The sequence below is a fragment of the Juglans regia genome, chromosome 8 (genome assembly GCF_001411555.2).
Source record: "Juglans regia cultivar Chandler chromosome 8, Walnut 2.0, whole genome shotgun sequence".
Classification (NCBI taxonomy): Eukaryota; Viridiplantae; Streptophyta; class Magnoliopsida; order Fagales; family Juglandaceae; genus Juglans; species Juglans regia.
In genome coordinates, this window is record NC_049908.1 from 7,568,586 (window position 1) to 7,712,279 (window position 143,694).

Here is a 143,694-nt window from a genome sequence, read left to right on the forward strand (position 1 = left end):
CCAAACCAAGCCATTTGGCATCGGAGGATAATGAATATTAAAGAATGATATATGAATTAATAAGATCTATTAATTAAGTTAAAAATTTTAAAAATTGATACATGAATAAGCTAAAATTGTAAGAGATAAAACCTAAGATCATCAATAAATGCATGTACATATTTATATTTATATCAGAATTTCTTTCTTGAGTTTATTATCTTTTGAGGATGCAATTTGGGTAAGCTAATTAGCGAGTTCTTACCTAAGTTTTCTTTGCACTCTATTCTTTCTTTACAAAACCCAAAAGCACCATCTCCGGTTGCTTCCCCTGCTCTAGATCTCCCCTTCCCCTCTCCATATTTATAGTGTTTTCTCTTTGATTTTTAACTTTTTTTTACACTTTATTTCTCTATAATTCAAAAAAACACTTTGAATCACTGTTTTCTGGTTACCAAATTCGTACATGCCACACCATTATACTCCTCAGTCCTCAGGCGCTGATCTAAGAGATGGGCTAAGAAATACTTACGTTAGCCTAAGCCACACGCGTGCGACACGTGACGCCGCTGCTAAGACATTCCGACCACTATACACGCGGTTTGAGAATGTGAGGCCCACCATTCGATGCAGTCGCCGGTCTTCGTTTGGCGTTGCCAAGGTTCATGACTTTCCCTTATCCCACTATGCTCCATTGCTCCTACTTTGAGAAAGTTATATGAATCCACCCACCTGTCAGTATAATGAGTGAAAAAGTCTAGAAGGACCCCATTGCTCCTATGTGCCAACTGCCAAGCGGATTTTTAAGAAAACAAAAAATTTACTTATCGTTACTTAAATCATACACCAATACTTATCATTTTTATTAGTTTATTTAAACACATATATATTAATATGTAAATATATATTTAAATAAGATGATAAAAAATAATAAATCACATATTAGTAGTGTTGTGCAGAAAAGGCTTTGGGCCCGATCCATCTGTCAAAACCAACTTAGTCCACCCGAATAAAAACGGGTTCATCGGATCAAAGTTTAATAACGGGTTTTAAACTATCAACCAGTCGAACTTGTCGAAATCGAAAATCCTCAATCTACTTTTCTGAAACCCATCAAAATCGAAAGGCGAAACGTCTTCTCCCCACTGCGAAAACCCTAGTTGCCGTCGCCATCACCAATCTCCGACTTCGAGCTTCCAAGCCTTCGTTCCACTACCTCGTTTCAAGGTTATCTCTCTATCTCTCAGCTCTTTCTATTTCGGTTCTCTCTTCTTCTTTTTTAGTCACTCTAGTAGAATAGAAAAGATTTGGAGTTCTATTAGTATTTTTTATTCAATTAGTCTTCAAGTTTCTGAATTTTGTGGCTTTTTTTCTCCGTATTTGAATAAAATCTATTGTGATTTTAGTTGTTTGGCTCATGAGGAAACGAAGGATAAAAAAATGAATGTTGACGTTGAGTAAAGAAAATGAAATGGGTTCCTGTTGTGGTTTTAATTGTTTGGCTCATGAGAAAACGAATGAAAAAATTAATTCTGACGTTGAGTAAAGAAAAAATCTATTGCTGAATATGAACTCTTTTGATGTGCAGGACAAATACATGTTGCTGAGCTAATGATTTTGGATAATTTGGAGGCTAATCTTGAAAAATATTGTTGTGTCGAAAACAATGTTAGATCTTTAAAGGATCTTTTTTTTAGTCTAGATTTAAAGGATCTTTAGTGGGTCTAGTATGGTTATTTTAGTCAAGTATTTATCAAACTCAATCCAATATTTAGTGGGTTTGTATTTGTTTGGTTTTCGAGAAAGTGTAAATAGGAAGGAAGCTAGCTCTTCGGCCTAATGAAGAGGAAAAGAGTGCAAGAGTTTCAATTTTATATTAAAAATAAAAAATAAAAATCGAGTCACACTGGTTCAATCTGATTCTATTTTGGTCAGGTTGGTGCCTTAAATCTATTTTCTCAGATCGAGTCTAGCACAAAAATGACTATATCACACCGAGTTGTAGGCCTATATATTAGTGTATGGTGTGAGGATAATAAATAATATTTCTCTTTAAAAACATCCCGAAATATCATTATTTTAAATTTTAGTTTAGCTTAAGGCCTTGATTAGTTTAGCAGACCATCACATTCAATTTCATTTCATTTCATTTTATCTCAATATCTAAATATCATTTAAATATAAGTACTTTTTAATTTTAACTTTTTAACTTTTTTATCTAATTATTAACTAATCATTACAATTTTCAAACTTTTAAATAAAATACAAGAACAATTCAACAAATAAATTATATTCTATTTTAATTTTATAATATTTTAATTCAATTTTTTCTTTCTTATTTTTTAAAATCTTATAAAATATCTTAATTCAAATTATTTTATTATTATTTAATAATTATTTTATTATTATTTACATATTTTTCATCTCATCTATATAACTAATGAGGTCTAAGAGAGAACATTGTACCGCGGCCCGCCCAAGCATTATTCAATGGACTTACCAAATAGGCTGAATTAAAGTGGGCCCAGTTTTCACTCGATTGAGATGTGTGTCTGAAGGGCGAGACTGGGCTGCAGCGGCTTTTCTCGGAACGAGACTTCGATTTTCCGACTCAGGGCTTGCTTTCACATAGACAGAGAGAGATTCAGAGATGGGGGGAGGCCATGGAGAGGGCACGACGTACAAGGGATTCACAGTGCATCACCCGAAGCGTTGGCACGCACTCACCGGGAAGGGCTTGTGTGCTGTCATGTGGTCAGTGTTTACACTCATTTCTTTCTTTCTTCTCCTTTACGGTTAATGTGACCTTAATTTCATTTTCGCCATCAATCAATTGGTTATGTATCGAGTCAGTGACTAAGATCTAGGTTGTTCTTTTGGTCGAAAAGAAATTGATTGATACGAAAAGAACTTAATTTTGTCGGAAATGCCGTTGTTATATGTGGTTTTTTTTAATCTGCCAATACATTGGGTTCGAGCGGAAGCATAAAACTCTTTGATTTGGTGGGATGAAATTGTGAAAACGATAGCTCATTTTTCGATATTTAATTTTTGTTGTTCTATTCTTATGGGTTTCCGGATTCAATAAAGGGTTTCAGAGCTCATTTTAATTATTAGAGTATGAATGGACAACGGATCACAAGATATTAGATTTTTAATCAGCTAAATTTGAATACAAGATTAGCTGATTAGCATGTACACGAAAACATGGCAGTAATAATATGCATAGATGGATCTTTCAGAGTCTCATGGTAAATGGTTTTCACGACTATCTTTTTGTTTTTCCTACTTTTTTATGCTGGCAAGTATATGAATTTTTTTGAGAGTTGATATTTCAGGTTTTGGGTGCTCTATAGGGCCAAGCAAGATGGGCCGGTAGTATTGGTAAGAGTCAATTTGGTTTCAGATTTCTCTGTATTTTAGTTCTTGGTTATCTGGTTTTTTCTAGTTCCTTTTTTCCTTCGTGCTGTCTTTAGGGCTGGCGGCATCCATGGGAGGGTCACGACGATCATTCTAATGGCCACGGGCATGAACATTAGGTACCCTTTATCTTTCTGTGTTTAGATGCTAAGTTTTTTGGTAACTGGTTAACAGGAAATGCTGCATCTACTGCTCAAACAAAGAATTTAATCACCTCTTTGCTACTCAATTAGAAACTAATAGAGGGACTCCTATAACCTATTGATGTCATTTGATTGTTTGATGAGTCCAGATATAATAACAGATCTTTATGTCCTTAATTATTAACTAGATTTTGTTTTTACAGACTATCGCAAGCACGTGGGGTAGCAATTAAATTTTGTTTTAATATGGCATCACTAACATCCCACTAAGAAAAATCTGCAAATTCTTCACAAATTTCTTGAAGACCTCACATCTGGAGTGCAAGTGTTGCTAAAACTTCTGTTGTGGAAAATGTATATATATATTTTTTTTAACTAATGCTACTTGTTTGGATAAGGCTAATTTTGTGCTGAAAATTTTGGGGAGCCTATTTTCCCGAAAAATATTGTGCTGCTCATGGAGATTGGGGGAGCCTATTTTTGAAGGATGTCCACACTGGATATGATTTCTAATATTGAGGATTATATATATGTGCAACACTGAGTAAAGAAGATCATATTTTTCTGATCTCTGTCCCAGGATAAGAGAGATAATGTTTGAATTAGTGGTGAATGAGTTGTACGCGAGTTTGCAGCTGAAGTAGAATAATTTAAATTGCGAGGTAATATTGACCTTCTTCTTAGACAAGAGGTAGCCAACAAATGAGTTGCAATGGACCAATGCTATAGTATCTTACCCTGCCTTTCTATCAAGAAACTATATTGTTAATATTGCAAGATGCAAAATAAAATGACCAAAACATGCTCATATGTTATTTGCCTGCAGGCTGCATTCCATTCAGGGAGCTGAAAGGAGAGGCTATGAATTCTGTTGATGGGGTTCTTGGCACAAATTTCGAGTGAACTTTGTTTATTTCTGTTTCATGAATAAGGTGATTATTGTGAAGAAATGATGTGTGGACATGATGCAATGGAACTTAAAAACTCCATGTGAGCTTGTTATTCTGTAAGCATTGATACAACTCTTGGTGTTTACGTGTCATGTTTCTGGCCTTCCACCCTTTCTTGTGATATATTTTTGGAGCATCAGTGGCAGCTCCCATGGTTTATTCCATCCACAGTGAATCGTTCTTGCCCAAAACAATATCAATTGTTTCAGTTATTGCATTCAATTCATTTTAATTCACTTCTTTGTTTATTATTTATTATTTGGGGATGCAATTCTCCCCATGGTTGTTTTCACTTTGTACGTACCTAAACCGTCCTCTCCTTTTTCAGTAATAATTGCCATCGATATATAAAAATAAATCAGTGATACGTACTGAGGAGTGGGTAGGGTGTCCCATATTGGCTGTAGATTTGAGCTCTTGATCAATGTTTGATATTAATATCCTAGATATTTACTCAAATTTCATGCTGCGCGCGTAATGATAATTATAGAATGGACCTCAGGGCGGCCTTTCATTGGAAATTACATGGACCTCATGACATTAGATGTGTGGTATTTATTGCCTTTTCCAACCAATTTCGGCTGAACCCTGTACAGGCTGGTGTGCTAGCTACACAAAATCATTTTCCAATAATCGAAGTGATTTGGGCTGGTACGGTAACAGGCTTGGGTTTCCAGCTTAAGAATTGGTAAAGTTGACAACTATATAATAAAATAATATATGGTTTTTAATATTTTTCCTTTCTCTTTTATTTTAATTAGATGAATTTAAGTTTAAAAGTAATATTATTTTATGGTGAAGTTGTAAAAGAGCTGTGTTGTTCGCATGTATCAGGCCTCTTTCAGCTTTATTTGGAAGCAAGTTGAGAACCTGCTCTCAATTAATTCCAACTGGACACCAGGACTGCAGGCATGCACCATTATATTGCAAGCACTTGTGGTTTCTATTAAGATGACAAGTACAAAGTGTATACTGTACTAGTCTAATCTTCCGGCTTGAAAATTAATCTGTATTCAATGTACTATTGCAAACATCTCTGCAGAATTAGCATTTTGTGGGAAGGAAAAAGAATAGAATAAATTTGAATTAATTAAATAATGTCAATTAATATATATATATATATATATTTATATATAGCTAGCTTTGTACTGAACCCTAAGCAGTACTGGTGAGCCAGGGCGCAAGGCATGCCCAAAAATTGGAACACCAAATTAACATGGAATATTTCGGATCCCAGTGTTACATACAATATCTAGATCTAGGTAGGTAGCTATTATTAAGTTGTTAGAATGTTGAGAAGTGAAACCCTAGTCTGGATCAAACGCCTAAACATGAACTCCAACTCTGCTTCAAGATCTTCAATGGCAATCTCAGCTGCCTCCAATCTTTTATTAGCACTTTGAAGGGCCATCACATCGTAAATATCGTAAAAACTTTGGCCACTAAAGCGTACAAACTTCGAAGCAAAAGACGCTTTTGATGATTTTCTGTCCAGCCAAGGTATGGAAATGAGAGACAAAAGTGACTCCACCATAGAAACAGTAGTCTCTCTCACTTCCTTTAGCACATCCACGACTAGTTTAAGGTTGTCGTCTATTGCTGAGAGGTCCGGAGCAATAATAATGGATTTGTTCTTCATCCCTTTCAGTGAATTCAAACACTTCAATGTTTCTTTCTTCAACTTCTTTCTGTACAGATTATAAGCCGCGATTTTGCTACCTATATCCGGCTCGCCAATGCATGATATCCTACGCAACGTGAAATGAAGATCTTGGAGTTGTTCTTTGACGAGCAAAAGAACATCTTTAGAAGTGCCACACACGTCCAACAACCTTAAAGATGCCTCCGAGACTTCATGAACCCATTTTTCTTGACGTTGGTGCAGAAGAGCTCGTTGGATGGTGGGTGAGTGAAGAAGGTCATTGGCAGAGTTGTGCAAGTCTCTAAGAGCATCAAAATTTGGTCGTGCCATCTTTAGATCGAAAATAAAAAACTGAAGACTAAAGATATGTGATTGTGAAAAGGGTTTCTGGGAACGAGAAGATAGAAGCTTTTGCAGCTCATTCCTGGATTTCAAGTCTTATATATATAGAAAACAATGAAAGACAGGAAATCCTGAATCAGATCTGAGGTCTTTAGGAGTAAGGAGTAAGGACCGTGCATGCATGAAGTGTCCTTGATCGTACGCCTCGGTACAACTGGATACAGCTAATAAGACAGGAAGTTGTACGAAGGAACGTTCCAAAGATAGGCAGATAGTGAGGCAATGTGCGCAATTGTGATTCGTGAAGATATTGCTGTTGGTGATTGGACTAGTCCCCCCAAGATACACGCACGAGAGAGGGTGGTGCATGCCAACCTGGTTTTATATATATATTTAGGAAGAAGACAACATGATGTCTTGCAATAGAAAAAAAAAATTGGAGACTACTAGAGAGTAGGATCATGTACGTGAAGAAAAATATGAAAGCTAGAGAGTAGTAACGTTTTGTTTTCTCTGTGCACGACATGGAATCTAAGATCCGCATTGTGTTGAGGATAATTCGATCGGAGCTTCCAGGAAATACTGCAGAAAGTTCGTAGATATTTCCTCAGTGTACACTAGCTAGAAATCCACTGTGTTATTATTTTATGCTGTGGCCAATGGTTGATGATCAGATTATCAACCGACGAAGACGGTGGTACTTACTCTAGTTATGCGGATCCATGCAGGTCTGATGAAATAAATAAATGAGAAAGAGAAATATTTGGTCACAAAGTAATTTTATAAAAATAAATTTATAAATTGACATGACTTAACGCAGTACATGATCAAATTATAAAATTATTTTTATTGTAAAGTATATGATCTAACGTATCACATGATCGTCATGACAGTTTGTGAGTTTACTTATACGAAATATCTTTATAGTTGTAACACTTCTTAATGAAAAATAAATGAGACACAAATTTTATATAGTTTAACGTGGAAAAATATCTCTAAATTTTTGTCTAAATTTAATGGTCTAAAATGTATGAAAGAGACATGAATTTTACATACTACAATATCGATCTAACTATTTCTCCTGATCAAACCTTAAGTTCCAGTAAAAACTTGACAGGAATTTGTAGGCCATTGTATTAAACGGATCATTAGATACAAACTAGATCGATCTTAGCTCACACTTGTCCGTTGAAGAAATTTCTCGAGGAGAAGAGAAGGAAATTAGAAGAAGCTAAAGTGGAAGTTGAAGATGAGATCCCTCTTTTGTTCAGCCGTGTCCCTCATTCTTCTAGCTATAGCTAGTCTTTTCTACCTCCTCTGGTCACTTTTTTACCTGCCTATTGCCCAACACAAACCTTTTCAAGAAGGTGAAAATATTGTTAAGTAGTGCCGGAAACGTTATATATATATCTTGCCTATAACTTAAAAGCATGTATAACATCTACAGTAATGAGCAGTAAAAACAGTATGTCATGCGTCCAACACTTTTTCTTCGTCTCTCATTCTTTTGCATCTCATTCTTCTGCATAATATTTTCTTTATTTTCAGTTACAATTTTACTTCTTCGTTGATTCTTCGTTGAGTACCAACATCTGGTTAGCAATATATTGTGGCGGTCGGAAATATCTAAGCTGTGTCGATAGAAGGCATGCAGTCCATATATATCTCGTGCTTTTCAAGCATTTGCAGATTTTTCGAACTGAAGTGGAAGAAGAAAAAAATTTTGCAGTGCTGTTTGAGGATTCTTCACGCCTTTGGTATGCAAAATTATTCTAATTCTACTTCTATATCTTCTTTCCATACTTTTCCAGTGCTGTTTGTTTTTCTCTTTCTCGCATATTTCTCTATTTCTCGCATATTCTTCTCGGCAATTCTTCTTGTTTTTCTTCTTCGTTTCCCTTCTTCGGCAATTCTTCTTGTTTTGCAATATCTGTTTTCTTTGTTCTTCGTTTGCTTTTGGTTTGAAAAGAGCGAGAGAGAAAGTTGCCGTGTGTGTCCGAATGGTAGTGTGCGACGGAGAGAGAAACGGAGGTTCGTGGTGGCCGGATCTGGTGGAGGTTGTCGCCAGTGTGAAGTGGTGGAGGTGCAGTGGCGTGGGTGGCCGCGTACGGCGGCTCACGTTCACAGAAATCGGACAAACCCATTTCGGATGGGTTTCCACGGGGGAGAGACACAGCTGCGCGTAGGGGACATCCGTCGTGGCTGCGTTGGTCGCCGGCGTGAGGGGGACTTGCCGGTGGAGGCGGTGACGCTGGCCGACGCATGGCGGCGCCGAGCTGGGCTGAAACACAATGGCTCCGTCGGATGAATCGCGCACCAGAGAAGAGAGAAACCGTGAGGGAAAAAAAAAGTATAAAATGAGGTCCGTGGGTTGAATCGGGCACCAGAGAAGAGAGCGTGAGGAAAAAAAAATATATATATATATATATAAAATCACTAAAAAAAATAAGTATAAAATCATTAAAAAAAATTATTAATCTGTAAAAAATAATCATTGTTTTTAATTAATAATAATAAATTTCTATTTTTTGAAAGATCTAATATCAGTTTATTAAATCTTTCGAAAAATATGTAAATCACTATATAGTGTATAAGACTGTCTAAATATTATATATATTTCTAATAGGAACTTTAAATTATTAACATAACTTGATGAAACATAATAGAACCAAAATTTACTAATTTTAAAAAAATAGGACTCATAAGTAGAACAAATACCGCACTATTTTTGTTTTCGACCACCTTATGTGAGGAGTCTTTGTCAACTATAAATGTGTGGGCCTAAGGTTAAGCAGTAGATGGAACCTGAACCCGTGACAGCCATGTAGTAACATAAATGATGGGGATTGTGATTTGTAAGCCCAACAGATAACGTATGGACGGCCCAAGATTTTACTTTGTCTATATTAGAACCGACAATAACATAGCTTGGTAACACAACTGGTCGCATACTTTGGATCTATTCAAAAAAAATTAAAAAAATCCACAACTGGGCCTACTATTTGCATGAGTTATTGAGATTAAATATAAATAAATCTTACACCATCATATAAAAAATCCACACTGAATATATATTTCACTTTTTTATTTTTCTTTTCTTTTTTTATGTATATTTTTAATCATCATAAACATTTTTTAAAAAAATAAAAAATTTACAACATCATTAAAAAACACTTCCTTAATCACTAGGTTAAAAAAAAAAAAATTTGGCAAACGTCCATTGGACGTTACATTACCGCTAGTATATATATATATATATATATATATGACTTTCTTTCTAATTAGCTAGTACAGTACATGGTGATACAAATTAATACGCGACATGCACATGATATAAATGAAATTATTATGTTCAAATTATTCGAACATATATCAGTACTCTTCCTTCGACAAAACGCAACATCGAATTTTGAAATGTTGAGGCGACAGATGAATTAGATGTCTAGATGCATGGACTTGAACATGAATTTTGAAGTGCACATCATGCAAACTTTCTGTCATAAGTTTTTTGCAAGTAAATCTTGGATAATTATTGATTACTATGAGTTCCAATCCCTTGCAGCTAATTGGTGGATTTCAACAATGCGGATCGATGTGGTGTGTTAATTCTTTGTTAGGGCGTATACTCGCATTGTTGATGCAATTTTTTGGCATGGTCGAAATCCAACAATACGGTTGAACGGCTCTGATGATGAATTGGGCGTTGATATAGTACAACTTGAACGTCCATCCATGAAAATAAATAGTAAATAAATAGAGATGCAAAGATTTACGATGTTTGGCATAAAGGCCTGCATCCACGAATCGTTTAGGGGCAAAACCCATTATATTTGATGATTTGTACAACCTCTCATGGTCTCATACATCTCTCAAAACAATGAAGGAAATTAGAGTTTGATGAAGGTTGAAGACGATGCCTTCCTTACGAGAGAAAATCTGAGGGGCCTTTGTATGTAGAGAAGTCTCTGTAAAATTTAAAGAGATTCCCTCCCTTTATAGATGTCTCTTTCCTTAATTGGAGTGTTAACTCATACTTGCCATATGTTGTTTTTTCCTTATACAATCAACTTACCTTGTCCCTTCTTTCTTGGTGATAGATTCCCAATGGGCTGGACCCACTTCGAATTATATCCAACACTCGCCATACATCTTGCCATATAAGTTCTATATATATATATATATTGCAGACTATTGGACAATGCCATTTTGTAGAGGCAAAGTTGCGGGACAAGCAACTACTCGATTGCTTCTTACACTTTTATTACGTCATAGAGTAATGTTAGGAACAAGCCTTAATTGTATAAGTCTTGCATAATTTTTACACAAAGAAAAATTGAACTTTTCACACTTTTTCGTGGTGTGATCCATTTTTTTATAAAAGATCTGTACTAAATTTATACATTTAAAATTTGTATATATCATTATTCTTACATAACATATGTTTCGGACCTTCGGTTGTCCTTAGTTGTACGTCTACATTATTAATTCGGATTTTACGAAGTGGGGTAGAAGTGTTTGACTACTACTAGTTGTTGATTAGAGCTAGCAATAATACTGGAATGGATAAAATCTCCTAGCCTATGTGGAGCCCCAAGCCCAGCCCATGATGTGCCATTAGGAACAGACAAACAAAAGACAAGAAGGAGACTATAGTTAAGGAAGGAAAAAGGTGTTAGGATGAAAAGAAATGAAGTGACGGGAAATGAGGGAAAAGAGAGGAAAGGGTTAGATGTGCAGTAAAGAGAGCGACAGGAGGAAAATATGAAGCAATATAAAGCATACTTTTTCACCAACCATTAACAGGGGCTTAACAAAGAGGGATTATGATAGAGCTTATTCAACTGGAAAATTTCAGCTTTATTATTTGTATAGTGAGTTACGAGAGATTATGATAGACGGTAATATACTCTCATTTATAGTGAATTTGTATCCCAAATGACTCGTAAACGTAGGTCATGTATCGAACTACGTAAATCTATGTGTTTTGTTTCCTATTTATTTTTGTTGTATTTATATTCTATTGTCTGTAATGGATGTACATACAGATGCCACTTTGGACTCCCCTCGTGGGTCCCAAACAACCCTGATCGAGGCCTAAATCTTCATCGTGGGCCAAGAATAACTCTTTCTTCCTCTTTAACCGGATGGTTACAAAACACACCTTAACAATACCTTAACAAATACATATGGTAAAACTTGTAGTTTATAAATTTAAGGTGATCATTGATTCAATGCCCCCTTATATGCGTAAAGCCCCGTGTCCCCCGATCGACGACGTACGTACATTCAAACTTTCAACAATTTCAACTTGTTGCATGCATGGCGTCTTATATAAATTCAAGAAAGCTAAATATCATAGTCAACGAATCTTTATTTAAAAATCTCTTTCACCTTAATTTTGCTGTTATTTCTCACTAGCTAGCTAGAAGAAGTGGACTACTGAGTTATCACCAATGATGCATGTTACACTAAAGGGAACATTATTCTTCGTTTTAAATCATATTTAAAATAAATAAAAAAATGAAGACGGAACCTCCACAACTTTATTAACCCAAACTCTCCCACCAAACAAAAAAAAAAAAATTAAAAACCAAACGAAAAAAAAAAAAAAAACATCACAATCTACGTACGCCTTACATAAGCGCCCATATCCATTTTATCTTAATTTTAACCTATACAAGTCAGCTCTCAAAGAATGTAGAAGCTGCGCAACATCTAAAAATAAATTAATAAATCATTTTTAATCATATTATTAATTATATTTGTTATGTAATATATTTTAAATAATTATTAATATTTAAGCGATTGACGTGTGAAATAATTTAAACATATAACATATAAATATGACTTAAGATAATAAATAAATTCGTGACAAAAAAGCTGCTCTCCACCACGAGGCAGCCGTGTGATTGACCCATTTTCTCTGACAAAAACAAAGCCGCCACCACGAAGAGATCGATCCCACCTCTCTATTTTTCTTGATATTCTTGCTTAATTAATTAATTCAATTTCAGTACAGCTTGTATATATGTTCGTAGTTGGATTCTAAACGACACAACATATAACAGGTGATCATTTTCTTACAAATTTATAATACTTGAGGAAGTTGTACACGTAATTAACGTACTTGCCCTCCCTCTTTTTGTATTCTCTTATACGAGGAAATACATGCATGCATTGATTGATTATATATCTAAAGATAAGATCATGAGGATAGCATTAATTCGTGCAACCTTTTGGTGTGTATATATATATATATAGTTCATCTTTGGGATTGGATGCGCAGTACTCTCCGATGATATGTCGTTCTCTAGAGTACTGCCGTCCGAGCCTTCAAACTCTTGAGAGTCAAAGCGAGCGAACTGATGATCAAGGAATTAGGTCATCACCACGCAGAAAAAAACAGCTGTTTTGTGGACGATATGAAGTCAACATTTTTAGGCGCGCACACACATATATATATATATATACACATGTGTTTAATTTAAAGTCTATATGTTCACACATGATCGATCGTGCTTATTTCTTGATGCTGCAATCCACGAAAAAATGCTAATTAATTAATTCCCACGGATACCCAAATTAACGAGAACATGCATGCATGTAGTACTACTGTTATAATCAAACGTCATGTCGACCTTTCTACAGTATACTTCCGCGAAGATTACTGGCTCTTTAAAATGCTTCTTTCGGTTTGACAAATTCAACAAAAAGACTATACGACAAGAGATCAGGGGATTAGAATTCAAAGACTGGGCCATTTTTTATTCCTTCTACTGTGTTTGGAGTGGAGAAATATCGCTACTTATAAGATGATACTTTGAAATTTTGAAGCAGCCGGCTCAGAAAGTCGAAAGCAAACTAGGGAAAATATAAACTTTGCAGGTTATAATAAATATAAATAATTAAATATATTTCTTCTTATCGATTTAACGAGAATAATTCGCTATTATATATCTGTATCTTAACGATAAGAAAAAAATAATAAATTCACATCACTTTTCACAATATTTTACATAATTATATTTAAAAATAAGAGTTATTTTTATAAAAAGATTTTACAAAAATAACATTACCTTATAAATATATCTTCATTTTAAAATATATCATATTGTGTGAATATCATTACTCGATGTTATATTTTTAATATTCTCTCTCACATTTGAACCAAATTCTCCTTTAATGAATGATTAACCCAATACATAAAATATTTAATTAAAAGAATTAGAGTATAGATTGAGAATTCAAATTCAGAAAGCTGCTTTAATTCTATATATATTAAATCATTCTATCTCTAAAAAGTTTAAGTTTAACTAAAATTAAATAAATATAATTATTTATATTATATATATTTTTTAAGGGCTTCCAGAAATACGACCAAAACAGTTGCAATTAGGGTCAGGTAAGAGGTACACCAAAGAGCCAGTCAGCCAATAATGGAATCCAAAGAAAGAAGACAGACTCAAATCTCGTACGTACTACTGTACCTTTACTCTGTCGGTGGGATAGTCTTCCTCTAAACATAGTCTGTTTTCACAATTTTTTCAATTTATCTAATTTTTAATTATTATTATTATTTTTTTAAATTTCTACATAAAATAAAATAAATAATTTAAATTTTTCAAATTTTAAAATAAAATAATATTTTATTTAATTTTTAATTTTAATCTCAATTTATGTCATCTCATCTCATCTCATCTTATTTACAAAAACAAACGAGCTAATTTATCTTATTTAATTATTATAATTCTTTTAATTTTTATATAAAATATAATAAATTTTTTAAATTTTAAAATAATAATAATATTAAAAAATAGTATTTTATTCAACTTTTAAACTTGATTTAAGAAAATATTATTATTCTTGGAATTTATTTTAATTTTTTTTTATCTTGAATCTTGATGGATTTAAATTAAAAGGTAATAATATTTTATTTAAAAATTATATAAAAATTCTATCTTTTTTTAAACGTAAAATATGGAGTATGGTAAAGATTATGTGATAAAACTCTTTCAAAAAATCTTTATAACCTCCTAACACTTCACACTCCATATTATTTTTAATTTTTATTATTTTATTATTTTATTAAATATTTATTATATGAATAATGAATAAAAAATTTAAAATAATTTAAAAAGAATAAATTCAAAAATTTTTTTTAAAAAAATATTAAAAATTTAAAAAATTTAAAAAAGAGTGGAGTGTGGAGTGTGGTGGAGGTTGTATAGCAAAGCTCAAACTCTTTTAACTATTTGAGAACTTCTGTCGGCTTTGATACACCCAATGGGTTGCAAAAGGCAGGAGCATGTTAAGAGGTACGGAACTCCTGCTACGTACGTACCGACAGAAGCGAGGTTTAACCTAAGATCTAAATAAACTACTTTTTAATAATAAGCTGTACTATTTGTTTAAATAAGAAAGAATGGCTGGTGCACTCTTATGTATCTAATATTATTTTTAATTTATATCATACTAACGGCATATAAATGAATGAATTAAAAAAAAGTTCATTTTACAGATATAGTATTTTACTATATGCAATGAGGGCCAGCAAGCAATTAGTCCGTACAGTCATCAACGGGTAAATTAATGAGTTTTGCTGTATATAAATTGAGGTATTAACGCACTATTTATAATTTAAAAAAACAATATATATATTTTTTTAGCATAGTTGATTTAGAAAGTTTTCACATTAACAATCATAATAAATTCATAAATTAATATGATTTTATATAATACGTTAAATTTATCATATAATTCACACTGTTACTCTACTTATACCACTCTGATCGTTTGGTGAATTTCTTTTTTAATTTAATGAAAAAGAAAGTAATTTTAAGTATATTTATGTATTTTTTGATTTTTTAAAAATGTTTTAATATATTAAAAATGTAAAAAAAATAAACAAAAAATAAAAATCGATAAAACCGAATTGGTATTCTAGAAGGTAGAGTAGTCTGACTCTATAAAAAAAAAAATAATAATGCATCTTTCGAAGCTGCCTCCCAAGAGCCGGTCTATCTTCCCCATTTGCAGTACCCACTTTTAAAGTTGTGTTTAGATGTTGAAGTGAGTTGAATTGAGTTGAGTTGAGATGATAAAATATTGTTAGAATATTATTTTTTAATATTATTATTATTTTAAAATTTAAAAAAATTGAATTGTTTATTATATTTTATATTGAAATTTAAAAAAATTATAATGATGAGTTGAGATAAGTTGAGAGATGTTTATAAACCAAACGAAGCCTAAAGTCGTTTGCGTGGTAAGTAGTGGTTGACAAATTTGGACAGAGAGAGCTCGATCGACGATCTTGGTCTTTGGCATTCAAAACCGAACTTTGATCAAAGCTGATGATCTGGAGCTCAAAGTCTCCATCAAGGGCTTGCTTTATGTCAATTAGGATTAGACCACCTTAATTCTTTCGTCTCTGCTAAAACAACATAGTTATCCTTTAAGAAATTTAAAATTTAATTGTTCATATAAATTATTTTAAATGAATCTGATATTATTAAGGGTGTAAACTCAAATCGAAAAATTGAAAAATCAGACCAGACCGGATCGGTTTTATCGGTTTTGAACCGGTCCGATCCGGAACCGGTTTTTAAAATGTAAAAATCGGCTGGTTTCGGTCCGCTTCCGCTTTCAGGATTTTTTGGACAAGACCGAACCGGTTGATTAAAAAAAATAAAAAATAATATTTTTATATATAAGTTTTATACAAAATATTTTATATATATTAAATATTTTATATATATTAAATATTAATATATATAAGTTTTATATATAATGTATAATTATAAATTTTTATGTGAAATTTTATATATAACATATATATTCATATATGAAATAATTTCTTATTATAATTTATAAATTATTACATAAAATGTTAATACTAAATCACTAAAAGTTTATAACTAATACTAATATATAACTTATAACTATACCAATAGTCTAATATTAATACTATTATATAGTCTAATATATTAATAAAAGTATAAAACAGTTTTTTTTTTTAAATCAAAATTTTTTTTTTATAAATAAATTTTTAATGACAAATTGTGAAATTTACATTTTAAAATAACCGGAAAACCGGATCGGACCGGACCGGACCGGACCGGAAACCGGTAAAACCGAAAGTACCGGCTTAGGAGGGTAATCGGTGCGTAATCGGTTTTGAAAAATACAAAACCGGTACATACCGGTTCAGTCCTAGATTTTATCCAAAACCAGACCAGACCAGACCGGTTACACCCCTAAATATTATATATATCATATGAAATATAATTCACATATTAACTTTTAATAAATCATAATCCATGCTAGCAGACCCGACAATATAATATATATGCTTTTTTGTTTGGCATGTAAACAACATCATCTTGGTTGTTTTAGGTCTCGTTTATTTTTATAGATGAAATAAATTGAGATTAAAATTAAAAATACTTAAATAAAATATTATTATAATATATTTTTTAATATTATTTTTTATTTAAAATTTGAAAAAGTTAAATTATTTATTTTATTTTGTGTGAAAATTTTAAAAAATTATAATGATGAGATGAGTTGATAAGAGTTACGAAAACAAATGAAGTCTTAGTTTTTTTTATCATGATCATCATCCTGTTTTATGTTACAACCCTTTAATACTTCACCCATAGTTTTTTTTTTTAATAAAGGTTGCATAATATTTATCTTCAACTCAAAAAAGAATTAGAAAAATGGTTACCAAAAAAAAAAAAAAATCAATGTCTATATATATATATATATATAGAGTAAAGTCTCGTGCACTCACTTTGAAAAAAAAAAGTAAGGTTCATCATTAAAAATGTAATTTTTCATGTAGTCACATATTTATCTACTTTTTTAAAATGGAATATGTGAGGCTTGTACATCCTAAAACTACAAATATCATTTATCATAATATATATATATAATTATTCTTGAAAGAGCACACAATAAAGATTAAGGCCGCCTGATTTGAATAATGAGATGATATGATATGATATGATATGTGAATAGTAGTGAAATAATTTATAAATAGTAATGAAATGATTTGAGTTGAGATGTTTTATAAGATTTTGGAAAAAAATAAAAAATTGAATAAAAATATTATAAAATTAAAATATTGTAAAAATATTATTTTTTAATATAATTTTTATTTTGAGATTTGAAATTTTTTTTTCTATTTTTATGGAAATTTAGAAAAATTGTAATGATTAAATAAAAATTTTAAAATTTAAAATTAAAAAATATTTAAATTTATAGTATTTAAATATTGAAATAATCTGAGGTGAGACAGAGAGCTTCAACATCCAAATCAACCTAAAGTTTCACAACACATTCTCTGTGTGAGAGAGAGAGAGAGAGAAGATTCCGGGTATCTTTGTCGTGCAATAGATTCCTGGGTTCCTAACTACACGTGGCGCTAAAGGAGTCCACGGATGACCGAACAAATTCTAGCTTGCTGTGGGGTTCGATCTATAGATATATGATCCTTTCGCTATTGGCATGGGAGGCACGACTCTAAAAATGATCTCATCTTGAATACACTCAGCTGAGTTAATAACTAGCTAGACAGGGAAAAGGCAGAAATAGAAAAGAAAAAAACCACAAATTAAATCGATCGGGATTCAAGCTGCCGGGAGAGATGCAGGCCGGGAAGATGGTGAAGTCAAGGTTCAACAAAGTCTGCGTTTTCTGTGGGAGCAGCACTGGCGCAAGAGACTGCTACCGTGAAGCTGCGGTGGAACTAGGCCAAGAGCTGGTATATATATAAATAATCTACTGTTCAAAGTGCATGCCGGCCTTTTGTATTTGGTTCTTCATTAATCTTTCTAGCTACCTGTGCCTGTAATTATTCTATATAAATATATATATATATAAGGGTGAACAGATTAAGCTTTGGTTTGAAAATTTCTAGCCTTTTTTCCTTGGTGCTGTACTTACTGATTAATTGGTTTTCTCGAGGAAGGTATCGAGGAGGTTGGATCTTGTTTATGGAGGAGGAAGCGTTGGATTAATGGGCTTAGTCTCTCAGGAGGTACACCGTGGTGGTGGACATGTGCTTGGGTACTATGCTGTACAATCTGCAACATTCTCATCCATTATTTTTGGGTCCGTAATATTCCATATTCATGCTCGTTTCGATGTGCTAATAACAGCTAATTATTCTTTTCGCAGAATCATTCCCAAGACTTTGATGAGCAAAGAGGTATATAGATATATATATATATATATCTACATGAGCCTCATGTAGGAATTAATTTCTTTCTGTGTTTATATATATATATATATATATATATATATATGGATTGATTTTCTTGATAGCAGATAACTGGGGAAACAGTCGGGGAGGTCAGGCCTGTAGCCGACATGCACCAAAGGAAGGCCGAGATGGCCCGCCATTCTGACTGTTTTATTGCTCTTCCAGGTCTCTCTCTCTCTTCTCTCTCTCTCTCTCTCTCTCTCAAGCAGTGGATAATTCTCTTACGTCTGGTTTTTATGCATAAGATTAGGTGGTTATGGAACTTTGGAAGAGTTATTGGAAGTCATAACATGGGCCCAGCTTGGCATCCACGACAAGCCTGTAAATTGAATTCTTTATTTCAAAAAACTAATAATTATGCAAACATTACATAATTATTTAAAAAAAATAAATGCGATTGTATATAATATTATTCATCCATAAATTTTTACAGGTAGGTTTGCTTAACGTGGACGGCTACTACAACCACCTTCTATCATTCATAGACAAAGCGGTTGATGATGGCTTTATCAGGCCATCTCAGCGCAGTATTATCGTCTCTGCTTCTAACTCCAGAGAGCTTGTTCAAAAACTCGAGGTGGGGGTTAATTGATAAAATCGTTGTTTATTAGATTATAAAATTATTTTTATTATAAAATACATCTAATATATCATATGATTTAATAGGAATACGTTCCCCTCCACGATGGGGTAATTTATAAGGCCCAGTGGGAGGCTGAACAGATAGAGCTCAATGCTTCTATGCAGACTGGTATTGCTCGTTAATTAAGAGTACTTTTTTTTTTTTTTTCTTGTTTCTTTCATTTAGTTTGAGTATTTCAGGGGAGAGAAAGAAAGCAGTTTTGTTACTCTCTATTTCTCTCTTCCAATTACTTTGTATTTATGTCTGGTCTAAAATGGATATCAGGAGATTCCATGGTTTGATAACTAAAAGAAAAGTGGCAGCTCCATCGTTTGTTTTTCACTGGAAAAGACAAATTCCGAAAATGGCAAATGATTCATCCAATGTATAAGGAAAAAGAAAAATTCCTTTCCCACGTGTGTATTATATATATATATATAATATTAATATTAATATGTTTCTTCATTTTATTTCTTTATTTTGACCGTTTATATATTTAATTTTTTTAATAATTAAGAAAATTATTATTAATATATTGATATTTTTTATTTTTTAAATATATTTAAAAAAATATTTGAAATAAAAAGAAAAAAAAATACAAATTGGCCGGGCAACACATAAAGTAGGCACATTTATGCGGTAGAATAGTGTCACTTATATATATATATATATATATATGAGAAAAAGTCAGATTATTTTTTCGTTTAGAGTAGCTCGCTCAATTTTATCATTTTTATATTTTGAATTTTTTTTCATATTTTTTTAATATATTTAAAAATTTTTAAAAATTAAAAAAATACAATACACTTAAAAATATTTTCTTAATTATTAAATAAAAAATTTTAAAAAATAGTCAAATGATTAAATAGAGCTGTACAAACGGAAGGCAAAATAGTTTTTTCTTATGAGAAATGCTGCTGCTCCGCTGGTGGCTCCCTTCGGATGATTTTTTTTTTTAAATATTTAAAAGTATTTAAAAAAAAAGGGGGGGGGTAAAAATTAAAATGCACTGTCGGTCAGCTAGAGCCGCCTATACATATAATATATTATTTTCATGGCGGACATGACATGACATGGCCATGATGCATGACATGCATTCAATCATCTCTGGCCGTTAAAACGCGTGTCCTAAAAAAGAACACGCTTTCATCAGTTTTCAGAGTCATCTGTTTCCTACACTCATACTACTCCTATCCGATTGTGAGAAATGATCCATATAGATAGGGAAATTTTAAAGGAAATACGTTTGTTACAAGCGCTTTGTTTAAACGGCGTGTATACGTGTTCGACGTGGAGATATTTAATAAAAGAGAGATCAAATTGATAAGAGAGATTGAGCTGATGAAAGAGAAAACTTATGAGAGAAGAAAAAATTATTTTAAATTCGACGTGATATGTACGACTATATGTCAATTATATCTACTGTATATGAAATAATTGATTTTAAAGTATGAGAAATGATAAACTGACCACTATTTTATAATTATTTGACAATTATTTAATAAAATATTATTTTTTTAAAATATTATTTTTATGATGAAGTCGTAAACGTGTTTCTATCAGTCCTCTCAAAGGATACGTGTTTCAGTATTGTACTTAATCGCTTTATTTGCCTGTTTTCGCCAATGAGAACGACTGACACTGGACATAGATCAGAGATTCAGAGGGAAAGAGAGAAGATAATGAAAAATGTTTGTTGCAAACGTCAGGTGTGAACCACGTGTAAATATAATTGATGTGAAAATACAGAAAAAGATCGAATTGATGAAAGAGATAAGAGGCGAGAGAGAGATTGAGCTGCTAGAGTTGACGAGAGATAAAAGACTGAACTGATGAGAGAAAGAGTTGATGAAAGAGACCGAACTTATAAGAGAAGAAGAATTTATTTTAAATTTATCGTGACATAGATAATTATACTTCGATTATATCTAATGATTGTATATAAAAGAATTAAAAAAATATATATGATAATGACATTTGACAAAAGAAAATATATGGTAATGCACTGCCGAAGGTCATCTCTTTTCTATAAATAATAATGTTAAATATAATTTTAATGCGTAAGTTTGTACATTCTCTTTGAGGTGATATCAGCATATTCGGAGGCGGGGTCACCCTTTTCCAGCATCCTGCCTCCACATATGCAGGAGATGGTATTTTCACCCCCTCTCCGATGACGCGGGGCGGGATTTGGATATCCCATCCATTCTATTTTCATCCACTTCAAGAGTACTGATGTCCTATTAGATTTAAAAATTATTTAAATTATTTTTAAATCTAAAAATATATTTTTAGATCTAAAGTATTATATAATTTAAAGTGTAAATTAAAAAATATATATATAACAATAATTTAAAAATTGATAACATAAAAATTATGTTATCAATTTTTTAATTTGTTAAACTTATTTACAAGAATGTATTGCATTGGCTTTCTACTATTGAGTCACATATTGTCTAAGTAAGACTCATGTATTGCATTGGCCTCCTATATAAAAGTTGGTCTAGGAGGTCAATGCAATACATGTACAATCTTGTATATAAGTCTAACAAATTCTGATATATATTTATATATATACAATTTATAAAATATAAATATATAAGTAGGGGCAGAGCGAGAGAAATGTGAAATGTGGTTGGGCCATGCCCGAACCCCGCCTTCCCTAGGGGCTACATGCGGGTCGGGTGGCCCTGCCACCCGCATCTGGCAAATGGGAGTCCACCCTGCCCATGCAGGGGCGAGGCAATGGGTTGCGGGGCCCGCTGCCCACCCCTATATTCTCTTAGGAAAAAAATAAGATTCATTGTTAAAAACATAATTTTTTTATATTAATCTCAAATTTATTTATTTTTTTAAAAATAATGTATGAGTTTTGCACACTTATCTAGGATTCCAAATATCATTTATATAATTCATTTAGATAAAGGGTGTTTTGCTACTTACGGTGTTCTAATGTCCCTTCCCTTTTTTTAAAGAGAAATTCTATTTATAGTTCTGAATGAGAGATTGTGTATACAGTTTCATTAATGAATGAAGGTAAAATAAAAAAAAAAATCATCATTTTAAAAAGAATATTATTATAAGTTTAATTTTTTTAAAACATAACTGCATGAGCTTGAATGAAATGGGGACTTTATGTAGACTCATTTTTTAATCTGGATATCTTTTTATTAATTTTTCTTAATTCCAACTAGTTGTTGACCGGCGCAATGTGAAAAAAGAGAAAATATATTTGCAACTGTGAATTGTACAACCGCCACGAAATCGTTTTGAAAAAAGTGAATAAAACATGAGTCTCACATGAAAAAAAAAAATATTTTTTTAATAGTTGACCCTACTCTTTTTTAAAGTGATTACGCTACGTTTACTCTCTTCACGATTGCATGTAGAATTACTTAAATTACCTCATTTTTATATATTAATAGCTGGTCTATAATTTTATTATAAAGAGTTTAAATTGTAAGGATATTCTTATAATCTTTAAGAATGAAAATTTTTATATCTTAACAAACATTAATATTAATGGATAAAAATACAGAGAGTTTAAAGTAAAAGATTTAGAGAAAAATTGGAGACTAGACGGTCTGGTCTCTGGCCATAACCAGCCGTCATGTCAGCATGTTATGTAACTAACTACGCACTTGCCTACACCAAATCTCATTCCTTACTCAAACTCCTCATTCATCCGCATCCGTGCATCAGGCTTTGCAGACTTTATTTTTAACTTTAAGAAGATTTACGTGTCAAAAACGAGCTCCACTTACTTTTTAAAATTTTCAAATAAAACTTTATTTTTTTTTACAATTGTCAAACATAACATCATTCTCTTTTTAAAATTTTTAAATATAATGTTTTACTTTTTGCATATGACAAAAGTAGCATTATTTACTTTTAAAATTTTCAAACAAAATCATATATCTTTTGCATATGTCAAAAAGAGTATCAATCACTTTTCAAATTTTTCAGACAAAATATGCACATGTGAAAGATAATAATCAATTATCTTTCAAAAATTTAAAATTCAAACTTTTACTCATATCATGCGCATGTGAAAAATGATAATTAATCATTTTTTAAAAATTCAAGTTTCAAATTTTTAATTTTCAAATATGTCAGGCACATGTAGAAAATACAATTTGATATTTAATGGGAAAAGATTAAGAGTGGTTTGAATTCAAAACTCACTTCAACTCATTTTATCTTATTTCATAATTTCTACATGTGAAAAATGACAATTAATCATTTTTGAAAAATTCAAGTTTCAAATTTTTAATTTTCAAATATGTCATGCACATGTAGAAAATACAATTTGATATTTAATGGGAAAAGATTAAGAGTGGTTTGAATTCAAAACTCACTTCAACTCATTTTCTCTTATTTCATACTTTCTACACAAAATATAATAAATAATACAATTTTTTTAAATTTTAAAATAATAATAATGTTAAAAAATAATATTTTATTCTATTATTAGATGAATTAATTAATTATTTTCCATTCCATTATGCTACAGAACCTTTATCTTACGTATAACCAGTATAACCAGTCTGTTGGTGGGCTGTTTTTCGCCCAACAGCAATTGGGCTGTTACAAAGCGTTTCTCAAAGATTTAAGAGGTAAATAAGTCAAAGTAATAAGTAAAGAAGAGTTATTTGTTATAATAAGATGAATAGTCTTGTTGAGAAAATAATAATAAAATGATGGAAGAACTAAGAAAGCCAAAAAGACAATTAATAGGAAATCAAGAACTGTTATAAGATTAAAAAAAAAAAAAAAAAGTTCTTTTGTTTTCCTCTCTATTAAACTCGTTTCCATATATAAATGGTGATAAACAAGACAAAACCTTTTATTAAATATTAAAGTCAATAAATCAAGTGAATTTATTACGATAATACAATGAAAAAATTCTAGCATATCTAAGTGTTGTAAGAAATTAATAAAATAAAGTGAAAAAAAAAAAATGATACGGTGGTTCTGTAAGATTTTTTGTTTGAAGTTACGTAAGGGATGGGGGTGGATAACCAGGTAACTTCAATATTTATACGTGATTTTCCCTTCGGTATGTAATTCAAGAATAATTCTACTCAACATCTTATACAACACACTTCTTTTAATTTTATTTTTTATTTTTTATAATAAGTATGTAGTGTATGGATAATAAATAGAACAACTCAATTAATTTAACAAAAATAAAATAAAATAAATTTAAAATATGTATGCTGTGTGGTGTGAAATGATTATTGGATAGCATAACCCACAATTCAATGACTACTACCTACAATGTTACTATCTTCCACTGCTAAGAGCATGAGCTATATATTTAGCTAATATTATCAATATTTGGGCCACATTGGATTAGTCAAATTAAGGTCATCCATCATATGAGTTACAATAAATTTATTCTAGAACTATAGCAAAATTATATGTATTTTTTTATTATTTCTCACAAGTCATGTGTATGAGTAATGCTATACACCACACTCTTATTTTATTTTGATCATATTAAGTGGTATGTGATACATTTATTACCATTAGATGATAAAAAAATATGCAATAAATCATCATTTAATGAGGATAAATGTGTCACATCATACTTAATAAAATGAAAATGAGATAGTAATATGTTGTATAGAATTTATATATATATATATAGATTGTTGGAGATAATGAAAATTAAAATAAAAAAGTATTTAAAAAAAATCACATTAAAGATAAAAATAATAATATTTATTATTATAAAAAGTGTAATGACTAATGGAATCTAAAATTCAAGTTTTAAGTGATTAACTAAAAAGCAAGCACTTATAGTGAGCTAGCCATGAATAAAATATAATCAAAATTTGACTAGCCAGCCCAAAACATATCCCATAACAAACTCAACAAAATTACGGTAAATTTTTTGTAACTTTTTGGCTAGCCAAATATGGTCAATAAAACTGGCTGGCCAAACTATAAATTGATATTTAAATGAAATGGGGATAGATTTAGAGAATTTATTATTTAGTATTGTTAAAAATTATTTAATTAAATTAAAAAAAGTGAATTTTCTTCTCAAATTTTAATTAAAGAATTGCTAGTTAAAAAATTAAATATTAGCCAAATAACTTTGATTTAAGCATCCTCTTAGCCAAATGCGAAAATTAGCCTTATCCGAACTGTAGATATCACTGTATTGGTCTCCCTTCAAAATACTGCCACATCGAGATCCTTATCTGTTGTGACACGTGCCTTCGTTTGGGGGTTCAGGTGTCGATTTTGAGGGGTATTTAAAATACTTTATAAAAATAACATTAAATTATAAAAATATTCTCATTTCAAACACATAGTTGCAAAATGTGCAGTGTTTGAGAAAAAAAAAAAAAAAAGTTTTCATTGTCTTCTCAAATCCCACTTTAACCAGGCCAAAAGAATAATGTAATTACTGTATCCAAATGATCCTCTTTGGTTTTGTTTAGTACGTACAATATATAACATGAGAAAAAATATTTATAATTATGAATTATATAACCATCATGTAATTATTTTAAAAAAAATAAATAAAATATGAGATTTACATGAAAAAAATTAATTTTTTAATAATAAACCTCACTTATTTTCAAAACGATTACATAACATTTACGCACTTTATGATTATACATAGAATTACCCATATAACATAGAGCCAATTGTATAGCGTATAAGATTGCTGAATGGGCATATCATCTTATCTAAATATATGGGTTTGACTCCTATTTTTAGTATTGCATCGTGTATGAACCTCTTTTGGATGTACAGATATATATTAAAAAAAAAAACCCACAAACTTATATATATATATATATATATATATATGCATGACTTATAATACGTTAGATTGTAAAATAAGTTTTATAATAAAGTAGATATAATTTACATGTCATCGCAAATCACTTTAGTTTATAAATTTTACTATTTTTAAACTAAGAGAATATCTTCCCACATGTCTTTTCGATTTTTTTCAAATAGCAACCTCCAACAGTGGCCTGCCACTTAGACACCACATATTCTCAACCCAGAACCGCACTGCAGAGGAAGAAGAAGAAAAATTTATGGTCCCGTGCCTCACTCCCGATAGTAGCCAACAGAAGCACCCATACGAAAAAAATACTCTTCAATCACGCGGTCAATGAAATGAGCCAGGGGCAGGAAAAGAAAGATACACATAAGCTTCTGTCATCCATCCAGGGTCAAAATTGCACATGTTAGCTAGGAAACCAAGAGGAATAAAATTGCAACCCATATAAGATCAGAAGATCCCAGAGACTAACATATATTCATCCAGAAGCAACATAGGTCCCTCCTTTCCAATGTGGGATGTGCTTCCAAGCACATTTTTAAGGTAATTAATCGCTAGGAGAAACATAAAGACTGATACATGGTTTTTGCGCATGAAATTCCTTAATTGGTATGTGGGACTCACGGAAAGGAAATAGTTGTATGTCCTGGAGATTACACAAACAGCAAGAAGAGAGGTATACATGGTGTAAAAAACAACGTATCAGAGGCTCAAGGATCTTCGTACCTTGTCTTCAAATTGTTCCATAAAATGATCCATCCCTCTTATAAAATATGCAATGTTTTCATATGTCAACGCAACACCTTTAACATTCTTATTTTTCAGCCGTTGAGCATGACTACAATTAGGATTTAGTAGCTACAAAAAGCAAGTTCATTTGTCTGATCAGAACCATCCATTGCTTTTAAACTATGAGGTAATGCGGTTTAGTAAATAATTTCATTACAAAGCTCAAAGCATGTCATTTTTTTTTTTTTGAGTTCTCACTTCTGTCACTTTCTTATACCGGACGAAAACAAAATCAACCTCTGCATGATCTAAAATAAAATTGACAACCCTTGGCCCTGTATCCAACATAATCTCGAGGACTTTAGTTATATGTATTGCCTGAAATCAATTAAATGCTTCAGCTTGATGATATAAAAAATTGATGATTAACACAAGAAGGAATCAAGAAGTAGAAAATCCAAGCCTATATATAATGAGTACATGAATGACTTCCATGACCGATGTGCTAGAAAAGCTTATACAAGTGTCATGAGGATGACACTTGACATTTGTAGGTTAAATGTGGGAAGCTGTTGTTGGTTGTTATGCCAGCTATGTCAAGTTCCTTGTTTGTTTCCATCATGAGCTTGTTAGTTGAGAATAAAAGAGATCTAAGTGATGGATGTCAACTAGTAGTTTTGCATATATCATGCAAGTATGTATGTGGGATAGTTTGGAACTTTAACGACAGTTTGGAACTTCAATTACCCAGTATTTTCATTAATTTTGAATGGGTGATAGTTTGGAACTTCAAAGAAAGTTGAATGTACAAAATATGTGTAAATGGGGCTGTAGCAAGCATTTTTTCTAGCTCCTAAACTACTGCCTAGGTCAAAGGAACATATTACAACCTCCTCAAAAGCTTGATTAATACTTAGAATACGTGCAATTCTTTCTATAGCATACATATAGGTCATTGCATATTTGGGTAATCCTCTATAAACTAAAGCGTCAATTTAAACGTACCTAAATGACTCAACGATGGCGTTATGAACATAGAATACTGAATAAAAACAATACATAGCAATATAGCAACCTTGAATGTTGGTAACTACAAATGAAGAATTCTGAAAGTACAAACCTAAAAATAATTAGCATAACCGAAACACAAATTTGAAGCTTTTTCCCACACCCACCAATGGGTACACACATAATGTAGCACAATGAACATAAACCAATGTAGTGAGCCAAACATAACCAATGAATGTGATTGCACAATGTCAAGAAGAGCAAGCAAGGCATTACTCATACATGAAACCGAACAAAATCAACCCTAACCTCTCTTTGGCAAGCCAAATTTGTTAATGAGGAAGCTGAGAGGGGTGGTTGCGGTGGTTGCTTGGCGTGGAGTGGTGGATCGGGAGGAGCAAGGCGGTTCTAGGGAGAGCTGGTGGCTGTGGGTTGCAAACAGAGCAAGGGAGAGAGGGAGGTGCTCTGGCTGCTAGGCTAGCCGTGGAGGAGAAGGGGGCTCTGACGGAGAATTGGAAACGGCATCGATGTGTGGGTGGTGGCAAACAACGCCCCTAGCGGCGGTGACATAGATAAATCCGAGAGAGATAGAGGGGTGACGCCAGTTTTTGGGAGGCAAGAGATCAACGGGGGGCGGGGGGAGATGGAGGGGGTGGCCATCGAGGTGAGGTGGCTGTGGCTTGGTGGGAATGTTGGCAACGAGCTGTGCACGGAGAAGTGGGTTGTGCTCGACGGAGGATTTGGGGAGAGAGGTGGGGGGGAGTCGGGAGACGACTGGAGCCTGGAGGGAAATGTTCAATAAATGAGCGGGATATTAATTTTAATAGCTTTTTGCGAGGAGTTAAAATTGCCGCAAAAAGTATCTATTCCATGATCCATCGATTTTTGCATTTGACGGAAATAAAATAAGTTATAGTGACAATTGTTTATTGCGACGAAAAAAAATTGCCGCAAAAAGCTTAATAGTGGATTCCATCAGCATTTTCAAACTTTGTGCTGGATTCAGCGGCGAAATGTAAAAGCGCCGTAAATAATATGTATTCGCAGTGATTTTTTCAGATGATTCTAAAATTGTTGCAAATACACTTTTGTCAGCGATTTTTAAAGATGAAAAATAGATGCAAAAAATTACTTTCGCAATTGCAACGATTAACGAACCGTCACAAAAAGTTTTTTAATATTCCGACGAATGTGTTCATCGTAAAAAAGTAAAAAATCGCTACAAAAGACCGATTTAGTATTTGTGGCGAATCTATCCTTTGGAAAAAGTAAAAAAATCGCTACGAAAGACCAATTTCAAAATTTGATGTAAAAAGATTGCGACAATGGAAAAAACACTGCAATTAAAGACTTTTTTCGGCGATTTTATTTTCAACAGATATAAAATTGCCGCAAAAAGTCTTATTTCTTGTAGTGTCTGACAAACCACATCAATCCACATCAATTTGTGGGATTGTTTTTGTGTAATTCATTTGTGGCTAGAGTATTTCTCATATTTTATTCAACTTTTAACTTTCATCTCAACTTAACTCATTTCATATTAACTTATTATACAAACGACATCTAAATAGTAATATTTCGTAAATCTCATTAAGATGAGTTTAACTTTCTAAAATTGATATGGGTTTAACTTTTTAAGATTGAGATTGGTTTAATTTTTTAAGTTGAAATTTATGAAATAGATTGAGATGGATTTAAATTTTTTTAAAAGAAATTAAAAAAGTAATGGATTAATGATTGACTTTTAAGAGAACTTGTGGTGGGCTCAACAAACTCAAATTTTAGTCAAAAAATAGTTAAGGTGCACAATAACTCACTACAATGGACTCAATAAAGTTACAGTAATTTTAGCTTTCATCATTTTTATTAGGCAAATTTGGCCAATCCCTCTTGCTAGCCAATTATTATTTTCACATAAAAAATTCATCTTTCCTGCGTGACTAACGTTTCGCGTGATCCACAACTCAAAAAAAAAATCATCTTTGGCTCATAAACACGATCTACATTTTGCCCAAATTCCATGCCCAAAAACACGATCTGCATTCCGTGCGTCGTCTCTGCAACTCCATCGAAGTCATCTTCATATGCAACTTCTCTCCGTCAAAGTGTCTCCATCGACTTCTCTGCAATTTCTTGTAGAAGTCTAGTGATAATTTCATTAATTTCTTCTGATTGCTTATTTCTACTCCATGGATCCTTCTCCGTCGAGGTTAATTTCTTCTGCAATTTCCAACGGTTATATATTTCTGTAATTTCTACAATTTCTTCTCCGTCGACTTCATCCGCAATCATTGTCAGCACTCCGCACTCACATGATTCTATCATTTTATATGTTAATTTTGTTGGAGTGGCTATTGACTGGAGGTGGATCTCTTCAACTTGTTCTTCAAACGATTGGAATCCATTAAGGTGGGATGGGATAGTTAAGAGACATCTGTTTGGTGCTCCACTGATTAATGTGGCCTTTTCCTTTTCCTTTTTGTTGGCTGATTATAAGTTTTTTGTCAAAATGGTCCATTTTCGTTAATGATTTCTGTTCTTGGGCAAGGCTCTCTCATTATCAGAAGTGATCTATGGCATAAATTTAAGAAAAAATAGATAAGAGAAAGATGACAATTAGAATTAAAATAAATTAAAATAAATGAAAATGTCAAAATTAATATTTTAATATAATAGTGATAGATTTGTTGAGTCTGTTATTTGGTGTAGTTAAAAAGTGACTATCTAAATTTATAAAAATGAATTTCTTAGTCAAATTTTGACCAAACTTTGTTGAGCCCACTACTAATACTCTAACTTTTTAGCAACTGTACGTGGGGATCATTGTTAGCTTGCTGTGATCTCAACTGGTTTGGCTAACTACATTACTATATAAGCCATCTCTTCATATTCTTATTTACTGCCTGCGGACTACTCTAAACACACTCAATCTATAGTCTGCGTTGTGGAGGCAAAAATAAGATGGATCATTTATCAATGAATATCCATGAAACGGGAAAAGAGCTGGTTGGAAAAAAAACAAACTTCGAATTACATATATAGGACTGCTTGTGAAAAGGTTTATGAGGGTGAAAGTTTAGAGATATATGTAATATTATTAATTGCTATTATTATTATTTGGTAATTTAGATTAATGAAATGAGTAATGTTACTGTATATATCCTTAATTTATATCACTCATTTTATCTCATTTGACGCAGCATCATGAATGGTATTACGGGACTTATTATAAAATATTAAAGAATATATATATTTAAAATACAATGGCATCTGAAAATACAAGAAAGAATAAAACTAAAACGCTAGATTCCATCTACCATTTTATGTTTGTATTTGTATTTTTTATTTTTTAGTTTACTTTTTAAACAAAGTGAGTGGTACAAATTAGAGAATTATTCTATTTTAAAACAGCTTATATCTCATTTCACTTGCATTTATTATATAAACTATTGTATCATCTAGCCTAATAATTATTTAAAAAAGAAGAGTTGATTGAGGGCATTATTATTAAATTTTATACACCAAAGATATATCACTTTTGTCTTTTTGTGAGGTGTCAGTGTCCATCAATTTTTTTATTTTTTCTTTAAAAATATAAAAGATTATCTAATAGTGATAAAGATACTGCATTTTACATAATAGCTCGAGAGTTTAATGTATAAAAATATAATGACCATACAAAGAAATAATAAAGTAAGATACTACAGTGCAAATTGTAATGTAATAAAGTAAATGAGAAATTATAAAACAAAAACAAAGAACTGAAAAAGAAAAATATTTTACCTTAATAGACTATGATTTAGGAGGTTAGATATTGGATGTTTTGGATAGTGGACAGATAATATTATGAAAAATAAAAGATTTGGACTGTATCAAAGTAGCAACAAAATCTATGGCATGGGTTTGGGCAAGTTGCTCCCCCCAAATCACACCTCATACAAACACCAAAAATCCCAACTACACAACATTTCATAAATTCCACATATCACATACCATAAATTACATTTTTTAAGTATTAGAGTGGAGGAAAAATATCTTCTCTGTATTGAAGGAAAAAATACATAAATTTTATATCTCTCTCTCTCCTAACGTAAAAGAATAAGAAAAATAAATCTCTTTGCATAATAATCGTTAACTCCAAGTCAAAATTTGGCTAATATGATGACTTTTTGGCTTTTGATTAGTGACTCAAAACTCTCACTTTATATTGAATTAGTCATTACATTCTCTATAATAATAAAATATTATTATTTTTTAAATATATTTTTAAATATTATTTTTTTTATTTCTTTATTTCTTTAATTTTTTATTTATTTATTTTTTTCATAATCTCCAACTCTTCCCAACAAACCCCCTATAATTATTTTCTTTTTTATTTTCACAACTCTCCCCCACAAGCATTTTTAGTATTTTTAGTTGAGCAACAAATTGTACTACTACTACTATCATTTAAACACTACCACTATTGTTTACAACCCAACAATCTATACTTTCAGCACTTACGCAATTATTGTCCAAAATTTACTGATAAAATAAAATCACAACTACAAACAAAACTTCTCAAGACAACTAAAGATCAAATCACAAGCTTTACAAAGAGAGAAAGAACTAGCAACTCAAAAAGAAGCATTGGTCAGCTCATAGTTGTTGACCACTATTGCTGCTGACACATAACAACAACTCAAAAAGATGTTGCACACACATAATAACAATTCATAGTTGTTGACCATTATTACTGTCCACACATAACAGCAGCTCAAAAAGATGTTACACACACATAACAACAATTCATAGTTGCTGACCACATACAACAACTTAGAAAATATAACAACAAAAGCATATGGTTGTTGCTCAAAATTTACAAAAATTAGCACAAAACCAAGAAGTTTCTTTCACATATAGTTGTTCCCACAAAATATAACAGCATCAGTACCCATGAGGCCCACATTACAACAATATGCAAAATATAACAACAGCAGTGCCCGCATTACAGCCCAAACTACAGTTCTTCCTTTGCATATAGTGGTTGCCTAGCCACTAAAACCAGCTAAAAAGTGTTCTATTTAGAATATTAAATAGATAACAACAGTCCAAAATATAGACAAGAAATGTCTACACACCCCCAAAAGGTTGAGATGGAGATTGAGATGTAGATGTAAATGAAAACCACCTCTTAGATTCCTCAAAAATGTATTTTTGAAGATTTTGGAAATACTCTCGCTGCATTACATTCATACCAGCAAGAATCAATTTCATTATCTCCATATTGGTCTTCCTCTTCTTTTGGGCTACTAATTCAGATCTATCAGAGTTCGCCTTGCTGGCCTCTTGTCTTCTCTCTAGCATGAACATGGCTCTATCCTCATGCATCCGAGTTAAGGAGGCATGAAATTTAAAGGCCAAAGCTTCGCTAGCCTTCCTCATTCTCTCCCATTTTTTCTCAACTTTCTTACTTGAAGGTCTGTTAATAATAACCTCAACGTTCTCACATATTGTGTCGTCTGTTACTGGAGTTGAGTCCGCAATAGCTAAATATTTCCCAGGCGGTTTCCCTCTTGTTGACAACATTGACATATGTTGTTGCCATTTTAGTTTGTGTCTCAATAGACACCAACAATGTTCCATGGTGTAGCTGGATTTCTCAATCTCTCTATACATGATTTTGGCCATTTCAATCTAAATATGCAAAGGGAGAATGTGAGAATGTAATTTCTCTAAATAATTTGCATGTTTGAAACAGTTCAAAATTTATACCTTGTCTTACTCTGCTGCACAACTTGGATGCAATGATTCTGCTTGGACTATAGCAGCACAAAACTTATTTGTGCATTTTTAGATCATCGACTATCGATTGGTCAGTAACACGACAGAATGTTCTAGATTGTAAGGTTTCTTATACTCATTGTAATAATCCAAAATTCTATCTCACATTTGTGTAGATTTTTGGTCAGTTCCTCGAATAGAATCAATGCTAACGTTAAGCCAACTGGACAAGAGGAGGTTGTCCTCCTCTAAGGTAAAAGACACACCTCGTGCAAATTTCTTACTAGGTGACATTTTTTCACCTTCTAGTCGTGTTAGTTGGAGTACAACATTATCATGGTTGCTACCCATTGGAGTGTTGGAAATACGTTGTTCACCACTTTTCAATAGGGTGGTGAAAATGGATCTTCATCAAATGTGGCATCCATCTTTAAATAGGGTATTATTGTACAAAATCAAACGTAGATTATATGCAGATAATGAGTAAAAATACAAACATTAATTCAGTGAATAACCAGATCACATGTAGTCTTGAAAAACAAAGGCAAACATTCAACTCATGGATACATATAGTTGTTGCCCTCATTATCACAGTCTGTACAATCACTAATCTAAAAACACATGCAGTAAGATAGTTTTGTGTCCACTAATACAATGCTAATGTGTCCAGCAAGATAATGCTAACGTCCAGTAATCCAATAAAAATTGTGAGAAGTGCAATGGAATAACATAATGAGCTGTAATGTGATTGTAATGAGCTGCAACAAAGAATCTGCACTTATATAAATGCCATTGAGAATCTTATATAATTCACATTGAGAGTCTTATAAATAGGCTAATGTAATTAGTTGTTGTTGTAACATACATGTGACTTGCTGCTGAAAACCAAAAACAAATTCACTCCCAAACGTTGGATGTAAACTCATGCACATCAGACTGTTAGATTAACCAAAATATAAAGACATTGCATGTTGTCAGATTCACTTAAGTCTTCCAAGTACATGTTTTCACTACACATAAAAATATAATTATAATATATTTAATCATATAACATACATGAATACACATAGGTAGATAATCATACATAGATAAATGTTTTTATATGCATAATCTAAAAGAGGGGCACATGATAGTTTTCTCACATCACATTGGAAATTCACAGAAATGGGGAATGTTGGCACTTGACCGAAATTACTACAGAAAACAAAGTGTCTCAATAGAGTAGTAATATCACAATCATAGGATCTGAGAAGGTCATTCCAAAGCTCACAAATGCTATGTATATACATATTCCGTATTTAATTTTCACAATCTTAGGCTCATTTCTAAGAGAGGTTCAGAATATCAACATGTTTACAGAATAATATTCTTCTAAAGAGCTCTTGGTCATAAGAAAGCTATTAAAACAACAAATGTATTATATGTCTTTCCCTTTCTTAATTTTCAGCAAAAACCAAAAGCAGACACAAATTAACTACTCATTTAAAACAAATCACAAATATATAATATTTATATCATCCAGAACCCATCCCAGAAAATACAAAATAGCCTTCTCAATCCCACCTCCACAGAGAGAGAGAGAGAGAGAGAGAGAGAGAGTCTTCTTCATAGGAAAAACCATCATCCTCTTAAAATGACACAGACATGGAATATACCCACAAAAGTGACTTTACATGACAAAAAAACTGAAATTTACACGACCAAAAACAAATTGCAAGTGATGCCACACGCAATCTGCTCAGATACTTGCTATAAATATACCCAAAAAAAAGAACAATAAAACCATACAAGAATACAAGAATATAAAATTCATATGATCCAGAATCCTATCCAAACACCAAAAATCACACACCTCATACAAACACCAAAAATCCCAACTACACAACATTTTAAAGATTCCGCATATCACACACCATAAATTGCATTTTTTTAAGTATTAGAGTGGAGGAAAAATATCTTCTCAGCAGTGAAGGAAAAAATACATAAATTTTATCTCTCTCTCAACGTAAAAGAATAAGGCAGTATTTAAATATTGAATTGAGTTGAGTTGAGATAATAAAATATTATTAGAATATTATTTTTTAATATTATTATTATTTTAATATTTAAAATAATTAAATTATTTATTATATTTTATATTAAAATTTAAAATAATTATAATTATAAATTGACAGGAGTTGAGTAACCAAACTAATCCTAAGAAAAATAAATAGCTTTGCATAAACGTTGATACAAAGTAAAATCCTGAAGTGATATCGAACAACCCGGTGCTTAAGCTCCGGGAGACAGAGAAGAGATATAGCACTGAACAGACTTTCTTCAAAGCCCATGGCTTCCACCACCACAACCAATCCTTTGCTCTACTCAAACTTCTTAGGAACTAAAATCTTGCTCTCCCCTCCAATTCCCAAGACCACCAAATCAAAACCAATCCTTTTGCCTCTCTTCTCCAAAAGGAAGTCTGGAATCACTCAAAGCATTCTCGACAAAAGACCCATTTCAGAGCCTCCCTTGAAATCTCTACCATCACAGGCTACCTTAGCTGCCCTTATCTTCTCTACTCTCACCCCACAAGCCACCCTAGCGCTAGACAACCCCACACCGCCTCAACCCCCAGCAGTAATCGAAGCCGAACCCGCCAGTCCTAGCCCCTCAAATCCTTCACCTTTCTCACAAAACCTCCTCCTCACGGCCCCAAAGCCCCAAGCCCAGACCAACTCTGACCTCCCAGAAGGTGGCCAATGGCGGTACAGCGAGTTCCTAAACGCAGTGAAGAAAGGCAAAGTAGAAAGGGTCAGGTTCAGCAAGGACGGCTCTGTTCTTCAGCTCAACGCCATCGATGGCCGCAAAGCCTCTGTAATTGTCCCCAATGACCCGGACCTCATCGACATTTTAGCCATGAACGGCGTCGATATCTCTGTCTCTGAGGGTGAGTCGGGCAATGGGTTGTTCAATTTTATCGGTAATCTTTTGTTCCCTTTTATCGCTATTGCCGGACTGTTCTTCCTCTTCCGCCGAGCCCAAGGGGGCCCCGGCGGGCCCGGCGGGCTGGGCGGCCCAATGGACTTCGGAAGATCGAAATCCAAGTTCCAAGAGGTCCCTGAAACCGGCGTCACGTTCGCCGATGTAGCTGGAGCTGACCAAGCGAAGCTTGAATTGCAAGAAGTCGTTGATTTCTTGAAAAACCCAGATAAGTACACTGCCCTGGGAGCCAAAATCCCAAAGGGATGTTTGCTGGTGGGACCGCCCGGTACCGGTAAGACTCTATTGGCCAGAGCGGTAGCAGGGGAAGCTGGCGTGCCATTCTTCTCGTGTGCGGCTTCGGAGTTTGTGGAATTGTTTGTTGGAGTTGGGGCTTCGAGAGTGAGGGACTTGTTCGAAAAGGCAAAGTCTAAAGCGCCGTGCATTGTGTTCATAGACGAGATTGATGCCGTAGGGAGGCAGAGAGGGGCGGGACTTGGAGGTGGGAATGATGAGAGGGAGCAAACTATCAACCAGCTGTTGACGGAGATGGATGGGTTTTCGGGTAATTCGGGCGTGATCGTGTTGGCGGCAACAAACCGGCCTGATGTGCTTGATTCGGCATTGTTGAGGCCAGGGAGGTTTGATAGGCAGGTTACCGTGGACAGGCCTGATGTCGCCGGTAGAGTTAAGATCCTTCAGGTAATTATTCGCCGCATACACTCAAAGCCTGCCCACATTCCCACACATTTTTGTAATAGTTGTGAATGAATGTCCAAGGTCGTAGTGTAGAATATGAAAATATAGATAATATCATTCAATAGTAATTGAAATTCTTGTTGATGATAATCTAGTTTTTACTAGTGAAAAATAATATCTAACTAGCTGTTGTTTAAGAGGGCTGGTTTGCTCATTGTCCTAAAACAAGATTCACCGAAACTATAGCTGTATGTTAGCCTTTCGTGCCACCAGAGGGGTAAAAATCCATAGCTCAACAACAAATTATAGGGCCAAATTCAAAACATGTTACATATGTTGTGCTAGGAAAATAATTATAATATCCATAGTCCACTAGTGAGAAGATCAATGACATCATGTAAATGAGAAGAAAAGGAAGTTTTCCAATCATTGACTCAAATCCATTGTCGAACCCCAAATGTATTACAGGTACACTCTAGAGGGAAGGCACTAGCAAAGGATGTGGACTTCGAAAAGATAGCAAGAAGAACCCCAGGCTTTACTGGGGCTGATTTGCAGAATCTGATGAATGAAGCAGCCATTCTTGCGGCCAGGCGTGACCTCAAGGAAATAAGCAAAGATGAGATATCTGATGCGCTGGAGAGGATCATTGCTGGACCTGAGAAGAAAAATGCCGTAGTGTCCAATGAGAAGAAGAAACTCGTTGCATATCATGGTATATGAATAAGGATCCACCTCATTTCCAACTTTGCCTAGCTTCGTAATCTTTGATTTTTGGTTGCTAAGCATGTGTGTTCACTCTTAAATATTGCAGAGGCTGGGCATGCTCTAGTTGGTGCATTAATGCCCGAGTATGATCCTGTTGCCAAGATATCCATCATTCCTCGTGGCCAAGCTGGTGGCCTTACCTTTTTTGCTCCAAGTGAAGAGAGGCTTGAGTCTGGACTTTACAGTAGAAGCTACTTAGAGAATCAGATGGCTGTTGCCCTTGGTGGAAGGTTAGTAACAAGAATTTATTTTCAAACACCTTAATTCGAATAGGCTTAAATTAGAATTATGATTTGAACCCCCGCCTAGGTGACCCCATTTTATCAAAATCCTTACTTCTCTTGTTTTCAATTGCAGAATTGCTGAAGAAGTAATTTTTGGCGAGGAGAATGTGACAACAGGAGCATCAAATGACTTCATGCAAGTCTCGCGAGTGGCAAGGCAGATGGTTGAGAGATTTGGGTTCAGCAAAAAGATAGGACAAGTTGCCATTGGCGGACCTGGTGGAAACCCCTTTCTGGGTCAACAGGTATGCGTGTGATTAGACAAAAGAAAAGCTTTCAATGTAAACGCTGCCCGAATCTCTCATAAAATTTACACAGCGCTCTTTCCTGTACATACCCAAGAGACATGATCAATGCCTTTGCATACGCATATTATGAATGCAGGTGTCATCCCAGAAAGATTATTCGATGGCAACTGCTGATATAGTAGACGCGGAGGTTAGGGAACTGGTAGAGAATGCATATTCAAGGGCTAAACAGATCATCACGACCCACATTGACATCCTTCACAAACTTGCTCAACTACTCATAGAGAAAGAATCTGTTGATGGGGAGGAGTTCATGAGTCTCTTCATCGATGGAAAAGCTGAGTTATATGTTGCTTAATTCCACTAATGCGTCAAAATCTTCTTGTACTATATATTTTCCTAGACCCATATACACATTAAGAACCAATAATTATTTCACCAAATTCAAAAAATCGTTGAACATTTAATGCAGCAGAAACCAAGTATCTCTCCCTCTCTATGGTACACTTTCAAACAGAAACCACATTCCCAATTTCTATTACACACCTCATTTGTCACAACGATTGATATAAAACCAATTATATCAAGGAATGACTACAGTTGCTCCTCAAGAACCTTTCCCACCTCGTTGCTTTTTTTCTTCAAGCGATGCAGCCTCACTCAACATGTCAGCTGCATCCTTGTGCATATCCATCTTGGCAAGTGCAACTGCCTGCATGTAAAACGCAGTGGACCAATCTGGGTACACACATTGTGCTTGCATCGCATCTCGGAGGGCAGCATCCGGTTGATCACACATGAGATGGCAAAGACTTCGTCGTGCATACACTGTTGGAGAAACCATGGTTCCGACATCTAGGAACTACACACATACAAAATAAATGATTTTTTTGATAAGTACACAGAAATGAAATTGATCGTCACAATAATTTCTCTTTTTTTTTTTTAATTCTTTACTTGACATCTGGATCTGCTTTTTAATATTTCTTTCCCTCTTAAGGATCAATTTTCTTAGCTTGCAGGAGGGAGAGAGGGGAGTGAAGGAGACCACATCATGACATCACAATCCCTCTGGATAGATGCTGTTTTCCTATTAATATTCCTACAAAATATCAAAAATCCCCACGACTAAGATCCGGAAAACCCAACACAATGATTTCACTCCCTTGTTAACCTACTAATGCCGGATACCATTATATGAAGTTCCACTTTGTTATCAAGTACGAGGGCCAATCATAGTGGTAAGAAACGAAGTCCATTATCAACAGCTATATTATATCAATACTGCAATCAACATACCTGAGAATAACAGTCTATGGCAGTTCTAAATTCTCTGTCGCGAAATGCCAAGTCCCCACGCTTTCTTGCCTCCAACGTATCTCTCATTCGCTGGGTCCATTCTTGGAAAGACAGCTAAACCGATCAAGATCAAGTACAGATGTTAGTATGGTAGAAGATGAAAGATATGCAAACGTTGCAACAGTACCATTTATTTACCTCATTGGTTCCTTCATCATCTTTGTAATGTGTCATGACCAATATCTGATGGATAGCTGTGAGGTCCATCCTTGAACAGGCATCACCCATTGGAGAGAGAGGGTGTTGTGGAGTAGGAGGTGCATCCTCTTGCATTTGGATTCCTAGCATCACATAAGATGGAACCTGCAAGCAGAGAATCCATGTCCTGAAATATCATTTATAAGTTCACAAGACCGTCTTATTACGGACAATCCATCCATATAAGTAAATATATCTTAAAGTTGATTTTAGCATACACTGAAGAAAGCAAGAAGGGCCAGTACACGAACCAAGGAAATTAATTAAAATGAGAGAGAAGCAACAACCCATTCCTTCCCTCAGTCACACCCCACCAAACAGAAAAGAACATGAGATGGTCAGTGATTCCATTGGCAACCCATAACAAGTATTTTATTTAACTAAATTTCTCAAGAAATTGAAGACCCAACCTTGTTATGAAGATTATAAAAGCCGGAAGCAAGCTCACAGGAGCATGCCACAACTAATTTTTGCTTCCACCCAACTGATAAATTGGGCCCTAAACAAGAATCAATCAGAAAAATGACATAACCAGAGGCAGAACAGTTAAGTTTACAGCAGGATTGCACGACAAGCACTCAGCAGCGATCTTGGGGTTCCAGTGTTTGGCATGGTTTTACAAAATAAATCACCAGCTCTCGTTTACTATACACAAAACCCAAGTAGAAAAGCCAAGTGCATTCTAAATAGAAAAGATAGCAGATTTTACATCAGGTTTATTTTGTAGAGGGGCAAGCGTTGCAACAAGATCTTTGGTATTCGGCCGCTCCCTAGGTTCATACTGCAAGCATTGTGAGGCAATATCCAAAACCACTGTTGCCTCCTCAGTTGAAAATTTACCCTCCAAATGTGAATCCATGAGAAGAAGAATGTTTTTTCCCCGTATCATATCTAGAGCCTGCAAATACATTAGAAACACATCCATTAAAATCAAGTTCAACAATTCCAGACCAGCAAGAAAATTTCCGATGATATGTTAAAATATGCATTGGACAAATGACTGATGCAATTATCAGAGATGTCATATCTCCAAATTTTTTATATGGGATAACGCATTACATCTTAAATCAGCTGAAGCAAACCTTTTGTCATCTCAGTCCCTTAAGGTTTAACTTATATTTCACCAATTCCTCTATTTTGTTTTGGTTTTGACAAAGCATCAAAAAGCAATTGACCTATGTGACCCAGTCTGGTAAGCCAAATAATGGCTTGTCTACATATTGATTTTTTGAATCTGTCCAGCCAATCAACTTCTAAAAAAGATATGGGTGATGTATCCTTTAACTCAAACATGCACACCAGAACTGCATTCAATTTATTTATCACAAACCCAATGGAACCAATAAATGGCAATATACAGTTATTGTTGGAATAATATGAAACAAGACGGCACCGACTAAACTGCTGAAAATAAAAAATTAGAATTCGAGAGCTATTAAAAATTTCAAACCTCCTGGAGCTAGTAAGTTTATGAACAAATTAAAATACTGAAAAGCATAACAATATCGGTTTGAAGGATCCAAGGACTATCAATTTTGGAAGGATCTGTCATCTGATATCAGCCTTCTTCAACATAAAACATGAAATACTATACATGTTTAGAAGCTAATATGAGTACTTTATTTTTTAATCTCTTTTGTATTGAGATGATTTCCATCGTGGACTTCACTGCCTGAAACTTGGACAGCTGAATTGTCAGAACCACTAAATTACACCTATGATGTCACAGATTCACTACCTTATATAGGGAAATACTTACATGACCTGGAGGGATGTGCTTTCCACTGAGAAGATCCAAAAGGATGGTCCCATAGCTGAAGATAGCGCTTTCTGGGGTCACCCTTCCTACAACATACCCCTATTCCAATTAGGAAGCATTACTCAAAATTGAGTCGTACATTTCTAACAATAATTTTCACACAATATAAAATACCTTGCAGTGAAAATTGGTAACATCAGCAAAGCAATTAAGCATCACAGTTCTTTCAAACCCTACACAAGTAAATAGTACATATATGATCATCTAAAATTTGTCAGGGAAGGCAACACTCTGTGGTCCCTTAGATTCTAAGTTTTGCGGGGTATTCATGTAAGAACCTTAGCTCAAGTCATCTTTCCTATATTAACCCCAATCTTTTCACAATTGCAATCTTTAATCAAGAAGATAGTAACCAATGCCCTCTATAATAGAAAAGGCAAGAAGATAGGCATTGCAGATCTAGTGAATCTTAATGCCATATAGAGCTGAATCTGATGAAATTTTTATGAGATTGGAAACTCTCTTGCTAGATCTCCAAATTTTTTTTTTTACAAGTAAAAATTCTATTGATAGCAAACTAGGCAAAATCCGAAGAACACAAGACGCATACAAGAGGAGACACCTAGTTAGGAAGAAAGGGGACACTCTTATGAGATCTCCACATATGGCCTTTTATGGCATTGGTTATATAGATTCGCACCAAGCCCCAGAAAGGGGACTCTTATGAGATCTCCATATATGGCCTTTAATGGCTTTGGGTATATCGATCCGCACAAACCCCTCTAGTATATAATTGACTAATCAATACCTTTATCTGGAGGTGCATCTTAATCATGTCTTATCTGTGCAAGTGAGAATGGTCTGCAACTTTCTAAAATATTCTACAAGGCATCTTAATGATGCCATAGGGCCACTTTGTTTCAGCAAACCAAGCATATAATGGAGCTTCAACGTTTTTATTTTCTCTTTTCTTATATATTGATATGAAAATAAAATCTTATAAATTGATATGAAAATAAAATAAACACAATCATCACAACATAAAAAATATGGGAGAATAAGGTTTTTTCTAGATTGGTTTCTGTATCAGAGAATACAAAAGATAACCAAGTCTCGACATTTAGTATTGACATGTCACCAAGTCACAAGTAAAGAACAGACGAAACCGTATATGTAATGAGATGGCAGGTAAGAGGCTACCATTCTTTAGATACTCTGGAGGTGTATAAGCGAGATTTGTGCTGTAGCCTTTTCCATCCCTACTGTTCTTCATCAAGCCAAAACACGAAAGCCGAGGATCACCATTCTGCCAAAACCATCCACAAAATTACTACCTTAGCTCCTAGAAAATGCCACAGATGACCCTAACAAGAATAAATTAATAGAACCCGAATAAAGACAACCATTTGAGCCAAGTTGAAGACATTGGTCAAAGAAACTTCCAATTTATACACATACTAGATAACATTCAGTTTTCAAATTGCAAAGAAAGACTCCCTCACCTCATCAAATAGAACCCTATACGCATTCAAGTCATGGTACAATGGACGGCCTTCAGTACTACAATAATCTAACGCTTCAGCAATGTACAAAGCAACCCTTAATCGCATAGCCCACTCAATGGTCTGATTCTCCCCTGTTAAGGAATTGGTAAGCACGACATCAAAATTTAGGCAACTCATAATGAACGAATTTATTGCAATTTTAGAAATGAGAAGTTTTAGTGAACAGGTCAGTGCTACAGAGGAAGACTGGCTTCATTGACCACAAATACAGGACAAAAAAAATAAAGTCAAACCTAAATTATCGAGACAGTTTTTTTATTATTATTCTCAGAATGTATCATTCATTCATCTCAACAACAAGCCATAAAAAAGAGTCCAAAACTAGTACATATTACCCAAAACAACTATGCCTATGAATTCAAGAGAAAAAAATCCCATAATTTAGGTTTTTATTTTTATTTTTATTTTGTAGGAACGAATTACTTGGGAAAGGAAGGCAATCACAAGATCGTACAGTGGAACAAATGTTTAGCTAGGGTATCGTTGGGCATGTACTCCGCAACAAGCAGCCTCTCATCACCCTCGCAGCAATAGCCAATTAAATTCGCAAGCTTGTTGTGCCTGAGCTTCCCAACCCCGCGAGCTTCCTCCTAAAATCACAATTAAATATTGGAAACCCTAAAAAGAAAGGGAAAAAAAGATTTGAAGAACAAAACAGTTAAAATTGGAAATGGAAAGTAAGAAACGAATTGAGAAATTTACAGCGAACGGCTTGGGATCAGGCCAGGCGAGCTTAGTGAATTTCTTTACGGCGATCCAGGGCCGATGGTTTTGGTTCTGGCTCTGGAGGCGGCCCTTGTAGACGACATTGGGTGCCTTCACGCCACTCTCGGAGACGATGTGGTCGGGGCTAAAGTTGTTGGTGGCAGCTCTCAGCTCCGCTAGCAAAAACTCCGAGAAACCCGGCACGCCTCCGGAACTGGATGGTCCGGAGTCGATGCCGTTGGGCTGGGGAGGATCAGTTTGAAGGTGGTGGTTGTTGTGGCTGAGGAGCTGGTTGTTGTGGTTATGGCCGCTGTATATGTCGCCTTCGGGATGAGGTCGTCTCGAGAAGATCGATTCGCAGCAGCCCATTACTGAGTTGAGGTGACTCGATTATCCCCCCTACACCTCCACCTTGCTATTACCCAGAAACCATAACACACACACACACACACAGGTATTTCTTCGAGTCTCTTGACTTAAAACCACCCACCCAATCGCGCGTGTGCAGAGAGGGTGATCTAGAGAGAGGGATCGATCTAAGGAGTGAAGAGGTGCAGCTTTCTTTTTCTTCTCATTTGTGTGTTTTCTCTTTTTTTCGCTGCACTGACAGAAACCTCTGTCTCTCTGTGTGTTCCTCCTACTATTGAACTGTCAATTTTACGTCGTCGAGGGCACTTCCGTCTTTCTGTCTTCCTCGTCCCCTGTCCGTTTTCGCGGTTTCTTCGTCCTTGTCTTTCCCTTTCGTGTTTCTCTTTCTTTTTCTTTTCCACCCTTTTCAACTGTTTATTAAATAAATACAAGTTTCGCTAAAAAAAATTAAAAGTTTCTTTAACGTATAAAATCACAAAATGTTGATTTAGATTAGGAGATGAAATGTGATAGTTTTAAATAAAATATAAAAATAAATTTATTATAATATTATTTTTTGATATTATTATTATTTTAAAATTTAAAAAAGTTAAATTATTTATTATATTTTATGTGAATATTTTAAAAAAATATAATAATAAGATAAAAATTAAATTAAATTAAATATTTTCTGAATCTAAATGGCCTAAAATATAATTAATTAATTAGAATATAATTTATTTGATATGTGGGTTCGGTATTTATAAAAGATTCATGTGAAAACAAGGTAGCATCTACCAATAATTTTCGTATTTTGTGTATTTTTAAATAACTAATGCATGCTCACACACACATATATAGTTGGAGGTGCGAACAAATCATAAGAATGTAGTAATTTAAAGAAAACTAAGATTAGACCAAGATTCTAATGGAGTGGTATATAATTGAAAGTCCTTAAAATTATAGTAATTACATATATAATCATTGTTCAGAAAATAATAAAATGATAATAATTTTAAAAAGCTATTCATCAATTTTTAAGATAAATATACACAAAAATGGGCTCAAATGTTTTATATGCAGAAACTATAATATTGTACAAGATTACTTGTATAACAATTTTAAGTGGACTTGAAAATATTAAGAGAGAGAGAGAGAGAGAGAGAGAGAGAGGTGGAGTTGTATATAACTAGAGTTTTATTATTCATTATCTATACACATTACACACTATACATCATATTTATTTTTATAATTTATTTAATTTATTTTTATTTCATTCTTTTTAAATTAATTGAATTCTTCTATTTATTTATCCATACATTACACATTTAACGAGAAAAAATAAAAAAAATTATATATAGTGTATGGTATAAAAATAATGAGTATAATTTTTTGTAATAACGAGTATAGTTTATGAAAATAAATTTTTTAATGATCACTATGTTAGAGCATTTTCAATAAATTAGCCAAAATTAAATGACATTTTTTATGAATGTAATTGAAATTTGACTTTTGGCTATTCTATTTGAGAAATGCTAGGGAGCCCGATCTGGGCTCCTGTTTCTAATTTCCCGTCTGACGTAGGAAGGCTAGTTGGCCTTTCCCACTTTACTTTTTTTTTTTCTTTTTCTTTTTCTTCCTCTCCTCACGTACTTTGACCACCAACAACGTCGAAACTCATAAAAGTAATCGAAACAAAGCCGAAATTATTGGAGAACCTCTCGCTCACATATGAAATAAAATTAACCGAAACAAACCCACGAACTCAACAACGCCGAAACTGAGATGAGATAAAATTTCAAAACTCAAAACTGAGATTTAAATAAATAAATAAAAACAGAAAAAAAAAAACCAACAATGGGTCTCAAATTGGTACAACAATTCCATTATCACTACTCGCATTATTGTAATAATTCATTCATATTCGGAATCATTATCTACGCTGCTTCTTACATTATTGATTATTGTCTCTTCATTGTCTTCAACGTCTACTTACAAACCCGTCCAAAACTCTCACTATCACTTAAACTATTGATTTACTCCAAATCCTCCATTTGTAAATCCAAACTCTAGAGACAACCAGCTCGCTTTACTCTCAATCTTTAGAGATGTATTTATATGCTACTCGATTCGTCTCCATGGAACTACCAGCTTTTAGTGGCCCAAAGGTTGGTTTCACTGTTGTCACATTGTATTTATCTACAAAGAAAAAAAGTCGATGAAAAGGATTCCAGTGCTTCAAGTGCAACTGTTTCACAAGACTATTCGTTTTCTTCATTATTTGTGCAAGTTTGGAGCTATTCTGGTTCGTCTGGGCGGGTAGTCAAAGTACGTGCTGGACTTGGTTTGAGTTGGTACAATCAAAGCCAGAAAACAAAAAACAAAACTAAAGCATCTAAAATAAAATTAAAAAAAAAAAGAAATCGGAGAGTAATCGGAATCTTACCTTGGAGAAGAACTGGACAGTGACCGGAGATGGAGACGGAGACACGGTCTATGATCTGGGTGAGGGAGAATGGGAGGGGAGATGCGAGTGAGAGAGATACGGGGGTAAGGGAGAATGGGAGGGAGGGATACGTGGGGCAAGAGAGAAGAGAATCACGTGAGAAGAATAAGTGAAAAAAAAATTGTAAAAATTGGCCTTCCCACGTCAAATGAGAAATTAAAAACAGGAGCCCAAATCAGACTTCCTAGTATTTTTTATTCTATTTACATAAATCTCTATATTATAATAGTTATTTTTTTATTATAAAATAATAAAATAATGTAAGATGAATTTAATTTTAGTTATTCACATCAAATTTCCATGTTGGATTATCTATTTATTCATTATATAGTAATGAGTAACTAATAATTTCAAAAATATTTAATTTTTTTAATTTTATCATATATTTTACTATTTTACCTATTATATATTAATTAATAATTATATTCTAATTAAATTAATATATCATCAACTCAAATTAATATATCAATTTGATAAAATATGTGATAGAAAAAAAGAGAAAAAAATAATTGATAAAATATATATTTGATGTATGTATAATAATTTTTAAATTTAAAAAAATTTTAAAAAATTATTGTAGTTAAATTTTAATTATTTTAAATTTAACTAATACATTATAAATATATTTTATTTTTTAATAATTAAATATTCAATAAATTTAACTTTTACCTAATTATTGAGATCCATATTTTGAAGAGAAAGGAAAAACAAAAAACAAAACAAAAAATCTACTCAACCTCCTACTATTCATATAACCTCCACACTCCACATTATTTTTAATTTTTATTATTTTTTTCTTTTATTAAATATTTATTATATGAATAATGAATAAAAAATTTAAAATAATTTAAAAAGAATAAACTCAAAAAAAAAAAATTTAAAAAATATTAAAAATTTAAAAAATTTAAAAAAGTGTGGAGTGTGGAATGTGGTGGAGGTTGTGTAGCAAAGCTCAAAACAAAAAGGCCTGATAAATTCAAAACACGGGTGGCTTGTCGTTTTGTGTGACGTCAGATGCCGTGCGTGTGGAGGACGAGTATGACGAGAAAATAGTAAATTGTTTCTTAAAATTTACCATTTTGTCGTTTAGGACACTTATCGTCGGCGACATGTCGGTCGTCTTTTAAGATAAGGCCTCTCTCTCTCTTATTTTAAGCTTAGTCGAAAATAATAAGGTTTATTTAGAAAAAATATATTTAAAGACTAATTTAAATTTAAAGATGAGATAAAATGAGATGATTTTAGATAGAAGATAAAAATTAAAAAAATTATTATTATTATTCTGAGATTTAAAAAAATTGAATTAAGATTTGAAAAAGTTAAATTATTTATTATATTTTATGTAAAAATTTGAAAAAATTGTAATAATGAAATGAGATGAGATAAAACACTTTCTAAATCCAAACGATACCTAAAATAAAAATTTTCTTTTAAAAACTATTACTTCAGTTGAATCCGTGAATATATTCCATTTCATTTCCTCAATTGTTACTTCTCATCATTCCATTTCCTCAATCTATTATTTCTCATAAATCATATAGTTTTTTGTGAGCTTAATATTGAAATTTATGTAACTTAAAAAAAAATACTCCTCAGTCTATTTTATTTTTTAATCACTTTCTGGTTGATTAATCAACAAGAGATTCAATTACTTAAAAAAAGATCGATTCATTGGGGAGCATTCAACAGTCCCTTACAATCCCTAAAAATATGGGATCCATATCTTATTAAAATTGTATTTGTTGGATGATAATTTTTTTTTTAAATGAAAACCAGTTAATTTGTCTCCACATATGTAGGGAACTAGTTAATTTTTCAATGGGAAAGAATCTCGAATGTCAAAAGTCCTCCACCACATTCTTCTAAGATTAACAAGTAACTATATATATGTGCATATATAGATATACATACACATGCATATATATATGTATATGTATATGTATATGTATATATTAATCCACCAAACTCTCGACATCATTTGGTGGAACTAATTAATTAATTAGGTAATAATCCACCAAATTATTCCTCAATCATAATTTAAAAAAAATCAAAAATTAAGATTGTGTTTGAATAGTGAGGTAATTTCAGATATTCTGTAAAAGAAAATAATTTACAGAACATTTTTTACAGCACTTCACACAACTATATTTTAAATGAAGGGTATTTTTGTAAAACATCGTATAAAAGTAATAATTTTACAAAAATATCTTCATTTTATAACATTGTTGTATAATGTGTTGTATAATGTATTGTACAATATGTTATGTATATATCATTACTTTTCTATAAATAATAGTAAAAAGATAATGAAAGAATAATGATAGAATATTGAATAATAATAAAAAATAATAAAAAATATGTAAAAAAATAATAATAAGATAATAAATAATAATTAAGTATTATGATATCATCGCCATTTTTGGATAGTGATGCAAATCCACGCCATTTTTGTCCAATGTCAGTTGAAAATCAAACCTCAATTTTGTTAGGTTTCAGATTAGGCTGATTTGCTGACATTGCAGCTCTCCTCTCTGTATTCTTTAAGGGAATTGCCTGCCGACTCGACAAGATTACAAGCTTGAAAGGTACAGGTTGGCACTGAAGTCCACTTGTTTTTTGATTTTCTAGGCCTTGTTTATTTTTCAAAAACATCTCATTTCATCTTACATCATCATTACAATTTTTCTAAATCCACACACAAAATAAAATAAACAATTCAACTTTTTCAAATCCCAAAATAACAATAATATTAAAAAATATATTCTAACAATATTTTATTCAACTTTTTAACTTTAATCTCAACTCATCTCATCTCATCTCATCTCTAAAAACAAACAAGCCTTAAGCCAACCAGAGTCCCATTTGGTTTCTACACCTTAGTAGACGTGTACAAACGAGAAAGGTCAAAATTCACCTACTCAATGTCCCAACATTTTTTGAAAAATTATTGAGCTTGGATAAACGACGCTATACTCACATTTTAGCACATAACCGTCTTGTCATGCTTATACAGCTAATCACTTCCCCGAATAATTCATTTTATTTTTTTCTTTTATTTTCTTTATTTTTATGTATTTTTTTAATCATCATAAATATTTAAAAAATAAATAAATAACTCATAATATCATTAAAAAATATTTTCTTAACCACTAAGTTAAAAAAAAAAATGAGGACACTTTTTAGATTTTGAATTCGGAACCCAAAGCTTTTATGTAACTACCTAATAATTAGGTTTGATTTATATACAATTCATCTCAATTTATTTAATTATTATAATTTTTTTAAATTTTTATATAAGATATAATAAATAATTTAATTTTTTTCAAACTCTAAAATAATAATAATATTATAATAATATTTTATTCAATTTCTATCTCATCTCAACTCATTATCCAAACCTCCTATCTCATCTCTCAAATTGGCATTCGAGGTCCAATCAATTAGGAGTTGGTTTGAATTCAGAGAACATCTCAACTCATCTAATCATTATAAATTTCATAAATTCTTACACAAAATATAATAAACGATTCAATTTTTTTAAATTATAAAAAAAATTAATATTTTATTAAAATTTTGATTTTTATCCTATCTCAACTTCCTGTCCAAATCTCTTCTAACACTACGTGCTATTTTCTTGGTTGTTTCACTTTTAGTTCTTTCTTAGCAGCAGCAGCTGTGGCCCAGAGCTAGTTTCCACGCCCTTAAATTAAAGAGGTGAATAGGCATTAGAATGAAGCGTCGTTGACCCCAGCATGGAAAATGATGAGCACAAGAAAGTTCTCCACCCAACCAAATAATAATATTGAACAGAATCAAGAAAGTTCTCCGCAAATTTTGCTCTAGAGGAAGACTTTTCAAACTCTCATGCATGGTGATATTTCAATCTGCAATTGCATGAGTGCATGATATACCGTAGACATGCATCAGAACGAAAGATTTACACGGTTCCCTTGTGTAGAAACAGGCTTGTGGACATGGACAACTCTCTCAGCAGACATGATGCCGCCTGTCTTTCTTGAATGTGTAGAGAAAGCTCCTCATACTACTCATGCACAGAGATGGTTGTGATTTCTGAACCTCTCCATGTCGACAAAAATCGTTTTCATGCCTGACAACAAAACTACTAAATTCAGAATCTCAAACCGAAGCAGGACAAGATCATCTTTTTATCTTGAACCTGTAGTACCATCATCTATTGTTTGTATCTTTTGCTCCTCTCTGTCCAAGCATAGGTGTTTTTGGATGAACAGTTAATTATAAGGACGAGGCATCACCTCAATCCATCTCAAAACAATTATTGATGGGACTCAGTATTTTTTTAAATTTTTATAAAAAGTTAAAAACCCATCTTAACTTATTTTATATAATCAAACACATATCTCAATTTATTTACATTCAAATACATCTCAATAAAACTTATAGAATATTACTATTTACAAATCATATCATATCATCTCAAGACTCAAATTTAGCCTAATTAGTTTAAGATGCATGTTATTTGACCCAACAGTTGAACCGTGTACAAAAATAAAACTTGGTGCGTTTTTGGTTGACAAATGTTCGTCTCCATTGACCAAAAATTTCTTAAAGCTCCAAACAATATTGGGTGCTTTGTAGATTGAGACTTCAATTGTCTGTAATTTTTCTAGTAATAAGTTTGTTTCTCTCTAAAATTCAACGAAGTAAGAAGTCATGAACCAACGAACTTGATTTTTGGTATGCCACTCAATGGAGTTTGTCTCTTGCTACCCTCTGGCCGTTAAGAGATATCAAAACATACATAAGCAGATTTGAGGCATGAGATATGACATAAAATTCTTATTTTATCTCTTTTCATTTTATTTTCAAACATAATTCAAATGTAAAATTTTTAAACTAATTATTACATAATTTTCAAATTAATCATTATAATTTTTTTAAAATTTTCAAAGAAAAAATAAAAAACAATTCTAATTTTTTCAAATCCTAAATAAAAATAATATTATAAAACTATATTCTTACAATACTTCAACTTTATAATATTTATTATTCAATTTTTTCTCTTTCATCTTTCGAAACCCAAAAAATACTAAACTCAAACTATCTCATTACTATTCACAAACTATCTTATTACTATTCGTAAAATTTTCATCTCATCCCACTATTAATTGTCTAAATCGTATAACATTTATATTAAAAAATAATATTTTAATAATATTTTATTTAATTTTTAATTTTCATCCAAACTCACTATACAAATGACATCTTAGAATCATTTTGGATGTTAAGAATATTTAAAAATATCTCATAATATTTTAAATAGCAGTGAGCTAAAATATTTGAGTCGGTTTTGTGTAAGAGTGTGGATTCTATTGAAATGTGTTTGGATATATAAAGTAAGTTGAGATGATTTTAATTTTTTATGAAAAATTGAAAAAATGATGAGTCTAATCAATGATTGGTTTATTTTACAATGATTGAATAATTATTTTGTTTATATGTTTTACTAATAAAACACAACTATTCACGAGACTCACCACTTTGTTGTACCAAGGCATTTAAAAATTAATTTCCCACTTTTTTATCCCCAAATTAGTTTAATTATGAACTACATTTTACTTGGTTTAAAAATTATTTACAAGTCTAAAAGTAAATAAAAATACATTTTAAGACCCAATTTATAAATTTAAATTTTGTAAATATGACTATAATTTAAAAATTATGTAATTTTTAAATTTACTAGTGCATATTTTGTATAAATTATAGTGTATTAATTTTTAAACTATGTAGTTTTTAAATTTATCCATGCATATTCTATGAACAAGTCTAACAAATTGTACTATATATTTATATATACACAATTTATAAAATATATATATATATTTATATATATATATATATATATATATATAAATGTAAGCGGGGGCGAAATGCGAGGCAGGGTTAGGCCCTCCTTGCACTTGCCCTCGCTAGGAGCTCTAGATGAGGGGCAGGGGGCCCTGCTCCCACATGGGCAGAGCGGGGTTTCCCGCCCAGCCATGTGAAACTCCGCTCCGCCCATGTGGGGGCGAGGCAGACAGGGGCGGGGCAACGGGGTGCAGGGCCCTGCTGCCCACCCCTATTATGAAAATACCATTCTAATTTAAAATTATTAAGGTTGCATTTGAATATTAAAATGAATTGAGTTTATTTATGAATAATAGTATTTTGTGAGTCCCACGTATATGAATTTAACTTTTTTAAGTTGAGATGAATTTAACTTTTTAGATTGAAATGTATAAAATAGGTTAATATGTGTTTAACTTTTTATATGAGAAATTAAAAAAAATAATAAGTCTCATCAATTATTGATTTGAGATAAATTGAGTTTAACTTAGCAACTAAACATAGTCTAAATGGAAATTTATATATATATATATATTATTTAATAAATACTCAAAATAATTATAATGGTGGAATGACGCTGGGAGTAAACCCCTAACTGGGCTGGGTTTAGTTTTTGGGTGAGAGCGTACAGTTAAGACGCAGCCTGGGCTTGTCACTTGGAACTCTTTCGTTCGGCATGGTCCATTGTTTAGGTTTTATGGGTCGGATCATTGATTCACTAGTATTTACTAATGTTATTTTTCGCCCTGATAGAATTTCTTTCCAAGGAAGGCAGAGGGAAAGAATTCAAAGAACTCGAGCTGCGCAGGAGAGAAGAGAGCCAAACCAAACGTAACAGCGAACAAGCTTCCACTTCCGACAATGCGTAAGAATCTATGCCTATATATTCTCACTTCCTTCAACTCTCCCTTTCAATTCCTTCGAAGTTCAAAATTTCTCTGTCTTTCGTTTCATTTCCATCGTTTTCCCGAATCCGATAGCCCATAGCGGCATAAATTTTGCTTTCACAATATGTACCTTCTTTCGTAGGTTTCATTGTATAGTTTAACAAACACTTGCTATGCGTGCCATGAATTAGGGTTTTCTCAAACTGGTGCTTGGCCGCAAATCTACTACTTCACTTGCAAAATCAGGGGCTTTTCACGTTTTTGGGTCCTTACCCTTTTGTCTGGTACTTGAAATCCGGGAAGATTTTGATGCTTCTGATCTTGATTATTTTGGGGGTTTATTGGAATCAGCACGAGCTCTTTATCGATTGTATTTTGGGTTTTGGTCAAAAGATTTCAGCTACGAGTAAAGGAATTATAACGGTGGATTAATGTGCGCAGAAGGAGCATGGGGTCACAGTGGCTGAGAGATTCGCTTAACGCTGGACGGAGGCAACGTGTGCTTTACAGTGGTGGTTGGGTGGTGAGGAGAGGATGACGGACTTCCAATGTGGTTGTGCTTTACAGTGGTGGTTGGGCTGTGGACTTCCAATGTGGGCAGGAAGAACCACTTGTTCCATTCGACTGTCTCGTGTTAATTCACCCCTATTTGCATTGATAATGCCCGCCACGCTTGACATCATACTACTGTACGCCACTCTCCTCGAGGCCTGCTCCTCTGCCAAAACTCTCCAAAACCTTAAACGCGTTCATTGCCGAACCATTATACTTGGCATTTCCCGCCACGACTTCTTACGGACCAATTTCATCTCCTCCTATGCCTCTTGTGCCCAACTACACCATGCCAACGTGCTCTTTTCCTTCGCCACTCGCCAGCCCACCTTCCTCTTCAACACCCTTATCATGCTTCTCTCTGTTTGTTCTATCATTCCCTATTCATCTCTCGCAAAATGCTCATTGCTGGCAAGTCCATTGACTGCTACACCTTGCCTCCTGTTCTCAAATCTTGTGCTGGATTGTCAGCTATGCGACTTGGCCGCTAGGTACATGGGATAGTATTGGTTAATGGATTCGCCTTAGATACGACGAATTTGAATACATTGATTAACATGTATGCAAAGTGTGGTGATTTGGTCAGTGCGCGTAAGGTGTTCGATGAAATTTTTGTGAGGAACGAGATATCTTGGTCCGCAATGATGGCAGGGTATGGAATGAATGGAATGTTTAATGAGGTATTTGGGTTGTTTGATAGGATGGTGGAGGTAGGAGAGAGGCTGGATGGTGTCACTTTTACAATGCTCCTGACAACAATGTGTAGTCATGGGGGATTGGTAGAAAGGGGGAAGGAGTATTTTGAGATGATAGAAAGGAGGTTTGGAGTGAGACCAGAGCTAGAGCATTATACTTCAATTGTGGATACGTTGGGAAGGGCGGGGCAAGGCGGGGAAGCGGAGAAATTAATTTTAGAAATGGAGGTGGAGCCTGATGAAGCTTTGTGGGGGGCCTTGTTAGGGGCTTGTAGGATTCATGGGAAGGTGGAGGTGGCTGAGAAGGTTTACGAGAAGAGACAAAGTGTTGCATCTATGTGAATCATATAAGTTATTCTTCAACGTGAATTTTGTTAATGTTACTTTTAATCACAGTAACTTATATGTCAAGTTTTTTTTTATTTAATTTATAAAATTGCTAAAAATGTGTCGCATTAGTCATGATAAAATTGACAATACTGCTATGTACTGTCACATTTATGTAGTTGCGGGGCACTAATCTGACGTGGCCGGTTCCATGTTAGCTTAAAAAAATAGAGAAAGAAGAAAGAAGCGAGAAAACACAGAGAGAAGCAATCAGATTCACATTTTGCAGTTCTGAAAGAGGGAGAACTCGCCTGAGACAAGCTCAGTGCTGTCAAATTCGAGGGTGAACTCGGAGAAGGTGAAGAGCTAGAGCCAGTAGAGACCGACTCGAATCCCAACTCATCCCTACTAGCGTGAAGTTGAAGAAGGTGAAGAGCGATCCAGCGTGAACTTGAAAAAGGTGAAGAGCAAGCCAATCGTTAGTTTCCGATTTGACAGTGGAGAGCAAGATTTAGAGGTCAGCGAAGAGGAAGGAAGCCAAGAAGAAGGCAAAATCCTTCTGAATTCCTTTTTGGTAAATATCTCTCACTTCCTTTGTATAGATTTGAACCGACTCTTGGCTTGTCGGGGGAAAAAATTAGGATATACATAAGTAGGATAGTAACTGAACGCTCTTCATCACCTTCTCTGGATCTGAACACGATATTTGGTTTATTACCAGTGCTTTGTATGCATGGGTTATAAGGATCTTGTTTGGTCTCATGGATGTGTTAGTTACGATGAGATTAAGTATCCTCTGCATGCTATAGCTGTTAGCAGGAATGTCGCTGGTATTTGCTTTTAGGTTTTATTTTTATTTGTTAATGGGTGTAAGGGTTTGATGTGGAAGCTAGCTGTATATTTTGCTACAAAATATGGGATTCCTGTTTTTTGGTCATTCTTGATTATTAGCATGTGTTTGAAGTTAGGGGCCGGTATGGGCTTTATACATGGAAAGTGGGGCTCCAGTTTCGGAATGGTTTGCTTGGAGTCCTACATTTTGTGAAGCACAGGTGGTAGAATTACTAATTTTGCAATGAAGTGTGGAATTGGCTACTATATATATTGCATTAGTCTTTAAATATTTAAACTTGATTTGGTTGTGGGTAACCTGCTGTTTGTACTATGATTCCTAGCTTGCTGCATGAGACATGATGAGAAAAAAAGAAATAAATTGTATGCCATCTAACTTGGATGATAAATATCGTTTATCTTAGATGGGTAATTCGTATTTGGCAAAACCTCTCCCAAATGGAGTACATCCATCCCAAATGATCATGGCAAGCCCGTTGTACAATCTAGGTGGTTATTTAGACATTACCAAAATGAACTAAGCATAATGGGATTAAATTTACAAATGGAAGAACAGATCATGAAATGCTGGAAAGAGTAAGCATCATTACTGGTGTATTTGTTTTCTTTGTAATCTTATTATAATTATTATTGGCTCGAACGATAAGATCAAGTCCTCATGCACAGTTGGTAAAGCAGCAGACCGTTCTCTTTGGAAAATAGGTAAGTTTGCAGCTTCCCCTTGAAATTATTGTGGAAATGTATTGACCAAAATGTCTTGATAGCTTATTGTAGTGGTATTGAGCTTCCTCACTCCCTTCATGCCACAACTCCAATCTAGATAATCATTACAAACATCTAATATCTTTTGGTGCCTGCAAAAGATATTAGATGTTTGTTGCAGGAAAAAATTGTTGCAGGAAAAAATTTTGCAGGAAAAGATATAATATCATACTTTGTTGCAGGAAAAAATTGTTTCTGCACTAAACTTAAAATAATCGTCAGGAGAATTAGAGAGCTATTGCCAAATGTGGCTTTTACGCCCCTTTGTAAACGATGAAATTTTGCATCAAGCTTGGAAACTTAGGGCAGGTTTGAGGCACAAGACAAAACATAAAATTCTTATCTCATCTCATCTCATCATTATACCTTTTTCAAATTCTCATACAAAATATAATAAACAATTCAACTTTTTCAAATTTTAATATACTTTTTTCAAATCTCAAAACAATAATAATATTAAAACATAATATTTTAAACTTCAAAATAAAATATAAAATTCTCATCCCACCTCCCAAACCTGCTCTTAGTCCTTGACCATCACAGATTTCTGAGTTTTGAGTGCTGATTTTTTCTTTGACAGATTTGTATTCTCATAGCTGAATTCATTTCACAAAATCGTGCTTTTGTTTTGTTTTGTGTGGTGTTATAAACATATATGTATGTTTTTGTTATAAATGAATATAGATGTATTTTTTGTTTGAGCAAAAGCCTTATTTCAAGTACGCGTGAATGCAGATGCTTGGGAATAGTGAGTTATTTTCTATTTATTTGTATTTTTTGCTTTCTTTTTTGAAGTCAGAACATATTTAAGGCTTCACATATGTGATATTGTTTGCAGAGCTAGTTCTTATTGGGATTGTTTAGATGGGAAAAGGGAAAGAACACGCATCTCCCATAACACCTCCTGTCTCAAATCCATCAATCCAGGTATTGCAATATCGTTTCAAATTCAGTTTTTGTGTTGTATTGATGTGTATTTTTAGTACTTAATATTGGGTTCATTATCATTATTGTTTATATATTAGGACATGCCTAGACCACTTTATTCAGAATTTGCAAACTACATGCATGGTTACTATGGACCAGTGCCACATGCATGGTTACCGCCTTTTGTTCCTCGTCCAAATGTCAACCTATATCCATGAAACAGCCAGGTGATGCGTTGGACTTGCAAATATTGTGCTTTAATTATACAACGAAGATATTGTTTTTTTTTTTCATGTTTATTGTTGCGGCAAATTGTAGCAAAACCTACAATACCCATTACACGCTGGACCTACCCCTCCGATGATGCTCACAGCTAGAGATTCGAGAGAAATTCAATCGTTGTCTAGATCTTCTTTACCACCTTTTGTTCCTCGTCCGGATTCCTACCAATATCCATGGAGGAGCCAGGTGATGTGTTGGACATATAGATATTGTGCTTTAGTTTTTCACAATGAAGTTCTTTGATTCATTTATGTTTTTGTTCATGTTTTTTGCAGCCGAATATTGCATACCCATTTCAATATGCAATTAGCCCTTCGACTGGGCTCAACGCTACAAGCTCAAGACGCGAGAAAGAAATTAAAGAGGCCACACTAGATTCTAGGGAAGTTGAAGTGCTGTCTAGTTCCTCTTTGGGTAATACTGTTGAAACCAAGAATGACAATGGCAAATTCAGGACATATCACATAGTGCATAATGATGGGGGTGATAGCATTGACGAGCCAAAGTCAGGGATGTTGTTTACATCTGTGGAAGAATTAATCGCTTATTATAAGCGATACTCTAAACAATGCGGGTTTGGGGTAATGACAGAAAGGAGTGTCAGAGAAAAGAATGGGAGTGTCAGATATGTCACGCTTGGTTGTGCTCGTGGTGGCAAAGCACGAAATCGGACATCAAATGTCACCAAGCCACGTCCGACAAGAAAGACGGACTGTAAGGCAAAGATAAATGTTATAAAAATAGATGGGATATTGCGGGTGACAACGGTTCACAATACACACAATCACAACCTAAGTCTACAAAAATCAAGGCTCTTTCGATGCAATAGAGAAGTGAGCGAGTCACGACACCTACGACTCGAGAAAGGCGATGCTAGAGCTCTTTGTGAGTATTTTGCTATGATGCAATACAAGAGTGGTGGCTTTTTTACTCTAATGGATTTTGATGATGACTCTAGGTTAATGAATGTTTTCTGGGCTGATGCACGAAGTAGGGCAGCCTACAAACATTTTGGTGATGTCATAACATTTGACACCTCATATTTGAAAAATAGATATGGGATGCCTTTTGTACCGTTTGTGGGTGTAAACCACCATGGCCAGTCAATCCTTTTAGGAGTAGGTTTGATTTCTAGTGAAGATACAGAAACATTTACATAGTTATTTGAGACTTGGTTGAATTGTATGGATGGTAAAGTTCCAAAGGCTATTATCACAGATCAAAATAGAGCAATAAAAAATGCGATTGCTATTGTTTTTCCAGATAGCCGACATAGATTTTGCTTGTGGCACATATTGAAAAATGTATCTGAGAAGCTTGGTTCCCATAGTGCATACAATACTGGGTTGAAAAGTCAGTTGCTAAAGTGTGTATATGACTCTCAAACTATTGAAGAGTTTGAGAGTTGTTGGGACGTGTTAATTACCACGTACAACTTGCATGAGAATGCCTGGTTACAAAGTTTATACATTGAGCATAGGTATTGGGCACCGGTATTCCTGAAAGATTTCTTTTGGGCTGGAATGAGTACTACCCAACAAAGCGAGAGCGTGAATTCTTTCTTCGACGGGTTTGTCCATGCTAGGACAAACCTAAAAGAGTTTGTTGATCAGTTCGACAATGCTTTGAGGAAGAAGATTGAGAATGAGAATGAGGCGGACTTTCACTCATTAAACGTCATAATTCCCTGCATTTCTGTTATGCCATTTGAAAAGAGATTTCAAGAGTTGTACACGAACTCTAAATTTAGAGAAGTTCAACAAGAAATAATAGGGATAATCAATTGTTTTCCAGTTCTACAACAAAATGATGGTGTAATTGCAACATATCTGGTAGAAGATGAAGTGCGTGTTGATTATTTCATCAAAGAGGTTACGTACTTTAATGAGGCCGAGTGCGAAGCAAAATGTTCCTGTGGATTGTTTGAGATGAGAGGGATATTGTGTAGACATATTCTAGCCATTTTCAAAATTAGCCGAGTACGTTCATTGCCAGAGAAGTACATATTGGATCGATGGAGGAAGGATATAAAAAGGAGATACACTCTTATCCGAAGTGGTTATGATGTAGCTGATCAGAGGCCAGAAGCTCGCAGATATTCACGTCTATTAAATATATGTTACGACGTGATAACAAATGCAGCGTCATGCGATGAGTATACTGAGGATATGGTTGAGAAGTTATATGCAATGAACGATGTCTATCGCACTAACAAGCCTCCTCACCGAACGGGTTCCAATGTTGGAGTGACAACAGTCGATACAACTATAACTGGAAGTTCAAAGAAAGTACTCATTTTTAACTATGTCATGCTGTATAATTTACTTTGTTGGACTTGGCATGATGTTATTTAACGTTTTTATCTGTTAAACATATATTTTATTATGTTCACAGATGCAACTTGGGGTAGATGGAACACAGTTGGAGAGCATGGATGAGACACAGCCGGAGTGCTTATTGTAGAAGTGAGTAATTATGATATTTTGTAAATAAAAAGTAGTTGTTTGATGAAGGAAAGAAAATCTTAGTGATCTTATAGAAAGGAAACAAAAAAAAAAAAAAAACATATGATAGAATATATGTTTTTTTAACAGCTGCTCAAAATATTTTTCAAATGGACTGGGTTAGTATTTTCTTCTATTACGTTCACACATGCAAGCTTCAGTAATTTTTTGTCAGTATGTTTTTTAACATTCATAGATGCAAGCTTCAGTATTTTTTGTATGGTAGTTACTTTTTCTTTATATTACGATCATGGATGAAAATTGTGAAAATGCCACATGATTCTTCTTTATTATATTTTCTACTGTTATGCTAAATTTGCCATTGTCTTTTTTAAAGAATTTTTGTGAGCTGTGGAACTTAAATCTATCTTAGTTTTGTCAACCCTTCAGGAACTTAATCGACTTATGAAAAAATACCTTCAGGAACTTAAATATGTTTAAACCATTAGGGATTTTGTATGATATTGGAGAATCTGAATCCGTTTATGGTTCAATTCATTTAAGCATTTATATATATATATATATATATATATATATATTGATCTAGAAGGCATTTATATTTAGATAGCTTCTATTTTCCAATTTTCAGGCAACACGTGTTGCACACAGTGGTATATTAGAGCGGATGGGGAAGCACAACCTCGTGGTGGTAAAATGGGGATTTATTCGAGCTACAAGTGTGTTGGGAGAAGTTGTTGCAAATGCCGAGAACTTTATTTTGTTGAAAAGTTAAAAGGAAAATAGCATCTGGATGGAACACTTTATTTTGTTTTGTTCTTACATGTTGCAGCTCATTTGTTACACATCGAGAATCATCCATTTTCCAATGACCCAGATCGGGTGATCTCACACGGGTGAAACTTTGGTTCTCTAGGTAGAGTGGGATGCTTCATTGACCATAAACATACAAAACCAAGAAGATGAGACATATCCCATATATATTGAAGGTTACAAGGGAAGAAACAAGGATTTTTAATAGCTTCTTGAGGCCTGAAAATTCTATTTAGCAGTCTGACTCAATTAATCGAATACAAGTGACTCCGAATGGAAATGTTCAGAAAAGAAGATATTTCTCCCATCATGGTTGTGATACTTGACAAACCATATTTTGTAAAGACTCTGCACCAGGATGAACAGATTTCCAATAACATATGCCTCTACGGCTGCGAATTATGAGCTATATTGACTCGAGTCCTCTTTACTATCTGAAAGTTGCATCCGGCTGGTAAAGATGATCATAGCTCATATCGTAGCAACTATAGCCTTGGTTGAGCGTTGCTACGATACGAGCTTACATTGAATGACTTGGCCATCATGTTGAGAGGTCCTTTATTATAGTTGCTGTCTGTTTTTTTCTTTTGTTTAATTAATGTGGATGTGGTTTTTCTACTACCGTATTCACCTGTGTGAATTATGATTAGGACGTTCTTTTCTGTGTACAAAGAAATATATTGGAATATTTATGAAGGGCGTGATAACGTCAGATTATAACGTGTTGTGAGGAATTTTGTTTAAATGCAAGAAAGATCAAAACACACAATATTGTTGAAACTTTGGGAATTTCACTAAATAGTAACACCAAGCCAAACAAGTGACCGACTGGTTGGTCAAGATTATATACATACGATATACAAGTACCCTTTAATTGGGACCAAGTGTCCATTAATTGGGGCTTCACTTTTATCATATTAAGTACAGTGAAATTAATATGAAAACACTCCAATACACACGAAGTAGTGTGCATGAATGCTACATGCCCGTTTCTTGCCTTCGAATATCAACTTGATTGTTGTGGAGTCCCAATTTACTCTTCCCAATCTCTTCATCTCTCTTTTAGATTTTCACCATTCTTTAACAATTTAATTTCTCTCTGTTTTCACTATTATCTGCCCATTTAAAATAGTTGTAATATGTTAATCTCCGATGATTGTTTCTACCTCTGTATTATATTTTGGACATCCAAATAAGGGTCAGCTCGAATTTTTTTGGAGTATTTGATGTTGTAAGTGGAGTTTTAAAACCGCAAATGCACATTGGGTCATTCCTCAAAGACGCTTAACAAAAGATGATGAAAAAAAATGCTGATGACATTCTAAATCTATCACAAGGAATTATAACGACTTCACCAGAAAAAATAATAAACAGTTCATAAAGAAATTCACTTAATAAGCAGTTTATTTAATAAGGAGTTTAAGTAATTCTAATTCACTATACAACAGTTCACAAAATCATAAGACAAAAGAGCAGAGCAGTCCATACAACAGTTCACGAAGTTACCAAAGATTCATTATTACAATGACTCACTCAAATTTGATAAGAAAGTTCTAAAGGAAAGCAAATAGTTGTGAATCTTTAGATTCTAATCTGACCAATCATAAAACTCCTTGACTTAGTTAAGATGATCATTTTCATTTAGGTTGCATTTGGATGTTGAGTTGAGTTAAGCTGAGCTGAATTCTTTGTGAATAATAGTGAGTTGAGTAGGTAGAGTAAGTTATGTGGAGCTCATCTAAAATGAGTTTAGATGAGTTTGAATGTTAAGATGAGTTTAGTACTATTTATAGGAAATTGAAAAAAGTTGTAGGTCGCATGTATAAAGATATGTTGAGTTGAAAAAGGTTGTGGGTCCCACGTGTAAGGAGGTTTTGAGTTGAGATGAGTTTAGTAATTTAAACGTTGAATATTTAGATGTTAAACTCAGTTTAAAATTAGACTGAACTGAGTTGATCTCAGTTGAGTCTTCCAACCAAACGGGACCTTAGTTTAGACTAAGAAACCATACCCCATAAAAAAAAATACTTTCTAACCTTCCAAGCTGTTCAGAAAGAACGCTAAAAGCCCATTGCAGCAAACCAAACTTCTCCAAAAGTTATGGGTGAGAACAAATTGTCAAATCAAACAAAGCCCTAAATCACTCATTCAAAACACAAAATTAGCATCAAAGTTGAAATCTTTCACATTTTATTCTCAGGATTTCCTCAAAACCTAAATGGAGGGTTTAAAGAACAGAGCCAAGAAAACACTACAAAGGAAAAAAAAAAGGAAAACCCAAATGATGCAAGCATTTTTTAGACAAGAATATTGAATTTTGCAGGATATAGTAGGAACATTGTCCTCAATGTGAAAATTATATGCTTAAAATAGTATATTTTGCAGGATATAGTAGGAACATGAGAATTCAGAATGATAGAGGTGGGCGAGGAGCGAACTACCTGAACAAGCTGATTATTGACAAACTATATCCTGCAAAATATTAGCTAAAATGAACAAAGAAAAAAAAAATTAGGTACTAAAATAAAGATCAATTGAAAATGAAAAGGGATAAAAAAAAATGAAAATTCTTTTTTTGTTTTGTTTTTTTAATGCACTAATCTATACCAAAATTGCAGATTAATCCTGATAAGCAGGATCTTCTAGTGGCACTTTTTCAACTTCTGGCTTCTCAATTTCTAAAAATGGTTTCAAGCGTTGCATTAACTTCAAAAATACCACTATTTCTAGAATTTTCAATTTCAAATGCCCCCATTTGGATACAATGTGCACTATTAATGTATGAGTCCCTCTGAATCATAGTTTTCTTGGGAAAGGATGTGAATGAGAATTACCAAGGACTTCTTGATCGGGTTCAAATGGTTTTCTCAATATGTTTCGATCATGAACTATTTTCATTTAGAGTAATTCTACATACAACTGTGAAATGCGTAAACGCTGCAGAATCGCTTTGAAAAAGAGTAGGGTTCACTATTAAAAAATTAATTTTTTTTATGTGGGTCCCATGTTTTATTCACTTTTTTTAAAGTGATTACGTGGTGGTTGCATAATTCACGATTGCAAATATATTTTCTCTTTCATTTATTCTTTATATGATTTCTTAAAATCAAAATTGCACCCAAAATGAGTACAGTAAGCTTCTAGAGAGTTCTCACAACTTGCTTGTACCAAAGTGTCCAGCACAAAACTCTCAATCATATTAATGTCACAGATATCTTCATCATCAGATATTTGCTTGCTTATGTGAAAAATATTAAGCTCAACAGTTGTGTTTTCAACAGAGATTTTCATCACACCACTTCGGCAATTAATTAAAGCATTAGATTTGGCTAAGAAATGACTTTCCAAAATAACATGGATTTGTGTACTAATATTTTGAGTGAGCTCGGTGTCTAATAACACAAAATCCATTGGAAAATAGAATGAGTCTGCTTTGCTCAAGACATCCTCAACAATATCTTTGCAAATCTTAATGAACTTATTAGCTAACTAAAGTGTTATTTGAATAGGTTTTAGCTCCCTAATCCTAACTGCAATATACAGATTATGGTAGTAGCTTCCCAATGGCTAGATATTTACTTTGAATGACAGAACTAGTTTGTTCAGTCAAAAATGTATTTTTTGAAACACTAGTTTTTCTTTTCACTATAACAAGATCCTTAAGAAACTTTGTATAAGTAGGTATTTGTTGAATTTCATTAAGGAATGATATATTAATTTGTATTTTCTTAAACACGTCTAAAACATCATCAAAATTAACATTTTTTTTAGGATTTGCCAACCTTTGAGGAAATGGGGCTCTAGAAACAAGTTTCTTAACAAGCTTAGAAGGACTAGAATCATGAACTTTGATGGACGTTGGGTTGATATTATTTTACTCTGTGGAGCCCCAACTCCTCATCTCTTGGTATTTTAACTTGATTGTCAATTTGCTTACCCGACCTAAATGTGGTAATGGTCTAAATATGCTCATGTCCATGAGTCGAACTTGATGCATTATTAAGGGAATATTGCCCTTTCGGATTGAATGTAGGCTGACTTGGGAATTTTCCTTTCTCCCTCTCACCAACTTGGGTTGCCAACTGGCCAATTTGATTATCTAATTTTGAAATTCCTTGAGAATACATCTCAATGGAATTTTTCATCTCCTGAATGGCCTGATAGTTGATTGCATGAATGGCTTAAGATACTCCTCTAAGTATGATTGTTGCTGTGATGCTACCACAAATGATGGAGTAGATTGAGGAACAAAAGGATAAATTGGGTTAGGTGGTCGGAATTGACTTTGTTGCTGCATCTTAGTCCACCTAAATTCATTGGTAGTTGATTTTGTCTCAAGGAAAGATTAGGATGACTCTGCTAATTATGATTGAATGTCTTTGGAGAAGGATTAGCAAATGTCTTCTCAAACTTATTCAGTACATCTCCTTACTCAGCATAGCACTCTAAGTAGGTCTGTGTGAAAGGACAAAGAACAGAAAGAACATTCTTCTCTTGAAATTGACTAACATAATTCATGGTTTTACTTAAAGTCAAAGCTTCTACCATATGAGTGAGATTGTCTAATCTAACTTTAATATCATGATTTTCACTTATTTCATACAAACCTCATTTCTTAATTGTCTAGGATGATCTCTCTCTATGATTAGAAAAATCCCATTGATATGAGTTTTTTGATAAGTTTTCAAGAAATTTATACGCATCATCATCCGTTAAACTAAAAAATCCACCACCATTAGTCAATTCAATCATGTTACAATTTGTCTGAGTTAAACTATTATAAAAATATTGCAATAATCTCCATGTCTCAAAACTATGGTGGGGACACTTTGGAATTAGGTCTTTAAATCTTTTCCAACTCTCTTTTCTTGATAAAAATAAGCAATCTCTCTTCTCAAAGTATTGATTTTTGAAATTGAAAAAAAAACTTAGAGAGAAATTTTGTGATAAGAATATCCTAAGAAGTGATAGATTTAGAAGACAGAGAGTTAAGCCAAGCCCTTGCCTTTTCCTTTTAAGAGAAATGAAACAAGCATAATCGAACTGACTCATTAGTGAAGTTTTAAAACCTAAAGGTAGCACAAATTTCAAGAAAATCCTTTACATGCATGTTATGATCTTATCTGTCAAAATCATGAAAGGTAGGAAGTAGTTGAATTATTTGTGATTTCAACTCAAAGTGTACCGCAGTAGTTGCAGTCAACACTATATAACATGATGAAAGATTAGTGGTAATAGGTGAAAACAACATCCTAAGAGTTTTTACGTCTTCAAAGCTTTCCCCCTGTTGTAGACAAAGAATAAAAATCTAGACTAGTAAGATGATGTATAATTTTTTATTTTTTTTTATAATTGAATTTTTTGAATTATTTAAAAAAAAAACACTAGCTACAACTAGTAGAAGAATAAATTTATTTAATATTTAATATGTTTTCCTAACCAAGTCTCCGGCAACATCGCCAAAAGCTTGTTAGGAAATTTTAAGTATACTCACAAGAACATGAACCATACCGAAGTATAGTTTAGCAAGATTGGGATCGAACTCACGTAAACTTATAAAAGAGAAATACTTTTGAAGTGCTTGGGCCCACGTTTTTATTCCTTTGCATCTTCTACTTTTTTTCTTTTCATTATCTTCATTCTTCACATCTACTTTTATACGTCCAATGTGCAGCCCTTTTTTTTTCTTTTTTTTTTCTTTTTTCTCTTCCTTTTACATTCACGTCCAAAGCTTATTTTTAACTATTTATGTAAGGAAAATTAAATATTACAATCTAATAAAAATATAAAGACTAACATTACATAGTTGTAATAATGCTTTATTTAAAATATGAAAGTTATGTACGATTTGGTTATTATTAGGGACTAAATAGAAACGACACTGACCGTAGGGAAATTGTTGCTGGTGTAGGAGATGAGCATAGAAGTCTTGCCAATGGCACCGTCGCCTACTGTGACACACTTTACCACCGCACGAGGCTGAGGCATATAGTGGTGCGACGATCTCGGTTTAGGAACACGAAATGCAGAGAGGTGAACCACTGGGCTTAGGACTAGGTTTAGTTATACTTCAAGGATCGAAATGCAGAGGTGAAGCATGAGCTAGAGTAAAGCATGATCAAAATGGTGTGTTTTCATTTTGAGGTGAAATGCACTGTTTGGTTAATTCCATTCCCTCTCCTGCCCATGTTTCTCTTCCCTCTACCGCCCAAAACTCCCATAAGCTCCTGATGCGTTTGAACCCCAATATGTGAAACCAACCGTTTCATTTATTTGAGATTGTGGGCCATGTAAACTAGTGCGTGAAGACTGTACATTCGACAGCTGCATATAGAGTTTTTCTAAAACAAATAATAAACAATACTATTGAGTAATAAATAATACTATTACTCAATGAAGGAGAACTTAATATATATATATATATATATATATTGTCTTTGAGCTAAAAGTTCTCATTTTAAATAGTGGATGAAAGTGAACTGAGAGTGTGGCATGTGAAGATATATCTTAGCAAAAGATGTTTGGAGGCAATGCCAAAAAAAATTACAAAAGAGCATAACATAAAGGAGACATTCATGAAAACTCTAGAAACCATGTTTGGGATATAATTTGGAAATGAAGAAATTGAAGAGATAACAATGGTTACTCGAAGAATCTGGAAGAGAATGAATGACTTTGTGTTTAGTGCAAAATTCACACATCCAAGTTCCTTGGTGTAGCAAAAAAAAAAAAAGACCCGGCTTGATCTCAAATCTTTGGATGACAATAATTCTACAAATGATGCAATATCCACAAGACACAACCGTTGTTGCGAGGCTCCTCCAAAGGAAGTACTCAAGATCAATTGAGATGCAGCAATTGATAAAATTCAATGTAAGGTTTAAATTGAGGTAATAGTGCGTGATTGAGAGATGAGAGGCCGTTTGTGAACAATGAGAATGAAAAGAGACTTATATTCTGATCCACTCTTGGTAGAGACTTTTTGTGTTCTTGCAATTTTTGGTACTCAGTTGGGATTAAGGAAAGTAATTCTAGAGGGTGATGCTCTACAAGTGGTTCAAGCTATCAAAAACTTTGAAGTTCCACAGAACATCACATGGATGTTAATCATTGATATCAAACAAATGCTTACAAAATCTTATCATTGGTCAGCTCAATACATCAATAGAGAGGCGAATATATTGTGGCTCATGTACTAGCAATAAATGATCTAGGAATATCAGATGTTGTTGATATGGAGGAAAGCCATTCTTGTATTGAAGCATTGTCATAAAGGAGTTTTATCAATAAAATTGGATATGATTTAAAAAAAAAAGAGTGGCATGTAACAATTAACATTACTCTCAAATCATTTCCATTTCAATTTATTTCTTCCAATTCTACTATTTTGAGAGAAAAAAAAAAAGTTACCTAAAATTTTAATTTCATAATTAGGTATTGTGTGAGAAAATGTATAGATAATGAAAATGAAAAGAGCTATACTCATGACTCATGAGTTGGCGGATAAATAATAAATATATATTTTTTATTTAGGGTGAGAATAAAAGAGTTTATAAATAAACTTTCTTTTAATAAAGAAATTCTTATTCCCGATTGATTCTTTTTCTAAACCTTATTGGAGTAGATTTTATTGGACCGTGGATTCGTGTCCGTGTTCCATCCAACCTGGAGGGGGTAGATTTGTTGCACACCAGGCTGGGCCGACCCACCTTGAGAAGGCCCAATGATCAAAATATAACTAGTCTAGCAAATGGTAAAAGAGAAGAAGGTTTAAGTGAAAAGAAGATCAATGTGGGAAGATAGGACAACATGCACGCCGACATGTCTCTGTCAAAATAATCTATAGGAGAGTCACGCCGCATATAAATGACTAGATACGATCATAGACGGGAGATCTCAACGGGAGGCTCTGTTCCTAACAAAATGCCCAGACAACGCGAAAAGAGGATCAATGTGCGAAGATAGGACATCAACCGCATTAAATGACTAGATACTGTCATAGACAGGAGATCCTGATGGGAGGCTCTGTCCCTAATAGAATACCCAGAAAAATGTTGCACTTCACCTTCTGTCACATGAGACATGACCCGAGGAAGCCACGCTGCATTTAATGTGACAATATGGTTACAGTACAGTTTAGACACCCCAACATAAAGAAAATAGAGGTCCTACCTGAGAAATGAGGTATATAAGCCTAGACACATATAAGATTCAACCCATTCAAGAGATTTTAGAGGACTAACTCTCTCTAAAAAAATAGAACTAATTTAAATATCGAAGATAACACCCACCCACCAAATCTTCACTATTCGGTCTTATTTGGTTATATAGATAAGATGAGATAAAATAAGAGTTAAAAGTTGAATAAAATATTGTTAGAATATAATTTTTTAATATTAATTTTATTTGAGATTTAAAAAAGTTGAATTGTTTATTATATTTTGTGTGTAAATTTAAAAAAATTATAATTATTAGATAAGATAAAATAATTTGAGATGATTTATGAAAGCAAAGAAAACTGAGGTTCTACCTGAAGAAGAAGGTATATAAGCCTAGCCACATCTATGATTCAGCCATTCAGAAGATTTTAGAGGACTAAGGCTTCGTTTGCTTCATAAATTCATCTCAACTCATCATTACAACATTTTTAAATTTTAATACAAAATATAATAAATAATTTAACTTTTTTAAATCTTAAAATAATAATAATATTAAAAAATAATATTATAACAATATTTTATCATTTTAATTCAATTAAATTCAATATCTAAACGCAGTCTAACTCTCTCTAAAAAAATAAAATTAATTTAGACATAGAAGATAACACCCACCTACCAGGTTTTCACTACTTAATTTTTTTTGATTATATAGATGGGATGTAATAAAATTTAAAGTTGAATAAAATATTATTAAAAAATAATTTTTTAATATAATTTTTATTTAAGATTTAAAAAATTAAATTATTTATTATATTTTATATATAAATTTTAAAAAAATTATAATTATTAAATAAGATAAGAAGAGACGTGACAAGACGCGAAATGATTTACGAAAACAATTATTGGATTCGTGAGCCGGGCTGCTACGCACATCAATGAGACAATGACAAAACCCAACAGGGAGAGAAGTGACGGAACAAACGTCGAAACGTGGCAAAGTAGGCCCCGCCTTCTGTACACGTGTATGATTAAATCGGGGAATTCGCACTCCACAGCCATTGCCAAAGCTCCACTCTTCGATCTCTCTTCTTCTTCTTCTTCTTCTTCTTCTTCTTCTTCACTCTTCGAAGCTCAGTCCCTCAGCATCAAATGTCCTAGCACAAAGATTCGCCCGAATTTCTCGCATCTAGTCCTGTTGGTCCCTTTTCTTATTCTCCCAAAGTATTTGCACCAAACTAAGGAGAATAACACAGTTCTTCTTCTCTTTCTTCAATCCAGCAAACTCTGTGCTAAGAGCTTTTTCCTAGGGCATTGAGTTGTTCTTTTCCTTTGTTTTTATTTCATTGGAATGGCATTTTCGTAAATAATGGTGGCGAGTTCCGGACGCTTATCGGCTCAGTTCAATTTCAAGCTCGGGCCAGGACGGCGATTCGTCCGAGATGTTTTTCCTAAGACGCGTGGCCTTGGACTAGAGTTGGGGAAGCGGTGGAGCAGAAAGGTGCGTGACCGAGTCGGACAGCTGGGTCGAGTCAGCTGCTGCGGCTCCGACCCGGTGGTCTCGATCCGGAGAGCGACCGGGTCGGCAAAGCGCATGGAGAAGACAGAAAAATGGCTGTTCGACCCCAAGAAAACCCCCCACAAAGTCCGTACCCAAGTCTCCCATGCGGTGCCCTTCGATTCTTCTCAGTACGTTCCAATTTTCTTGTTTAGTTTTGCTTACTCACATAGTTATATCAGTATTTTCACATTAGTCAAAAAGGTAAAAAGCTCCTAAATTAACAGTATTTATTTTTATTACGTCAGTACGAAACGGAAAAGAGAACATACATATAGCATTATTATTCTATATACATACATACATATCTGTGTGCGCGCCTGCAATTGTCTGTAATGTATGTATTTTTTGTTGTTACCGGTGTATTTATAATGTAATGCTTGCATATTAGAGTCCTTTTAAGGTCTTGATTGCTTTTGGAAGACAACTTGTGCTGGCCATTGGTTTGGTTGAGTTGCTTTTTTAGCATTGTAATTATCTTGCAGATGGCGCTCTGTTTCAAAACAAGAAATACAATTCTACCCTCGCTGTACCCTGGGGAATACAGGTCCACAATCCCGTGACACTCCTCCAAAAAGAGGTAATTTTAATGGGTTGACATTGCTCAAGCTAAAAACTTAAGATAACTAAGAAAATCAACGGAGAAATTCCATCTATGCTAACAACTGATTGGTGGCATCTGGAGATATCATGTCTGATAAAACCTTTTGTGTTCACTGGTCTATTTATTCACTGTAGACACTGGTATTGCAAATGAGAAGGACTGGGGCATTAGCTTGCTGAATGAGAATGTTAACGAGTACGGCACCAATGAAGATGGAAGTATTTGGTATCAAGAAAGCGGGGAAGATTTGGGTGAAAATGGATACAGATCTAGGCGGACAAGGATGGGTGGTCAGTCACACGATGGTTCCTCAGAATGGAAAGAAACGGTATGAAATCATTCTATGATATCATGATATTTCATGTAGGAAAGTATTTTAGTATTGGAGTGAAGCTAAATGGAATAAATGTTCTGTGAATTACTTAGTGTAATTGAAAATGCTAATCTAATTTTACAGTACTTTATATGTATCTATACTGATGAAAATGCAACCAAAGAAGTTCGACCCGCTCAATGATCGCGACTTGCATGTTTCCGAGGCTACTATTAGATATTTTGATAGCATAACTGAAGCTATCCTTTGACATAACCGTTGGTTATGGTATTGAGTATCAACTAAATCTTATTCATCAGAAAAAAAGAAAATCAACTAAAGCCGAACAGTTAATAAAGAGCTACTTATAAAGAAGAAAGAATTTCTAACTAGGTGCTTCTCATGTATACTTCCTGTGCACTTGGGCTTTGCCAATTTCTATGAATACAATTTCTTGATTACTTATCAAAAAGAGGATAGAATGTGGTAAAAACTTAAGGGTATGAGCTAATAGACCGTTTTCATTTCAGCTGAAAGCTCAAGGGTGCATAACCCTTGGACAATCTCAAGGTGTAATCTGATTTAAAACCTTCTATGCAAGGAGTTGTGATGTTTCATCTATACGATTAAGAGGGAATGAGAATCATCATTGGGGGATTGAAATTTATATAACTTCCTAGGGTACTTTAGTAATGAGAAAGCAAAAACATTTCCTTTTAAGTAATGGTCATCTTATTGGCAAGATCTTCTTGGTGGAGGTTATAGGTGCCGATTGATGGCTATGGGAAAGTGATTTGTTACGTTGGCTTTTGTTGGAAAGTTTCCAAATTTATCCAGTCAACTCTCCCTAGATTATAGGAGAAATTTCTGTAATTATGTAAATATTCTTAGGAGATATTCTAGGAGATTTGTTAGCAATTGTCATTCTTTCCTTTTGTTATTCTTTTATTTATTATTCTTTCATTTTAGCTTATCCTTGTAGTCTATAAGACATACGGATTGTTCCTTATTTTAGTTAATAAGAAATACTATTCTCTTCTCCACTTCTAGATGGTATCAGAGCCAGGTTCGATCTTGGGACTTGTGGGTTATGGACCCACCACGCTTCCGCTACGCCACTCTGATACCACATCTAGAAGTGGAGAAGAGAATAGTATTTCTTATTAACTAAAATAAGGTACAATCCGCATGTCTTATAGACTACAAGGATAAGCTAAAAGGAAAGAATAATAAAGGAAAGAATAACAAAAGGAAAGAATGACAATTGCTAACAAATCTCCTAGAATATCTCCTAAGAATATTTACATAATTACAGAAATTTCTCCTATAATCCAGGGAGAGTTGACTGGATAAATTTGGAAACTTTCCAACACTCCCCTTCAAGCTGGTTTGAAGATGTCTTCCATAGCCAGCTTGCCGATCAAATTTTCAAATTGCTTCTTTGGTAGTCCTTTTGTAAGTATATCTGCTACTTGTTCAATAGTAGAGATATAGGGTAAACAAATCAGTCCACTGTCCAGCTTCTCCTTTATAAAATGCTTGTCGTCCTCAACATGTTTTGTTCTATCATGAAGCATTGGATTGTGAGCAATGGCTATGGCAGATTTCTTATCGCCATACAGTTTCATAGGTAGTGGATTAATGACTTTCAATTCTTCCAATAGTTTTTTAATCCACAACACTTCACAAATCCCATGAGCAATTGCTCTAAATTCTGCCTCTGCACTACTCCTAGCTACCACATTATGTTTTTTGCTGCGCCATGTAACCAAATTTCCACTAGCAAAGGCACAATAACCAGAAGTTGATCTTCTATTGGTTATACTCTCAGCCCAATCTGCATCACTGTATACCTCAACTTGTAGATGTTTATGGTCTTCAAACAATAGACATTTTCCTGGAGTTCCCTTTAAATATCTAAGGATTCTATAAACTGCATCAAAGTGGTTAGGCCCTGGTGAGTGCATGAATTGGCTTACCATACTGACAACTAAGGCTATGTCAGAACATGTATGTGATAGATAAAGTAGCCTTCCAACCAATCCTTGGTACTGGTCTCTATTGGTTACTTCTTCAGGCTTGGCAGGTTGTAGTTTAAGATTAGGTTCTATAGGCGTCTCAACTGCTTTACACCCTAGTAAACCTGTTTCTCCAAGCAAGTCAAGCACATATTTTCTTTGTGAAACAAAAATACATTTTCTTGACTTTGCAAATTTCATACCGAGAAAATACTTCAAGTCACCCAAGTCTTTAATCTCATATTCATTAGCAAGCATCTGTTTTAATTTCTCAAGTTCCTTGCTATCATTACCTGTCAAAATAATATCATCAACATAGACAATTAGAATAGCAACCTTCCCTTCACTTGAGTGCTTATAGAACATGGTGTGATCAACTTGACCTTGGTAGTAACCATGACCCTTTACAGCCTTTCCAAAGCGTTCAAACCAAGCTCTCGGAGATTGCTTGAGCCCATACAATGATTTTTTCAATTACACACCTTATCTCTGCCAAGATTATCTTCAAAACTTGGTGGTAATTCCATAAACACTTGATCCTCTAGATCTTCATTTAAAAACACATTCTTTACATCCAACTGGTGTTAAGGGCCAGTTAGAATGTACAGCTAAGGAGAGTAACACTTGGATTGAGTTTATCTTGGCCACTGGAGCGAAAGTTTCTTGATAGTCAATTCCGTATGTTTGTGCAAATCCTTTTGCAACGAGTCTCACCTTATATCTCTCTATACTGCCATCAGCTTTGCATTTAACTATAAACACCCATTTGCAACCTACAATTTTCTTTTCCTTTGGTAAATCAATAATTTCCCAAGTACCGTTGTTCCGTAGTGCATTCATCTCTTCAAGAACTGCTATCTTCCAATCCGGATGATCCATAGCTTCCTGAATGGTCCTTGGAACAAATAGGTGAGAAATATTGGATGTAAAGGCCTTATGATTATGAGAGAGTCTGTGATATGATAAATATTTGGCAATGGGGTGTGTGGTACAGGTTCTAACTCCTTTCCTAATGGCTATAGGTACATCAAGGTCAGTAGATTAATCAACTGGAAGTGTAGTAGAAAGATTACCTGGGGTTTCCAAATGACCAGTTTTTGGAGGTGATGATTGATTCTGCTCTGGAATTGTGGGATGATCCTTATTATTAGAATGATACCTGCCTCTAGTATAAACACGAAGCTCAGAAGAGGGATTATTCTGTAGCAATTCTCCCCCTGTTTTTGATTCCCATGCTTTGGACAGGCAGATTGAGATTTCCATTTTTTTCACTATTTAAAATTTTAGTTCCTTGAATGATTTGTAGAGGGATGTCAATGTCAAGGAAAACATTAGGCATTGGTATAGAAGTTTGCCAAAACCGATCTTCACTATCTTTCTCCCCCTGAAGAGATAAGTTTGGTTAAAGTAAGACTGATTTTCAACAAAAATGACTCCATACTGATGTGATTTTTTGTTTTGTTTTTGGATTCAAACATTTGTACCCTTTCTTATTGGGAGAATATCCAAGAAACATACATTTCAGCCCTAGGATCAAGTTTAGATCTAAGATGAGCTGGAATATGAACAAAAACAGTGCATCCAAATACTTTTAGAGGCAGATCAATAATTATCCTATTATCAGGAAATGATTTTTTTAGACATGCCAAAGGAGTGATATACTGCAGCACACAGGTAGTCATTCTATTAATAAGGTAACAAGCAGTTAGAATAGCATCCCCCCACAAATATTTTGGAATATGCATGGAAAACATTATGGCCCGTGCAATCTCAAGTAGATGACGATTTTTTCTTTCAGGGATGCCATTTTGTTGTGGGCTGTCACGACACGTGGATTGATGTTGAATCCCTCTTTCTTTCAAAAAATTTCCCAAAACTTGGTTGAAATATTATGTACCATTATCCGTACGAAGTATGCTTCTTTTTGTATGAAATTGATTTTCGATCATACTATAAAAATTATTGAATAATATTTCAACTTCAGATTTTCCATTCATCAAATATACCCAACAAATCCGAGTATGATCATCTATAAAAGTCACAAACCATTTTTTCCGGATAAGGTAGTAACCTTAGAGGGACCCCAAACATCACTATAAATCAAATAAAAAAGGTTTTGATGCACGGTGGCCTTTTGAATTATAAGGAACTCGATGACTTTTTGATAAATGACAAATGTCACAATGAAGAGAAGTACAATCCAAATTTTTAAATAGACTAGGCAACAAATATTTTAAATAAGAAAAACTAGGATGCCCTAATCTAAGATGCCAAAGCATTATTTGTTCACGCACAGGGATTGAACTAGTACTACCACTCAAGCCTTGAGCTTGTTTATTGCTGAATAGGATATCATTAAAATAATAAAGGCCATTGATCATCCTAGCACTACCAATCATTGCCCCCGAGCTCTGTTCCTGAAATTCACAGTGAGAATCAAAGAATATGATACGACAGTTAGAATCACAGGATAATCTACCAACAAACAGAAGATTGCAAGGTAGTTTAGGAACATGAAGGACAGATTTTAATTCTATTTTCCCGGAAATTCTAATTGAACATGTTCCTGCAATGGATGAAAAACTCCCATATGCAATTCTAACCTTTTTATTACCCGGACAAGGATAATAAGATTGAAACAATTGAGATATATTGGTCATATGGTCGGATGCACCTGAATCAATAATCCATGGTGCAAAGGCTAAAGAAATAGAATAGACACTCGACATGGTACCTGTTTGGGCCAAGAACCAATAGAAGTACCAGATATCTGATTGGATTTCAACAGTTGAAGAAGTTGATCCATCTACTCTGAAATTAGAACATTGGTCTGGGCTTCATTTGCTCTAGGAATATTATTCAATAATTTTTATAGTATGATCCAAGTTTGTTGCTCTTCCAATTTGCTGGTTTTCCATGTAGTTTCCAGCAGGTTTCTTGGGTATGGCGTGGCTTATTACAATAGTCACACCATACTTGAGATTTTTGATTGGGACATGACTGTTGTATAGAGGCATTAGCAGCAGCCAAAACAATAGGATTAGCAGCAACCAAAGCCGAGTTCTCTATTGTTCCATCAACCCCTTTTTTCTTTAGTATAACATTCCGACGACAATCTTCATGTCTCACTTCAGAAAATACTTCTCCGATTGGAGGCAGAGGTTGTCTACCAAGAATCCTCCCCCTGATTTCATCAAACTCATCATTGAGTCCAGCCAAGAATTTAAAAATTCTTGCATTTTCCACCATCTTCTTGTTGTAGTTGCAATCATCAGGGCTTTTCCATTCATAATCATTGAATAGATCCAAGTCCTGCCACAGTCCCTTAAAGACATTAAAATACTTAAGTCACACTGTCTTCCCTTGTTAGGTTTTGCCGATTTTTTGCTACAATTCATAAATCTGAGAATAATTTCCTAGGTCAGAATACATCTGGCTAACATTATCCCAGAGTTCTTTTGTAGTAGGATAGCACATGTAATTAGCGCTAATATCTTCATCCATTGCATTCACAAGCCAAGCCATAATCATGGAATTTTCAACATCCCATATAGCATATGACAGGTCTGCTCTATCAGGGGCCTTGGTTTCACCAGTAAGGTACCCAATCTTACCTCTCCCACGGATATACATTCGAACTGACTGAGACCATCTCAAGAAGTTGGCTTCATTGAGACGAATATTTGTGATTTGGACTGAATGGGGTTCGGTATGGGCTACTTTGGTTTCAGTTTTGGTGTTGACCACAGGTTCAGGTCTGGCCATGGTGGAAGTTTCGGAAATTTCAGACATAATGGAGACTGAACAGGGTTAAGGCAATAAGGACTAGGTTTAGAGGCTATGACTGCCGAAAGGAAAGAAAAACCAGGCTCTTGATACCCATAAATCAGGGTAGAAATTTCTTTTCTACCCATAAAAAATATTAATCAGTGTAGAAACATATTGTAGAATATTTCCCTAGCCGGCCAGGTTGATGCCTTTTTTATTTGAAGTCTTATGTAATGCATACGGAAATCCAAAGAGAAGCACTTCAGACCGGTCTAACTGTTAATCCCACAAAACAGCCCTCCATTCAACTCAAGACACGTAAGAAAAAACATTGAAAGAGAAATACGCTAGACCACAAAGAATCAAGCTAGCCCCTTTCTCATCTATTCTTCTTCCCTCTTCCAGCAAAGCCCCCAACCCCAAAAATTCCCCTACCCAACCTATGCGACAGAGATCGACCAAGAGCCGCAACGGAGCTCGACTTCACAGTCCGGCAGGAACTCGATCTCGAGCGTGTTTCTCACAGTGCGACGTTTCTCACGGTGCGGCAAGTCATCCCCTTTTCTTCTTCCCTCTTCCACCGAGGCCCCATCCCCAAAAACTCCCCTACCCAACTAGTGCGATGGAGATCCACTGTCTGTGTCCCCACCATTGATTCAGTTCCAAATCCAGCAGTCGAAGACCTTTATCTTCCTTTATACCAACTATTCTTCATTTTTTTCTTTTTTATACCAAAGATTCTTCATTCTTCATCTTTGGTTCATTCAATCTACTTTTGTAAGATTTTATCTCAAACGAATCGATTATTCACAACAACAATAATGAAAAATTATTTTCTTAAAATCAAATACATTTGACAGATTGTGGTTTGAGGAGCAAGGTCAACGTCGATGGACTGGTGGATGGGCTCTGGGTTTCGTGAGGGCACGTGGAGAAGATTTGGGAGTTGAGATTTATGGGAGTTTTCCTTCGGGTTGAGATTCGACGGAGCCAACGCGATTCTTGGAGAGGTCCTTCAGGTTGAGATTCGACGAAGGGGGGTGTGAGGGGAGTTCCTTCGGGTTGAAATCACGCAGAAGAGAGATTGCCCCTTTCTGATGTTTGCTGGTTTAGGATAAGTGTGGTGGAAGTTATACGTGTAACTATGTGATTGGCAGGCTGTTATTTGGCTAATAATAGCCGGACAGGTCGTAAGGAATTCTTAAATCCAAATGACTATTAACAAACTATGAAATTTTTAGTTGGTAGATAAAATTCTCTTTCATTCCGTAAAATCAAATCATCATTATCATTGTTATTAACTTATTGTTGGATCCTTGTCACAACTTATGGATGCTTTAGCCTCAAGTTATCAATGTATTAGCACATAGCAAGGTATGAATGTTGTCAGAAGGGACGCAAAATTTCATAAAAATGGTAGTAGTCAATCTCTACTTGTATTACTAGCACATTATTGATGAAAAGGACCATGATATTTTGAAATTAAAGTTAATGGTTTCTATCTAGTTTTCATGCCTTGAAAGTTTATAATTTTTTTTTTTTTTTAATATTACTAGCATATTTTAGCTTGGAACATGTCTCTCCGTTGGCCGAAATCTTTGCCTTCTAGCTATCTATGGTATTATCCAAATGCATTGGAATTATTTGAAGAAAATTCTTGTAACATTTTTTGTTTTCTCAAATAATTTCCTATCTTTGGACTCTTTTTTGAGTGATCTATCACTTTTCATTGTCCACTCTATTATTAATCACCTACTACCGATCAAAAAACAAAACTCTATTATTAATCATCTAAATAAACATTTTTTTATGACCCGATTAACTATCATTTCAAGAGGATGCATTTAATTGGATTTATTAATGTCATTGACAGTGGTGGGAGAAAAGTGACTGGAGTGGATACAAAGAGCTAGGTACATGCTGACCTATCTTTACTGGAACAACTGGTATTTATAAAAGAGTTTTTGGGTAGCTGATCAGAGTTTTTGCTTCGTTATATGTGCATTCATTCAGTTCTATATTTTCTCACAGGTGTGGAAAAATCTGGTAGAAATGCCGAAGGGGATTCATGGTGGGAAACATGGCAGGAAAATCTTCGTCAAGATGAATGGAGGTCTTCTTTATTGTCAAACTGTCCTTTAAAAAAATTGAATGCTTTGCTTTATTTTTCACACTACAAATGTAACTTTCCTGTTTGTTCCACGTCAATCAGTATATCAAGTCAATTTCCCTGGATTTTGATAATGCAGTAATTTAGCAAGGATAGAGAGGAGTGCGCAGAAACAAGCAAAATCTGGCACTGAGAATGCTGGATGGTTTGAAAAGTGGTAAGCTAATATATTTTGATGCACAATAGTGCCATGTTGTGTACTATTTATGCATCCGAGCAACAATGAGATATCTTATATTGCTAATATATTGATGATACATCTAATCTGGATATAGGTGGGAGAAATACGATGCTAAAGGCTGGACTGAGAAAGGGGCACATAAATATGGTAGACTGAAAGAACAGTCATGGTGGGAGAAGTGGGGAGAGCATTATGACGGAAGAGGATCTGTTCTCAAATGGTTTTTAACCATCCTCTCATATCACTTTGAAGTTAAATGTGCTTTGTATAATTCATTTGGTCTTAGACTCAGATATCAACTGCATATAATACATTTTTTAATGATACAGAGCAACAGATAGAAAGAAATAGAAAAAGAGAAGTATATTAGGAAGTTCCAGGATTTCGTTTTTCCGAGACATGGTGACACTGTTTAATACAATTAGACTTTCCCAGTTGACTCTCTCTCTCTCTAACCTCCCTCCTCAGGACAGATAAATGGGCTGAGACTGAACTTGGAACCAAATGGGGAGACAAATGGGAAGAGAAGTTCTTCGCTGGAATAGGTTCCAGGCAAGGGGAGACATGGCATGTATCTCCCATTGGTGAACGTATGTCTAATGCTAACATTCTCAAGTGATAATGTATATTTTGCCTATCAAATCTGCTCATACCGCTATAGAGTTAATTATTTGTTATTTTAGAATTTCTTGTGCAGCAACCAATATCTGTTTCCGTTTATACCTTGAGATTTCATACGGGTCTTCCTTTGCTTGCAGATTATAATTTTGGTAATATTTATCCCTGGCCACATTGGTAGCAGGTGTTTTTCTCAAAACACAAATAAGTGCTCAACTGGTCTACCCTATGGGTACAAATATTCTTTAGAACATGATACTGATCTGCACAAAATAAATAAATATTGGACATACCGTAATGTGCATAACTGGTCTACTCTTGGGAAGCGGGGAAATCTATATATCAGGATTATCTCATGGTTTGAAGGCCAGGACTGGAGGCATTGGTTGTTAGTTGCCTAGGATTTCTCAGCAAGTTATTTCCATGTCCAGCAATTGAAATGTTCTTGTTTATGTAACCAATTAGGTATGGTGTGTGTGAGTTCATCATTACTTTTTTTTCTCTCATTCAGGTTGGTCAAGAACATGGGGGGAAGAACACTTCGGAAATGGGTATGGACATCAAACTATTAAACCACATTATGAATCTAGCAATTCTCCACTCATGATAACTAACGGTTCAACAATCATTTGATTTTTGCATAGAACCATGTTCAAATTGTTCTCAAATTTAACTGCCTCTGAATATAATGATTACACCCCAGTTCTTTTATTTTTCATGTATTTATTAAGATAAACATCCACGTAGGAAGTCAATTCTAGAGGCCATCGAACTGGGGAATTTTCTCCTTAAATTACCCGATGCACTTGTAGGAAATAACTTGTTAAGAGCATATGCACCCCCGGGTTTAGTCTGGAATTTGTTCCAAACACCCGGTGCCAATTAAAAAAAAGTAGTTTTTTGCATGCTGTATTAGATACTAATACGTTTTTTTTCTTCTTGCATCAGTAAAGTGCATAAATATGGGAAGAGCACAACAGGTGAAAGCTGGGATATTGTTGTGGACGAGGAAACCTATTATGAGTAAGAATATACTTATGTTAATCATCAAAGCTAGCAGTTTATGCACTATAGTAAGTTAAATGGGAGTAGCCAATAAAGTTCTGAGAATTAGAGTAGAGATTACTTTTTGAAGGTTTTTTTTTTTTAATTCCAGTTTCCTTGTTAATGTGATCCTCTCAAAGAAAAATGGCTTTAATTAAGTTCAAATTAAAATTTGATGAGCTGTCACTTTTGATGAAGGGCTGAACCTCATTACGGTTGGGCGGACGTTGTGGGTGACTCGAGTCAGTTACTTTCAATTCAACCTCGGGAGCGGCCACCGGGTTTCTACCCAAATCTAGAGTTTGGGACATCTCCACCACGGCCTCCAGCCAATTACTCGCCAGAAGAGTTGCCTCCTTCCTAAGTTTCAAATCTAATTATATCAATGAAACTCTTTCAATTAATTCATTCTTTTGGATTGTGAATGCCCTCCATTTCTTCAATTTCAGACCCTGATTACATTTTGGACAACATTTACTTGCGATACATTCTTGTGTGGCTTCAGTTTATGCCCATCATGGGAGATGACATAATGCCTGAAGTCTTTTAAGTATTGGTCCTGTTTGGATAGTGAAAGTATTTCATCTCATTTCATCATTATAATTTTTTTAAATTTTCATACAAAATATAATAAATAATTTAATTTTTTTAAACTTACGTACCCAAAAAAGCTTTTACGTAACAGCTCATTGACATGAACCCAAACATTGTGGCATTGGTCACAAAGGCTTGTTAGCATTTTTTGCTTTTACTTAACAGCTCATTGACATGAACCCAAACATTGTGGCATTGGTCACAAAGGCTTGTTAGCATTTTCTTTCGAACAGTGCTACCCATAAGCTTCACATTTTATACATTCACTTAAAAACATGTCTTTTTATTTTTTTTTATCTTATTTCACTTATAAATATGTTTGGAATCATTTTTCAGTATTAGAATAAAAAAATAAAATAATATTTTTAAATAAGTGTGCAGAATGTGAGACTTACGTTTAGAATTTTTTTTTTCTTTCTTCTTTCAGAGTGGCTTTATTATACAGGATGCCATCATGTACCATGGCCAAAAGATTTTGGACACATGGTAGTCTTTTTATCATAGCCATGTCAATTAAAAATAGAAAAATTTTAAACATAAGCCTCACATTCTTGTACACCATTTAAAAACATGTAATTTTACTCTTCTATTCTCGTATTTCATAAAATACGTTTTATGAAATACGAGGATAGAAGAGTAAAATCACATATTTTTAAATGATGTGCAAGAGTGTGAGGCTTCTGTATAGCAATACTCTTAAAAATAATATTGACATAAATAATTTTAATTACACGATGGAGTACTGTATCGTCCTTATTTCAAGAGTACCTAAAAATTTTCCATTGTTGGGTGCGTACGGTATTTTTTTTTTTTTTTTTTTTAAAACAAAAGAATCTGTTACCGATAGCATTGCTAGTCCGAAAGAATCTCTTCCAAATCAGGATCATCATCAGAGATTGCTCCATCAAAATCCGAAACAGTTCTGTTGAAGAGACCTCTCTCTAGGGGTTCATTCCGATCTTCATTGTCATCCATATCAAGCCATTCTGGCTCATCATCAAGATTTTGAACATCAATTACTACATCTTTTCTGGTGGGATAATGACCCTTGCCATGTTTTCTAGGTCCGGAATCTCTTTCTGCCTTGGCATCAGAATCTTCGCATATACATGTAGATGGGTTCTCATGAAATTCACCTCTGCCAGGCCTCACTTCTTTTGGCTCCCCCATGAAACCTCTTTGAAAAGTACGAACTCTAGAGGCAAACGTTTCCCAAGTCATGTTATTTCTGCTCAAGAACAACCGATATAGCTTTTTAGCATTTGGTCGAATAGAAGGTTTGTGTCCAAAATATCTCCTGCACGTAGGGAAATGCTCGAAAGTTAGCAGGTAGTCCAAACAAGAAATAGATAAGAGGATGGTAAACGGAAAGAAAAAATGCATACCTTCGTCCAGCCAATATTCTAGCCATATTACCATTATTGTTGGTCACAAATACATCACTTTCATCGCACACAATGAAATCAAGTGCAGCCATGCGAGAAGAAAATGAAGAAAACGGTTCCAACTCCTCCTTAGTGGCTATAGTTTCTTTTGAATAGAAATTTGGGAAGAGTGCTTTCAAGGGTGCCAATGTCTCTTCCCCTCCATACACTTCCCCGGATGCCACATAAATGTGGACATCACTGCCATATCCCAGTGCTCTCAGCATCAGACCTACTTCTTCTGGTGTGAGTGGGCATTTTCCATGCCTCCTTTCCTTTTCAGGATTGCTAATCTGCAAGTCAATATATAAGACTAAGGTCCCAAAGATATGTTACGGAAGCGTCATTTCAGCATCTCCCATTCATCTTAAAAACACGTACACGCACACACATTCCTATATAGGAAAGGCTGCTCACGGCCACCATCATTTATCTATGATTCTCTTTTCACACCCATTGCCCCTCGTCTATCCCACCTCTAAAGTTGAGCTTCAAGTTAGAAGTCAGATACATGCACCCTGAATTTAGATTTTCAGGTTTCCATTTTGCATTCTCAAAAACGTGGAAGATCAAGCTGAATAAGAGAAGTTCTTATGTAAAATAGTTGAGACTAACATGTAAAGTTTTCCACCTCCTCCGTATTGCAGCCAGTTCTTTCCTTTCCTTTTCTCCACCACCATAATAGCATCCTGAGAATGCAAGCATATCAGGTTCAAACCTGTAAGAAGAAAGATCTGGTTGCATTAAAAACTCTCACAATGTAAAAGCATTCCCTTTTCCATTATAATGCATATTATGCAATGATGATTTATTCTACACAGAATGCAGACACGGCCACTATCAATCGTAGAGATTCAGCCTGACAGCCGGCTGTTAGAATTCCAAGTTTCTCAAAAGCACTTCACCAGAGATCATCACCTCAAAACTAAATCATACACTCAAAACCTATGCTGTAAGTTGGTTTTTCAATACAAGTTCAAAGGAAACAGAGAAATAGGCCTCAAGTATGTAGATGTAAGTGGTGTGGACATTTGTGTATACGTGTTTGTGTGTACAATGTGCATATGTTTGAAGAAAACACGCGAATAAGATCCTGTGCATCTACAAATGACAATCTATTTCATCATCAGCAGTGACCATCAACCTGAAAGTTTGAACACAGGTTCCAAATGTTTGCACAATTGGCTTTATCAAAATGGTGCAGGAAACATTTTTTTATGATGTGGAACCTTACCAAGGCAAAAGGTACACAGCCCACCCGTCAGGACTGTGCAGAAATTATACAGGATATACAAGAGAACAAATGGTAAAGTTATTTCTCTAATTACACCATAGTCATCAGAGATGTAGAAGTTCAAAGACCAATTAGACTACCTCAGGTGTAATGCGATATAATGCTTGCCTTTCATCTTCATCCGGCGAACCAATTTTTCACCCATATGAAGTATTGGATCAATAAACCTTAATGCATGGTAGTTAACTCTACATCTCAACTTTTGCAAATCTGTGCCCAACTTGTTTGCAAGTCTGTAATCAAATTTGGTGAGCTGAACAGCCTGTCAAAGAATAAAGACCAGTAAGCATTATTTTTTGGAATTATTTTAAATGTATTCAAGATAGAATATGAGCCGCACGACAGCAACAGTGGGAAATGTCACATCAGGGATGTGGTTTCTATTTGGTATAGGTGAGTTGACATATCTCTTGAGCATGTTTAAAATATATATGGACTCTCAAAAATTATAACGTTCAATCACAAAATAAACATAAAAGATTCAAATGCAGTTTGATACATGCATGTATAAGTAATATTAAGAATACAATAGAATCAGGGATTGATATTCTTCTTTTTCAATCCTTCCTGATTTCTTTTGGGTGCTACGCAAATGATATTTTTCTTTTGTATTCCATAAAAATAAAATCGGAATCGTTCAGTTTAGTAAAATTCGCTTTTTAAGCCAACAAGTGAGGATGCATGATTCTCCTTAAGTTGAAGTCCTATGATCTAAATAGATCTGTAATAAAAGATTCCACAGGCACCTGGTTATATTTTCCAATTAGAAAGACATCAACCAAGTATTGTCCCAATTCATCTAAAGGTGCACATGAGAGAGAAACAAATCAAGCTTCCGTTATGCCATCCACATCATCATTTCTAAGTTAAGAATATCTACTGATGTGAGCAATAGTATACAAAAAAAAAAAAAAAAAATCATAGTTATACTGTACAAAGGCAATCAAAAGAAGCATAAGAGAATGAAAACTTACATGCCTTTCCAAGAGAACAGGCAATACACGACTTTCATAACATCTTTCACTACACTTCCTTGGCACACGCATGGTGTATGGATCCAAAGTTTCCCCTCCCTTCCTAGGCAGATGTTGAATAATTTTAACATCTTTTGACAGAAATGATATAAACCAATCGACATCAAAGATCTCTGAAAAGTTACTGCAAAACAAAGTAAGAGATTTGTTATCTTGCAATGTAAGAACTGAATGCAAATAGATCCAATTTGAATGGCTAGAAGTATTTGCAACTTGCACGTTTCAAAGAGACGTTGCAGAGCATTACCAACCTGGAATCTTTCCAGAAGGACTTTTGGTCCAACTTTGGAACAACAAGAGTAGCATTTAATATACGGGCAGCAACCACAGCATCTGTAATCTGTCAAAGGTAGGTCTGCTAAGCTTGGTATGAGCAGTAATAACATCATTTAACTACTTGTAATCAAGAAGTGGCACAGCAACAAAACATTGGTTAGATGGTTGTAGTAACCACACACATCATGCCTACAGGATCCCAATACTACAGGCAATGTAACTGCAGGGAACAATTAAGAGACTGACTAAGCAACCCAAACTGCTTCGCACTAACTCTACACCTGGATATGTAAAACAACGATACCAACTGATAAAGTAAAACATTATGTCTGTATCTTTCTCACTGAGACCAGGCTAAAAGAAATGGCAGACAGGATCAACCAAACATCAGTTGATTCCCTGCATCTTCAAATTACCACTAGTATCTTGAAAGAAAAATGTTAGGTACTTCAGGCCAGCAGAAGCTTTTTTACCAATTTGGAATTCAGACTAGCAGAAGCAGAATACATAGAAAATAAAATGGAAACATCCACACAAGACAAGAAGATTTGATGTAATTTAGTCACATTCATTTTTACATCCATGAGTAAAGTCAACCCAAATCCACTATACCTGATACCAATTATAATTAGGGTCTGTTTGGGGTTACGTTAGGAGTCCTAAAAAGTGCTTAAACAGTCTTAAAAGCTCTTTAATAGAAAAATTAGGTTGTTTAGGTGTTACATATTAAAATACTTTTTAATCTCAAATAAGCTAAAAAGTATATTTGAGGAAAAAAAACATTTTCCTCAAACATGCTTTTCTGGAAAAGCATGTTTGTTTTAAAAAGACTTTCAATGGGAAAAAATACCCATACAACTTTCAAATAATTACAATTTTCAAACTTTCAAAGATATGGTCATAATTTTTAAAAAATCAAATAATTGTCATTTCTACCTCGGAAAGCACTGTTTTAATTTGTTTCCAAACAAATATAAAATGTTTGAAAGTGCTTTAAATATATGGTTACCAAACAGTAAATAACTTTTTAATAGTAGAACTTATTACTTACACTATAAGCTAACATGCACTTAGTCAACCAACTAACTTATTAAAAAAAATAGTGTTAAGAGGACTCGGTGACAGGCAGATGAAATCAGGGTTATAAAAACAGTTTGAGACCTGATTAGTATCTCCATCAGCATGTGTTTGGAGCAGCAAAACGTGGGAGCATTCCCCTACTTTAGTAAAACAATCAAGAATATGCTATATGTGCAGTACTTGCTTATCTCAAATCTTCGTTCATTTAATTCTTTAGTTTTACGCTCTCTGTCTTTGCTAAAGAGTCAGCAATCCTCTTATAATTTCATTTTATTTTAATGTGCGCTAGCAGCCTAGCACACTTGCTTCCAGTAACAAATAATTCAAAGAAATGCATGTACGTTCCCTTTGTCGAGTACTAGTAAAATCTTTCAACTTTCCCAAAATTTGTGCCTAGCAAACATTCATTAGCAAATATTCATTCCAACATATAGAAATCTGTGCAAGAACCTTTTCTTAAGTTACAACTACTGTACAGAGGTACAAGTCCAGAAAATTACACCAGTTCTTTGTTGATTCAAGCCCCCACTAGTTGCAATTGCCAGGTATCGATTGGGATGCGTAATAGCTTCAACTTCTGAAATAAAACAAGACAGTCCCAAATCAAAATAATCACTAGAAAACTAGCATTCCGCAAAAGCCTATCCGAAAACCAAAGTCGGAAACCTTAGAAACAATACTAAGTAGTTAAATAGTAGGTGGTGATCAGAACCAATAAAATAACTTCCAGAAGCAAAACCAAACGAAGAAACTTAAATTGCAAAATTCTAACAAAAAAGGAAAGAAAAAAGAAAGAGCTGCGAAGTTACACGAACTTTGAAACTTCTTGCTGGCATTGCTGCAACCGTAGTAGAACTTGTAATTTCTGGAGCTCCAAAGATCACGAGCCGATTTCCCCTCGCCACTCTAGTGCTCAAAGTTCAAGAAAACAGTGAGCAGAAACAAGAAATCCAAGAAAACATAAAAGATTGAAATTAGTCTCTCAGGATCGAGAACACCAACCGGAACACGAAATGACGAAATTCCAACTGCATCGTCGTTGCGAATCTTGAGCTGCACACGATGCCACTCGAAATGAATCGAAAGAATAAAAATGCATGAAAAGAGAAAATGTGTGTGTGTGTGTGAGAGAGAGAGAGAGAGAGTACGAAGGAACGGTGGCGGAGGTGAACGGAATCGACGGGGGAAGGGGCGAGAAAGGATAGTAGAGCGAATAGGATGAGAAGAACGGCGGACAAGGCGGAAATAAACGGGATAAGACGCTGGAGGCGGAGGTAATAGTGGTGGCGCCGCCTCTGAAACGCCATTATGTCGGGGGATGGCGACTCTGTTGGAGCAGAGCCCCGAGCACAGCGCTCTCTATCCAGTCTAAAAAGTCCCGAAACAAACGCCAATTCCCTTCCCTTAAACCATGTTTGCGGATGATGTTAGATTAGTTAGATAAAACTCCGTTCGGTCTTAAAAGGAAAGAACAAGCTTCTCTCTCAGTATCATCATTGAAGTAAACATTTCATTCTGTTTCTGTACGCCATTGGCCCATTTACTGATGATGGAAGATGCTCTCCAATTTTTTGAAATTTTATGCATAATATTATGAAAAAATTTTCTCATTAATCACTATTTATTACTCCATATTTTATAAAGAATACTCACATTACATATCCTATGAAAAATAAAAAAAATTATAGGTGTGAGATATAAAAATAAATAATGACTGATGCATAGTATTCTTTGATAAATAATCTTATTTTTTTGATGTTTTTTTAAATTTAAATTTTAAATTTTTGAGTTTTAAAAATCTCACCATTTTCAATATTGTACATCCACACCTATAGTTACATAAGTAAAATTGTAAAAATAGATAGCAATTTTTTCATCTAAATGATTTTTATAATTTAAGAAGAAAACGACACAATTTATAGATTTTCTAGCATCAAATGCTAACTATAGATAGTTAAATCTCAGTTTTAAAGCACAGTAGGATCAACACGTCGTGTTTATGCCTCACTGAATTATAAAAAACACTTATCAGCATTTAAACAAAGTACTAGTGTATAATTTGACATTATTTTGATGTGGTATATTTGTAGTACTTATGATATTTTTTTAGTGCCGCATTACGTAATTAAGGTGCATTTTATTATTGAGTAATGTTAGATGTAGTTCTAGAGTGTATGCAAGGTTATCGCACTCCTTTTAAAAAAAAAATTGAGATCTATTATTATAATTTTTTTAATATAAATTTCATATATATATATATATCTATTTTTTTTAAAAAAAAGTACGCAATACTTATACACTATAGTCTGTAGTATTGCAAATATCATCTCTCTTATTTACAGATACATTCGTTCCATTGAGTTGCCTAAAATAGAGAGAAAAAAAATGAGAATGTGTTTTATGTGATATAATTGAACAATTTTTCTTTTATATCTTTCACCTTGGGAAGTTTTGGTTGCATCTATTGGAAAGATAAAATGTTGGAATCACCCAAAGACATATAGCTCCCATCTATCAATTCACGTTGGGGCTAGACTAGACCTGACGCGATATTTGTGATTTTTTAGTTGTCTAGTCCTTTGCTTGTATTCAGACGTTTCTTGGGTGATTTAAAAAAAATAATAATAATAAAAAAAAAAAGCCACATACTCATTAATATCATAAGAACAATTATACTAAGAAGAAAGAAATATTAGGGAATTCAAATCATAACTTTAATATATATGTATAATAAATGAGTTATTATATTCTTAAATGGGAATGAGGTAGAGCACACAATTCACGTCACTTAAATAGTAAAATTTTATTTATAAAATTCAAAATTTTTAAATTAAATTATATCATATAAATAGTTTAATACGTGTGTTTTATCTATTTTGAGAATAAAATAAAGAGAAAAAAAGGCAATACATCCTAAGCCTCAATTTCCCTGGTATGATCTATCAAGGAGAGGACAACCGAAAGCACCGATGGATAAAAAAAGGCTTTGTATCTTTACAAAGCCCGATGGATAAATCCGTTTCCTTTGGATCTTTACAAAGCCCGAATTGTAGTACTCATGGGTGGCCAAAAATTTGGGCTAGAATAGGACTACAAGTAAAAATTAAAAAGAAAATAAGGGATTCAAGACAAAAGAAATCGAAGTTTAAAGAAAAAATACAAGTTCTTCTGGGTGCAAGAGTCATTGCGCACCGATTGTGTATCGATCGTTTGCGTGGAAAGTTTTTTTAGATATATTAAAAAATAAAAACAAAAAGAAAAGAAGAGAAGAAAAGAGAAAAAACAACAAATGTAATAAAGAACATCATCTTCAGAGGAAGGAAAACAATGCAGCCTGCTTTCATCTCTCCCAAATCTCTTGATCCTCAACGTATTATCAGCCTACTGTGTTTAATTTCTATCTTCATTTTCAATTCCTTTACTTGAGAGGCAAACCACATTTTCTCTACCCGTTGACTCTATTCTCATTCCACCGCAACAATCGTCGACCTTGGATTTCACGGCCATTACGAGCAACAGTCGTCATGTTTATATTCTCTGCAAGCTTTTTCTAATCTTTTTTGTAAGGTTTCATTTGACATATTCCTCTTCAATATTCCTCTTGTCATGTTTACATCTGTCTTCTTGTGTTTCAGTTTCAATATTCCTCATCAATTCTTTGCTAGGTGGTTTTCAGTGCAATCTTTTCCATGGTTTACGGTGAAGTTAGCGACGGCTTGGGGTTGGTTTTTGGCTGGACGTGGAGGCTTCCTTGGCTGTGTACGGTGGAGAGAGGTGTGTGTTGTTACTTGTTCGAGTTACACACGACATGGGCTTTGGAAGTGGTATGGACTGGATCGCTTGGGTGGTAGTGCGACGGGGCTGGGCTTCTGTGGTGGAGAAGACGTTTAGCTGGCGGACAGTGGCTTGGTGTTTCACGGTGCAGTTGGCAAGTTTTGGAGGTGGTTGTCGTGCGTGGAGATGACCTCAATGGCTGGAGCCTAGTTCCCTCTGATGTGGTCTTGGTTTCGTTGACTTAGGTCTATTGAACAGATCACTTCTTCCTCCAGCACAACGATGGCTAAGCAAGGCTCCACCATTTTATCCAACTGTCTAGTCACGTAGAGCAGACTTGAAGACACCTTTGTGGCTGTGCTGTATTGTTTTTGATTGGTTGTATTATAGTGCTCAAGAAATATTCTAACTCACTTTGTCATACCACTTGTACAATAGCGCACATCAGCTGCTAGATACTATGGCGCATGCCAATTCTGTTATGGCTCTAAATGTTTATAAATACTCTTTTGTAAATTCATATTATACAATGAGAATAGAACATTTCTAATATACATTTTCTTCCTCCCAACTTGCTTGCTTCAGTAGAATACATTTTCTTCCTCCCAAGTTTATGGCAATTCATTTATTACTAACTACTTCAATTGTCTTGGATGTTGCACAGATTCACTCTTACAAACAAACCCAAGTGATGTTTTTTTTTTTGGGGGGGGGGGGAGATTTTAAAGGGGGGGGTAAGGCAAAATGAATGAGATTAAGGAACAAAGAAGTAAACATAGTTAACAATAATAAACGATAATATTTCCATTTGAAATATAAAAATTACAAAAATGTGTGTGTAAAGTGATTCATGCTTTCTTACTACTTGGATCCAATATGGATTTGAAACAGATGACTTACTAGCACGAATTATAGACATCAAGAATTTGTATCAAACCGCCTGCAAGAGAATCCACAATGTTAGTTAACTTGCGAGTCTATCATATTCAACAATTACAAAACTCAATAATCCTTTCACTTTCAATCAAATATAAATTAAATTACAAATAGTTTATCAAGTAATAGTCACATGTTCCAGATACCGAATTGACAAAAATAAAACAGCTGAAGTTCCAAAAGAAAAACTTGACACAGTTCATACCATTGACATAAAGAGAATATGAAGCAGCTTGTGGGTTTACACTCCAAAGAAAACCACATTTAAGTTAGTAAAGTCAAACACTTACAATTTGCGTTCGTTGTACAAGTCTCTTTCAAGCTTTTTCCAGCGAGCATACATCAAAAGGAATCCTTCGCTGCCACATGGTAACCCAGCAGCAATGTGATCAACATCAATGTTCGTTTTACCAAGTGTCTTTGCTTGGTCATAAGGTGGGATCACATCAGTTAGTTCCTCGTCTTCATCCTTGGCAAGTATTCTTACTTGTTCAGTGACCTTCTTAGTCAATTTGCTATGATTTTTCATAGCAAATTCCCAAGTATTGTAGCTTTGCCTTCACAAATTCCAATGCTGTGTTAAAGGCAGAATTCATTCAATATTGTTGTTCACTGTGACAACCAATTTAGGTGCAGCAACCTTTAGTAGATGAAACCACTTCAGGTGTACCCCATTTCAGTGATAAAAGTGTTGTTGGAAGCTTGCTTGTGGACTAAGAGAAGCTGGTCCTTCAAAGTACCGAAATGTTGCTGTTCTGTTAACATGACAACTTCAGTCTTTACCAAATTCTTTATAATTTTCTTTATTTTTTTTTAATTCTAATCATTTGGAATATTATCTATCCTGTTCTATGTTGGGTTTCTTGGTTCAAGGTGAAGACGCATAGAATCAAATAATTTCCAGAATACATTTTCTTCCTTCTTTCTCAAATCCATATTATACACTAAAATTATGCATTAGAATACATCAGGCGTTCGTGGCTTGCAATGACTGGTTGTTAACACAGTGACTGAACTTGGGAGGAGCCGGAGAGAGAGATACCGGTGGTAGCAGTTGTGTTCACGGGAAAGAGGCGCAACGAAGGCATGCAGAGGGGCTCAAACCAGAGAAAATAGAAGACGCGCATGCAGAGGGCTCAAACCAGAGAAGAGGGAGGGCATTGTACCTTGCATTTTGTCAAAACTTTTCGTTTAACTTCAGATCCCGCCCAAACCTTCAGTTCCTTCACGTAAAATTAAAACGGTTCGTTTCATTAAATCAATCCATGTCAACACTTTGGTGCACTTCGGTACGCAGTATCGCTTGAGTTAAAAAGTTTTCCATTTCAAAATGAGTAAATAGGAAAAAATTATGCAATTTTTTAATTATCAACCGTATACAATTCAAGCAGATGTACCACTAATTCCATTCACTGAAAGCCATCATGGTCTTCAAGTGAATACTAGCATGCTAGGAAACCCTCTTTTAAAATAATCCTTTCCCAACTGGTCTATCGCATCCGATTATTTGTTTACAACAGCAAGAGTTGCATTTGCATGCACGGATCAAAGTAAAAACCATTAGAAAAATAGATGTAAAAAAGACTCAAAAGAAAGTAAGAGCTTGGTCTAATTTATTAAATAGAACTGTTTCAGAGCAAGTATTACTTGAGATTGAAACAAGGTTGCTCCTCCATTTCTACAAGATGATTTCTACTGGAATGCAGGCATTGGAAGAGATCTCTCCGCACTTCTACAAAACTCTCTGTAAGATTCTGAAACATGGGAGTGAAGCTGGCTCATGCAGCCATGCCACTTGGTTCACGAGCTTTGCCCTTGCGATTCCAGATTGGAGTCGTCTCAATAAGCTTATGAGGCACAAGCCGCCTTTCTCGCTTGGTGAGCTTACGGAAATTGTGGACTCTCAGTCTGGCTATCTCAGCCTCCTCTTCAGCGGTCATCTCCCTTACTACTACTGTCAGTCGGCACTCGGGTCTCACTTTGATTCCACATTTTCCTTTAGCATGGTAGGAAACCCTCTTTTTAAATAATCCTTTCCCAACAAATGACTCAGCTGCAAGAAATGAGAGAATGTAGGATAAGCAAAGATTGAAATTAAAGGAAAAAGGCAACTTAACTCGCATCATTTACCAATGAGGAGACGATCTGGATCCAGACCATGGTTATGAGTTGCGTTTGCTCGGGCTGAGTGAATAACCTGCAGAAAATAGATACTTATTACATAGTCTAAATCTGCAGCTAAAAGGAATGAAGTCCCTCCTTCCATGGCATTCCGAACACACCATCAAACATTAAGTAAGAATAGGGTACTTGTATTACCTGATATACAGTCTTTGCAGCTCGCTTTACTGTCACTTGCAACTGCAACAATGCATCTTCAACTCGCATGCCACGAACTAAAGCAGCAACCAAGTTGATCTTCTTTGGACTCTGAAAGCAGCATTTGACCAAGGGGCAAACAAAGTATGGATGGCAGTTAAGCATATAACTTCTTTATTGATAACTAAGCAGTCAAGTACATAACTCATATAGATGTCGTTAAGGTGCAACAGAATAAGCATTTTTAATGTTCCATTGTAAGACATCCTTTATGTGCAATGTTGAAAATACACCACCACCTTCCATGTGTATACATGTACACAATGCTTTTTGAGTAACTTAAGTTTGGAAATTGATCAGAAAATAGGTTCCAAATGCTAGGAAAATTAGCAGCTGAGTCACTGACTATAAGAAAATATCAATAGGTGTCACTTCCACTTTCATATTTTGTGTCCCAATTCTTCACTCGTTTAAATGGAAGTGCATATCATATTCAGAATCCTTAGAAATAAAAGAAGTACAATATTACAAATTTCAGAAGACTGATAATAATAATAATGAGGCCCAAGGTCATGGTTCTATACCTTCCATGCTACACATTGCTTCCCTATCAACTAAGATTTATTATGTATCCATATAATAATCTCTCTTTTGTATTAATCTGGGATTTTAAATATAATAATCTAAATGGCTATATGCATCTCATATATGGAATAAAAAACAAAGATAATGTTTTAATGCCCCACTAATATTCTTAGATGAGACCAGCTGATTCTTTTTCTTTCTTTCCTTTTTTTTTTTGCTGAATGACTAGCTAATTAAAAAACATTTTAATAATAACATACCTGTTTAATGCCCTTTAAGACAGCTTGAACCTTAGAAGGTTTAGAAACTGCTTTCTGGTTCTGGTCATCACTTTTTCCACTGTTTAATGCCAACACAGGAGTCAATGGAGATGGGATGGCTGATTCTTCAGACAAATCTGCTAGTAACTTCCTTGAACTAGAAATTCCCTGGAGCAGTAAAATGCTATAAGCAAAAGAAAACTTTGCCAATAAACAATATCTACAAATCCAAACATAGATGATTAAAAACAAATACCCTGAATGTAATCTACTATAAAACTCAACCTTCAAATCATGCACACATGCTCTTCCCCTTAATCATTCTTCATATTAACAAATTTTGTCAAATAAAAAGATTATAAAAGTGTTAGTCCACTGCATCTATTACGTGATCAGACGTACTTCAGAATTATGGATACCTACATATGGTTTTTGATATATTTACAGGTGTGTCATGTATAAAATGTAGTAAGACTTTTAAACCCTAGGGGTTGGCTCAAGTGGTAACAACCTTGGTCTTGGTGGTATGCTCCCTCCAAGTCTAAGGTTCGAACCTTTGGGAGCAAACAATTTCTAGGGGCTATTGGATTGAAGGAATTTCCCCTTAAATCAGTCAAGGTGCACTTGAGGGGAAGCTCTTTGCCGAGTACTTGTGTACTCCCCGGATTAGTCGGGATTTTGTTTTGGGCACCAGGTGCCAATAAAAAAATGCAACACGGCTTTTCTTTTTAAAGCATCTGTGCTACTGGGATAAAAGTCAGGAACTTCGCTAAACTAGAGGACAAGTGAGGAACAAAAAAAGAAAATTCCCGAGAATCAGGGAAAAAAATCATAAGCAGAAGAATATCATTTCAAAAAACAAAAAATGGGAGCTAGCAGTACCAATTGTTGAAAATATTGATACAAAGGCCTTGAGATGTTTGCAGAAGGTGGTCTCCATAGTCTCTGCAAATAAGGTAACTCACCTGCAAAAGCAATAAGTGTTTCTTTATCCTCAAATTTGCATTTCTATTGGACACAAAATACCGAAAGACATCGACATAGATGTTATCTTAACAGAAAATGACGATGACAACAATAGCATTTCAAATAAATAACTTGGTCGTGAATAGCAAATGCAACAAGGGAAAGAAAGATGCTATATATACATTTTTCATTTATAAAACTGGTTACATACAAGCACTCAAAACTTGTTTCGACCAAGAAAATTGGAGACTAACTTGTAAAATTGGAGGATTCCAAGCGAACCGAAGAAAAGTTGGCAGATGCATTGTAATTATATTCCACTCTTTTCCCAAAGCGACGAAGTACAAATTGTATGTGTCTCTGCCAGCCCACCATGACCTCAAATTATCTACAAGGAAAAGGCAAGCACAATTTGACTGTAAAACCCAGAAAACAATGATGCACAAAATAATAGACAAGTGTTCATGGTGACTTATCAAAAAAAAAAAAAAAAGACAAGGGTTCATAGTGTAGCGTAACACTCGTCAATCTCTCACTCAAGATCTAAATCCCAGCACGTGGCAGAATATATTACACAATTGACAAAACTAGATGTGATTTTGAAGCTAGCAAGAAAATAATAGAGGGAATAAAAAAAGAAAATCAAGATTCATTTTGCTCAGCTTGCAGCCCCTAGGTGCGTTGCAGAAACCTCCCAAATGTCTGAGAAGGCATTCACAAGAAACTGCTTCTCCAATATCATTCCCCGACTCCAGAATCGACTTCTTGAAATCCTCCCTACACATCCTCCGTCCTCTTAACCACCACTGAGAAGTTCTCCCTCACCATTACCCCGTAGATTCACTTTTCAAATCATAGCATCTCAGACTCCAAGAAAATTGTGCATTTCTCAAAATACAACCCCTCCTAACCAAAGTTTTGAATTCCGTTCTAGTGACCGTTCCGGTTGAGGTACTGAAATGGAATATTTTGGTACCGGTACGTTTCGGGATAGTCGTTATATGGATAAATTTCATATATATATAAACAATTATATATATATATAGAAAAACTATATTCCAAATATAACATCAATACAAGTCTTAAAAACATAAATATCTTAAAAATACAATAATACTTCTAAGTTCACACCACTTATTCAGAAAAAATATAGTAATAATGGAACCAATCTTAGTATAACCACGATTAGTATTTGATTGTGTTATCATGTCCATCCCAAATGTAATGTATAACAGCAGCTCATCAGTGCCTAATTGAATCCAATTCATCAAAATCTCGACTATTGACGGCAGAATTAGGAATTCCAAAACGTAAAGTCAAAGAAAAAGTTGGGTGAAGTTGAGGTACTGGAACTTTCGTATATCTAAAATCTCGATGGTCAATGGTAATTCAACTTTCTGTTTCCAACTTTCCCTTAGCCAACGATCAAGATATGTAAGATCAAATTATCAAATTTAGTTCCGAACAGATCAAGTTGAACAAAACAAAATGCAGGCTAAACAGAGCAAAATGCAAGCCAAACAGAGCAAAATTGCAAGCCAAATAGAACAAAATGCAAGCCAAAGTTCAAACAGAGCAAAAAAATGCCAACCTAGTTTTTTTAAAATAAAAATATAATCTCAACTCATCTTCACTTCATTTGATTAACAATAATAGTTTTGTTAGCATCTGATCATTCCTTAATGTTAAAAGATCATCTTCGCGTTGTCAAAATTCAAAGTTCAAACTCCTTGCTTTCGTTTCCTGATTTGAAAACTGTCATATTATTTCTCTGCTTTAACAATGTTTTCAACATGGTTAAAGCTTGCTGTCCTATTATTTCCTTGCCTTCATTTTCTGATTTGAAAAATTTTCCATATTGAAAAAATTGTTAATAAAGCAGGAAACGGGCCAAATCCGTCGTAGAGAAATAAGCTGCAAAAGCAAGCTTTGCAACTTTGCTTTGTTGCAGCTCTGATCGAGAAATACTAGCAGAACAAGCAATGCGAGGGTGGAGTGGGCTTATACCTGCGGCATACAGTGGGCGGTGGATGTCTATGTGCGGCTGAGGGGCACGAGCTGCGACAGAGCTGATTGATCAACAAGAGCGGACTGAGCTTCGACGGAGCAACAGGAGCTGCAAAGGCGTGGAGCAACACGAGGCTCGATCTGCGACAGCGTGGAGGTGGCGTTGGCGTCAATCGTCAAAGTGAAGAGAGTGGAGACAGCAAAATGCGAAGAGAGGATTTTAGAACTAGGGGAAGAAGTAAACGGATGAATTACGAATTTGTCCCTATTTGTTTAAGACATTTACGAAAATGCCATGCATGCCGGAATACTGGATCCTATTAGGGGTGTAACCGTTCTGGTCCGTTTTGGACAAAATTTAGGACCGAACCAGTATGTACCAGTTTTGCATTTTCAAAAACCGATTACGCACTGGTTACCCCCCTAAACCGGTACATCCAGTTTTACCGATTCCGGTTCAGTCCGGTTTAATTTAGTGAATGCATGAGATCTGTGAGAGAGAGAAGCATTCAAGGTAGCTAGCAATCTAGAACTTGGAACAAATATATGTGTGAGAGAGAAACCAATGGCTGAAGACAAATGCATGGAATCTGAAACTGCATCAAAAGGATACCTAGCTAGAATATTATTACAGATCAGATTCATCACTATATATGAAAGCAGGTGCTCTTGGGGAACAGTACTGTTTATGGATGAGAGCCCAATACAATGCTTGGGAATGTATCCTATCTTAAGAGGTAAAAGGCTGCTCTTTGCCCCCACATTGCATAAACCTTTTGAAAAAATTATATGTTTAGTAAATTTATAAAAAATGATTTAAGAAAGGAATAATAATAGTAAATTGAAACACAAAAATTTACAAAAATTTATAATACAAATTCCTAGAAAAGAATATAATATGTTTAGTAAGTTTATAAAAAATAATGATCTTCGCTATTGACGTTAGACAAATAAAGATCCTAAAGAAGATGATTTTAACTGTTTTTTTTTTTTTTTACCTTTAATATCTTGACTCCATCTATGTATGAGAGCAAATAAATCTTTCAAAAGGGCATCCAACTGGTAGGTAGGTTTTTTTTACAATTCAGTAGATGTTTTATTTTTCATTTTTTACTTGGTAGAAATGGGAGATTTCATCTTTGGAAGTCATACAAGAGATATGGGACTGAAGGCAGTGGAGGAAAGCCACTTAAAAGCTTTCATTCAACTCAAATGCTTAATCAAACAAAACAAACAGAGCTTTAGGCTAACATGGTCCTTAGAAAAAAAAACCTAGGAAGTCCGCAACCCAACCATATCAGTGCAGACGTAAGAGTCTCACTCAACTTGGAAGTATTAGACCTTCCTTGTTGTGTTTGAAATCGACAACCCAAAGTAAAATAGTTCCTATGTTCTGCTTTCTTTTAACAACTGGGAGCATATGTCTAAACAATCCTGACCTCAAAGAAAGATGCACAAAATTGTATAGGAATTAAGTCCAACGAGCAACACCTAGACGAAATTTCTCAAAGATGTCTAAAGTTCCCATTTAACCAATAAACCTTTGAAACAAAAAAGTTCCCATAACAATTAAACCAACGGAGATTAAAAATGATATACACATCCGAGATTGTTCCAAGAAAAATTACCGTCGATGACAGAGAGACGTGAGAGAGGGGCTGCCGGCTGCGTGAGAGATGGGAGAGCTGCGTGAGATGGTGAGAGACAGAGAGGGCAGCGCAGCGTTGAGAGAGGGGCCGAGGGGCTGTGTGTGCGACGGGAACGGCTCGAGAGGTGAGGCCGTAATGGGAGGTGCAACGGCGAGAGAGCGGGTCTGTGTTTCTGAGGGGGCAACGGCAAGAGGGAGGGGACTCAGGCTGAGGGGGCGACGGCGAGATGTGCACAGTGCAACGGCGTGGGCCGTGGCCGCGTGAGAGGGCAGAGATGCAGAGAGGCTGCGAGGCAGAGTGAGAGAGTGAGGAAGAGGGGTCTTAGGGTTTAGCGGACTGGAGTTGCAACGGCGCCGTTTGGTAATAATATCAAATTTATTACTAATAGTCTTTTTTTTTTAAAAAAAAAAAAAACAGAACAACTTTCATTCATAATAATTCCTCAATACAATGTTCATCAAATTCTAGCTTACTATAAATCATAAGAGCACTCTCATTAGATTAGTCAAAATTAAAGGACAATTTTAATGAATATAAGAGAAATTTGACTTTTGACTATTCTATTCACATAAATCTTCACATTAGAATAGTTATTTTTTCATTATATAATAATAAAATAATATAAGATGAATTTAATTTTAGTTATTCACATTAAATCTCCATATTAGATTATACATTTATTCATTATATGGTAATAAATAATTAATAATTTCAAAAATATTTAATTTTTTAATTATTAATTTATTTAATTTTATCATATTTTATTATTCTACTTATTATATGTTAATTAATAATCATGTTCTTATTAAATTAATATACCACTAAGTCAAATTAATATATTATTGTGATAAAATATGTGATAGAAAGAAAGGGAGAGAGAAATAATTAATAAAATATGTATTTGATGTATGTATAGTGACATTCAAATTTGAAAAAACTTTTGAAAATCACTGTAGCTAAATTCTAAATATTTGAAATTTGACTAATCCAATGTGAGTATATTTTATTTTTTAATAGCTAAATACTCATTAGATTTAGCTTTTAGTTAATCCAATGAGAGTGCTCTTATAACAAGCGCTTCCTTAACCCAACATTGCATTTCCTCTAAAGACAAAGCCATTTTTACTAAGATATGAGCTACCTCATTACATTTTCTTCTTACAAAATTGATCTTTCAACCATTCAACTATTTTAAACTCTCTTTGACATCTTGAATAATCTGCCCATATCTGTCCAACATATATCTGGATTCACCATAGCCTCTAAGATTACTTTTGCATCACCTTCTATAATCACCCTGTTAAATCCCAACTTTGTACACAACTCAACTGCTTTTCTCCTGGATGTTGCTCCTGCTATTAAAGGTTGAGACAACAAGAAGTTTGGTTCACTACAGGCTGCCATCTGCTCTCCATTATGATCGCTGATTATAACCCCAACTCCTACTTTCTGATTTTTTGAATCTATAGCATCATCAAAGTTGACCTTAAGCCATCCTTCCTCAAGTTTTCTCCAAAAAATCATCTCTGGCATTGGATTTCTTGTTGTATTCCCCATTTCCTTCTTCTGTTGTGCATCTTTAAACTCTTTTAAGGACAATAGAGCGATTGAACAAACTGTTTTGGGCCATCAAAGTGATCCTCAAAAATAAATATATTTCTCCTGTGCCATATCCCTCTTAACAAAACTGCTACTTCTTCTAACTTCTCTTGAGTAAGCCTTGAGAGTATTGTACCCCATAACTCCATAAAATCCCCAGCCATAACAGTCCACTTCTGTAAAGCACTTTCCTCTTCTACCCAAACATCATTCACAGCAGAACATTGCCATAAAACATGTAAGACAGTCTATAACTATAAGTCTATAACTATATTAGTAATTTATTATAAGTATAACTATAGTCTATATTAGATTATTAGTATTAGAATAAATATTAGTATTATTTATAGCTATATAATATATAGCTATATAATATAGTAGATTGAGTTTCTCTTTGGAACGGTTAGTTCTTGGGGTTTTAACTGCCTCCCAATAAAAATCGACCACGTCAATAATCCAACACTCCATATTAGGAGACTCATCACATCATATAAAAATCCAAAATCACGAATAAAAGCAGTCATGTCTCCATGACTTCTGTAAATATTTTGAACATCAAGAGCAATAGCAACAACAGAAGAAGAAGACGACAATGAAAAACGGAATCCCTTTTATTCGTACTTTCCATCCTCTTGCTTTTCACGGTGCTGGCCGACGTCTTCGTGCTAGCCTTCATAGCTTTTACAACTCATAGATAAAGTAATGCCCTATTCAAATAGATAAATTTCTTTCTTTTTCTTCCAACCCAGTTTAGAAAAAATAGAAAGATCATAAATAGTCGTAAGAAATTCCTTGAACCAGATATTGGATAAATCACATTCATTCACTTGGAGAATAAAAGAAAACTCCATTAATGTGCGAATCTCCCAACAATCTCAAACCCATCTTCACTACCGACTTCTCCATATATTATCACTTTTTCTTCTAATTTAACAAATTAAAAATAAAACTAACGTAGAAAAAGAAAGCCAAATGAAAATCCCAAAAAAACATTATCGAGTTCACACATCACCCTGAAGCTCATTTCTCTCAGAAAAATCAAGCACGAGCTCCAAAATATATATATGAAAAAAGAACAATAGAAAACCAAAGGTTTTGGCACCGTAAAATCGCAATGCGTCACGAAACTGCCATCACATTCTTTATCTCTATCGACTCTGGCTTTTTTCTTCTTTATTCCTCTCTCTAGTATCACATTTTCTGCATTCATAAACACTTGGGAACGATCTGCTGGTGGTTTAAATGGGAGAGAAGAGAGAGGTGAGGGATTTGAGCGAAAAGGGATCATTCATATTGTTTTTTCCCTTCCATGAGTCTTTGTGATTGTGTCCCATTGTTAGTCCCATGGGTGGGATACGTGGTAAAAAATCACTGAATGTTGTTTTTAACCTCTTAAAAGTGTAATCGATTAGAAGATTTTGCCTAGTAGACTATATAATAGTATTAGTATTATATTATTAGTCTATTAGTACTAGATAAAGTAATTTAGTATAAGTATAATTATAGTCTATATTAGACTATTAGTATTAGTATATATATTAGTATTAGTTATAGTGATTAGAATAACTATATATTAGTATTTGTTATAGTGAGTTTAATTTATTATAACTATATTATTGATAGACTATAGTGATAGTATTAGTATTACTATATCATTATTTCATATGTAATTATTTAGTATAATGATTTATATACTAATTTATTTATAAACATAAAGTATATTATTAATAGTAATATAGTATTAGACTATTAGTATTAGGCCATAAAATGTAAATTATAATTAATATAAAAAAAAAAAACCTATAAAAGGACAAAAGATAAATAAGTATATAATAAACCAATAAAAAATATTGAAAAGACTAATAAAAAGAAAAAATAAATTGTTTTTTATAAATGTGAAAAAGTTGGACATTATAAATCAAATTAAATAAAACAATAGATTAATAGATTAGATATATCTGAAACAATAGAAGAAAAATTATTAAATATTTTTATAATACATTCAAATGAAGAAGAAGAAAGCTTTTCAGAAGAAGAGGAAAAATATCAATTAAAAGAATCATGCTTTTTAGATCAATCTTCTAATAATGAATCTAAAGAAGATGAGGTACATGTCTGCAATTGTTTAGATAAAAATAATTGTATTTGTAATAAAACCATTAATGTACTTTCAAAACAAGAAGATATTATATTATAATTAATAGACAAAATTAGTGATCCTCAAGAAAGAAAATAGTACTTAGAAAAATTAAAAGATACTTTTAATAGTCAAAATACTTCAGTGACATCTTCAGTACCTTACAATTTTTCAGAAATAGTAGGAAGATTTAAAACAAAAAATTACAATACAATATCTACAACAAGAAATTAATGAAATAAAACAAGAAATTTAAAATTTGAAAACATCCAATCTTAAACTATAAGTTCCAAATGAACAATTACTACAAGAAATTATGTTGTTAAAAATAGATAAAAATGTAAATAATTTTCATAATAAAGAACAATGAGATTATTCAACAATAGTTATAAAAGACGAAACAGACAATTTCATTAATATTCTTGATAAGATAAATTTTCAGAAATGAAATATTGAAGTAACAATCTCTAGTAATCAAGAATTTTCTTTTACCATAATTGCCCTATTAGACACGGGAGCAGATTTAAATTGTATACAAAAATTATTAATACCTTATAAATATTTTGAAAAAATAAAATAGACATTATCCCAAGCTAGTGGAACAAAATTAAGCATAAATTATAAATTATCTAATGTACATATTTGTAATAATAGAATTTGTTTTAAAACAATAATTATTTTAATAAAAAATATTAACATCAAAGTAATATTAAGAAATCTATTTATTGCCTTACTTTACCCTTTTTCTGTAACAGAATAATGCATATCTATTAAAATACTTGAACAAGAAATTCAATTTAAATTCTTATTTCCCCTGTATCAAAAGAAATTAACTCTTTAAAGGAAGTTTCCTTAACCAGAAAAATTAAATTTTTTAACAAAAAATAGGATTAAAAGAAATGAAAAACAGATAAGTTTGATAAAACAAGGATTAAAATATAAAAGAATCTAAGAATAATTAGACGATCTGTTATTAACTCAAAAAAATGATAACTTAAAAACTATAATTAAAAATAAAGTATGCTCTAACCTGGCTAACGTTTTTTACAATAGAAAACATTATATAGTCAAATTACCTTATAAAAAAGAATATTCTAAAAAGAATATTCCAACTAAAGCTATGTAAATTCAAATTCAAATGAATTATTATAATTGATTTATTAACAAAGGATTAATTAGAAAAAGTAAGTCAACATGGAGTTGTACCGCCTTTTACTTTAAAAAACAGACAGAATTAGAAAGAGAGGTCTCTCGGCTAGTTATCAATTATAAACATTTAAATAAGATATTACAATGGATTAGATACCAAATTACTAATAAAAAAAATTTATTATCTCGACTATATAATGCTATGGTATTTTCAAAATTTGACATGAGGAGTGAATTTTGAGAAATCCAAATTGTCGAAAAAAATCAATATAAAACAGCATTTACAGTTCTATTTGGACATTATGAATGAAATGTTATGTCCTTTGGGTTAAAAAATGCTCCTAGTGAATTTTAAAATATTATGAATGAAATATTTACCCATTTCACTAATTTTTCAATAGTTTATATAGATGATATATTAATATTTTTTTCATCTATTGAACAACATTGAAAATATCTGAATACTTTTGTCCAAATTATTAAACAAAATAGATTAGTTGTTTCATTACTAAAAATAAAATTATTTCAGGACAAAATCAGATTTATTGCACATAATATCTATCAATGAACTATTATACCAATTTGCAGAACAATAGAATTTGTTGATAAATTTCTGGATGAAATAAAAGATAAGCAACAACGATAAAGATTTTTGGGAAGTCTCAATTATATTTGCAGATTTTTATTGATCTCTTAGGCCATTATGTAAGCCATTATTTAAAAGATTAAAAAAGAATCCACCTCTATAGACAGAAAAACATACAAATATATAAAACAAATTAAGGCTCACGTTAATAAATTACCATGTCTAGAACTCTCATCTCCTCATACTTTTAAAATTGTTGAAACATATGTCTCTGATCTTGGTTATGGAGGAATTATGAAACAAAAATTATTAACGGATTTGAAACATATTGTTCGATTTCATTCAGGATGTTGGAATTATACCCAAAAGAATTATAGTACTATTAAAAAATAGATTTTAGCTATTGTATTATGTATTTATAAATTTCAAAATGATTTGTTGAATCAAAAGTTTTTACTTAGAATAGACTGTAAATCAGCCAATGAAGTTTTGATTAAATATGTGAAAAACCTGGCTGCTAAACAGATATTTGCTAGATGACAAACTATATTAAATATTTTTTATTTTGATATTGAACATATTAAAGGAGAATCTAATTCTCTCCTTGATTTTCTATCCCGAGAATTTTTACAGAAAAAATCATGTCATCCTCAAAGTCAAATGTAAAGTCTAAATCTTCTTATGCATAACCACCGTCTCTACCATATCCTTCACCTTATCATTCTGCATGCAACTTCAAGATCATATACGGTATTATGGTCATTAACACAAAATATTAGATCATCTTACAATTCATTCTCACCATTAGCTTCATTAAAATTACCATACTCTAAAATTGTTTCCCTTTCTTCTTTTTCTCATTCTCAATTTGTAAATCTTCCATTACTCTCTCAGTCTTCTGCATCTCTTATTATCATTAAATCTCATTAGCACCCAGTCTTCCCTACCAAATATGAAAGTTAACACATGTTTGACCTCCAAAAATTACTTGATGCATTTTTTTACTAGATTGACATTATGTTCTTCAAAACATTAAGAAAACTCAATATTTTTATGAATTCATATTAGTAGACACCAACTCAATTATTCTCTCCGAGATCCTTTGATCTCTCCAAACTCAACCCTCTTTATTTGCATCTCCAATTATTGCATTTCATAAAGTTACCATTAAATAGGTTCTCACTTTGAAATAATGAAGAAAAATTTCTTTTTAACAAGAAATTTTTCTCATCCTTATGATCTATCGTATTATGATTATTATGATTACCAGCAGGCATGAACAAATATATTTTTAAAACAAAATAAAAATTTGTATCATTTGCAGTTTTTTCATTTTGACAAATTACAAAAAATTAAGACACTTCTAAAATAGTTTTCACTATAGTCATTTCTATCTTCTTTTTCAACTTTGTATTTGTATTATTTTGTTTGGAGTGTTTTAAATGGGAGTCACTTAAGTTTAATGTTTATCTTACTCATAAAAAAAATACAAACATTCTACATGGTATAGCATTGTACTCATCAACAAATAACTGCAGGGTTTCTTTTTAATCACATCGATCGGGTCCCATTCTGAATTTTTGTTATAAGATCTTGATGAGTTCCTCTTTGAACCCGATATTATGGTGTAAATGTGGAGTTTACACCGACCAATGAATGCCCAACACATCAATATCCTATTATTTTTACCGTGCGTAGACCAATAATCATGGGATGCTTGCTTATTTTTAACTAGCGAGTATAGGGAAGAGGCACAGCAAGTAGTCTAGTATACTACAAGTGGGATGGATCTTATTAGTGATCTTGGTAATTTTATTGGTTGGTGTAACTTTGGTACTTTCTAGGAAAAATAATGTTTGATATAATTATGTATTGTGTAAATATTATATATATATTCGATTCTTTTAAAAAATAATAAAATTTATTATTTTAAAATTAATTTTTTTATAAAGATCTCTTTATTTTTTTATATTTTCAAAACGGTTTAAATATTTAAATATTATTTATCATTTATGACGTTATTTTTGGGTGGGGAAAACGGATGTGGGTGAGCAGCATTGGTTTAAGATCCAAATTGGTAATGTAGACAAAGGTAATTCTATGCATCAACCTACACACTTCACACATCATGCATTCAAATTTTTTTTTTTTTTTTAAACCTCAATACACTAAGTGTGTTAAGTGTGTGATGAATAGTGGACTGATGCAAATATTTTTCCTCTAGAAAAAATCTGCCGGTGGAATAGAAGCGTGGGCGTGTTTAGATAAATTAGAAGCTATGGCCATGCTAGCACACCACAAGGACTCATGACGTTGCTAGGCTTCAATATCATATCGATCAAACTAATAAATATATGTAAGATTGCATTAAGCTAATTATTATTTAAACTATGAATGAATGAATATCTAAACACTGTATTGACATTCGACCTTAAAATATATCAACACCCATAAATTAGAAATTTACTTCTTATGGTGTGACTATTATATAGTATTATTAAATTTTTACATACTCTAAATCATTATATAGTATCATTAAATTTTTTATTGAACGATGTTTCCTAATTTAGTTTTTAATTTAAAAAAATTATTTATATCAATCTGTAGACACAGCACACTCAATATATTGAATTTAAAAAAAAAAAAACATCGTATAAGGTATGCTACGAATACAAACTGATATAGCAATTCTCTTTAATTTAATCAGAACTTTATAAAATTTATAAAGAAAAACATAAATACGTGCGTGCAGGAAGGCCATCGAATGATTTTTTTTTTTTTTAAATTTTATATTTAAAATCCAGTTAAAAAGAGCAATTATTACGTCATCACCACCTATTATCTTCGTAGCGGTCAAGATTCTAGACCGACTCTAAATAAGATTTTTTCTCATCCGCCGCTAACTGAAAAAATATCGAAATAACTGATAATCTCAAGCTCCTCTCCGAAGTGAGCAGCCTCCACTCTCTCCCCTCTCTCTCTCTCTCTCTCTCTCTCTGTGTTAAAAGATTATCCCTTCGCCAACATGTTTCTTCTGCCACCGCCCCTTCCAAATCGTTTCCCTTCAGTTCCGCTAACTTTCACAACACAGTTCCGCCACCACCGCCACCGCCATATATTCCAACCTCCACTTTCCGTTACAGCCATCGTTACCGAAGCATCCTCTTTCTCTGTTTCCTCGTCCAGACAACTTGATGAAGGCGACGACGAAAACGACATCAACAATCGCCGGTACGACTTCACTCCCCTCCTTGACTTCCTTTCTAACTCTCCCGATACCACCGGCAGTTCGGGTCCGGATCCTCCGATTTCACTTGACCCGACCGAGTTCCATCTCGCCGAGTCGTACCGGGCCGTGCCGGCCCCGGTCTGGCACTCATTCCTAAAATCCCTCTGTTCCTCCTCCTCCTCCTCCATTGGACTGGCATACGCCGTCGTTTCATGGCTCCAGAAACACAACCTCTGCTTCTCCTACGAATTGCTCTACTCAATTCTCATCCACGCGCTTGGGCGCTCCGAGAAGCTCTACGAGGCCTTCTTGCTTTCCCAGAGACAATCCCTAACCCCGTTAACCTACAACGCCCTAATAGGCGCTTGTGCTCGCAACGACGACCTCGAAAAGGCGCTCAATCTCATGTCTCGAATGCGCCAAGACGGTTTCCCACCCGACTTCGTCAATTACAGCTTGATTATTCAGTCCCTTACGCGCACTAACAAAGCCGGCTCCCCGATTTTGCAGAAGCTTTACTCCGAGATCGAATGCGATAGGATCGAGCTCGATTGCCAGCTTCTGAATGACATTATCGTCGGTTTTGCGAACGCCGGTGACTCTGCGCGTGCCATGCATTTCCTAGCCAAGGCTCAGGCCAGCGGGTTGAGCGCTAAAACGGCAACTCTCGTTGCGCTTATATCCGCCTTGGGAAATTCGGGTCTCACCGTGGAGGCCGAGGCCATTTTCGAAGAAATAAGGGACTCCGGATTGAAGCCAAGGACTAGGGCTTACAACGCGCTTCTCAAAGCGTATGTGAAAGCCGGTTCCTTGAAAGACGCCGAGTCGATCGTATCGGAGATGGAGAAGACAGGAGTTTTGCCGGACGAGCATACTTACAGTCTTCTTATCGATGCATATGCAAATGCAGGCCGGTGGGAAAGCGCGAGGATCGTCTTGAAAGAAATGGAGGCTTGCAATGTACAACCTAATTCGTACGTGTTTAGTAGGATTTTAGCGAGTTATAGGGACAGAGGAGAATGGCAGAGATCCTTTCAGGTTTTGAAGGAAATGAAGAGCAGTGGAGTAACGCCGGATAGGCATTTTTACAATGTGATGATTGATACTTTTGGCAAGTACAATTGTCTTGATCATGCTGTGGCCACCTTCGATCGGATGCTATCTGAGGGAATTGAGCCCGACACGGTTACATGGAACACGCTGATTGATTGTCATTGTAAGGCGGGGCGGCATGGTAGGGCAGAGGAGTTGTTTGAAGAAATGCAGGAGAAAGGATACTCGCCGTGTGCTACGACGTATAATATCATGATTAATTGTATTGGGGAGCAGGAGAGGTGGGAGGATGTGAAGAGCTTGTTAGGGAAGATGCAGAGTCAAGGGTTGCTGCCAAATGTGGTGACTTACACCACTCTGGTTGATATTTATGGACAGTCGGGGAGGTTCGAGGATGCGATAGAGTGCTTGGAGGGCATGAAGTCTGCGGGATTAAGACCATCCTCGACAATGTACAATGCCTTGATTAATGCCTATGCGCAAAGGGTACGTATGTTGTTGCCTTTATATCTATTTGCAATTTTATTGTACATTCATCCTCAAAAGGCCTCAACCAATTTGCTTTTAGGGGACGGTTGTATAATGAGTTGAGATGAAAGTTGAATAAAATATTATTAAAATATTATTTTTTAATATTATTATTATTTCGAGATTTGAAAAAATTTAATTGTTTGTTTATTATATTTTGTGTGAGAATTTGAAAAAGTTGTAATGATTAGATGAGATGAATTGGAGTCCTTTTTTATATCCAAACCGGGCCGTGAATAGGTTTTCTATAAGCAGATGCTCCGGAGAAACTTTACATTTATACTAATCTGTAGTTTTGAAACAAAACGAATGTAATGTAATTAGCAAGATGCTGTAATATATGGAGAAAAGTTATCCTTGTGCTTGATTTTTTGGTTTTTTGTTCCTCCTTATCTGTTCTATTCTCTTCTAAAAAAGTTTCTACCTGGTGCTCGACACCACTCCTATTTATGGAGCCAAGATTGCCTATCATTTCAGGTGATCATTGGCACATTATGCATTAGATTATTATGTAAATTAAACCATGGGATGGCTTAATTATACTTTTATTGTCATATTTTTCCAGAGTCATAATTAGTAGAACCTAAGTTTCTTGTGGCTGTGTACCTTTTGGATCTCATGAATATTCATTATTGATCATGTTCCTTACCCTCTGGAAAAAGTTATCCTCACTTTGGTTTTGGCTCAATGTAACCAGTGGTATATGTGGGATGTTACTTGACAACGTACAATATCACAGAAGCTTCAAGGCAACAGTTTTGGCATAATTCATTGAAATGAGAAGAAACTCCCATACAAGAGAATCCCTTCCTTGCCAAATAAATCTGTGCTTGTATTTGGAGCAACAAGTCTTATGTCTCTGAAAGAATATGTTCATTTTTGTTTTTGTATCATCTGATTGCAAATGTGATGATTGCTTATATAAAAAAAAAAAAATTGTAAATGTGATTGTTTCTTGAGGATGCGTTTGATAATCTTTGGTTTCAATTTTTGACAGGGTTTGTCTGAGGAAGCAATAAAAGCATTTAGGGTCATGAGAGCAGATGGCCTGAAGCCTAGTCTTTTAGCTCTCAATTCATTAATAAATGCATTTGGTGAGGATAGAAGGGATGTTGAAGCCTTTGCTGTGTTGCAGTACATGAAAGAAAATGTATGTTACCGATCTATTGCTTTTACCCGACATATATTTTGAAGTTTTACTGGTTTTACCATCTTACTGTACGTCCTTTGGAATCTCCTTGCAGGACTTGAAACCAGATGTGGTGACCTATACTACGCTTATGAAAGCTCTGATTCGTGTTGATAAATTTCATAAGGTATAGATTGATTATAGTGTTTAAAAGCATAAAAGAGGAACCCTGGCCGACTTTTATGACAAATGGTCCTCTGTATTTTTCATGTGTTGGCAAGTTAGATTTGGGTGCCTCCTGCCTTTACTTGTGGCAGTGAGGCAGTCCCGCACAGTTTTTCCTTTGTCTGTTTAGTATTTCTAGCTTAGTTATTGGGGTAGGGATTGACTACTGCACATGAAAGGTTAGAAAATGATAATGTAAAAGTTATTTTTGTACATGGGAAAAGATTATAGAGCCAAGAACTGTTCCTCTGTAAGCAACATGTAGGACTTCAGTGTAATATTTTTTCCAACAAACAATATGCAGGCAGCCACCATCTTATTATTAGGGTTTTTAGTATTTTTACCAAGCCCCAATTTTGACCAAATGTCCTATTAACATTTGATATATATATTAATTAGGTTAGATGTACTGTATTAAAAGAATGTCTTAGGTATGATACACATTACTGCATTCTAATTCCATTCGGTATGATTTACTTTGGTCTTGCAAAGCCTCATAGAATTACCAGGCTGAGAACTTCAAGATAAAGGAGATTTGACATTGTATATATGCTTTTTTGCTTTTCTATGTACTAAGTTATTTATTCACATATCAGGTTCCTTCTGTGTACGAGGAAATGATTTTGTCTGGGTGCACGCCAGATAGGAAAGCCAGAGCAATGTTACGGTCCGCTCTTAGATATATGAAGCAGACATTGAAATCATAGTATATGGGGGCCACACAGCCAAAGAAATGTACAGGGCTATCGTGTTTGTTCCATTAGTTATCTATTTGAGGTTAGTTGTCAGTCTTCAACCTGATATTTCAACAATACGTACTGTGGTATGCAGAAAGTTCCAGTGTTATTGAGGAAATCATGATGTTATGTTTTAATTTTTAATCCTGCAGTGTTGTTATCATCTTTATAATGCATGCTATACTATGATGCGAAATGTTTCAAGTCGTGTTCAAATACACCATTCTCTCCCATACCAAGTTGGTTCTTTTTGTTGGTTCAAATGGTTTTGCAGGCTATATTGATTCATGCAACGGTCGTTGCCAGAAAGAGATTTAAGGTATGGGGCAAATGAGTAGGAATGCAAATGCGGACCAAAGCCTGGCATCAAAGCACACCCAAATACGTGAAGATACATACCATTCCTCAGAAGCATCAGATAATACATTTACCTGTGTGCCGAATATAGTGTTGAACTATGCTTGTGGCAGATAATAGAGAGAGGAATGATAGAAAAGTCTTCCAGACTAGTTTTCTATTTTGTTTTTGTTGTGTAAAGGCACGAACAAAAATAATGGCATAAATCTTATCAATTCAATTCAACGGTCATAATTTTTTTTCCTCCAGTTTCTCATTATAAACTAGAAAATCAGACTTCTGGGTCAACCATATAAGATTCGAGTCATAATCAGCATTTACCACAGCCTCATGACAGAAGGGGTAAAAGAATATTTATTTTGTCTATAGACTCTAGTAAATACAACACTGCGTGCCTTTCACCAGGGTGAAAAGAAAATATATATATATTTATATATATATTTATCAGATGGGAATGCTAGCAATAACTTGTCTATTGGACTTGCTTTTTGAAATTCTGGCACAGAACATGAACATTAATAATACTGAGGATAATAAAAAGAGCCTGAAATACGTTCTAATCTCTTGGATCCCAAGCTCAAGCACTTCCATCTTCTTTCCATATCTGCTACTCCTCTCCATCAAGTAACCATCGAGATAGTCATCGATGGATACCCACTTGGCCAAGTTCGATCCAGGCAGTACCTTTGAACCGACTTCACCTAGTAGCCGTGGTCCCACTTTGAATATAGTGAAAAAAGCTGCAGACCAGTCGTTGAGAACTCTCTGAAACCCGAAAGAAGATATAGTTACAGAAATACGAACCTATTAATCTTGTTCTTAATCAACTGTATATTTCCTCAAAAAATTGATACTTATGTCCAGCAAACGTGAAAAGGAAAAATATTACGGGGAGAAATTAAGAAGTTCATAATCAAAAGCAACGAAAGACATGGAGCAATCCGTTCTAACATACATTGAATGTAGTGAGGTCGGTGGGATTGAACATTTTGAAGCAGTCGTTAGATGAGGCAGCTCTGTTTCCATATATCTGTCAGTCAATGCAACCAGATAAAGATGTGAAAGGGTCAAAATTGCTGTAAGCAATTACAGAATGAGGGATCTGATTTCACAAACCTCAAATGTAAAAGCCATGGGCACCTTTACAACGTCGTACATGAAATCCGTTGCGGTCCCATGTGCCAAATACCTAAAATTAAAGCAAGTTCAAACTTGTTGAAAGATGTAATAACAAGTTGAAACATGGTAGACTTTCCATCTTCCTAACAGGCCCTTTAGAACTGACGAAGAGGAGCACTATCATGTATAATGTGGCAGATACCTCAATTTAAGCAAACAATAAACTAGTGGAAAGTGTGATGGAGAGGTAAAATTTGTAACACTCTCTGGCTCCTCTAAACCTGCTGAATATCAGCACTATTTTGCATCAAGGCCATGCATTTTGACTCTCATGTAAGAATGGAAGATAAATTGATTCTACCATCCTCATAGCCAGATTCTTAATTCGCTATATATGTGCATTAATTCTTCACTAACTGATGGAATGTTTTTGTGATGATCATCGTTTCGAACTGTAGGAAATACTAACCCTACAGAGCCTCCACCAGATCCAATCACGCAATGCTTTTGGCAATGAAGATGGTTCACCTCTTCAAGCAACAACTTCATCTGATGTGTAGGAAGTCCATAAGGTGTAGTGTTTTTATGGTCATATGGCATAAAGAGAGCCTGCATGAACAAGCAACTTATGAAATCTGTCATATGCGAAGTATATCATGAGCAGAACACAAGGTAATTGAGAAGGAATAAGAAAACAATTCCATGACACTGTAACCATTGCATTTAAATTTACAGAAACTCAGGAGTGTGTTGGGTTCCCCTGTAAAAAGAACTGAAAATCCGCATTTCCACTGACTGCATTAAACAAGCACGACGGTAAATAGGCACAAATGCAGAGGAACTCTTTCATCCAAGTAATCGTTGATTTTAAAGGCACAGGGATTTTTCCGCCATATCAGGTAATCATAAAGTCAACCAATGGAAAGATAATTAGCACTTTGTCTTTCCTAAATAAATTTTTAACATATCTCAAAACATGCAATACCTGAAAGAAGCATTAGGAAAACCAAATCACCCCTATCTGGGTTAAAACTGTATCAGGCTAAAAAGACTATGGGTGAGAGTATCACGAAGCTGAGCAGGGGACAAGTCAAGCAGTTAATCATTAGTTTGAACCCAGCTTTGTAAAACTTAAATCAAGCATGAAACAATACCACAATCAGCCCAATTACAACTAGCCCTATTTGACCCTGCCCAGGTAAACTTGACCAAGCGTGATCTAGTTAACAAGCCTATAAAAGGCCACTCTCATCCTAACCAAGCTGATTTCAATCTCAACCAACTTTTAGTCGTGATTCACATAAAGAACAACCACAATGGCTAATTAAAAAGGACAAAAAATTTATTGACAACCCTTGCACATGAAGCCAGTATCATACACACAATTTGGCTTCTCCAGGATAATAACAAGGCCAAACAAACCGTTCCTTGGCTAACTTGAGTTTTTTATGAGCCATTAAAGAAAAAAAATCCTTGATTCCAAATTAAAGTACAAAACATAACCTCTTTTCTTTGAAAGATGGCATCGGTCAACCAAATGACAAAATCAACGACAAAGTTAACCTATAAATAGTTTCTGACCCATTTGAGTGTAGATCCTGCACTTCTAAATAAGAAACTTGGGTAGACTGATGATACTGAGACTGATGATGAACCGATGAAATTTGACAAAATGCACTTTTTATATTTTTTTCCTTTTTATTTCAATAATTTTTTATATATCTTTAAACATTTTTAAAAAATAAAAAAAATACCAATTCACTAATACTCACTTCCTTAATCCTCAAGTAAAAAATAAAAATAAAAAAATAAAAAATTCAATCGGTCACTTTTATTAGCAACTTTTCTCAGTTCAAATAGCATTTTCCTATATATATATATATATATATATATATATATATATTATAGGTAAAAGTATCTTTATTAATAAGTGTGACTGATGATATATTAAAATAATACATAAAAACTTAAGAAAAAGATAGATTAGCACGAGAGTTTAGAAGGCAAATGACCTGAGCAGTCGACAACAGCCAAAAATATTACCTCCATTCCAGAGTGCACATTAACCCATACATGTGGATCAAAAGACACGGCAAGTTTCCGCATAATTTGAGTTTCAGGCTCACTAAAAGGAGCAGTTCCAGGATTTTCCTCGTACGGATCATAATCCTGAAATTGGAGACCAACAAAAATAAGAAAGACTATCAGAATAAAAAAAACTGAATAGGACAGTTTAATAGTAAGGTGTTGCACGCGCGTGAGTGCACAGAAGATGCAGATGTATAAATGATTAGACCTAAAGCCACATCCAACTGGGTAAAGTGTTCTGTAAATCAATTCTAAACAGGGCAAATCTGAGCATAATTATCAAATTAATGCGTCATCACCAACAAGTTTAAAAGATGTATGCAAACATACAATGCAATAAGCGGTACCCAGCATAACTTATATATAGCATGATTAAAGTGTCAAAATAATAGGGATGTACCTTTTCCTTCTTGCCCCAATCTACACTCCAATTTCGGTTGAGATCAACTCCTCTCCCTGCAACAAAATTTCAAACAAAAGCATTTCAACACCACCCAAGTGGTCATCTAATTTTTTAATAAAGAAAAATTCAAGTGCATGACCATTCCTCCGCTCACAAAGATCTCCGGCTTCAACAAGTTTGCGGCCATTCAAATTTTCCATTGGCACCACCTGGCAGATCATAAGATATCAGCATCACAAAAATACCAAGATTCCTTTTTTTTTGATCGGTAAACAAAATTTTATTAATCAAAAGGAGGCAAAATGCCCAAGTATATGGGACATATACAAGAGCAACGCCTATGCGAGCTAGATTAGAGATACAAGGAATTCATGAAAAGACATGTCATGGAAATCAATTACAATCGACCAATGAAGCAAAGTATTGAAAAACAAATTTCTAAGCTCTTCCATCGATTGCTCTTGATCTTCAAAGCTTCTTGCATTCTGCTCCCTCCAAATGCACCACCCTAGACATATATGTATCATTTTCCATATGGATGCAATTTGAGGGTTGCCCTGAATACCTCTCCATGAGGCTAGAAAGTCACATACCCTTTCCGACATCACCCAAACTAAACCCAATCGAGCAAAAACTTCATGCCACGAGATCCTGACAATCTCACAATGTAGTAAGAGATGGTCAGTGGACTCGCCCCACTTCTTGCACAATATAACACTAGTCCATAACTATGATTTCACATTTCTTCAGGTTGTCTATAGTAAGAATCTTCCTCAAAGAGGCTGTCCAAACAAAAAAGGCTGCCTTTAGAGGTGTCTTTGTCCTCCAGATGCTCTTCCATGGGAAAGAATGGGCTGAGGTGTGCATGGTCAAAGAATGGTAGAAAGAACGGGCTGTGAAAACTCCCTTCTTGGAAGGGCGCCAATAAATCGTGTCTTCACCTACCCCCCCCGACACACGAGTGGAGTACACCTGGTCAAAGAACACCGAAAATTCATCCATTTCTCGGTCTTGTGCATCTCTAAGAAAAGAAATGTTCCATTGTGGAAGGCCATTGGAGATGAAAACTAAATCAGCTATTGATGCCTCTTTTCTTCTTGCTAAGCCATAAACTCGAGGAAAAACTTCCTTGAGTGCCCGATCACCGCACCATAAATTATGCCAAAATTTTAACTTCACTCCATTTCCAACTTGGAAACCAGTATGTGTTGCATATGTGTCCCAACCTCTTCTAATATGTTTCCAAAGCCCAATTCCATGAGGCCTACTTACCTTATTGGAACACCAACCTCCCCATGATTCACCGTGCTTCAAAGCAATGACGGTTCACCACAAGGCCTCCTGTTCATTGTGATATCTCCATAACCATTTGCCTAGCAAAACGTTATTCAAAGATTTAAAATTCCGAATACCCAAGCCTCCTTCTTTGATGGGAGAACAAATTGTGGCCCATTTCACCAAGTGAAATTTAAACTCATCCTTTATCCCTCCCCAAAGGAAATCACGTTGAAGTTTCTCCATGCGATGAGCCACCTTGGCGGGAATAATGAGAGGAAGTACGTTGGTAAGTTAGAAAGAGTGCTCTTGATGAAAGTCACCCAACCCCTTTTGGATAAGTTCATCCGCTTCCAACCAGCTAATTTCCTTTCCATTTTTTCTAGCACATCATCCCACATGGATTTTGATTTAAAAGTCGCGTCCAACGAAAGATCAAGATATTTCATGGGTAGCTGAGATATCTTGCAATCCAAGATGGACGCCAAGCTCTCCACATTGGGTACAAGCCCCATTGACACTATCTCAGATTTGACCAAAGTCACCTTCAACCCTGACACGGCCTCGAAGCATGATAAAAGAGCCCTCAAAGCTCGAATTTGCTCATGTCTGGCATCACAAAAGATTAGAGTATCATCAGCAAACAATAGATGCGAGATGTTGAGCGAACCTGAGGCTGCCTCACCAACTGAGAATCCTGATAAGAAACCACCCGCCACTGCCCCTGCAATCATCTTATTAAAAGCTTCCATCACAAAAACAAAGAGAAGTGGAGAAAGGGGATCCCCTTGTCGCAATCTTCGGGAGCTTTTGAAAAAGCATTTTGACGTGCCATTCACCAATATAGAAAAACAAGTAGTAGAGATACAGTAATGGATCCAAGTACGGCATTTAAAAAGCCACATCTCTCAAGTATATAAAGTAAGAATCCCCAATTGACGTGATCATAAGCTTTCTGCATGTCCAACTTGCATAGTAGTCTCGGCGCTCCTGACTTAATACGGCTCTTCAGGCATTCATTAGCAATACGTACTGAGTTAAGGATTTACCTACCTTTAACAAAGGCATTTTGAGGCTTCGAAATCAAACTTTCCATCACCTTGCTCAACCTGTTCGCCAATACTTCAGATAAAATTTTGTATAACCCACTCACCAGGCTAATGAGACGAAAATCTTTTACCTTTACTGTGCCGGTCGTTTTAGGGATGAGTGCTAAAAAGGTTGCACTGAGACTTTTCTCGAACCCCCCACATCCATGAAACTCATGGAACACCCCCATGATATCTTCTTTAAGTACATCCCAACAAGTTTGAAAAAAGGCAATGGTAAAGCCATCAGGACTTGGGGCTTTGTTGCCCGCCATACCTTTAACTACCAATCTGACCTCTACCTCCTCAAATGGCCTTTCAAGTTGTTCCAAAGCCTGCAGATCAAGAACATCAAAAGCCAGCCCATCAAGTCTCAGCCTCCATGAAAACTGTTCAGAAAACAACTTATCATAGTAATTGACAACGTAATCTGAGATCTTGGTTTGGTTGGATGAGGCCGCCTTGTCTATCATCAAAGTTTCTATAGCATTGTTCCGCCTATGTGAATTGGCCACCTGGTGGAAAAACTTGTTGCATCTATCCCCTTTCTTCAACCATAAAGCAAGTGATTTTTGTTGCCAAGATATTTCTTCCAAAAGAGAGACCCGTTCAATGTCCACAGTCAATTGAGTTTTGCGTGCCCGCTCAGTTCCAAATAGTACCCTCTCCTCTTCCACATTCTCCAAACCCTTCAGCTCCTCCAAGAGAACAATTTTTTGGCTTTCCACATTACCAAACTCTTGTGAAATTCACTCATTCAAGTCATTTTTCAAAGACTTTAATTTACAGGCCAAAATATAACTAGAATTGCCATGAAAATGGTATGATGACCACATTGACGTATTCTGTCCAAAAAACCTTCAGACTTCAACCACATGTTCTCAAATTTGAAGTATCTTGGACCTCTTCGAATGCCTCCGCAGTTCAACAGGATGGGAAAGTGGTCCAAACATAACCTAGGTAATCTCTTCTGAATGAGGTCCGGATAATGAGCCTCCCAATCCGGTGAAATTAGAAATCTGTCAAGCCTTGACCAAGATGGAAGATCTCGGTTGCTAGACCAAGTGAAAGAGCCACCTGCAAGAGGAAGATTCTGTAAATTTTGTTCAAAGATGAAGCTAGAGAAGTCTATCATAGGTGGGTTGAAACCCAAACCACCCGATCTCTCACTCGGAAAACGAGTGACGTTGAAGTCACCACCGATACACTGAGGAAGGTCCCATACACTGCCAATACCGGCCAACTCATCCCAAAGTAAACTTCTGGACTGATCAAGGTTAGGCCGATAAACTCCGGTGAACGCCCACCGATACCCATCTATGACATTCTTAAATGCGCATGCCGCCACATAATCTCCCAGAAAATCCTCCATTTTCTCCACCACTCTCCTGTCCCACATTACTAGTATTCCCCCGATTGCTCCAATGGACGGTAAATAATGCCATCCCACTTGACTACAACCCCACAAACTTCTAATGATACGCAGAGAAATAATTACAAGTTTTGTTTCTTGTAAAGATACAACGTCCACCTTCCATTTACAAAGCTGATTTCTAACTATAAAGCGTTTATCTTTCTCATTCAGCTCCCTTACGTTCCAAGAAACAATCTTTGGTTTCATAAAACCACATCCTTTGCCCTTCCCCTCACTCTTCCCCGGTTAGAGCTCTTTCCACTTGCTCCATCATTTACTGTTTAGTCAAGTCTATGGAGTTCTCTTGCTCCCTTCTTAGCTGATGCGAGCTTCCTGGGTGATCCCAAACTGTTCTTTCTAGCTTCTATAGCTGCAAAGAGGGCAATGAGATGGTCCTCAAAACCATCGCATAAAATCCCCATACTGAATTGCATCTCCTTTGCCTTGTTGAGGACCCAGTTTGAAGCCTGGTGGTTGCTGTTCTTCAACGGATGCAGGGATACCAGTGGGAGTGGGTCTTCCCAGCAACACACATCTTCACACGCCAAGGAGACTGTGCCTGCCGTCCCCACATTATCAAACTCTCCCTCAAACCCAAACGAATCAAAAGGAATCAAAGCCAAAGGGCTTCCCGTTGTCTCCGTGTCAACCTCACCACCCCTCACCGTTGTAGGGTCCATTTTTGATCTTGAGAGGGCCGTCATTTCAGCCGTTGGTACAGTTTGTGGTGCTTCCATGACTGTTGGACCAGAGTCGCTAGCCTTTTCTGCCTTGAAAGCCAGCCCAGTTTCCCTAATGCCTAACGACGACGCCACCGTAACTCCCCCCTCGTCCGGGAGACCAACCACCTGTTCGCCTGCCCCCGTCGACCAAGTCTAGGGTGGCCCTGTCCGGTGGGTGTCAGTCGCCGATAGAGAAGCGCCGGACGAAGACCCAGCCTCTTACGTTGATGGGCCTGAAAGCTTGGCCCTCCATCTCCAGGTCTGCTTCTCGAGCCCTCCCTTTCCAGGCCTGCCGTCTCCAAGCCTTCTTCTCGAGCCAACCTCATTCGTAGATGGGCCTGCATGCTGACCGGCCCAGTTCTTGCCTGATACACCAACTCCCCCTGTGACCTTCTACGGGCCCAAGGTCTTAGACCCAGTCACTTGTGTGCTCAAAGCCTCAGGGGCTCCACTTGCTATTTCAAGCCCCTGATCCATGCCCAGATCTACATCAATACTGTCAATTAACCTCATGAGCCTCTCTCTCTCAGCTATCAGTTCCTCCTTTATTCTAATTAAGGAAATCTTCTCAGCTACTCTCCCCTTGATCAGAGAGCCTTCATCCCTTCTTGTGTAAACATCTCTGCCATGGCTTTCCACTCTGCCCTTCTCCTTCAAAATTCCATCATTGCTCTTCAATTCAAAATCTGGACTACTGGCAGCTCCTCTCATGGTTGGAACAACTCCAACTACAGCCTCAGCATAGGTCTTGGCAGAGGTATTGTTCTGTACAGGAAGATGGTTGGGAACCTCCCTCCCATACTTCTCCCCTGCAGTTTTCACCCCACCATCACTCATCTCACGAATCTCCAAACCCAGCCTTCTCCATCCTAGACCTCCAACATCTTCTGGGACACTGATGATGCTTCTCCTGCCACCACCTCTATATTCAACAATGGCCAAATGTCTATCGAAAGCATTAGAGGATCTCTGAGCAATATATGCACTGCTGCCATAACTAAAAGTTTTAATGTAATCCTTCTTGGCATCAGCTTGACCGCAACCTTCAAGAGACTGCACAACCCATCTCATAGGGTGAAACTGATTACCAACTCTTTAGCCACCTTTTTAATGTAATCCTTCTTGGCATTAGCTTGACCACAACCTTCAAGAGACTGCACAACCCATCTCGCAGTGGTGAAACTGATTACCAACCCTTTAGTCACCTTCCTTCCCCTCTCAATGATACGTAATGCTCTACTTCCTGCATGCACTATCTCAAACAACTTTGATTCTATGAGAACTACCTTTCTAAACCCCATCCTTATATGTAAAAACTAAAAAAAGATCATCTGGATCTCAATAAAAAATCCATGGAGACCATCTTCAAAGCCAATTCTCAAAAAAGCAGGGAGTGTACGGAGAGAAAATAAGGAGGAGTTAAGCTCTAAATTAAGACTTCATTAATACCAAGATTCCTCATAGCAGTTCCCTAAAAATGGCAAAGAAATTAGATGGCATATTTGACAAGAGTAGTGCTAGTGTGCCGCCTAGCTTTGACAGCTGGGCGTGCACACTAATACAAATTTTACTTTTTATTTTTTTCTTCTTTTTTTCTTTACATTTTTTTAACATATTTAAATATTTTTTAAAAAAATACACCAATTTACTAACAGACACTTCCTTAATCAGTAAGTAAAAGAAAAAAAATTAAAAAATTAAATGCATGAGCGGTCAAAATGAGAGGACAAAATTAGGCGGCATAGTAGCATTATTCACCTGACAATTTAAATTTATTCGCTATAAAACATGTCGGTCACATATATGGCAATTTAAATCTTTTCCATACAAAACATACATCCTTTTATAACTGCAACAATGCTGTAACAGAGCTGCCCAGGGATTTCAGTTCTACTGAATCTAGATTAAAGTTGAGATATCGTTCAAAGAAATTAACATAAAGTACATAATGATCAACTAATTATCAATGAACAATCTAGTATTTAAGATTTAAATATATAAACATAAGAACCATGAGAGGATATATTATCTCTAGTAATCTACTTTGAGACTTGTCTACTGACATGAGCACTGAGAGCTATCCAGTTCACTCGGTGGGTTTGACTGCCACAACAGTTCACTTGGTAAGCTTGCATATAGGCAATCTTTGTTCATAAATTAGTAACTTAAACATTTGATGAATCAAAACCCAACACATAAAACAATCTGTTTTACTCAGTAGAAGCAAAATGCAGCTACAACAAACTGTTCTAGAAATTTAATAGGTGCTACCTTTATGACAAGCTTGTCAAGGATACTATTTAGTGAAGCTGGGCTCATGTTGGGTAGAAACTGTTCTTCACTTAATATTGACAAAATCCGAAAAGCAAGTTCAGATGTAATGAGTTCCCTTCCATGCTGGCCAAAACTCTGGAAGACAAGGAATTATCTGTCAAAACACCAGAAATCACAAATCTGTGATAATCTATCCAGTATCCACTACAAGATTTCCAAAGTACATTGTTATTTGTTTCTAAGATCGTACTATACCCTTAGAAACTGGACAAAATAAAGGCCAAACAAGCAACTGCTTAGCTACATAAAAAAAATTGTTAAAAGGCTCCACTACTTGAACAGAAAACTTACAATAAGAATCCGAAACTTTGACCCATCATCACTCTCTCTCCCTTCCCGGCAATATGTAACTACTGAGATCTCAGCCTGATAGCCTTTATTTCTAGATTTAACTGTTTCAATCTGTCAAAGACATAACCAATCAGAAAATGAAGATCAAGCATAATGGCTACTTCAGGTGAATCACAGACAACCTACATTGAGTTTGCCCGGGTGACGCTGGACCAAAGCCTTTATCTGCTCCATCAAATTGCTACTACAAACGTCGAAGCCGAAAGTTTAATCATAATTTTTGGGTTAGGCATTATCCCAAAAGTTTAAGCCGAAGAAAGATAACCATCGTATATGGATAAACCAGATAAGAATAGACAAGCAGGTGGTCAGTTCCTAACACACATCGTTGATTTTTGCATCTTTTGGGAACATATACTCGATTAGGTCAACTGCCATGTTTGGGAAGTGAGATAAGTTGAGAACATCTCATCTCATCTCATTTCAAAACTTCTCATAATTTACTTCCCAAACATTACTCAAACATAAAACACTTTTTAATTTCAAATCTTCAACTTTTTCAGCTAATCATTACCTAATCATTACAATTTTTCCAAACTTTCAAACAAAATACAAAAAATAATAAAACTTTTTTAAATTTCAAAACAAAAATAATATTCAAACAAATTTTTAACTTTATAATATTTTTATTCAATTTCTTCTCTCTCATTTCCCAAAATCTAAAATAACATCTTAATTCAAGTCATTTCACTACTATTCACAAATCATTTCACTATTATTCACAGAATCCTCATTTCATCTCATTATCCATCTTGGAAATATATGGAAAACGAAAAGTCCACGCATCGAAGGTTTCAGTTTCCAACAATTCTCAACAGCCAAATGGAGTAGTTAATAACTGAGATCCAGACTAAAATTTACAAATTCAACAAAAAAAGTAGACAATCTTGACATGTAAAACCATGGGAACTTAACTACACATTTCCAGGATTAAAACAAAAATATATAAGTTTGATCAAATCCAACAACCAATTCAACAAAGTCCGGTCTTTTTTTTTACCCTGTAACTTCTCAAGAAACGAAGAACACAAACAGATATTTTGAAATATAGAACCTATCCAAGCAAGAAAAGAAAGACAAAAACAGGGTTTCATTAGGAATCACCTGGAATGGTAGAGATCGTGGTCGATGGGTGTCCATGACATTAGGTTGGGATTATTATTCCCATTAACGACGACTAAGAAAACCGCGTCTTGCAGGAAAGCAAAGAAGCAGAAGCTGATTGAGAAAGAAGATGTGAGAGACAGAAGCCGAGGACCACGACCCATGACGAGAGAAACAGTACTAAAACAAGACGAGGAAAAAGACGAAAAACAAGCTTCCGTTCTGTGTTTCATTTCATTTATATTCCCAACAGTCTCTGATATTTCTCATCCAATGTTTGGATTGTGGAAAAACACTAAAAAGAAAGCACAGACAGTTTTTGTGGAATCTGGACCGTGAAAAGTTGGGGAGAGAATGTGTGGACTCGCCAGTTTTTGTTGTCTCGGAATGTTATCCCGCCGGATTAGGAAAGGTTGGTAGCGCGTTGTGATCTCGTCAAGATTTTGATGATCTGTTGACACATATGCCTGTTTGCTTCTGCCCATTGGGAATGTAGGGCCTCTTTCTAATCCAAGCAACTGGACGGTGAAGCTGCATGATCTGTCGTGCTATTACTTTGTCGGGAGTATCAAAAATAAATTTGCTTTTTTTAAAAATAAAGGTACAAATCTTCCGAATTATCAAAATTATTTATATATTTTATTCCTCTTTTAAATTTTTTTATTTAATGATATTTATAATCATAAAATATATAAATATTATATATATATTTTTTAAAAAATAAGTAAATATAAAATTTACATAAAAAAATTAATTTTTTAATATTATATCTTTTTTTAAAAATAATTACACAATTCTTATATATTTTACGACTGTATTTAATATTACTATAAGTCACAAATAATGTAACATCAAAAAGATATAATAAATATAAATTAGAAGTACAGTAATATTATTTTTTTACATATATCTTATTTAAGCGGTGAAGTCATGATTCGGTTGTTTACTAATGATTGACATAATAATTTAAAAAAAAATGATAAGTATAGATAATTTTTTATAATATTTAAAAATGAGAAGTATTTTTATAAAATATATTTTATAAAAATAATATGATTTTATAAAAATATTCTTATTTTATAATATATATGATCAAATATATTGTGCAAGTATTATTATTACTTTTTAAGTATGGTTGAATTAAGGGAGGATAGCCGTTCGAGCCTTTTCGGCCCCCATTTCTCTACACGCGCCCCACCGGTATGACGGCCAGCCGCCGATCTTCAAAACCTCCAAATCCGGCGTCCATCGGAGTGGCGCGTAGACCGCACGCGCGGGACGAAAATCCGGACAGCGTTTGGCGCGTGGGGGCCACGCGCCACCGAGGAATCCTCTACCGACACCACGCTCGGTTGCTGTGGAACCGCTGGCTCCGGGTCTTCCAAGTCTGACCGTCGGCTTCCCTCCCAGCGTGAACAGTTCTGCACGAAACAATGCCGATCAATGTGCACTGTTCATCCGTTTTGTTTTTTTGTATTGTCTTTTGTTTCGTTTCTATGATTGTTGTCCTTTTCAATTTTTGTAGTTTTTCTTGTTTCTTATGTTGGTGTTGCTTTTGTTGACCCGAGTGAGGTTTGGGCTTTTAGATCGAACGTAATCCAAGGCAAGGCTTTCGAGAGTGTTGGGCGATGCTACGGCCGGTGGTTATACGGCCGGGTTGTTGTGGTCTGTATGTACGCTGGGTGCTCGTTCTACCAGAGCTCGAAATGACGATGCTTGCGGTGGGCGTGTCGTCTGAGGTCTCACCAGAGCTTGTGGTCTTGTAGTTGTTAATGTAGTTTTTTATAGTTGTTGGTTAGTTTAGTTATAATAAAATAGGAATAGGCTTTGGATTTGATGTCCATAACAGTGTCCCGTACTCTTCTTTCCTGGGAGGATAGAGAGGACTTTTAAGTTCTGTTTTTACAGAGCGCTTTCTCTGTTCCGAGAAAGTTTGGTTAGAAGTTAAGACAATATCCACTGCAAATATATTTGTGTGTGGGGAAGCTACAGATCTGTTGAGTTAGTTGGCTTATAACTGAATTTTCTATGTATTGAAATTTCTTGTATCGATAAGTCACATTTGTAACTTCGATTTATTAATGAAATGAGCATTCAAAAAGTATGGTTGAAATAAAAATGATTTCAATTAATTAATTAAATCTGTAATTATAGCATCAGAGTTGATGTCATGCCAAGTGCATAATAAATTAAATGATGGATGATGTAAAGTCCACAATGAAATCGATGGTAGGTACATAAGACTCAACTGCCGTGTTTGCAGTGTTGTGAGGGTATTTTTATAAAATAATATTATTTTTATAAAATTTTTATAAAAATACATATTTTTTTTTAAAATATTAGTGTAAAGAGTGGGGCTATTATATTGCCCACTCTTATTGTTGGGTGTATCGGTAGTATTTTTTTTTCACATTTTTTTTCACATTTAAATATTTTTAAAACATAAAAAAAATACATTAATACACTTAAAATCACTTTTTTAATCACTAAATATAAAAATTTTTTTTGGACAAACGATCAACTTGAGCAGTCAAATGAGTGAGACAAAGTAGCTTTTCTCTTGTATAAAATATTGTGAAAAGTGATGTGTATTTATCATTTTTCATTAAAGAATAGTACATATGCAAAAATGTGTGCTTAATCAAAAAAAAAAAAATGCTTATCCCATCGAGGAAAGCTAGCCACCGAGAAAGGCTATTGATGGTGGTTTTTTTTTCACTTAATAATTAATGAGTGTTTTTAAATGAATTTGTAATTTTTTTAAAAAATATATATTTTAAATAATTTGAAAAATGCTTGAAAAAGAACACACAAAATAAAAAAAAGTATATTTTACACTTCTCGATAAAGACTCTTGGGACCCAGCCTCCCGGTGGTCTTATAAGTCCCCCAATTAAAATGAAATTGCTTTGGGTAGGTATTAGGTGTGAAAACAAAAGGTATCGGTGCGGTTTTGGTCCGCACCGATCCCTTAAAATGAAGAAAATCTCAACTGAAACCGACCGGTGAAGGGGGAGAAAACCGTTGATGTCGGTCTCGGCATAGCTACGGTCGGTTCGTCAGTGTCTTCGGTTGCGATGGAGGTGACCCTGCCGCTGCGTGCGAAGCCTCGATGTGAGAGAGAGAGAGAGAGGGCGGTGTGAGAAATGAAGAAGGAGAAACGGGGAAGAAGAAAGAAACGTTGTGGGATTTAAAACCCTAGAGAGAAACGGCGCCGTTTGATTTATTTATTTTAATCACCGAGTCCTAAAACGACGTTGTTTCACTTACTTAAGTGAAACGGCGTCGTTTCATATATGTATAATTAAAAAGAAAAAACATTTTATCAATTCGGTCGGTTCAGCGGTTCGGCCCAGGATCAAACCGAGACCGAACCGCTGGGCATCGGTTTTTGGCAAATCCAACCACTCGTCGACTGGTTCTATGTCGGTTTCGGTCGATTTTAAGCTCCGACGGACGATCTGAGTCGATTCTGGTCGGTTCTCCGATTTCTTGTACAACCCTAGTAGGTATGTCCAACAATTTTTTACAGTAAGTCTTACGTACATTATATACTTTTATTTAACTAATTCATGATTTGTTATTTTTATGTTTTTATTTTAATGCTTAAATGTGTGTATTTAAATAAAATGATATAGGCATAGTACGTATTCGTAATTAGTTTTAATTGCTCAATATATATATATATATATATAAGGAAAACACTATGTCCACATAAGTTTTCTACTGAAATCCTTTTTCAAAATATATTTTAATTTTTTTTATTTAATGATTAAGTAAGTATTTTTAAATGAATATGTGATTTTTTAAAAAAAAATATCTGAATAGTTTTAAAAAATGGTAAAAAAAAAAAAAAGAAAAAAAAAAAAGAGTCGTAGCAACTTCCTATATATAATGTAAAGTGCTGCATGTGAATGATGTATGTACGTACCTATATTTGGTGACCCACTGACCAAGGCGTGAAAGAAAACGACTATGAGAGCATTGGCAATGGACTAGCCATTTGCCAATGCAAGTCCAAATTGAAAGTAAATGTGAAAAGAAAACATCTACAATGGCCTAGCTAAACATCTACAATGGCCAAGTCTGGCGAGAGACCAAATTCTTATCTTATTATTTTGTTGCCTCCCGCTCAGTCTTTCCCTCGATTTTTCTCTGTCTTCATCCCAAAATCCTCCATTTCTTCTTTCTCTTCTTTCTTTCTCCCGAAACTCTCTCTTCTTTTCTTCTTTGCCATTCTCTTTCTTTCTCTCGAAACCTCGCACTTTTTTTCTCTCTCGAAACTCCCTTATCTTCTTCTCTTCTTTGGCATTTTCCTTTCTTCATCCTGAAACGTGCGAACACCCCGTCTTAAGTCCTTCGTCTTCTTCAACCGCAAGACGCCTTCTCTCCATCGTGAGTCCACATAGCCGTCATCTTCCAACCCAAAAGGTAATTTCTCTTCCTCGCTCGTCTCTCCCTCTTCTCTACTTAGATTTCCTCTCCCTTTTCTCTTTCTATTTTCTCCCATTTCATCAAGTGATTTTTCTATGTTAGGGTTTGCAAGGACCACTCTATCACAAGGTTGCCTTGTTGGTGAATCGTTGTCCAAAAGGTTGCATATTTCCTCCACAAACTGAACTTGAAAATCACGATTTGGGTATTTCCGTGTAATTGATTTGTGATTTCGGTATTTTGGTTTGTGATTTGGGTATTTCTCTGTGGTCATGCGTAGTGTGTTATCAGGAAGCATTCTCATTTTTTCTCTGTAATTTGCTTAAATTATCTTAGTTTTTTGGATTTAGATTTTCTTAGTTTCTTGACAAATTGATTTGCGATTATCCCCATACTATGCATTTTGCTATAGATTTGTTTGCTATGCATTTGTTTCTTGCTTGGAACTCTGTTTTTTGCTATGCATTTGTTTGCTATGCATTTGTTTCTTGATTTGTGATTATCCCCATACTATACATTTGGTTCATTGTAAAGAATTATAATGGCATTTTGCGAAACTAGGCACCATTATATGTTCTTTATATGCAAGGTTTAGGAAATTAGGCAAGAGGTTGGCATTGGTTTTCAAAACTGAACTTAGTAAGCACTGTAAAATCTCATTGAAGTTTTTCCAAGAATACTGATCTGTATGATATAGATTATAGATCTATTTGGTACACATCCGATTCATTTACGTGCTATAATTGAGATTGTATCTCGTCATTGTGTTAAAAATAACTTTGAGATTGATAGAGAGAGGCACACAATGACCAAATCTATAACTTTGTAATTCCTTGCATGCTAACATATTGTCATGTTTCCATCCCCATATTATGCAATGACATTGTATTTATCTATCAATTTATTCTATGGGAATTGGATTTGGATTGAGATTTCTATTCAAAGAGGTTATATTGAGCCTAGTGCTTTCAGTAATAGCTACTTAAAGTAAATTGAGAATGATAGTGAGTCATCTGGTCGTGTAATGACTCCTCTAATTCTTTGCACATTCACATGTATAGGCCATCGTGAATTATGTCTATAGCTTTTCTTAAGCATCAATACTTCTTAAGCTTTTCTGTTTACACATGATTCTTACAAGATTGTTTTATTTATTTGGTTGTCTACATGGGCAGTATACGTGATTAGTTATGCAAATAATCTTGGACTATGTGGAAATTGTGAAAGGAGTAGTTTCTTTTTTTTTTTTTTTTTTTTTTTTTTTTTTGCCTTTGATCTCTCTCTCTCAGCCTCTCTCTCCACACACATGTATATATGTACATATTTTTAAATATAAAGACACACACACTGAGGTTATATTGCTTTTAATTTTGAGAAGTTGCTCCTATGATTCTCAGTATGCATCAAACCTCAATTGTACGTGATGTGCTTTGTGACTCTTAAAGAAAAACTAGATTCCTTTATCAAAATTTAATCTAGTTCCATAATGAAGTCATGAAGTAGAACTACACAAATGCATGTTCTACTAATTTATAGTGTAACTGTGTTACACCCATTAGGTCCCTCATTCTTAAAACCATGATGTGTGGAAGCTTTTGCACTTAAACATGGAATTTGTATTGCAACCCTTTTGTTGGAGAGGCTAACAAGTGACATTTAATTGATTTTGTGGCAGAAAATTATGTTGTGGAGCATCTCTTGGCAGTTCTTCGCGGTTTCGAAGAGTTTTGTAAAACTTTAATTAGTATTTTGACTAGCTACTACTACTGAAGTTGGTGAAAATCTGTATAGATGTTTTGTTTTATTGGTAAAATTTAATGTTGGGTAGCAACTGATTTATGAACTGTTTTTATGGTTGGGTAGCAACAAGTTTTGCTTTGTTGGTTTGGTAGTTGCTGAAGTTGATGGATTTCTCAACTTTTGGATTAAATGTTGGTAAAAATGTTACAGAATTTGATCTGTGATAGACATTTTGTGGAGATTAAATGTGTTTGCAAAATATTAAAAAAAAATTAAAATATTAAAATTAAAATATATAATATTTTATTATTATTTATACTTTAAGATAACTAATTTAATATAGACTAATCTAATTAAAAGTCTATATTATAATCAAAAGATAACATTCAAATTAAATTTTAGATTTGACCATTGCCAATGCTTTGAGAACCTTGCTGAAATCTGCTCCAACACATGACGTCATGCCTGCCCCAAATGGTATGAAATTCTTCGCTGTGACGTTCGCAGAGATGTCCTATATTTAATTCATCACAGAGTCATTAAATGAAGCAAAACTCAGTCCATGTACGTATGCTAATATAATTCTACTGATCAGGAATGATTTTGGTGACTGGAGCGAATAAATTAGACGTGAGGTAGACCCTACATATTGCAGTACCTGCCATCGCCAAGGATTGAATGCTAGAGGATCCTCGTAAGTTCTTGGGTTCAGACGTTGAAGGGCAGAAGGAACTAAACGTACTTTTCAATTGAACAAGGAATTTTTAATATATCACGTTGATCGATCAACACACCATGAAAATTAAGAGCCATTGTTGAGTGTGTGAGAGAGAGAGAGAGAGAGAGGGAGAAGACATGGTTAGAACTTACCGTCTACTTGAATGTCTTCATGAAGTGTTCTTCTCATGAGGATCCCAGGAGCAACACTTCCCAGCCTAAGTGATTCATTGATGATCACCTATCTTGCATGCCGATCCATAAAACGTAAGATATATAGAATGTGCCCAAAATCGGCATCTTCTCTGCTGTTAAGATCAATTGCTTCATGTTCCTTCTAATTAACAAAAATAACATGATAGATGTCAAAACCAAAATGCCTTAAGGTATTTCTGAGTACTGTATCTGCATGTATGAGCTGCCACTAACAGTTAATTCTTGCAGAACTTTAGGATTATCTGTAATTAATTTAATGGCTAATGTAAGAGTTGCTGATATAGTCTCAAAGCTTGCAAGGATCATAAGCCCAAACATCATGTAGGTGATGAATTTCTCCGTCAAGAACGACTCCGTTTTCATGTCGGCCAAAATCTGATCAAGAAAATCTCCTCTGCGAATTTCAGGATTACGTTTTCTCTCTTCTAGTGTGTTGGTTATTATGTTCACCGCCGCTTCTGGTTCTGTATGACAATGGAATTGATATATACGTATTAGAAAGAATTAAAAGGTGGTCTTAATGATCAGAGTGCTTTAGATTTTGAAAAATATAAGAATTACGTTGGGATCAGATGGGATTCCGTACCCCATGCTAGACATCTATGATAAGCGCGCAGTACCAGGGATGTTTATGGGGCATGACATGAGTCCTTGCAAAAAGTTGTCGAAAGATTCACCAATATTTTCCTCTGATTTGTTTGGTTCATACCTGAACAGCTGCGCTGCTAGCTGTAAAATCAAAGATCATCCGCAAATGACCGAAAAATAAGTTAATATTGAATTTGCAGGGAAAAAAACATGTTAAACTATATATATATATATATATATATATATATATAAATTTAATTTGGATCTATTCATATATGCATAATATATATATAGTTTTAATTTATAACTTGCACTAGAAAATATAATATTCAAAGTTATGACAGCACCAACAGCGCACAAGTTCTCCATGTGAAGATGTAAATACTATAGATAGTATAAGTAGAGTTAAGGATAGGACGGCACAAAAAATGGTTTGATTTAAGCAACGGTTACAGTCGAAAAACTCTTTAGAAAGCAAGCACTACAAGAAAACTGGGCAATTGCGACGCTCGAATTCGCCAGAAATGAGCCTCATAATCGCTGCTGTAGCTCAGATGCGGCGATCTATCAATCGCCGCTCGATCGCCACAATCCTAAAGCCATTTCCGCTCTATAGCGGCGAAACAAAACCTTCACAGGAACATAGACCAAAACTTTTGAAACAAAACCTTGAGCTCTTATAATCAATCAAAACTTACATGGTTTTTTTCTATACCTAGAAACATAGACCAAAATTCTTCCTGGAATACACAGGAATTTTGTTTACGAGCATGTTTTTTAACTACCTTGAAAATTCACCAATCATACAATTCCTTTCATTTATTTTTTGTTTGGTTTATTTTACAAAAACTTCTCTCACTCTGACGATTTTTAAAAGACAGATATAGATGAGAAAGTAAAAAATAAATGAAACATAAAATTCTTCAACCAAAAACCGATTCAGTCATATTGTTTGGTGAAGTCCAATTAGTTTTTACTTAATAAGAAGCATGTCTCTATTTTTAATAAAATGCTTGAGTCCTAATGAAAACATAAAAAACTAAAACCCTAAAAAAATGAACCAAAATAAATATAAAACCCAATATCATACAAACCGAAAGAGAATCATGTCTCTATTTTTAATAAAACCTTGAGTTTTAATTGAAAAAAAAAAACCTACAAAAGCCTAAAAAAATGAACCCAAAAAATATAAAACCCCATACCATACAAACGGAACCAAATATATAATACAAAGATACTAACTATTTAAAAAACAGAAGAACATCTACTAACCTATTCTTTGTAATTAGTTTGTAATTAGTTTGTTGATTTGGTTCACCCAAGATAATCTTAGCTATCTCCTTCTTCTTTGTTTATCTTTTCTCTTCTTTTTTTTCACCCTAAAATCTAGCACTAAGTGTTTCTGAATGACTTTGCCTCTTCCATTTTACTTATATGAAGCAACAGATACAACTTGATGATTAGGTCCTCTGTGTGTGTGCAGGCATAAGATGTTAATGCTGATTTAATAACTAAAAAAACAAGTCACATTGGGTTTAATTTGTTCTGCCCGTAACCCAGGCACTCCGAATGAAGCCAGAGTCGAAAAAACTAAAACACTTGCTCCCGCTCGTGATTGTCAAATGTGTGTGCAAAAGGAAAACATAAGCATAAATATTATAGCAAAACAACCCCATTTCTAATTTACCCGCACGATTTCGTTAAGAACCATGAAGACCTAGAACAGAGTATTACCTTGGGAAATCGACTCCATCTGAGTGGATCAGGAGATGAATGGGACGGAAAATGGACTCCAACCCACTTTGCCTCGGAAAAGGGTCGACGATGATGATTTCACAAAGCCTTAGAGTAAAAGAAAACTGGACTTTTTTCACTGGTGTCGACTCCGCATAAACTGATGAAGAAGCCGATTACTGGGTTTTCGATGGGGCGGAACCGCGTACATCGCTTATGCGAGAATCACTGGTTCGTGAATTAGCGGTTTCATTCGGTGGAAGTTCATTAGAGGAAATTTTGTGTGGGCGGTGAGTAATCTGTAGCTAGAGAGAAATGGAGATGGGTGAAAGTTGGGGACGAGGAATAGAGAAATCGGGATTTGGGGGGAAATGTAAACTTTTCCTGGGGTGTTGGCGCCCACGACTTAAAATCACTATTGCGGCAAAATTGTGCGACGCCATAAGATTTTATCATTTTGCGGCGGATAAATTCGCCACAACTATCTTCAAAATCGCCACGTAAAACCTAAACTTATTTGCGGCGAATAAATTACGCCGCAAAAAACTTAAAATTCGCTGCAAAAAAATAAAATTAAAACCGCACCCCTGGGATATTGCGTCGAAGCAAAAATCGCCTTGAAAACTGGGCTATTACGGCAATATTATTTCCAGCGGACAAAAAATCGCCGCAATAGCCCAGTTTTCTTGTAGTGAAGAGTGAAGTTGGTAGATACCTAATTGAAAGTTGTGAATAAGAAGATGCAAGTTTTGACATTTTTATTTGGTGGAAGGTTAGTTCAGTTAGATATCACGTACTTTCAAAAGTTGCACGCAATGTACGTACTTGTAATACCGGTATCTACAGTGGCATCTGAATCTACATTTATCACGGCGGGTCGTGTCCTTAATCCTTTCCGAATTAGTTTATCTCCGATGATAGTTGAGGGTCGTCTCATTTGTGCACAGAATTGGTTTCATTCTTCTTCTACTCCAATTAGCCTTAGGACTTTAATGAATAAGGTAGAGGATTTTGAGAGGCAGTTGGATATGGGTATGTTTCTTATTTCCGTCATTTTATAACTTTTATGATCTATAATACAATATGTTATGTAAATTTATATAATTTTTTTGTTTCTTTATTGTATAGAACTTGTTCGGGAGGGTGAAAATTCTATCGAGGCATCAAATATAATGTCTATAACTAATGCAAATTAATGAAGTGAATCTGTTTTAGCTTGTTAGTTGTTAGTTTTCAGTTTCTGTTAATTCTATCATCTATGTATTTCCCATCTATATCCATCCTCCATGAGAATAGGAGCAAGTTGTTTCGGGCTTGACTTGTAGTGGTAGTCTTAGCTTTAGTTTTAGTTCTGTTATCCTTCTTGGATTTTTCGACTTACAAATATTTTTTAATAAGCTTCTTGATCTTTCCTGTAGTGATTTTTTCCTTCTACCTTTGGTTATATCTTTGCATTTAAGCATGTCTTGTTATTTTCTTAATTTCAATCCTCCAAGCTGCTTAAATACCTCCTTTCTGCATGTCTCTTACTTTATTCTTTAAATAGAGCCTAGCTAGCCAAGTCCAGTAGTTTCTGATATGGTTTATGTTTCAATATTGATGTTAGACCATTACTTGGCCCTCATTTACTAGCATACACATCCCATCGTTTAATACTTTAGACTTAGGACAACAAAGTCTAGTTGAGGTACCATGCATGGGTTGTACACATCCCAGAACTTCAAAGATAAGGAATGTTTGCTGGAGGAAATCAGAAGTTCTTTTTTCAACACATTATATCTCTGGGCAAAACCCTTAAATTTTAATGGGCTCACTTTTCATGATATTCTTGTATCTATTTTTTTCATGGCTAGGTGTTTCTCTTGTATACATCGATCCTGCTACTTAGACTATGCCGGCGGCCTGTTAACATCAAAAAAATATTTACTCTTGCATGCATATATAACATCGTCCAACTCAGTTTACTTCGGTCGACCAAGAAACCATATCATCCATGCAATTAAGTGCCTCATCTATATGCATATTGAGATCAAAGGATAGCTAGAATTATTGAAATGTCACTTGCAATAATTCAAGAGTTTTGCTATATATACATGCAAGTCAGTGTATGTATTAATGTATGAATACTACTATTTATTCTGGATTCCATTATTAATTATAAAAAGTAATTAAAAAGATTAATTCTTTTTTATGCTAACTAACGTGGATGGAAGACTTTCACATTAACATTAATGTGTTGAGTAGTGTTAGTAAGTAGACTTAGAAATATATTTTTTCATCATAAAAATAACAGGTTAAATATGTGATACTATATATCATGCATAAGAAACCACCCAAGTTTGAAGTATGAAATATGAATACCAAATTGGTCCATTTGTTTTTCAGGATCATTGGGGCAGTGTTAATCATAGTGGGATTGTACGGTGCTTATTCTTGGAATATATGGTTTGACTTGAACACTTATTATGTTAAACTATGTTTGGTGATGAGAAATTTTGCTAATAATTTCTTTATTTACACTTTACAGAATACTGTGAAAATTTAAAAGTATGTCAAGCCAAAAGATATAGGAGGCTAGGAGCTGTCAGGAGCATAATTGTATAATTTGTATTGGTGTAAATGCTTTATGCTACTGTTATAGTGTTATTTCATATTTGAGAGCTATGTTTTTTTCCGAGCTTTTGATGTAAATTACTAAATATGACTTCTAGTCTTCTACTGTTATTTTTTTTAGATCTTCTTTTAATTTTCAGTTTTTGAGACCTGTATAATTTTAAGTTTTCATTATCTATGCTTGGGAATGATTTTTTTTTCTTTCTTTTAGAAGCCAGATTTGATTCTCTGTTAGTATGCATGCTACTTACATGTTGTGCATAGTATAATTTCCAGTTTTCAATTTAACCTTGTTTAAATTGTTTGGATGGATATAGAATATTTTTATTTTTTTGTAGTAAAATATTTTATTCAAATTTATTGTTTGTAGACAATTTTCCTTTTATGACTAATTTTATTTTTCAAGTTCTTTTTTGGTATTTTTTGGCTTAAAATTAGATAAAATGTTAGTGGACTTTCACTGTTGAGCCGAAAAACATAGCATATAAGGATTTGACCATTGACCCATTTGGTATAGGGTTGGACCAAATGGACCGACTAGACCGGACCGGTCCTTATGGCTGTTTGGTCCGGTCTAGGGTGGGAAAACCCCTGGACCAAAGAGGTTCGGTCTGGTCCATAAAACTTCTTACGGACCGACTGAACCGGACTGAATTCACCCCTAATTATAATATCAAGGAAATCATTCATGCTCAGCCGAAAAAAAATATTATTATGCAATTGCCCTATATATATAGTCCAAAAAGTAGTTACATACAAATATAGTTACATGTCAAGTTGCCTACGGATCACTTCTGGATTCTCTTTGAGACTCCATGATTTGGGCCAACTTCAGGCTCATGCATTCTTTATAGAGCCTCTGATTCTCCATAACTAATTCTAAGGCTCTTGTCAGTTCCTTGCACTTCCCTTTATAGCTCCCAACTTATTGTACTAGATTGGTGACCAAATGAGAGGTTAGTTTTGGTTCAGGAACAACTGAACGGCCCAACCCTCAGACATACCCAGATCTGTCCCTTAGCATCTCTTTGAAGACCTCCTTTGCTACATCTTTATTTGTGCAAGTGGCATCTCTCTCTTTTCCTAGATAGACCATTTGATTTTATTATACAAAGAATACAGATACCTTATGTAAATAAATATTCTTTTAACATGAATAAACTAAATGTATGATAGTGTTATTGTTGCTTACATAGTTTTCTTCACTGTATTCTGTAACAAATCTCCCCTTTCTTGCCAGACTACCAAGATAATTTATAAAAATCAACTAAGTTGTTGACTATGTCATGCTACAAAGTAATTATAGTTCATTACGGTTATAATGACTTGTATACGCATGTTTACTAGTTACAGATACTATACATAATAGAAATTCCTTACATTCTCAACGATTAACCTGACAAATGACTTCGACCCGACTACTTGATTTGATCGTGCCTTCTCCCAATTCATCTTATTTTGACTTGATAATTTCTAGGTCATCCAAACCATGGAAATGAATTAGTATATTTAATCAAAATTTGTACTTTTTTCCATCATACAATGTTAATGCATAACATATCTTCCATACAAATTCAGTCCCTAACAAAACGACTTATGTATATACAACCTGAAATTGGGATATTATTCCACTTATTTAAACTAACCCTAAAAACGATATAACTAATGTGTTACCTGAAAGGCAGAAGATATCCATCGGTTACACAAATTTTCCACCATTATTGACCCTTTTGCCAAGGCCACTGTATGTGTAGGGCGTCTCTTATATTCTAAGTACAATTATGATGAAAAGTATTGTAATTACATTATAGCTGTAATTCTACACATTTTCTATGATTTGGGTTCTCCCAATCTAGGATGAAATTCGCCTAATAACGTAATGTAAGAAATTACTGTGTGGGATTAAGCAAAAATAGTATGCTCACAAATTATATGTTGGAAATAGGCATGACTATACTCACCCTGACACGTTGAATTAGTTCCTCTTCCTCCTCATTCAGAACAAACCTCCAGCTAACATGCATCGTGTTTGCGTGGTGCTTCACAATCCATGTCACTCGACGGCTATAAATCTTTGCATTATCACATGAGGGTAAGGTATGTCCCTCAAGAATCAATAGCGGAAAGGGCCCCATAAAACGAAGCTTCGTAAACATCCTTCCACTCGCCACCCCACCACGAGCTTGCTTCCTTGTTGGTTGCAATACATATAAAAACACAATACAAACAAGTTCTTCACATAATACTCAATATGAATATCTATATCAGTATTATCAGTAATATGTATATCATGCTCCATTTGTAAGAATTTTCAAAGAATGATGATATGAATGTGCTTACCGGGCTCACTAGGGGGGTTTTCCACCACAGGAGCATGATTTAAGTTACTCTCATAAATTATAGTAGGTGGCTTTATTGAGTCATCATCTGATACTGCAGATGTTGACTCATCGCTTGCGGTTCCTACTTGCGCTGCATGTGACCTCCTAATCTGCTGCACAACATAAGATCTCTATTGTGGCTTTCGTCGTCGTACACTAAGCTGTCCTCGATGGAACGTAGTTATTCCCCCATGAACATTGTTGCCCACCATACCTTCTATATTCTTAAACATAACTTTTATTTTTTAGATAACTGTCCTACAAGAGCAGAGACACTAATGTTATGAGTAGCCTCGTAATGAAGTAACAGAAAATATAACTTGAAGGATAAGTTGATCGGTTTGAGATGATCAATCTCGAAAGATAAAGTTGGGCAACAATTCTCTGCTTGATTTTCCATCCAGAGAATATTTAAAAATAACAATCACTAACAAACTAACACTTAGTTGCCTAAATATAAGGAACAGAACAACAGAACCAACAATACTTAGTTACATGACAACAACTTAGATAGCATTATCCCCTTAATCCTGTTTTCAAAGAATTATTCCTAAGACTCAGTCACTAGAGTAAAAGACCTGTTATTTCGACTTAAATGGATCTAGACTCATAAAAAACCCAAAGGGTTGGATTCATAACGTTGTGGGTATCACAACTGAGGGCTTGGCTCGTAACAATTAAGTCACAAATCTCATACATGGTAATAATTTATATTACTAGTCTCCTTTATTATTAATTTAAGTATAATTAACACAACAAAAAAAACTACCCATCATGTCTCACAAGATTTTTTTTTTTTGCTCTTTCAAAAGAAATTGGAGTTTGTAGAAAAAGGTTCAAATTTGAGAGGGTTGCGTAAATAATCTCCACAAGAATATTATTTCTTCTCTTGCTTTTTTACGGCCTTGCTAGTTGTTTCTGTTTTCAACACATTCATATTTATTTGTCTCAAAATGTGGTCATTTTGACTCTTGAATTAATTGTATCGGGGCCTTTGTGTTAATGATACTAATATATTTATCCATGTACTGTGATTAGGGACTATACGTTTGACATGGCACCAACAGACAAGCTTTCAACATGACATAGTATTTGACTATTTGTTCAATGAAAGTGAACTTCAAACTAAAAAAAGAAAGAAAAAAAAAATAAAATCCATCACTCTTTTAACCCTAAAGAAAGTAACCCTAAAGTTGTGTTACCCTAGTGGTGCAGTATGCTCCATTTATGACAATGTACTTACTATGTACACATTTAATTATATATTTAGTTATTCGGTTAGACTTTAGATTTAATAATTGGCATATAATTAAGATCAGTTTGTTGTCACACTTTATTAGGTGATCTGTATATTGAAATATTACACGATTCGCCATATATATTTCCAATTAATTAATTAATGATCATCTGTACCTAATGATGTTATTGTTTTTAACGTGGCCAATATATTAAAGATTGGGCTGCATATATAATTAGGGGTGTCAATATGTGACAGGATCCATTAACTCAACACGAACACGACACGATAAAAGCGGGTTAGAGTTTACCCTTAACGGGTTCGGGTCAAAACGGGTTGACCCGTTAAGACACGATAGCTTAACAGGTTGATAACGGGTCAACCCGTTATGACCCGTTAAGAAAGTTAAAATTACAATTATACCCTTATACCTAAAAAATAAAATTGTTGAGATTTTAATTTCGATATTTTTATTGTTTAGATTGTAATTTTGGACTTGTAGTTAGTTTTATATTTTTTATAGATATTGTGATTTTAACATTTATATAAAATTATGCTAAATTTAACTAGATTAAAGAGGTTAATTTTGGGTTTGTTTCAATCCATTTACATAAATAGATTAAAACGGGTTGACACGACACGACCCGTTATGTTATTTGGTCGTGTTAGGGTTTGAGATTTTGACACGATAAACTTAACGGGTCGGGTTAGGGTTGACTTATATAGTATAATATACATATCTTGGCATGACATGAACACGACCCGTTAACACGATTTGACACCCCTATAATATAATATGTAGTACAACTTTAATATATAGCCAGTTCATAAAAAGTAGTTCATATTATATAAATATATATATATATATATCTTATACTATAAAAGTGGCTATCCTTAAGTGGACAAGAATGAATAGTGACTTTTGTTTGACACTTTATTTTTCATTTATGCCCCTATGTAGCTGATTATTATTACAATTTTGTCCTGGCTCTTATATTTTACTTTCTGCTTGTGCCCTTCTGTGAGTGATCGTTATTACAATTTTGCCCCTGCTTCTAGTGTTATTTATTTTTGTTCTGCTGGTGCCTTTGTTTCATAAAGTATTATTACGTTTTTGCCCCTGATTGATGAATAGTATTTTTTCGACCACCATTTTTTTTTTCCAATTTTGCCCCATGTTTTCTCAAGAAATTTCCTTCCCTTTTTTGTTTTTCTTCATTTCACCGACTTATCTCTTTACTTTTCAATTTTGTCCCTCATGCAGTGTCGTCTCTTTTACGGATTAGTCTGAAAGTTCTGTCTCTCTCTCCTGCCAATTTTTTTTTTTTGCAATTTTTGGTTCTGGTTTGTTTTACATCAACCCCCATTTTTTTATAAGAACTTTCTTAGTAGAAATCTAGGCAATGCCAATATACACAGGTCGTATACAACATAATCAACTCCCAAACTACTAAAACAACACTTATATGAGATAGCTAATTAACTCAAAAAAATCCAAAATTCTATCTCACTAAAAAGTTATAGAATATTCAAGAGGGTGGGGAGATCTGAGAGCTATAACTGTAAGTATCTTACGTCATTTCTATTGAGAATACACATTATTTTGTTTGATTCTCAGATAAGGCAAAATAAGATGTCATTCATTTGATTTTCAAATGGATCAGAAAACCATTAAAGACTAATAGACTAATAGAAAAATATAAACTTTTTAAAAAATGATTAAAAAATGCAAACTTTCCAAACTTCTCACTTTTGGTGTTTGATCCGAAACGCCTCATCCCAAACATCCAACCCAAGACGCAAAATTTTCCCGTAGATTTCCTCACATAGCTTAGATCTAAAAATATAGAAAGAAAGAGGGAAAGAGAAAAAAAGAGATAAAATTTTGTGGAGAAAAAAATGGGAGAGCAGATAAAGGAAAATGCTTACTCTAGGTTGTTGCGAAGTCGTCGTTGGCAACGGTGGAGGATGAGATGAGCTTTCATGGTGGGGAAGAAGGGGAGAGAGAGAGAGAGAGAGAGAGAGAGAGAGAGAGAGAGAGAGAGAGAGAGAGAGAGAGAGAGAGAAGGAAAGTAGAAAAGAAGAAAAATAATTGGTTTGCAAATGTCCACGTGTCCTCTCTTCGAGCTATGAAGTAAGAGAAATGTTTGGGGTATCCATTTTGGATTCGAGTATTTCTACCGATTAATTTTTTTGTTTATTATTTTTTAATAATGATTAAGTAAGTATTTTTTAATAATGTTGTAATTTAAAAGAAAATGTTTAAGAGTATAAAAAATTGTATAAAAAAAGTATGAAAAAGAAAAGTTCATTTGACCTTATCGATCAGGTGTCTCGTGTAACACAACTCATGAAGTAATGTTCAAAGTTCTGAAGAATACAACATCGAGAGTTAACAGTTTTATAATATTAATTTTAATAAAAATTTTATTTATCATTCCCTACAAGGCTACACCACAGTACACCACATCTATTTTAATTTTGTTTCTTTTATCTCATAACAAATATATGTGATATATAGATGATGAATGCAATAACTCAATTAGTTTAACAAGGATAAAATAAGATAAAAATAAAATGAAATAAAATAAAATTTTAAATAATAATATTTTCGCGTTCTAAAATTTAAAGAGTCTTACTTGAAAAATATGCTCAGTTCATTAACACTACAAATATTCCATTTATTTTAGACTTTTAAAATTTTTGGAAGATTTTCAAACACTTGGTTTAATTTAAAAGTCATCTGCTAGACTTAAGACAAATACTTGAGATAGCAATATTTTTCTCCAAGATTTTCTAAAATTCCAAATTTATTTCATGTAAGAACATTTACCATACTTGCAAAAAAACATTACAATGCATACTATATAATTTCGTGTAGGAACAACCTCGTAAGAGATTTAACGTTATGTCCCTTCATCCAATGACTTAAGGCCCCATTTGGATCTTCAACCGAGCTCAGTACAGTTTACTTTTAGACCTCTTTTACCATCCAAACAACAACTTGAGCTGCATCCGAGACTGAGTTAAGTGAGTTTACACTATAAATTGATTTAATGCTTCTGCCAAATGCCAGAGATGCCGCCCAAACTCATGTCAAAGTGATGGCTGCAATAAAAAAAAAAAATTGTCCATTTTTCCCTTACTTTACTCCATCCAGTTGGCTGCAAGTGGACCCCATGGGAAATTTTTTTGACCTTTTAAGCAGTTGACACCGGCTGACTTTTTAATATGTCATATGAATAGTAGAAATTAATTTGATAAGATCTATGTAT

The 143,694-nt window shown here is 34.5% G+C and overlaps 12 protein-coding genes and 2 pseudogenes across 15 annotated transcripts; 7 read left to right on the forward strand and 7 right to left on the reverse strand.

Moving 5' to 3' along the window:
- Nucleotides 1-2,520: 2,520 nt before the first annotated feature.
- Nucleotides 2,521-4,714, forward strand: LOC109004288 (NADH dehydrogenase [ubiquinone] 1 beta subcomplex subunit 2). The gene is made up of 4 exons (XM_018982797.2): nucleotides 2,521-2,733; nucleotides 3,318-3,363; nucleotides 3,456-3,518; nucleotides 4,369-4,714. The coding sequence occupies exons 1-3, from the start codon at nucleotides 2,630-2,632 to the stop codon at nucleotides 3,516-3,518; spliced, it is 213 nt and encodes a 70-aa protein (XP_018838342.1). The 5' UTR covers nucleotides 2,521-2,629; the 3' UTR covers nucleotides 4,369-4,714.
- Nucleotides 4,715-5,640: 926 nt separating this feature from the next.
- On the reverse strand, nucleotides 5,641-6,526 carry LOC109004274. Its single transcript, XM_018982779.2, has one exon. It carries the CDS (start codon nucleotides 6,462-6,464, stop codon nucleotides 5,769-5,771), a length of 696 nt encoding a protein of 231 aa, XP_018838324.1. The 5' UTR covers nucleotides 6,465-6,526; the 3' UTR covers nucleotides 5,641-5,768.
- Nucleotides 6,527-18,012: 11,486 nt separating this feature from the next.
- Nucleotides 18,013-19,695, forward strand: LOC109004275 (cytokinin riboside 5'-monophosphate phosphoribohydrolase LOG5-like). The gene is made up of 7 exons (XM_035693163.1): nucleotides 18,013-18,243; nucleotides 18,451-18,548; nucleotides 18,660-18,690; nucleotides 18,810-18,909; nucleotides 18,995-19,065; nucleotides 19,178-19,321; nucleotides 19,411-19,695. Exons 1-7 carry the CDS (start codon nucleotides 18,127-18,129, stop codon nucleotides 19,507-19,509), a joined length of 660 nt encoding a protein of 219 aa, XP_035549056.1. The 5' UTR covers nucleotides 18,013-18,126; the 3' UTR covers nucleotides 19,510-19,695.
- Nucleotides 19,696-35,911: 16,216 nt separating this feature from the next.
- LOC109004289 (ATP-dependent zinc metalloprotease FTSH, chloroplastic) lies at nucleotides 35,912-39,107 on the forward strand. The gene is made up of 5 exons (XM_018982798.2): nucleotides 35,912-37,343; nucleotides 37,809-38,055; nucleotides 38,155-38,338; nucleotides 38,466-38,637; nucleotides 38,777-39,107. Exons 1-5 carry the CDS (start codon nucleotides 36,009-36,011, stop codon nucleotides 38,996-38,998), a joined length of 2,160 nt encoding a protein of 719 aa, XP_018838343.1. The 5' UTR covers nucleotides 35,912-36,008; the 3' UTR covers nucleotides 38,999-39,107.
- LOC109004290 (serine/threonine-protein kinase BSK1-like) lies at nucleotides 38,999-44,851 on the reverse strand. Its single transcript, XM_018982799.2, has 9 exons — nucleotides 44,224-44,851; nucleotides 43,976-44,111; nucleotides 43,459-43,592; nucleotides 43,157-43,262; nucleotides 41,957-42,042; nucleotides 40,907-41,095; nucleotides 40,138-40,302; nucleotides 39,940-40,053; nucleotides 38,999-39,502 (listed from the first exon to the last, which is right to left on the reverse strand). The coding sequence occupies exons 1-9, from the start codon at nucleotides 44,593-44,595 to the stop codon at nucleotides 39,248-39,250; spliced, it is 1,557 nt and encodes a 518-aa protein (XP_018838344.1). The 5' UTR covers nucleotides 44,596-44,851; the 3' UTR covers nucleotides 38,999-39,247.
- A 9,515-nt stretch (nucleotides 44,852-54,366) lies between these two features.
- Nucleotides 54,367-55,421, forward strand: LOC118349172 (annotated as a pseudogene).
- Nucleotides 55,422-59,413: 3,992 nt separating this feature from the next.
- LOC109004292 (protein FAR1-RELATED SEQUENCE 5-like) lies at nucleotides 59,414-60,692 on the forward strand. The gene is made up of 2 exons (XM_035692744.1): nucleotides 59,414-60,517; nucleotides 60,624-60,692. Exons 1-2 carry the CDS (start codon nucleotides 59,414-59,416, stop codon nucleotides 60,690-60,692), a joined length of 1,173 nt encoding a protein of 390 aa, XP_035548637.1.
- A 9,987-nt stretch (nucleotides 60,693-70,679) lies between these two features.
- Nucleotides 70,680-82,342, forward strand: LOC109004293. Its single transcript, XM_018982805.2, has 11 exons — nucleotides 70,680-71,349; nucleotides 71,704-71,798; nucleotides 71,957-72,150; nucleotides 79,795-79,834; nucleotides 79,953-80,034; nucleotides 80,171-80,248; nucleotides 80,367-80,492; nucleotides 80,741-80,862; nucleotides 81,402-81,441; nucleotides 81,839-81,913; nucleotides 82,133-82,342. The coding sequence occupies exons 1-11, from the start codon at nucleotides 71,030-71,032 to the stop codon at nucleotides 82,296-82,298; spliced, it is 1,338 nt and encodes a 445-aa protein (XP_018838350.1). The 5' UTR covers nucleotides 70,680-71,029; the 3' UTR covers nucleotides 82,299-82,342.
- An 894-nt stretch (nucleotides 82,343-83,236) lies between these two features.
- Nucleotides 83,237-89,127, reverse strand: LOC109004294 (O-fucosyltransferase 16-like). The gene is made up of 10 exons (XM_018982807.2): nucleotides 88,785-89,127; nucleotides 88,639-88,689; nucleotides 88,452-88,542; nucleotides 88,137-88,213; nucleotides 86,532-86,620; nucleotides 86,221-86,404; nucleotides 85,327-85,508; nucleotides 84,568-84,670; nucleotides 83,914-84,245; nucleotides 83,237-83,825 (listed from the first exon to the last, which is right to left on the reverse strand). The coding sequence occupies exons 1-10, from the start codon at nucleotides 88,941-88,943 to the stop codon at nucleotides 83,381-83,383; spliced, it is 1,713 nt and encodes a 570-aa protein (XP_018838352.1). The 5' UTR covers nucleotides 88,944-89,127; the 3' UTR covers nucleotides 83,237-83,380.
- A 4,801-nt stretch (nucleotides 89,128-93,928) lies between these two features.
- On the reverse strand, nucleotides 93,929-100,486 carry LOC109004295 (50S ribosomal protein L22, chloroplastic-like). 3 transcript variants are annotated; one of them, XM_018982809.2, is made up of 8 exons: nucleotides 100,112-100,473; nucleotides 98,484-98,624; nucleotides 96,731-96,864; nucleotides 96,393-96,475; nucleotides 95,511-95,678; nucleotides 94,666-94,776; nucleotides 94,477-94,543; nucleotides 93,929-94,399 (listed from the first exon to the last, which is right to left on the reverse strand). In XM_018982809.2, the coding sequence occupies exons 3-8, from the start codon at nucleotides 96,849-96,851 to the stop codon at nucleotides 94,125-94,127; spliced, it is 825 nt and encodes a 274-aa protein (XP_018838354.1). In that variant the 5' UTR covers nucleotides 96,852-96,864; nucleotides 98,484-98,624; nucleotides 100,112-100,473; the 3' UTR covers nucleotides 93,929-94,124. The 3 variants fall into 3 exon arrangements, with proteins under 3 accessions (XP_018838354.1, XP_018838355.1, XP_018838356.1); XM_018982810.2 differs by having other exon boundaries at nucleotides 98,484-98,709; XM_018982811.2 differs by lacking the exon at nucleotides 98,484-98,624 and having other exon boundaries at nucleotides 100,112-100,486.
- An 8,016-nt stretch (nucleotides 100,487-108,502) lies between these two features.
- Nucleotides 108,503-113,102, forward strand: LOC109004296 (pentatricopeptide repeat-containing protein At5g42310, chloroplastic). The gene is made up of 5 exons (XM_018982812.2): nucleotides 108,503-110,371; nucleotides 111,411-111,563; nucleotides 111,658-111,729; nucleotides 112,364-112,544; nucleotides 112,779-113,102. The coding sequence occupies exons 1-4, from the start codon at nucleotides 108,629-108,631 to the stop codon at nucleotides 112,472-112,474; spliced, it is 2,079 nt and encodes a 692-aa protein (XP_018838357.1). The 5' UTR covers nucleotides 108,503-108,628; the 3' UTR covers nucleotides 112,475-112,544; nucleotides 112,779-113,102.
- On the reverse strand, nucleotides 113,077-125,192 carry LOC109004297 (mast cell carboxypeptidase A). Of its 2 annotated transcripts, none has more exons than XM_018982814.2 (11): nucleotides 124,760-125,192; nucleotides 123,782-123,836; nucleotides 123,596-123,706; nucleotides 123,242-123,379; nucleotides 116,611-116,680; nucleotides 116,469-116,524; nucleotides 116,024-116,149; nucleotides 114,450-114,589; nucleotides 113,978-114,050; nucleotides 113,817-113,891; nucleotides 113,077-113,626 (listed from the first exon to the last, which is right to left on the reverse strand). In XM_018982814.2, the coding sequence occupies exons 1-11, from the start codon at nucleotides 124,990-124,992 to the stop codon at nucleotides 113,306-113,308; spliced, it is 1,398 nt and encodes a 465-aa protein (XP_018838359.1). In that variant the 5' UTR covers nucleotides 124,993-125,192; the 3' UTR covers nucleotides 113,077-113,305. The 2 variants fall into 2 exon arrangements, with proteins under 2 accessions (XP_018838359.1, XP_018838358.1); XM_018982813.2 differs by having other exon boundaries at nucleotides 123,782-123,839; nucleotides 124,760-125,191.
- Nucleotides 116,966-122,507, reverse strand: LOC109004299. The gene is made up of 2 exons (XM_018982815.2): nucleotides 122,115-122,507; nucleotides 116,966-122,013 (listed from the first exon to the last, which is right to left on the reverse strand). The coding sequence occupies exons 1-2, from the start codon at nucleotides 122,269-122,271 to the stop codon at nucleotides 121,364-121,366; spliced, it is 807 nt and encodes a 268-aa protein (XP_018838360.1). The 5' UTR covers nucleotides 122,272-122,507; the 3' UTR covers nucleotides 116,966-121,363.
- Nucleotides 125,193-129,047: 3,855 nt separating the features above from the next.
- Nucleotides 129,048-138,825, reverse strand: LOC118349173 (annotated as a pseudogene).
- Nucleotides 138,826-143,694: the final 4,869 nt, after the last annotated feature.

Excerpts from the sequence above, each read along its gene's own strand:
- LOC109004274 (XM_018982779.2), bottom strand. The coding sequence starts at position 6,464 with ATGGCACGACCAAATTTTGATGCTCTTAGAGACTTGCACAACTCTGCC.
- LOC109004292 (XM_035692744.1), top strand. The coding sequence starts at position 59,414 with ATGGATGGTAAAGTTCCAAAGGCTATTATCACAGATCAAAATAGAGCA. Across the intron at positions 60,518-60,623 it reads TAACTGGAAGTTCAAAGAAA|ATGCAACTTGGGGTAGATGG; the intron begins GTACTCATTTTT and ends TTATGTTCACAG.
- LOC109004293 (XM_018982805.2), top strand. The coding sequence starts at position 71,030 with ATGGTGGCGAGTTCCGGACGCTTATCGGCTCAGTTCAATTTCAAGCTC. Across the intron at positions 71,799-71,956 it reads TGACACTCCTCCAAAAAGAG|ACACTGGTATTGCAAATGAG; the intron begins GTAATTTTAATG and ends TATTCACTGTAG. Across the intron at positions 72,151-79,794 it reads CCTCAGAATGGAAAGAAACG|TGGTGGGAGAAAAGTGACTG; the intron begins GTATGAAATCAT and ends TGTCATTGACAG.
- LOC109004289 (XM_018982798.2), top strand. The coding sequence starts at position 36,009 with ATGGCTTCCACCACCACAACCAATCCTTTGCTCTACTCAAACTTCTTA. Across the intron at positions 38,056-38,154 it reads GAAACTCGTTGCATATCATG|AGGCTGGGCATGCTCTAGTT; the intron begins GTATATGAATAA and ends TAAATATTGCAG. Across the intron at positions 38,638-38,776 it reads ACCCCTTTCTGGGTCAACAG|GTGTCATCCCAGAAAGATTA; the intron begins GTATGCGTGTGA and ends TTATGAATGCAG.
- LOC109004288 (XM_018982797.2), top strand. The coding sequence starts at position 2,630 with ATGGGGGGAGGCCATGGAGAGGGCACGACGTACAAGGGATTCACAGTG. Across the intron at positions 2,734-3,317 it reads GGCTTGTGTGCTGTCATGTG|GTTTTGGGTGCTCTATAGGG; the intron begins GTCAGTGTTTAC and ends TTGATATTTCAG. Across the intron at positions 3,364-3,455 it reads AAGATGGGCCGGTAGTATTG|GGCTGGCGGCATCCATGGGA; the intron begins GTAAGAGTCAAT and ends TGCTGTCTTTAG.
- LOC109004290 (XM_018982799.2), bottom strand. The coding sequence starts at position 44,595 with ATGGGCTGCTGCGAATCGATCTTCTCGAGACGACCTCATCCCGAAGGC. Across the intron at positions 41,096-41,956 it reads AGCACATCCCTCCAGGTCAT|GCTCTAGATATGATACGGGG; the intron begins GTAAGTATTTCC and ends ATGTATTTGCAG. Across the intron at positions 39,503-39,939 it reads CCATAGACTGTTATTCTCAG|TTCCTAGATGTCGGAACCAT; the intron begins GTATGTTGATTG and ends GTATGTGTGTAG.
- LOC109004296 (XM_018982812.2), top strand. The coding sequence starts at position 108,629 with ATGTTTCTTCTGCCACCGCCCCTTCCAAATCGTTTCCCTTCAGTTCCG. Across the intron at positions 110,372-111,410 it reads TTAATGCCTATGCGCAAAGG|GGTTTGTCTGAGGAAGCAAT; the intron begins GTACGTATGTTG and ends AATTTTTGACAG. Across the intron at positions 111,564-111,657 it reads TGCAGTACATGAAAGAAAAT|GACTTGAAACCAGATGTGGT; the intron begins GTATGTTACCGA and ends ATCTCCTTGCAG.
- LOC109004275 (XM_035693163.1), top strand. The coding sequence starts at position 18,127 with ATGCAGGCCGGGAAGATGGTGAAGTCAAGGTTCAACAAAGTCTGCGTT. Across the intron at positions 18,549-18,659 it reads GGTGGTGGACATGTGCTTGG|AATCATTCCCAAGACTTTGA; the intron begins GTACTATGCTGT and ends TTCTTTTCGCAG. Across the intron at positions 19,066-19,177 it reads TTGGCATCCACGACAAGCCT|GTAGGTTTGCTTAACGTGGA; the intron begins GTAAATTGAATT and ends AAATTTTTACAG.
- LOC109004299 (XM_018982815.2), bottom strand. The coding sequence starts at position 122,271 with ATGGGGTTTAGAAAGGTAGTTCTCATAGAATCAAAGTTGTTTGAGATA. Across the intron at positions 122,014-122,114 it reads GGTTGTGCAGTCTCTTGAAG|GTTGCGGTCAAGCTGATGCC; the intron begins GTTGTGGTCAAG and ends AGTCTCTTGAAG.
- LOC109004294 (XM_018982807.2), bottom strand. The coding sequence starts at position 88,943 with ATGGCGTTTCAGAGGCGGCGCCACCACTATTACCTCCGCCTCCAGCGT. Across the intron at positions 88,543-88,638 it reads TTTCGTCATTTCGTGTTCCG|AGTGGCGAGGGGAAATCGGC; the intron begins GTTGGTGTTCTC and ends TTTGAGCACTAG. Across the intron at positions 84,671-85,326 it reads TATATCGCATTACACCTGAG|GTTTGAACCTGATATGCTTG; the intron begins GTAGTCTAATTG and ends TTCTTCTTACAG.
- LOC109004297 (XM_018982813.2), bottom strand. The coding sequence starts at position 124,992 with ATGAAACACAGAACGGAAGCTTGTTTTTCGTCTTTTTCCTCGTCTTGT. Across the intron at positions 123,380-123,595 it reads CAAAGTTTCGGATTCTTATT|AGTTTTGGCCAGCATGGAAG; the intron begins GTAAGTTTTCTG and ends CTTGTCTTCCAG. Across the intron at positions 114,051-114,449 it reads TCTGGTGGAGGCTCTGTAGG|GTATTTGGCACATGGGACCG; the intron begins GTTAGTATTTCC and ends CTTTAATTTTAG.
- LOC109004295 (XM_018982811.2), bottom strand. The coding sequence starts at position 96,851 with ATGGTGGGCTGGCAGAGACACATACAATTTGTACTTCGTCGCTTTGGG. Across the intron at positions 94,777-95,510 it reads TCTTAAAGGGCATTAAACAG|AGTCCAAAGAAGATCAACTT; the intron begins GTATGTTATTAT and ends TGCTGCTTTCAG. Across the intron at positions 94,544-94,665 it reads CTGCAAAGACTGTATATCAG|GTTATTCACTCAGCCCGAGC; the intron begins GTAATACAAGTA and ends TATTTTCTGCAG.